The 144,179-nt window shown below is 38.4% G+C and overlaps 6 protein-coding genes and 2 non-coding genes across 20 annotated transcripts; 6 read left to right on the plus strand and 2 right to left on the minus strand.

Annotated features, from left to right (window-relative positions):
• The first annotated feature begins 35,768 nt into the window (after positions 1 to 35,768).
• On the plus strand, positions 35,769 to 38,390 carry nppc (natriuretic peptide C). Its single transcript, XM_077534606.1, has 3 exons — positions 35,769 to 36,132; positions 36,500 to 36,789; positions 37,576 to 38,390. The coding sequence occupies exons 1-2, from the start codon at positions 36,043 to 36,045 to the stop codon at positions 36,764 to 36,766; spliced, it is 357 nt and encodes a 118-aa protein (XP_077390732.1). The 5' UTR covers positions 35,769 to 36,042; the 3' UTR covers positions 36,767 to 36,789; positions 37,576 to 38,390.
• A 3,063-nt stretch (positions 38,391 to 41,453) lies between these two features.
• Positions 41,454 to 48,367, plus strand: ncl (nucleolin). 3 transcript variants are annotated; one of them, XM_077534551.1, is made up of 16 exons: positions 41,454 to 41,624; positions 42,549 to 42,641; positions 43,055 to 43,169; positions 43,328 to 43,438; positions 43,684 to 43,911; positions 44,100 to 44,270; positions 44,407 to 44,487; positions 44,583 to 44,706; positions 44,877 to 45,013; positions 45,092 to 45,218; positions 45,352 to 45,488; positions 45,591 to 45,714; positions 45,967 to 46,097; positions 46,288 to 46,414; positions 47,227 to 47,543; positions 47,642 to 48,367. In XM_077534551.1, exons 1-16 carry the CDS (start codon positions 41,607 to 41,609, stop codon positions 47,707 to 47,709), a joined length of 2,109 nt encoding a protein of 702 aa, XP_077390677.1. In that variant the 5' UTR covers positions 41,454 to 41,606; the 3' UTR covers positions 47,710 to 48,367. The 3 variants fall into 3 exon arrangements, with proteins under 3 accessions (XP_077390677.1, XP_077390678.1, XP_077390676.1); XM_077534550.1 differs by having other exon boundaries at positions 41,457 to 41,624; positions 45,967 to 46,109; XM_077534552.1 differs by lacking the exon at positions 43,684 to 43,911 and having other exon boundaries at positions 41,456 to 41,624; positions 45,967 to 46,109.
• On the plus strand, positions 43,473 to 43,610 carry LOC144029204 (small nucleolar RNA SNORA57). The gene has a single exon (XR_013286784.1). It is a non-coding gene; the product is annotated as a small nucleolar RNA SNORA57 (small nucleolar RNA).
• On the plus strand, positions 43,952 to 44,024 carry LOC144029203 (small nucleolar RNA SNORD82). Its single transcript, XR_013286783.1, has one exon. It is a non-coding gene; the product is annotated as a small nucleolar RNA SNORD82 (small nucleolar RNA).
• A 3,340-nt stretch (positions 48,368 to 51,707) lies between the features above and the next one.
• b3gnt7 (UDP-GlcNAc:betaGal beta-1,3-N-acetylglucosaminyltransferase 7) lies at positions 51,708 to 55,916 on the minus strand. Its single transcript, XM_077535256.1, has 2 exons — positions 55,620 to 55,916; positions 51,708 to 53,715 (listed from the first exon to the last, which is right to left on the minus strand). Coding segments are annotated over exons 1-2 (1,242 nt in total). The 5' UTR covers positions 55,622 to 55,916; the 3' UTR covers positions 51,708 to 52,475.
• A 5,788-nt stretch (positions 55,917 to 61,704) lies between these two features.
• armc9 (armadillo repeat containing 9) lies at positions 61,705 to 86,470 on the minus strand. 9 transcript variants are annotated; one of them, XM_077533292.1, is made up of 28 exons: positions 86,367 to 86,470; positions 85,924 to 86,273; positions 84,015 to 84,064; positions 83,840 to 83,928; positions 83,595 to 83,720; positions 83,261 to 83,431; positions 81,054 to 81,209; positions 80,873 to 80,965; positions 80,039 to 80,063; positions 78,720 to 78,877; positions 77,906 to 77,992; positions 77,060 to 77,095; positions 75,665 to 75,699; positions 75,470 to 75,581; positions 75,248 to 75,340; positions 74,280 to 74,370; positions 73,905 to 74,028; positions 73,644 to 73,783; positions 73,417 to 73,493; positions 73,180 to 73,254; positions 72,917 to 73,010; positions 71,526 to 71,575; positions 71,142 to 71,240; positions 70,217 to 70,329; positions 68,412 to 68,584; positions 68,052 to 68,157; positions 66,824 to 66,996; positions 61,705 to 63,325 (listed from the first exon to the last, which is right to left on the minus strand). In XM_077533292.1, the coding sequence occupies exons 3-28, from the start codon at positions 84,055 to 84,057 to the stop codon at positions 63,303 to 63,305; spliced, it is 2,562 nt and encodes an 853-aa protein (XP_077389418.1). In that variant the 5' UTR covers positions 84,058 to 84,064; positions 85,924 to 86,273; positions 86,367 to 86,470; the 3' UTR covers positions 61,705 to 63,302. The 9 variants fall into 9 exon arrangements, with proteins under 9 accessions (XP_077389418.1, XP_077389416.1, XP_077389422.1 ...); XM_077533290.1 differs by having other exon boundaries at positions 83,840 to 83,931; XM_077533296.1 differs by having other exon boundaries at positions 83,840 to 84,032.
• polr2h (RNA polymerase II, I and III subunit H) lies at positions 84,690 to 89,076 on the plus strand. Its single transcript, XM_077533302.1, has 6 exons — positions 84,690 to 84,884; positions 85,172 to 85,258; positions 86,724 to 86,807; positions 86,975 to 87,068; positions 87,202 to 87,285; positions 87,529 to 89,076. The coding sequence occupies exons 2-6, from the start codon at positions 85,186 to 85,188 to the stop codon at positions 87,644 to 87,646; spliced, it is 453 nt and encodes a 150-aa protein (XP_077389428.1). The 5' UTR covers positions 84,690 to 84,884; positions 85,172 to 85,185; the 3' UTR covers positions 87,647 to 89,076.
• Positions 89,077 to 89,141: 65 nt separating this feature from the next.
• mfsd8l1 (major facilitator superfamily domain containing 8-like 1) lies at positions 89,142 to 107,245 on the plus strand. Of its 3 annotated transcripts, XM_077533300.1 has the most exons (12): positions 89,142 to 89,517; positions 90,725 to 90,910; positions 90,988 to 91,050; positions 91,325 to 91,444; positions 91,672 to 91,751; positions 92,865 to 93,222; positions 94,924 to 94,997; positions 95,189 to 95,402; positions 95,707 to 95,829; positions 97,515 to 97,645; positions 97,793 to 97,878; positions 106,572 to 107,245. In XM_077533300.1, exons 1-11 carry the CDS (start codon positions 89,442 to 89,444, stop codon positions 97,868 to 97,870), a joined length of 1,503 nt encoding a protein of 500 aa, XP_077389426.1. In that variant the 5' UTR covers positions 89,142 to 89,441; the 3' UTR covers positions 97,871 to 97,878; positions 106,572 to 107,245. The 3 variants fall into 3 exon arrangements, with proteins under 3 accessions (XP_077389426.1, XP_077389425.1, XP_077389427.1); XM_077533299.1 differs by lacking the exon at positions 106,572 to 107,245 and having other exon boundaries at positions 89,143 to 89,517; positions 97,793 to 97,928; XM_077533301.1 differs by lacking the exons at positions 89,142 to 89,517; positions 106,572 to 107,245 and adding an exon at positions 89,547 to 89,920 and having other exon boundaries at positions 97,793 to 97,928.
• Positions 107,246 to 144,179: the final 36,934 nt, after the last annotated feature.

Genomic DNA, 144,179 nt, shown 5'->3' on the forward strand with positions numbered 1-144,179 from the left:
CAAAGGGTTTACATAACACGTTATTCAAATAGTATTATATGTATGAGAATTGTTGATGACACCGAGATTTACATTTGAGATGAAAAACAATAAAAGCCCACCCTATCTAAGCTAGAAAGGATGTGTCAGCATGATGGACTTCAAAGTGTGAAAGCAAGGAGAGAGGAAATGAAGAGATTTTTCGGGGCCACTCTCTGAGCTCACATTACATGTGAGAGCGCACATTCAATTTCTGCCACATTTCATCTCATTTGTCTATTAATTGTACGATATTTTTCTTATCGGATTGATTCAGAATGAGTCAGTGGGTAATACAAACAGATACCAATGACTTGCTTAAGAGGACTGTGAAAGAAAATGAGTGGAAGTCAGAAAAACGGAGGGGAATAAACATTTTTAACGACATTGAGGGAGAAAGTAAAAAATAACAAAAAAACGAGGAGGGTTCGAACTATACTGTCAAATAATGTCATGGCAATCAGACTTATACAATCCCCTGTTTGCCTTGAGCGCATCATGGCAGCTCTTCTTGTCTCTTGTACGGGTGTGAATCTGAAATGTTGAGTTTCTCTATTACGAGACAACACGGACAAGATAACGCTGATCCTTTCAATATTTTCATCCACATGTCTGTCTGCGTTTGCACTGTGCAGATGGTTGAAGTGCAACTGTTCTGCACTCTCACCAAGCCCAGTCCAACACTAACATTATGAAATGAGCAGCACAAATTACTATCAAAATAGAAGGCTGCTTTAAAATAAACCTAGCTGATTTTACATTTACTGAAATATTAGTACATCTGAGACCCTGTCCACATTTTTAAACCACAATCTCTTTTTTTTCTTCTTCTTCTTTTTACTCTACATGTATTCCGTTAGAAATCAGTGTATTTTTTTTTCTGGTGAATGACTGAGGTAATGTTTCCTTTCCTCAAAAGATCAAATGAAACCATAAGTGCACAAACCTCTGGGTAACATCTATGGCCTTTACCCATCCAACATTTGCTACATTTCATGTTGTGTGCAATAATCTTAATCTGAATTGTTAATTGAATCTATCAGAAAAAGAAGGTAAGAATAGGCTACAACTTAAATAATCGTCCATTTTCTATGCTGCATCTCCTCCTTGGGTCACCTACATACTTCCATTCACACCTAGCTAATGATAAGGAATTTAGTATTTGTGACCTGGAATAATTGATGCAGAATTCTGTAATCTGAACCAAGACCTGGTGATGAAAGTCAGGAGGAAATATATAATTTTCATGTATAATCACTAATTTCATGTCATCTTCTCACAACTGTCCATTGATGATCTTGTTTTGGGATTTGTTGTTGTTGTTGTCAACCCAAAAAAATCATAAACAATACTCCTGTTCAAATGTTTTCACATTCAGACTCCAAAACACAATTGGCTAACTTCATTGGCACCAAAATGTAGTGTTCCTTGAACATTCCATAATCAAGCGCCACACAATCCTACTATTAAAATATTTTTATTCCATTTCTTGTCTTCTTGAACACATTAGGTAAAGTAGTTCCACAAAGGTAGAAGATATAACAAAATACTCTACCATGTTGTATTCGTGTATTTGTTTATACAGTAACAGAAAAGTTAAAATATGAGATATATTCATTGTAATTGATCATTTCCATCCCTTAGGTTAAAAGTCAAGTCGTGTGTGTTTGCTTGTTGCTTGGCTACATTACAGCAGCCTTGGTGTTCCCGACGTTTAGGATTTTTTTTTTTTTTTTTTTTAATAGGCTCCCTTTTCCACACAAAGTTAAATGAACAGTTTGCATTGTACAGAACCCCTTTACATGAAGGGAAGTATAGAGTGCCCACCATAGTTATGATCTTTAAATAAATATATGTGAATCTCATAAACTGTTTCCATTGGGGTACTGTTTATTTTAATAAATGGAAGTGGAAGTTCCGAAGGAAACAGGAAAGGAAGTGGTTGTTTCATTATTTTTGTGTCATAACCTTTGCTGTACCATTATTAAAAATATATTTTTCATCCATTATTGATGTCATTTTCTGGTTGGATCGGTCATCTATGCTTGCTTGGTACGATGAAAATATGTGTATCTCTTATAGTCCCCTCCTCTCGATATCTACCCAGGAATCATTTTAAAAGTGCAAACTTTATGTATTGTGGCTGTTATGGTAACAGCCAAAATAAAATCTTGTGTTAAAATCATTATGAGATCATGCAAACAAAGATGTCAGGGCTACTTACACTCAGGAGGCATTCCAGGTATTCCGCCATACCTTTGGACATGTCTAATAGTGGTAGTGATATCAATGTTGAATTATATTTCTTTTCTGTGTTACATTAACTCACTTTTTAGTACAGTTGACATTGTATATTTTCACTGACTTGAGCTGTTGCTGGTAGCCTTCTGTGTGCTAGAAAAGCTTTTGGCATTTTTGTTGACCTTTTGTATTTTGTTTTGATCATTTAGTTTTATTTCATAGGTCTTATTTTCCTGTCTCTATTCATGCCTTCCATGTCTGCTTGTTGTGCTTTGTGTCTACCTGATCTCATCATCCCTGCTTCCGTTGTCAGCCAATCAGTCCTGTTTTATCCAGGTGTGCCTTCCGTGTGTTTTTACTTCCTGGCTTCTGTCCATTGTTGAGTGCCGTCCATTACACTTACTCATTTAACTTTTTGGATAAACTTTATTTTCGGGGTAATTTTAATATAACATACATTTGACTTTTATCTCAATATTTTTCTTCAAAAGAAACTGTACTTGTATTCCACGACATTGCTACTTTTAAATTATCGATTAATAATTGTTTGTTGCCGTCAATTTGGTTTAGTTCATCAGAGACTTCCACATTGGGCGCTAGCCGCTAGTAACGTTTAACTCCAATCAAATGGCATCTGGCAATCACATGACTGCACACCATTTTTGCATACCTGTGACCCTGAACAGTCAACAGCAACATCAGGTGAACCACCGAGAGGAAATCTCGAAAGAGGGGCCTTCATTGATATTATGTCAGCCTACACTTTTCTGGTGGCACCTGTCTACAGTTATCTAGCTCATTTGTTCATTGTAACCCTTCCACTCCTGCTGTGAAACGTCACTTTCAGACAAATAGGGGGAGGGGCATTACATCAGCCTTGCTTAAGGCCACGGTTAAGTGTGGATGTGTACGCTACATCAGGCTGACATCATACCTGGTCTTTCTTATCCCATTGAACATCCACATTCGGAGGCTTTCATCTGTTGACAATCATCTGACCTTCAAACCTTGGATTGGGACACTTTTCACTGATTATCAATGTCTGCTAGTAATCACTAGCAATTTAATTCCCCTTTCAATGCTTATCACCCGTTTGTTGTAACTGCCCAAGAAATGTCATGAGACATTGAGCTACTACTGTATGTTTAGGGCTCAAATCAAACAACATAAACATGGGTCATGGCGGAGGCTGCTGAAGTTGGAGCTCTGACAAGATTGTTGATCAAACAAATCACACACACAACAAATCCATTGTATCAACAACATGATTTACATATTTTATACATAAAGATAACTAAATTAAATTTGCATAAAGCGGAAATTATCATACTCAGAATATATCTCAGGTATTATAAGATATCATTCATGATTAAAAAAATAATAATGCAATTTTTACCATAATGTTTGAAAGTTTTCAAGACCCTGTAGTGTAAAGTGAACTCAAACATTTGTTTCTAAATATTGTACATTCAACTGTACATGTTTGAATATAATTAGATGCATGCAGGCTGAGAACAATGTAATACTGAATTGCAGAGATATTGCATTGATATTCTTTTTCATTATTTCAGTTGTCCGCATTTGTTTTAGGTGTAACAAAAACAAACCCCAGTGACACACTTGGACTTTCTGGCATGAGCCATCCCAACACTCTCGCTATAAGTAGTGAACGCATTCATTCCATCACTAGCTATCTGGTGCAATTGGAAGTCACTTAAATTTTATAATTGGGGCCATTTCTACCACTACAGCCTGAAGTTAGCAAGCAAGCTATGCTTACAACTCAGAAATGCATTTAACCCTGGACAGAACATCTCAGTGTTGTATTTACAGTATTTTCCCAAGCATTATATGTTTCATGATTTTCTGGCTCCCGTAATAAGTTGAAACACAGGGCATTGTGAAGTTTCTAATTAGCAGAACAATGTGCTCAAATATGTCTGTCATGTCATATCAGCTAAATATCCATGTGCAGTTGTGTTAAACTAATGGTTAGCTTTTCCTGACGTATCTCTGTCGTTGAATTATTGGACGACACTCCATTGGTCCCCGTTAGCCCATTAGCTCCTAGCTAGCGGCTAACACCAAGTCGTTGAGGCTTATATTTTCGCAGCTCAAACATCAAGTTTGACATACAAACATATTTGAGTGACAGTGGAGCAGGTCGCGTTTTCAGTGCATCACCAGTGTCAGTTCAATTTAAAGGGACCTATATTGAATTGTGCTCAAATTACACCCTTAATAATCACTTTTAATCTAATTTGTTGCCTGGTCAGTATTGCGTACAAATCGATTTGTATCAATGAATTATACACCTTTAACTTCTGAAACCTGGCTAAAATGAATCAAGATAAAACCGTAATTCAACACATACTAAAATATACAAGGATTTTGTGGTTAGTTGATGTCACTTTTATATAGCAAAAGGGAAACAGAAGTAGTAATAGTGATTAAATATCCTGTGTAATGTACATGAATCTTTACATGCCCAGTTCTTATCTAAATGTATTTCTGTATAAATCTGTCTTATTAAAATATGCTCTTTTTTATGATAATAAAACACTGTCAGTGTAATTAAGTCAACATTTAAAAATAATCAAACACTGTCTATTGGTTATATCACTGGGAGCAACATGTTTATAGCACAAATTAAAAGTGTTTGAAACAAAACAAAACACAACCCACCGGCCTGGGCTTGGAATGTGAATTGACATGGAACGATTGTATGTTCACATTGGGTTTATGTAATTATAAATTAGCATTGACTATGGCGTATCTGGTGGTTTTTGACACAAAATGTGGTGTAAAATGCCAAATTACATGTTGAGGGAACATTAAAATGTGTTACTATTAAATTAATAGGCAAACACGAATACAATTAAATGTCAGGTAAATAATACTTAAAATACAGATTGGTAGCACTAAAGCTCACGTGTTGATGTACATTTTAGCATGATGATGGTCCCTGTTTCTTGATGCTTATGTGTTGTCTTTCCTTGTGTAAAGCACATTGAGTTGCCTTGTGTATGAAATGTGCTATACAAATAAACTTGCCTTGCCTTAAAAAGCTTGCATATGCAGGGTGTGACTTTTCCCACATTTTTTGATTTAAAACTCTCATTGGATGTGCAGCCAGCAGGGTGGCAAACAAATAAAGCCCAGAATAATGAGGAAAGTGCATTCGTAAAACTTGCAAAGGATCTGGGAGTGGTCGGGGCATCATCAAGAGGTCTTTGGCATGGCTAATCTGTGTTGGAAACACATACTTTCCAATATCCCGAACAAAAACAAAACAAAACAAGAGGGCAGCAGTACTCCAGGCTCACTGGAAAACACCACTATAAGCAGTTGCCTCATGGAATTCACATGGAAACTTAGCTGGCTAGAACTTGAAGACCTGCCCGGGACTCCCTTTTTCCTGTGCAGAAAGAAGTTAACACACCAACAAGCTAACTCTAGAGAGGCCTATGTGTTTGGATTCTTGTCTTGTAGCGAATGCCGCAGCAGGAAGAGCTGGAAATTACCCTGATCACATTCAGTGTTTCGGTTAATTAATTTTTTAAGCTTAAGATGTGCCTTCAAGTGGTGTCTGACTTTTATCAGTTTGATAATAGTCTGTTAAAGTCCTCCATGTGGGGGACTAAATGCTCAGCACTCTGTCAAAACAAATGATTCAAGAGATTTAACAGGTTTTTCTGGGATCAGTGAGTATAGTTTAATCTCCTGTTTAGTATCGCAAGGAGAAAATTGGAGCAAACGATATAATTCCATACAAATGCGCTAAAGCCTAATTTTTTCTGGCATCTCACACAGGTAATCTGTAAAGTGGCCATGAGGGCTGGAAGTCAAGAAACATGCACTTGTGTGCAGGATAATGTTTCCGCTTCCTGGTGTAGTTACACATTTTTTTCCCCCCCCCCAAGGACACCATTATAATAACTGCTGATTGAGCACAAGCAATAATCTGTTTTTTCCTACATAAGCCTCATACATGTAATTTATAGTCCATGTACGTATTTTCATTGTGCACAGATTATTGTGGTCAATGAATATATTTAGATATACAGTATCTCAAAAAAGTGAGTACACCCCTTACATTTCTGCAAATATGTAATTTCATGGGACACTGAAGAAATGACACTTGGACACAATGAAAGTAGAGTGAAAGTGGAGGCAAAGGCGAAATTAGAGGTGATGGAGAGAAGTGATCTTTTTTGCTCATATAATCATTTTTGAAGTATCAAACAAACATTACGGCAATATATCAGCATTTCGTACAATTTTGGAGCTTCTGAATGATCTAGCTGACTTCACAAGAAGGAGTCATGCCGTATCAAATGAAACTTTATAGAGCACTTTTCTTTTTTCTTCTTCTCCGGGTTTCTGGGTGGGCTCTCCAGCCGGTGGCCCCTGCAGGGCCGGGGGGTTGGAACCTGGGGGGCTGTGCTTGCCTTGTTGGGCTGAGGTCGACGGCTCCCTTCTTTGGTGGGGGTTCTCGTACAGGCCAGATCCTCCACATCAGCATCTACTGAAACTCAAACAGAATTTGCTTCTCCTATTGGTCACTGAATCAGTAGAGACTGGTGTTTATGGATCTCACTCTGCTTTATCTATCCTTCCTTCCTTTAGTCTTTCCTCTGGTCTTGTGAGGTCTCCCTAATTTGTTGGAATTTAGATGTTTTCTGGGGTTGGTGAAAGATTGTGGTTTTGTAAATCTGTAGGTGGTGTCTGGTTAGTGCTGCATTTCACTTTGTTTCATCTTTCTTTCTTTTGATCCTTACTCTCCTGACAACTTCACAACTCCGGTGGGACTCTGAAGTATCCGGTTTAAGGTGAAGGGTGTCATGTTTTGGTTCTGTTTAGGGTGGGTTTTTGCTTTGTTTTTTGTTGGGTTTTGAGTTTGTCATGTTTATGTTCTGTTTTTCTTGTCTTCCATAGTCTCGTTAAGCCTCACTGATGTCCACCTGTGTTTGCCTGCCCTTCCTCATGTGTCAACCAATCAGCATCCCCTTCCACTTGTGTCTTGCCCAGCTGTGTCTCATCGTGCTCAATTAGTGTGTGTACTTAGTTTTCGGTTTTCGCTTCAGTTCTTGTCGGTTCATTGTTCTTGTTTCCCCACGTCCATGCTCCCATAGTTAAGTCTGCTCGTGTATTGTTTTTCCCTTCGGTATTTTGTTATTCTTTGTTACCAAGCCCTGTTTGCAACTTTAGTTTTGTTTGATTAAATTTACTCCGTTTTCGCACCTCTGCCTCCCTAACTTGTCCGCTTCCTGCATTTGGGTCCACCACCACACTTCCGAGTCCTGACAGAATGAACCGACCACGAAAGGACCCAGCAGGGAGCCGGTGCCGACCGGCACGACGTCGGCCAGCTCCCAGACGCCATCAGCCTGTTGACCAACCCCGGTCCCTCTGTGTAGGTTCAGCTTTCTTTTCTGGTTCTTGTGTCTCCGTGTCCTCCTCACCCGTTAAAGCATATTTACCCAGTTCACCTCCTTGGGATTCCCTTTACAGTTATTTAAGTGATTCTGATTTTGAGCTCACAGACACCGAGTTAAACTATTCTGATTTGGACACCAGTTTTTGTTCACCGAGTAGTTCCCCCAGTGCACTTCCTTATGACACAATTTTGTCACCCCACGTTTTTGTTGACCACGTTCCCGAGTTTGATTTTGATTCTGACTTAGAGGATGAATGTGAAGTGAGTGAGCACACCAAGTTTGGTTTGAGTGCGAGTGAAAGCTTTTATAGTTTTTTGTTTGCACGTTCCCCGTCAAGTCTAGTAGAACCTGTTTCCGCATCACCTTGTTCCTCGTTGTCCCAGGCACCCCGGTCAAAGTCACTTACACCCCTTCCTAGTCTTGTTTCGTCTGTTGATGCACCCCTTAACTTAGTCCCTGGTGTGTCTCGAGTTCCCCGGTCCCTTGGTCAACAGGCTGGTGTGACTACAGCCCCAGCTTCCCGCAGACAGAGGAGGAGGCAGAGGCGACCCAAGCCGCAGCCTGTGCCGCTGCCGCCGCAGCCCCTGGCCGCTTCGCCCGTGCCGCTGCCGCCGCAGCCCCTGGCTGTTTCGCCCGTGCCGCTGCCGCCGCAGCCCCTGGCCGCTTCGCCTGTGCCGCTGCCGCCGCAGCCCCTGGCCGCTTCGCCTGTGCCGCTGCCGCCGCAGCCCCTGGCCGCTTCGCCTGTGCCGCTGCCGCCGCAGCCCCTGGCCGCTTCGCCTGGGCCGCCGCCTCCTGTTCCTCGTCAGGCGGCGCATGGATTGCGGCCGCCGCCTCCTGCTCCTCGTCAGGCGGCGCATGGATTGCGGCCGCCACCTCCTGTTCCTCGTCAGGCGGCGCATGGATTGCGGCCGCCACCTCCTGTTCCTCGTCAGGCGGCGCATGGAATGCGGCCGCCACCTTCTGTTCCTCGTCAGGCGGCGCACGGAATGCGGCCGCCACCCCCTGTTCCTCGTCCGGCGGCGCACGGAATGCGGCCGCCACCCCCTGTTCCTCGTCCGGCGGCGCACGGAATGCGGCCGCCGCCCCCTGTTCCTCGTCCGGCGGCGCATGGATTGCGGCCGCCGCCTCCTGTTCCTCGTCAGGCGGCGCATGGATTGCGGCCGCCGCCTCCTGTTCCTCGTCAGGCGGCGCATGGATTGCGGCCGCCGCCTCCTGTTCCTCGTCAGGCGGCGCATGGATTGCGGCCGCCGCCTCCTGTTCCTCGTCAGGCGGCGCATGGATTGCGGCCGCCGCCTCCTGTTCCTCGTCCGGCGGCGCATGGATTGCGGCCGCCGCCTCCTGTTCCTCGTCCGGCGGCGCATGGATTGCGGCCGCCGCCTCCTGTTCCTCGTCCGGCGGCGCATGGAATGCGGCCGCCACCTCCTGTTCCTCGTCCGGCGGCGCATGGATTGCGGCCGCCGCCTCCTGTTCCTCGTCCGGCGGCGCATGGATTGCGGCCGCCGCCTCCTGTTCCTCGTCCGGCGGCGCATGGATTGCGGCCGCCGCCTCCTGTTCCTCGTCAGGCGGCGCATGGAATGCGGCCGCCACCTCCTGTTCCTCGTCCGGCGGCGCATGGATTGCGGCCGCCGCCTCCTGTTCCTCGTCCGGCGGCGCATGGATTGCGGCCGCCGCCTCCTGCTCCTCGACCGGCGGCGCCTGGCCAGCGGCCGCCTTCGCTTGCACTAGTTCCGGCGGCGCCCGGCCAGCGGCCGCCTTCTCCTGCACCAGTTCCGGCGGCGCCCGGCCAGCGGCCGCCTTCTCCTGCACCAGTTCCGGCGGCGCCCGGCCAGCGGCCGCCTTCGCCTGCACCAGTTCCGGCGGCGCCCGGCCAGCGGCCGCCATCGCCTGCACCAGTTCCGGCGGCGCCCGGCCAGCGGCCGCCATCGCCTGCACCAGTTCCGGCGGCGCCCGGCCAGCGGCCGCCATCGCCTGCACCAGTTCCGGCGGCGCCCGGCCAGCGGCCGCCATCGCCTGCACCAGTTCCGGCGGCGCCGGGCCAGCGGCCGCCATCGCCTGCACCAGTTCCGGCGGCGCCCGGCCAGCGGCCGCCATCGCCTGCACCAGTTCCGGCGGCGCCCGGCCAGCGGCCGCCTTCGCATGCACCAGTTCCGGCGGCGCCCGGCCAGCGGCCGCCTCCGCCAGCGTCAACCCTGGCGGCGCACGACTTGAGGCCGTCGCCTCCAGCTCCTCGTCTGGCGGCGACCATCCCGCCGCCACCTCTGCTACTCGTTGGGCGTCGAGGACGCCCTCCTGACCGGCCCCGCCGGGCCCTCCTCGTCGGGCGTCGGGGACGCCCTCCTGACCGGCCCCGACGGGCACTCCTCGTCTGGCGTCGGGGACGCCCTCCTGACCGGCCCCGCCGGGCACTCCTCGTCTGGCGTCCGGGACGCCCACCGGACCGGCCCCGCCGGGCACTCCCCGTCTGGCGTCCGGGACGCCCACCTGACTGGCCCCTCTGGGCACTCCTCGTCTGGCGTCCGGGACGCCCACCTGACTGGCCCCTCTGGGCACTCCTCGTCTGGCGTCCGGGACGCCCACCTGACTGGCCCTCTGGGCACTCCTCGTCTGGCCACCTCTAGGCTTTTGGCATTTTGTTTGGTTTTTTTTGGACTGCCCTTGATAGTGGGCCATGCACCCTCCCGCCTGTTTTGTTGTTTTTGGACCTTATGGGACATCTGGGAGCTGTCCCTTGAAGGGGGGGTACTGTCATGTTTTGGTTCTGTTTAGGGTGGGTTTTTGCTTTGTTTTTTGTTGGGTTTTGAGTTTGTCATGTTTATGTTCTGTTTTTCTTGTCTTCCATAGTCTCGTTAAGCCTCACTGATGTCCACCTGTGTTTGCCTGCCCTTCCTCATGTGTCAACCAATCAGCATCCCCTTCCACTTGTGTCTTGCCCAGCTGTGTCTCATCGTGCTCAATTAGTGTGTGTACTTAGTTTTCGGTTTTCGCTTCAGTTCTTGTCGGTTCATTGTTCTTGTTTCCCCACGTCCATGCTCCCATAGTTAAGTCTGCTCGTGTATTGTTTTTCCCTTCGGTATTTTGTTATTCTTTGTTACCAAGCCCTGTTTGCAACTTTAGTTTTGTTTGATTAAATTTACTCCGTTTTCGCACCTCTGCCTCCCTAACTTGTCCGCTTCCTGCATTTGGGTCCACCACCACACTTCCGAGTCCTGACAAAGGGTCTGGGATTTATAACAGGTTTCAGGTGAATTAAAGTGCACAAACTCACATGCACACGCTCGCATGCATGCAAAAAAAAAAGAGAGAGAGAGAGCGGTGATGATGACATGTTGATTCGGGAAGGGTGCCAAATGAATAACACTGAACGCTCTCGCTATCAAAAAAAAACAAACAAAATCCATAGTACAACCGAAAAAGAAAACCCACCCCTCCCATCAACATCCCCGCGAGCATGCCCACTCACAAACGCGCAACCTGGGAACTTAAAAAAAAAAAGTCATGGTGGATTACAGAGAAACCATGGGAGGAAAAGCATTAAAGGGGAGCTCATCCACAATGTGAACAGCCTACGGCCACAGGGAGCAGGAGGCCCCACACACCAGTGGTGACGAATTAAATAAAACAAAACAAGGGTTTTGAGGGTGGTTTGTGATCTGAGTTAACGGTTTCTTGTCTTTAACTTAGTAATATGTTTCCCTCTTCCTCTAACACTTCCAATTCCATCTCATCAAAGTTCATTTTGCGTTTGCGACACTTCCGCAAATCGTATATTCTGAAACCCAACAGCCTACCTAATACTACCTCTTCTAAATACTACCTCTTGTCTTTACACCTGTTTCCAAGTGTGCCACAAATTAGTGGATTTACACAACTTATTTAACCCCTGCTTTTTGGGATTTTAGTAAATCAAACCGAATGATTTCAGTTGCAAAGTCTACATTTCTGGATTTACTACTGTAGAGAAGGATCACTTGTGTATAAGTGATTCATAATACTGTATGGGGAAAGTCCCAAAAAGGGCATTAAATTTGTGTGCTTGGTCAATTTTTTTTCTTTTAAAAACATGACCAGCTTTTTGTCATCTTTATATGAAACAGACAGACATTTTTCTGACTTTACTAGGTCATGGCCGCGCACCCAAAACATGGGTTTTAAAAAAAGTCACCCAAATAACTCCATAAAGTTAATAAAAATCATAGTTGGTAACTCGGTACTATTATACAAACTAAGTGGTGTCAGTGGTGTGCTTGGCAGAAGTAATTAATGGCAGACTGGTCAAGGCAGTTGAAGCAGGAGATGTGATTCTGACTCATTTGATTATCTGGGAAGTGGCTACGTTGTGCCACGTTCTCAAGAGAGAACTCCACCTTTGGATCAAAAAATCTTGTTCGAGGCATAGCAAATGTGAGTAGATTGTTATTTAATCTTTGCTACACACTCCTTTAACATGTTTGTTGCCCATAAATGTGTTAGTTTTCTAAAACAGAGTGTTTTTGTAAAGAAACTCCTTGCTGTTAACAGATAATCAAACCACTGCAGTGGTCATCTACCAGAAAACAATTAGCCTTCGAATAAAAGAATGATACCATTACAAGTGTTTTTAAAATTGGTTATTGAGGAAAAAGTGATTTTAGCCTAATCTTCAAGTTCTTCAGGTATAGCCTAGCTTTTGCTCAAATGCTGAGGCTAAATGTTGCAACAGGACAATGTAACCCACACAATTAATAAGTGGTAATTTCTGAAGTTCTCAAATGGCACACATCGCTGAAAGGTGATTTATTACTTTTTTTTTCATTCATTGTCATTCCCACATGTATTTTTAATAGAAGCACATTTCATTTTATTTCCTTAGATCCAAGTCATTGACTGCTTCTTGACTGAATCAGCACTGTCCTAGCAAAAACAGAAACCATTCATGGAACAAAATGAAAATCCCTCTGACAATTGAAAGAAAAAAAAAATGCTGCGTCAATAGTGAACAAGTGAGAAGAACAGGTCAATCATTGCACAAAGATGCTTGGAAAGTATGCTAACATTTAACAGCTTGCAGAGTGTGTGTGTTTAATTGTACCTAGCGTGCAACTGGGACCTATAAACAGCGGTGAAAGCCTAAAAAATGCCAACAGATTTGGAGCCTGTGCTAAATAATATTCTGCTACTTTAAACTATCCAAGAAACTGAAGTGAAGTGTAGTTTTGCAGTACAAGAGGTGAAATATACAATACCGAGTATACCTGAGACTAGAATGAGCATGTGAGTCTGTTTTTAGAAGTGTAAATAGGAATTAAGGCAATCTTCTTCTTCTTCCCCTTCTCCTTCTTCTAGATGAGGAAGAAGCCGGAAGTACAAATATGTAATGAACTGGTATTTATTCTTTATTCATAACAAACAAGTGTTTCGAAGGGTGGAAACCGTGTTGGAGAGGTTTCCTTTGGCGTAAGAGAAGTATAAATCCTCTCTCAAAAACGTAAACCTCTACTTCACGAAAAATGTCCCCATCAGCAGGTATCGTGGAACAGACCGACCGGGAAAAGTGAGGGAATATGTATACACAATTTAAAGGTTTTCAGCACGTTTTTGGAATATGGGGTACCAAAATAGAATTCCACAAGCATGAAGATCATTCAAATTCTATACAGAAAGGCCCAAGCCAAAAATTGGACTCTGAACTTCAGAGACTGCGAGGCTGACGTATTCTATCCTGATGTCACGCAGAATAATTCTGTGCATATTTTTTCTAGAAGAAAAAAGTGGTTCAACTATACAGCAAATCTGTTGGTTTAATCTTAGATTTTCCTACAACGGGAACTTGTCTTGACATCACCTCGCATGTATGTATCTGAGACAAACATCAGCATCCTTTGTCATCGTTTAGTTGAGTTGGGTCACGTTTTCCCATAACAAAGTGGTGTATGTCAGAAAAGAATTAATGTCAGAACAAACCTGGCTATGATTAAGCCAGTGCCTTAAAATTGAACTGATGAGAGACTTAAATACATCCATTCAACCATTTCTAATAATTATTAAACAATGTGGGCTTTGTGGACTCTTCATAAACAATTTGTTAAAATAAAAATAAAATAAATATGGTAGTAAATTTCAATTAAATGCACCAGTTCTCGTGTGAAAGTTGAGTTTAATTTACTAAATATTGAAACAGATGAGCAGCCACAAACAATGTTCAACCCTCCTAATATCCTTGGGGTCAATTTGACCCGTTTCACCAATAGGGTCAAATGAGTCAGAATTTTTTTTTAGGACAGCAAGAGGGTTAAGAGCATATTCATGTACAACAAGTATGAAAGTGACCTGCTAACATAAATTCAATGTTTACATAGTTAAAGTGAAATAAAACATTTGTTTATTTTATCTCAAATGTAAACAAGAATAAAGGTGATCACACAAATGCATTATAGTGTTTTAAAAATCAGCATACTCCAGTGGCAGCCAGCCACGGGGAGTTCTACCTGAGAGGTTTTATAAAAGCAAGCTAGAGCGCTGACAAAAAATTTCCTTCCTCGAAAGTTGTATGGAACAAATTACGGCGTCTTAAAAGGCCTGCAGATCCTTAAGATAGCTGTAAGTAGTCATTGGCCTGATGAAGTTCTTGGATCACACACGTGATGCCGGCAAGAATAACTTGTCCCAGTCCACCAACCCCCACAAACAAGACTTTTCACAACAAAACAAAACTAACACCAAATATGTGGTGATAAAATATACATTCCATTCAAAACCAACAGCAGGCTTGCTTCCGAAGGATGAATCACTGAAGGATCTACATGGATAGCCACGTGAATTAGCACATTATTTTCAGTGTTAATAATGTTGTCACTGCTGCTTCTCAAGTGGTAAGTGGCTCAACATGCCTCTCTGAGGTCATATCCTCTCAGGATTAAAGACATTCTCATGCCCCCAGAACCACTATTATATGTGTTGAGCTCATATAGCCCAAAGCAAGCTTGCAGGCTCATGAAAGAAAGTGGCACATAGTTTTGTTTTTTTTTTGCACTTTTTAAAGGGGCAGCAATGAATGCTTGTTCCAATTTGTTGTTTGCTCCAGGGATCCCCAACTGATGTGTAGTACTGTTTAATTCAATTTGGCCATTTTGCCACTTGCTGTCGACTGAAGATGACATCATAGTTGCTCAGTGCTCAAGCAACGACCAATGACAGCTCACCTGTTTTCTGAAGGTGAGTTGTGATTGGTTGTAACCTGAGACCTGTGCAAATGTGATGTCATCTTTAGTCGACTGCAAGTGGCAAAATGGCCGCCTTCTGATTTTAATAATATCTGCTGGATTTTGCATACATTGAATGAATATTTCTTAATGCAATATTAACCAGAATGCCGTATTTAGACTAGTGGGGCTGCATAGAACATATTGTCAAGAATTTTAGGGGGGATTGACTTACCCTTTAATAAAAATGCTATGCGTATTTACATTGTAATTGTGCTTTCAGCCACTGCTTTGTAACTGGTTGTACTGTATTTTAGAAAACAAATGACTTCATTGTCAAATATACAGTTCAATTGGGTAAACCTTATGAGAAGACAGGAGACAGTCCAACCAGGCAATTTAACCAGCCGATCTGACAGACGGGTAGCCCACATAATGTAGCCAACAACTCACTTTCAGTTTGTGCTCTTTTTCTAAGTCATTCTCAAGACTCTGTGGATTAATACATCTATGAATGGAGTCAAAATTGGATTTGAAAGTCACTTTCCAACTCTTTAGCCTGTGTGCATTCATGTTGACTATTGGCTCTTGTCAACTGTCAAGGTTGCTAGGCGACCAGCAGGCTGCTTTGTGTGGCAAGAATAAATGTGGGCAAAGTTAGTGACGCATAAGGACATAGACCAGACTTTCTCCTTTAAGAATGCTCATTTCCACCTTCTTTCAAGGATGTGGTGTCAGAATTGAGACACAAGTTGCACGTTGCACCAACTGCTGCAGTAAATTCGTTGGCATCGTCATCGGGGTACCAAATGGACACACAGAGTATTACTGCTACCTCGATTTAATTTGTAATTTGTTTGTTTGGAACAGCGTAGCCAGAGATGTGTGGCAAATATTAGGCCGCTGCTTTCTAAAACATTGGGGGTACCTTTGAGGGGAAACTATGAAACAAAAAACTGTTGCATCTCGCATGCTAATTTGCAGAGACACTGTATACAGTATCTGCAGCCACACCTAGTTAAAACAACCAGTGCAATCCTTTAGCCAATTCAATATTGTATTATGGCAACGCCACATCATCTCACTGACCACACAGTATAGTTGACAGCACACAAGGAAACTTTGCAGTGTGCTTGTAAAAATATATATGTAATTCAATTTTCTGCATGAAAATCCTGCCAGAGTTGACGGTCACATCCACGCTCTGCACATTCGCCACTCACAAAATTTTTGGGACTCCCAGCAAATAATGGCATAGTAAGTTTCACTGAATGGGAATTTCTGTTTTATCGCTTACCACATTTTAATGGATTTAATATTGAATTCTCAAACTCTGTAAGTACAATTTAATGTTGCCAGATAAGTACAATTGTCAAATCAAAAAATGATGTCCTGGAGTCAGATTGGATTAATTTGTTTGAGTGTAATGTTGGAAGATGAACCCAAACCATTGTTTTGGAACTTCTTATGAAAACTGAGCTCTTTACTGTGGCTGTGACTTCACTTTTCCTTATGTGTTCCTGTGTTTCACCAGTTCCCCGAGCATCCTCCTCCTTCCCTGTGAGAAGAGGGACAGCATAGTTAGGGGATAATCAACAATATTGTATGCCTTAGGGCTAATAATGTTACTCTAAGACAGCACTTTATTCCCTTTTCAAATATGTTATACCGTATTTTTCGCACTATAAGGCTCACCTCACTATAAGGCGCACCTTCAATGTATGACATATTTTCAAACTTTTTCCATATATAAGGCGCTACAGTAGAGGCTGGGGTTACGTTATGCATCCATTAGATGGTGCTGCGCTAAAGGGAATGTCAACAAAACAGTCAGATAGGTCAGTCAAACTTTATTAATAGATTACAAACCAGCTTTCTGACAACTCCATTCACTCCTAAAATGAATAAACAGCTGTTTTATTATTTTCTCTGAGGTAAAGTATTAGTATTAGCTAGCGATCCAAGATGGCGGCATCTTCTGCGCATGCGCGTCACCGATCGTGCAGGGTCACCGATAGCGTCTTGACAGCGAGACCTGTTGCGACTCAATATTGATCCATATATAAGGCGCACTGGATTATAAGGCATATATGCGCCTTATAGTGCGGAAAATACGGTAGCCCAAAAGATCCGATTTCAAGTCACCTGCCTTAAATGTGTGTAAATTCTAATTAATTTGTTTGGGTTTCATTTACCATGAAGACTGTTATTGTTAAATACAGTACTCAGAGGTGAGCATTCCATAAGTACTGATGGAATGTGTGGCAGTGAGGGGCACCTGGTTTGCTGCATAATGACAAGAAATTAAAAAATGACGGGAAAAAAACTGCCAGAAGTGCATTTTTGCCCGTCAATGAAATCACCACTAACCGGGTCAAGTACCGACGAACCTCTCAGTCCATCAACAAACGCTTGTCTTGTTGATGATTGACAATGACAGACTGGTGTAATTTCCACACCTGCCTGCCGATCCAAAAATTGTGGTGACGAATTGATGACGGAAACGTGGTTAATATGAAATGACAGCCTTTACATGTTTGTAACTCTCTTGCAAACAATACAACAGCTGTTTAGAATCCAAGAGGGAGGTTGATAACTCCTTACTCCTGACTTCCTTTAGGTACATTTTGTGTCACACTGCCCTCAACCGCTGAATGTCCTCACTTTTTACTGGCCCATTTTATGGCTCAGCAGCATTGTTATCACTGAATAAGCTATGATAAAGGGTTCATCAATTGTCCTCAGACGCACACTTCCTTTCTGACTCACGGTACCAGTAAAGCCCAACCTCTCAAGCTGTAGTCAATCTTGATTTACAAATAGGGCCTCAACCTTTCACTCACTTTGTTTAGGGAGGATATGGGAAGCATTCAGTGAACTGCTGTGACTACCACGAAGATTGTCGTCATGGAACAAGGGATTTGTGTCACCATTGTCTTCCTGTAGGCTGTCCACTTAAACCTCAAGATAAGGGGAATCCCCAGCAATTGTAATGTTGCTGGTGGATGGAAAAGGAAAAGCACTTTATACATTGCCACTTGCTTGCCAGACAGTAGCTTTGAGGGTGTTTGACTTGTCCCATCAGATGTTTATGGTCCTCATTTACAAAAAAAAAATTAAAAAAATCAATACATCTTTAAAGGAGAAATCAAATAAAAAATGAGAACAACTGTTTACAATATGTTTAATGTTCTAGTCTCAGCTTATGAACGTCACTTGACGAAACCAAGTAAACAGGTGAGCCATGTTTGGTCATTACCTGAGCCTTCAGCAAGTGGCAAAATGGCTGCCCTGAGATAGTAATAAAATAAAAAATAATAATAAATGAAAAAAATACAATTAAAAAAAAGGGAAAAAATGGTGGAATTTGCTGCTTAATTCATATTCCACAAATGCAATATTAACTCATTGGCTGCCATTGACGACTATAGACGTCGAAGATCTCTTTTTTTTTTTTTTCTTCTTTTTTTTTTTTTTTTCTTCTTTTTTTTTTTTACTGGACTGGCAGTGAATGGGTTCATCAGAAGTCCGTGTTTAGACACTACTGACCTTGAATTTTTGACTATTATCCAGAGATCAAGCTTACATTCGGTAATTAAGAGCTTTGCCTTTTGGCTCAGGTCTCCTCTTATCGCTAAAGTTTATAACGAGGCATTTTGCCGGTTGATCTCATGGTCCATCCTTCCCTCATTCATGAACAAGATGCAAGATGCTTAAAGATTTTTTTCCTAGTTTTCCTTGGATCCTGGGAATAAAATAATCTGACTGTAAACATTGTAAAGTCTATTAAGAAACTAGATAAGCCTAAAATATAAGCCAATATGATGGCAGTTGATGGACATATGCCAGTTTTTTTTAGACCTGGAGATTCTCTTTGTTCACAAGTGGCGAGCAAGGAAAAGAATTTGAGCCGTTCTGCCATAAGTCAAACTCATTATCATAGTCATTGGTGACTCTTGCCCAGTGTGGTCACTGGTCAGGCAAATTTGTTTTAATACATAATTGAGACACATGATAGCTCCAAGAGAACGCTAGATAGATTTTCTGTTCTGTCAAGACTATATTTAATTATCCTGCATCTCTATCATATTTTACACACTGTACATTGTAATATATTTACGATATTATTTAATTGTACATTTATGCTTTACTATACTGTGACGTTTTAAGACAAAGTGACTGACGATCCTTCCAGGTGGATTCCAATCCAATAAGGATTGGCTATAAATGCTCACAGGGTAAATGCAAACAGAATGTGGATGGATAGACGGATGGAGGGATGATTGTTTGGTTTGCAAATGTCTTCACATCATTTTCCTATTGCCTGCTATAAAAATATCTTTAACACTTTTCTGTTTTGTTTTTCCAATGACTGAATCCATTTAGACAAATAACAATGTAGCCTACATATAATTGCCTTCATTTACTCGTATTATGATGCAAACCCACAAGTTAGAATGAGACTGGTCATGAAATGAAATTGTTCCTCAGGTTTTTATTGACAATATGCACTATATTCAGCCCATTGCCTTTAATGACAAGTACTTTATTTTAATGGGTTAGTTTCTCCTTAGCCTAGAGAACCTGTGCCTTATCCTGATATTGTTTGATATTACAAAGTATATGAAACACATGCACACACGTGTATGGGTTTTTAGGTTTAGCCAATTTATGAGTATTTTTGGCCTTCATTTCTTTCCACTTAGCTCTGTAATGGAGAAAGTGTTTTGTTTCTTCCTGCACTGGGTTTGTGAAAATGACAGTTTCTATAATTCATCTATGTTTGACATGTAAACAAACAGGCAAGCCCAAACGTTGGAGACAACGGAGTCTCATAATTGAAGAAAAAAGTTTAACGGTAACTTGTATACAGTATATACTCCCTCCAAAAGTATTGGAACAGGGAAGCCGATTATTATTATTATTTTTTTTTTTTGCTCTATTTTTGTTGCTGAACTGGTGATATTTGGGTGACTGGTTATGAAATAGGATATCAGCATTCCCAATCACATGACACTAGTTTACAGCAATTTCTATAATACACAAAATTCACTCATACCTTAGATTTATTCAGCATCTTAAAGCACCAACTGGCTTCTTTATTTCATTTTTTTGGGGAGAAAAACAAATGTTTCTTCCTCCAGAAGCAGAGTTAGGTCTAGGTTAAAGTAGTTAAGAGATGTTAATCTACAGAAACACAGCGTACTGATCAAGAATCCGATAGGGATTATCAAATGGCCAGTATCTGTGTAGAACATTTAAAGAGGTTATGTATTTTGGTGTGTATTTTGAGTTAAAGTAGGTGGGGAAGAGGCAGGAAAAGGGATAGTCTTGGTTTGACTTTATCAAAGAGGCCCAAGGATTTCCACCTCCGAAATGATTGTTGAGTTTCCTGACTAGTAAGAATGTACTTGAGCTGAAATATAAAAACATTGCGGTTAATTTGAAATAAAATAATTAGTATTTCATTGTGTCATCTTCTAGCTACATTCTACTTTATCAGATAGCATTGGAAGAAAAGAAAAGAATTGGAATTAGTTTATTTGGAGAGAAGAACCCATTTTTAACTTGTGTTAGAATGATGCCAAGAAGAAAAATATGGAAAAAAGGAGTACCTCATTTCACTTGACACATAACGTTGCAATGAAATGTCTGCATTGAATAGATATTACAGATTTTTTTTTTTTTTTTTTTAGCCCTCACAGTTGTCTCTGCCGTGCATGTGAAGATACTGGCAACAAAGCGTCAGTGTTTTGTTTCAGGAAACCAAGAACTTACCACTCCCTGTGAGAAAGCGACCACTATCTCCAACCTTTTCCTGTGGGTTTGTACTGTGAGACCACTAAGTAATAACCCCGCAACTGTTTGGCTAGCGCAGTTAGAAAAGAGGAAACTTTGAAAGGTCTTCATTTATAAAATATGTTTTTACCCGAACTAGAAAAAGAACAAACATAATAGTAGCCCTACTTTCTATTTGCTGACCAGAAAATAAACACCCAAGTCTTACTGTCCACGCCCCCTTGTGATGAATGCAATTGTCACTGTTAATGGTGACATCACCACACATCTAATTACAATGAAAGCAAATATCACTGTTAATGGTGACATCACCACACATCTAATTACAGCAAATGGAGCAACCTGCATCTGACGTGCGTTTTAAAAAGGCAGACATGTTCTGTCTAAAAGTTGACTGTTATGCCTCTGATGCAACAATTTACCAGTGCAGTGTCAACGTGGCGACCAAATTATTTGCTGATTCATTCTTAGTTTGCAAATAAACATAACAACAAACACTTCCCAGTTCCTTTACAAATAGCCTTAATGGTCTCAGTTGATCATCTTGTGCTCTCTAGAATTGAAAAGTTGAACAGGTATGGGAACTTTTGGTCTGTTTCTGCTCATTCATAGTTACCAGCAGAGTAGCCAAAGATTTCCTGAAAGACAGCATGACCAATCTTCATACATGCTGCCTTCCAAAATCATCATCACTGTGTGACTGTAACGTCTCTCTGTGTTTGTGTGGGTGGGATAGGCGGTTGCGCGTTGGGTGAACACACACACACACACACACACACACACACACACACACACACACACATAATTGATGTTGAGCACAGTTCCCTGAAGCACATCAGCACAAAGTCTGCAGTGTACCAGGTTACGCAGAGGACAACACAGCTGCACAAAAGCAGGTACAGTATGTGGAAAACTAAGGTGATACAAAGCAGAAACGCTGAACTGAACACAAAAGGGGGTAACGGGCAGCAGAGGGGTCTCCGCAGAGGGACAGCCACTGGACGGACTAAGTGGATTTGTTTTTGTTTTTACCTTATCAGTCATCGACATGGATGCTTTGTTGTCCCATTCAAACTGCATTAACAACTAAACTATGTGCAATTTCTGTAGAAATTGCATGGGAATGCTGAAATCTGAATGCCAATAGCTGAATGCTTATGAATAAATTGAAAGATAGATTATATGAAAATTACAAAGTTTTAATTGAAGTTGAAAGATACATGAATAAAAAGAACTGAGCAGTATCACAGAGCTGGTAATGATGATCAGTTGTTTGTCTGGAGTGAGAGTGGAAAGTGGGACTTAGAAAAAGTTCAATGTCAGTCCCATTGAAAATGAATGGGGAAAAGTTGATTTTTAACGTCAAATTGTGTGAGTACTGTAAATAATGTGGGATCAGACTATATATACCCCGGAATGCGTGAATTTTTTCAGCAAGTTGAAATTTGAATGGTGGAAATTGGCAAAAAAAAACTGAGGAGAATAAAAATCTGAATAACGTGGGATGCTTTCAGGCTTTCAGCATTCCCACAACTATCTTTTGGCATTATGATGAAAATGAAATATGGGAAAATATGTTATTGTTTAATGAAACCAAGACATTTTGTCCACAATTCCCAAAGCTTTGCCACAAAGTTTGGTGCAGAAACACTGCCTCGCTTGAAGATCACCATATACCCACCAAGAAACGGCATCATGCGTTGTGCTTTTACTTCTTTGGCCTGAACAAGGTGTTTACTAGGTAAGTAAATGGCCTCATGCCTTTTCAAACAAATCCTTGAAATGTACGAGAAAGATCTAGCTGTAGAGGATTTCTTTTTTTTTTTGTATCATTACAATCTCCTCAATCTTACATCCAAATAAACCAAAGACAAAATTGCCTTTGTTTCAAATTATCCATATGTAGTAAATTAAAAAAAAATCGGTAATACCAGAAGAAGGCTTTGCAGATGCACCCTTCCAATTTGATCTAGATGGAACACTTAACACAAGGACAATATTGTGATTTTTATTTTTATTTTTTAATGTATTTTGAAGTATTTTTTTTTAAACATTTTAACCGTGTTATATTAGCATAGCTTTAAAAAGATTCATTTTAAAAGTAAGACACTGCTGACTTGGCATATATTGAACATATGAGGAGTGTCAGAAAAGGTCCAGGACTAACGTCACAATAGATTTATATCAACCTCAAACTATGAGTTTTCCTCAGTGAGCCAGACTATTAACCAGCATGTAAAAAAAAGTGTTTGCTTCATTTTTAGTGCACGAGAAGAGGGCAACAAGTTGTTGCTTCAACATGACAACACACCTGCTCACAATGCCCAGAGCATCTGACAGTTCCTGGCCAAAAAGAACATCACCACTAGCAGGTAAGAACTCGTGTACCTGCCGTTTACCTTTGGCTAAAGCCAAATTGTGGCACCTTTTTTTTTACTTTCTGTACTATGGAACTCAGGTTAAGACTCCAGTGGGATTATTTGGAAGGGGAAAATGTGTACTTTGGATTTCCATCCATCCGCCCACACCTATCCATCCATTCACATCCATCCATCATCCACATCCATCCATCCACATCCGTCCATTCACAACCACCAAGCCATCATCCATGTATCATTCCATCATTCCCATCCATCCATCATCCATCTATCCATCAATTCACATCATCCATCCATTCATCCATCCATCCATCATTCTATCATTTTCATCCATTCCCATCCATCCATCCATCCATCCACATCCGTCCATTCACATCTATCCATTCACATCCACCAAGCCATCCATCCACATCCATCCATCCATCCATCCATCCATCCATCTATTCACATCCATCCATCATCCACATACATACATCCATCCATCCATCCACATCCGTCCATTCACATCTATCCATTCACATCCACCAAGCCATCCATCCACATCCATCCATCCATCCATCCACATCCGTCCATTCACATTATCCATTCACATCCACCAAGCCATCCATCCACATCCATCCATCCATCCATCCATCCATCTATTCACATCCATCCATCATCCACATACATCCATCCATCCATCCACATCCGTCCATTCACATCTATCCATTCACATCCACCAAGCCATCCATCCACATCCATCCATCCATCCATCCATACATACATCCATACATCCATCCATACATCCATCCATCTATTCACATCCATCCATCATCCACATCCATCCATCCATCCATCCATCCATCCATACATCCATCCATACATCCATCCATCTATTCACATCCATCCATCATCCACATCCATCCATCCATCCATCCACATCCGTCCATTCACATTATCCATTCACATCCACCAAGCCATCCATCCACATCCATCCATCCATCCATCCATCCATCCATCCATCCATCCATCCATCCATCTATTCACATCCATCCATCATCCACATGCATCCATCCATCCATCCACATCCGTCCATTCACATCTATCCATTCACATCCACCAAGCCATCCATCCACATCCATCCATCCATCCATCCATCCATCCATCCATACATCCATCCATCTATTCACATCCATCCATCATCCACATCCATCCATCCATCCATCCATCCATACATCCATACATCCATCCATACATCCATCCATCTATTCACATCCATCCATCATCCACATCCATCCATCCATCCATCCACATCCGTCCATTCACATTATCCATTCACATCCACCAAGCCATCCATCCACATCCATCCATCCATCCATCCATCCATCCATCCATCCATCCATCTATTCACATCCATCCATCATCCACATACATCCATCCATCCATCCACATCCGTCCATTCACATCTATCCATTCACATCCACCAAGCCATCCATCCACATCCATCCATCCATCCATCCATCCATCCCTCATTTCTCAATGCACCTTATGTTGTTGAGCATATCACAGCTGATTTTGGGCACAAGTCAGACTCCTCCTGAACTGGTGGCCAGTCAATTGTTGCAGTTTTGACTTGAAATATATCTTTCATGATGCCAGTCCTGGAACTGTTCTAACAAATCTTGTTGATTTTGAAAGGTACAGTATTCCACAGTTTCACAGGTCAGCCATCAATGTACTGTAATGCATCACATATTGTTTACATCCCTTGATAACATCTACAGCATTAAAAAAAAAAAAAGTTGATAATGCAGTAATGGTCGATGTAGTGACAGTTGTTCAAATAAAAATAATGACTACTTTCCTAGAAATACACAGCATTAAATGTCCTACAGTGTCCCTTTGGTTTCTGGAAAGCACAATCAATTATTCATTTACTTCATTTATTTGTCATCATGTTAGCTCTGCTCTATCTCAGTGATGTCGTTCTGGACCCCTTCAATTAAAACAGGTCATTCCGTCTCTGGACACCTGCACAGAAACAGCCCAAACACACATTTCACACACTGGAAAATACTCGGCAACATTCCGGTCGCGGTCCAGTTAAAACAGAATGTTATAAAAACATTTGTTGTATGACAGTTATATTTAGTGTTTGTCATGTAGGATTTCCCGAGTCATCCAAGGGCATTCTTTAACTCATATTTAAACAAATGTGTAAACCAGAACGTTCCATGTCTGGAGGTGTTATTTAAATTAACGCAGTTAGACAAGTCTTAAATGTCACTATAAATCTTATTTGTGAGGCATTTGCTGAGGTTTACTATTTGGTCATATTTGCTCTCCATCAAAATAAATTAGAAAGGATATGACATTTTGGTTTACACCAGTTAGACAAAGGAAAGGTGTTGCATGAATGGAACATGAGCGAGCATGTCATTTCAATCAAAAACTGGAAATGAATAGCTGAGAAAACTAACACAATTGAGTTGAAAAGTCATTCAGTCGCAATGCGGTGATGCAATGCAGAAGTATATTATCGCTGAAATATAATGGCTTTAATGACACATAGCCTTTTAGTCAGTGCCAAATTGCACTAGCCTAATGCCCTTTGGGTGTTTCTTCCTACTTGTTGCACCAATATTGAGTTTCCCATCCATTTTCTGGTTCAGATCAACATTCCCGCCCAGAACAAATGGTCTACCTCAGATGACTCTCCAAATACAAGTTGGGCCCAGGTCTCCAGCCGTGTTTCCTATAACCTTTGATAGCCCTCGGAGGAGCCTCTTCTCATGGAGTGTTAGAGCGGAGGTTTTGGTGTTTTTCTGTCTGCTGTGTGTTTCCTGTCTATTCGCTCAGCCAAATGACTTTAATTCAGACGGAGTACAGATGAAATTCAAAATACAGCTGTCATGTGCACCACAAATGAAACATCAGTGAGTGAGACCATTGTGAACTAGAAACTCATCGCTGTAGAAGACCACAATATATCCCAAAGGACATCTTTTGGATTTTCACATGCTATCCAATGCATTAAATGAAAGCAGCGACTATAGTGCGTTTACTCAATTTAGTGTGAAATTGTTAAATGAAAAGTGTTTAAGAGTTTCGGCAACCCATCAACTCCTGTGTTTATCATTTGCAACAACAAAAAAAACTCATTATTTTCAGCATTCAAGAAGGAGATACCAATTTGACACATTTTTGGGTCTCACATAAGGCTATCAATGCAGCAAATGGGCATATGTTTTAAAAAATAAATAAATAAACAAACAAACAAGTGAACTTCAACAATAGCAATATAAAGTGTAAAGTCAAATGCCCCAGAAGTCATCCAGTTCAGAAGTCAACAATAATTGTTGGGAAATTTCTCTAACGTCTGTGTTGCAATAAGTCATCTAGTTCAGAAGTCAACCAATAATTGTGGGAAAATTTCTCTAACCTCTGTTTTGCAATAGTAAACAGCATATCGCTGACATCATCTTTGCTCTTCCAAAATAATCACTTCTTAGGTGTCCCCAAAAACATCAAGTTTGTTCAAACATTGAGGCGCATCATCAAACACAGCAAACCATTTTCATGTGCTTTAAATAACGCCTACATCAATCAATCAAAATTCTGTTGAAATTGTTCCTCAATGCCACTGTTTTTCAATCAGTATACTAGAGTTCCTCATCAAAGTGCCCGGCATTAAACCAATCTGTTTTTGAAGTTCGTTTTTTTATTTTTTTTTTTATTTTTTTTTGTGTTACCACGGTGTAGATTAGGGCCACATATTGCCAACAACCTCACTACACAATGTGTATACAGGGGTCACGATACCATACGTATTGTGATACATGGCCTTCAATGTGATACATATTTTTATTCTGCAGGTTGGCAAAAATGTTTTTTTCTTCTAATGTTAGCAGCACTTCCAGGTTACAGCCAGAACTGTGCCTAGTCGAAATATGTGCACACTGCACAGCAAGGAGCCGCTTTCAGAGACGTGATGGGAAACTATGAATGAATGTGCAATACCGAATCTGACCCTTCTACATGTATTGTAAATAGGCCCACAATGATATATTCCCGTATGAATTGTTTTGTGCACACCCCTAGCATACATGTAAAAAAATGTCATGGATGTTATGTTTACAATCATGCAAGATGTATAGAGACAAGAGGAAATTGATGAAGGAATTTCCACGTAGATTAGGACAACCACCTTAAATCATCGTGACACGAGATATTTCAGGGCACTAGAGGATTTTCACACACCACAAAGCAGAGGTTCCAGTCATGGAATAACAAGCAGGATGGATGAGGTGGCCAATTACTAACATAATTGAGTTGTGGAACATCACTCTCTGATTGATGTCTGCCTTTTATTTTAAATCTGTTTGTTGTTTTAGTTACTAATCCTTTAGATTAGCTCGTAATGAAACAAATCTGACAATCCCGCTCAGGAGCGAGGACCAAAGGAAACACAGATGGGAAATGTGAGGTGGCCCACACCCTTGAGTATAATGCCTCAGACATGGACTTTAGGGCCATTACCAGTTCCTAATTCCGCTGAACAATCCGGAGCAATCAGGAATAGGCTCGTCTTAAAGGACGACTGGTAAAACTCAGCCAATGGAAAAGTCTGTTTGCATAGCAACATGGAGACGATGCAATAACAGGCTTGTTCGAACCCCTCTTGAGTCAGTCGTGTCAAGCGAAAACGGACTCGGGCAAAACGTACACCTGAATGGACAAAAAGCAGAAAATCCCCACTCAACCTCTTTTGTGTCAAGTAAAATACTGTCGAACCATGTGACAAATCTATCTGGGATTGTAACATATTGCTCCAGCAACGTGAAGATCCTTTTTATTGTAGCTACTAGCCAGTTTGACAGCTCGTCTGTGGCTCTCCTCCCCTGTGTATCTATTGGGTGGAGACAAGGGAGCGAGGTTTGAATGCAGAATAGGAGGAGGGGACCACACTCAGAATGAGAGTCACCGAGACAGGGACAGGGAAGCTCTGTGCTACTTACACAAAAGCAGCTCGCTAGCAACAGCTTCGGCTGGCTACAAGTGTGCCTAAACATGTTGCGGAGTCACACAAAGTTAGTAATCATCACCTCCATGGCTGCCAATAAGCTACATTTCTGACAAGTGTCATACTCACGAAAAGATGATGGGAAAACCCATGCTAAATGCTAAGCTAACCTAAAATTGGCAGATTTAGCATGTTTAACACCGCTTGGGTGATCGATTACACTTTTCACCAACATCTGGCTAGAACCACCTTAAAGTGGAGCGTATCCAACTTTGAACAGCGAAAGTTCAACTAATAAGTGTATAATCATACTTGGTTACTAATTATTTAACTTGCTCTACAGCAGGGGTGTCAAACATACGGCCCGCGGGCCGGATCAGGCCCGCCAAGGTGTTTAATCCGGCCCATGAGATGATTTTGTAAAGTAAAATAAATAAATAATGTCGGACTAATTAATCAGACGGCCACAATCAAAATATATAAAATTTGTAATTTCACAAGCAGTCCTCAGATGAGGAATGCAACTTGTACGGGGTAATCGTCCTGGATGTCATTATTTTACACACAACTTAAAGTTACGGTTTGTTTACTTATTATTATTATTATTATTATTATTATTATTATTATTATTATTATTATTATTATTATTATTATTATTATTATTTTAAATCATATACCGACATAAACGTGTTAAATACGACACAAATTCAATTACTGGTACCACAAATAGATACGACAAGGATTAGCGTCCTTATAACGTCATTAATTGCGCCACGCAATGCATTCTGAGAACAATATATATGCAAAACAGGTCGATTTAACACGTCCGGAACGTATACCGGCAAAGTGTTGCCGCGTTCGATTTGCATTTGTGTTATTTTTAGGAACAACATGATTACAGTTGAACTCCGTAAATTAGGGCTGGTTCACAAATCTGTGTACAAATGACGGCAATTGTTTTTAAGTTATATACCGTTATTTTACCGATGCGGCCCACTTGGTAATATATTTTCCTCCATGCAGCCCCTGAGCTAACATGAGTTTGACACCCCTGCTCTACAGTGTATGTCAACCAGGATTATATTGGTGTTATTGACAGATAAGTTTGTCCAATGATGCCTATTTTATATGAATTATCATGTGGTGCGACCAAAACAAAATGACCAAAGTGAGACTTTTATTTTGAAATACATTTAAAGACAGGAGTTTGTATCATCCACAAGACAGTCAATAACACATGGAAATATGTATTTTCAATATAATTGTCCTTGTGGGTTATTGACGGATGGCGGATAAGGATTTTACAGCATGCCAATGACCTATTTTAATATTTTTATTAAAACCTTGCTTCAGTTCACTGATATAAAACAAAAAACAACAATGACAAAAAAAAATGCTCCACATGTCTTGACTGTGTTTTCCCTGTATGTTATTTGGGGCCAGAACTGATGTAACAGCATCTAGTTTCAACTGGTAATACGCTATGTGATGTCTGGATGCAAAGGTTATGTTTGGGTCATGACCGTGTGTCTGTTTTGAACTGAGGTCAAGTGTCTCTTTTTAACTGATGTGATGTCATAAGCTATGTGATGTCATGAAACTTTAATCTCTTTATCGAGTCAACAGCCAATCAGATAATTCCATGTCAGTCCTGTTACCCACTTGTCTACCACAGCCAATCTGATCGATTTACTGTCTATATAAGCCTAACTGAAAAGTGTGTGTTTTGTCGGATTATTCCTCTGTCCAGCTGGTCACCTGCTCTTCTTTTCCTCGATGCCTTCTCGTTGTTTCTGGTCAAGTCAAGTTAGTTCCATGCGTCTTAATGTTATGCGAATAAAGTGTTAAACTCCGATTTGTGTCTGCGCTTTTAGAATCCAACCTCAGAACATAACACCACAGTTGTAAATTTGCTCTTCAAATTAAGTCATTGATTCGCAAAACTGCTCCACAAAGAAAAAAAAATGTTTCGAGCTTTATAAGAGTAGAAACCATTTTGGACAGATTAGGCCTTCTTCCGCATGCAGCAGAAATAGTACTCAGTCTGCACTGTACTATATTGTGAGTATTAAAGATTAAAGGACCAGTTGAAGCGGTTCTGCCAGAACCTTTCAGTGTCAAGTGTTTTTCTTGTCATCACTGTTACGTTTCTGTGGTGGGATCACATGAAAAAAAAATCTCCAAAGTACGACTTTAAAGACCCAATTTTCTCTAACGTGTACCACTTTAGAGGTAGCAAATTTTGTGGTCCCACTGCTTAATCTCTCACAAGCAATAAAAACGAGCCACAAAGTAACACTGCTTATGTAGCAGAACGAACAAACTAAAACATCCAGTTCTTTCAAAGTCCCTGACTAAGCCCCGCTGCTTGCATTTCCAGAAACACAATCCATAACTTCTTAAGTGAGCGTGAAGTGTAGTAGAGTGGCGGATCCAAGTTTGTTTTACTAATAATACCCATTGCTTTAGTGTCCTCCAACAGCTGTGAGTGAATGACTTCATGTGAACACACTTAATACGCTGCCTTGCGTTTCATTGAGCCACATGGTCCACAACCGCACCCCGGTTTTCCTTACCGGCCACGATCTCTCTCTTGGAATCCAAGATGACCTCACATGCTGCTTGATGATGCGCTTGCGGTTACTTGACTTTATCACAGGAGCGATTAATTCAGGTTGAGGATGTCCACTAGTGAGCCAGATAAAATAGTTATGTGTGTGAAAGAACACTGACCACTCTCATCTGGAACATCAGTTGACCCCTGAAAGTACAAGGGAAAAGGTCACGCCGAGGTTATAGAGAGGTAACGGGAGTTTGTGTGAGCAGTTTGACAGCAGAGCTGAGATCGTCTTCAGTACTGCCAGTCAGCCGCCCTTTCGCAGCACTTAAGATTACAGTCGCCTTTCTTCTCGCATTTTGAGCTCAACTGCTGCAGCATATGTGATGAAAACCGATCTTTATTGAATTAGTTAGTGACTGTAAAGTTACCTGCAATCAAGCGAGGAACTTTTTCTTAGGTCTTACGCCAGCACGTTACTCTTGATCGTCAATGAGCCATTCATTCCTGTCATTCAAACGATTTCATGTAATGAACACCAATTAAGAAAAAACATTTCTGAGATCATACATTAAATCTCAACTGTAAACGTGTTGCGTTCACCAAAACAAAAGACAAAATGAAAACATACAAATCATATTTTGTGGATGCATGCGAATTTGCTTGTGATAAACGTGTGGCATTTGCGCAGAACTGCAAAGTTTGACGTCAGCAATCGCCCACTCAATCAGAGGCACATGGGAACGAGAAGTGTACCAGATGTGATTGATTTGTCTGATTTTGGCTGCAGTTCACATGATTACGGTCGCATTGAAATGGTGTGGTTATCCCAGCAGACGGTGGCAGGTAGACCATAATGGGACCTCATTTCCAGTCAGCCAGAACTTTCTCAAACTTTGGCTGGAAATTCTGGCTTCTGATTTTTGGCACTGTACGTAATGGTGACATGCAGAATAATCTTTATTTTATGACAAAGACGTATGTTACATGCATCATAGGTTTTGCTAATACCCTGACTGCTCATTATTAGCCTGATGAGTAACAGTTGGGATATATTTAATTCTGCGTGACAGTACAGCAAATAAATAATAATATTAATACTGTAATTGGTCAATATAAAACAACTCCAATCGGGCCAACAAAGAATTGTCTTTAAAGGGATACTTCACTTATTTAGCCCATTATAGCAATAAAAAGTTAATATTTTGTCTATAATTTGATACTTTCATTATTTTTCATGTAGAATTAGTACCTTTAAAAACACATTTTGCAACTTGCTGTCAACTGAAAATGACATCACAAGGGCTCAGGTAACCAATCACAGCTCACCTGTTTTCTAGGTTTGGTCATGTGATATTCACAAGCTGAACTGTGATTGGTTACCTGAGCCTTTGTGATTTCATTTTCAGTCAACAGCAAGTTGCAAAATGTGTTTTTAAAGGTTCTAATTGTACATGGAAAGATAATGAAAATATCTAATTTATTATAGGCAAAATATTAAAGGGATCGTTCGGCTTTTTTAACATGAATCTCAATTTGATCCTCACCTCCCGTGTGTGCGATCAGCACTGACTTACCCCTGACAGCGTTCGGTGACACCAGTTCTGGTTCGGAGTTGGACGAGAGGAAAATAGTCCAGCAAGCTGGCTGGGGTCTCGGAAATAAAGCGTTTTTCTTCTAAAAACTATTTGTTTTCAAAAGCGTGATACATTTCCATCACAATACTCTTTTCTGCCACTACTTTTGTGTTCGTTCGTATCACTGCGCGGCGCCCTGGAGAACGCTAACCGACGCACTGCAGCCAGCTAGCTGATACTTCCGCCGAAAAGGCAAACAACTTCAAGCGGAAGGATCAGCTGGCAGCAGTGCGTCAATTTTGCAGTACATACGAACGACAAAGCCCAATCGCAATTGTTTACAGTGTTCCCTCATTTTCCGCTGGGGTTAGGGTCCAAAAAATACCCACAATAAATGATATCAGTAAAGTAGTTAGCTTTATGTTTTACATTTATTATAAATGTTTTAAGGCTCTAACCACACAGTTTATACACTTTTCTCCTTACATTTTCTCACATTTCTCTCTTGTTTAAACATTCACAATGTTCAAACCTTCATAATTTGATAAAACTGTAAAAAAAAAATTATATATATGTATATATATATATGAATGAAAAATTGCACTAAAAAAAATACACAATACAGCGAGAACGCGAAAATGAACCTTGTTATGGCGAGGGAACACTGTAATCCACATTGGTATATCCTCATTTTCAAATATTTTTTTTCATGCTTTGTTTTAGGGTTTGTTGTTGTTGTTGTTGTTGTTGTTGTTGTTGTTGTTGTTGTTGTTGTTGTTTTTCGTGTTGACTAATTAGTCTTATTAATTTCACTTGTGCCTCTTCTGATCAGTCTCTCCTTCCGAATGTACCCAGCATTTTTTTTTAAAGTTCTTATGTTATCTTGTAGTGCTGTTTACCCGTGCTGCTGTTCAAAATACATGCCTAGTACTTTTCTAATGATGTTTTTTTTAAATACTTTCTATAGAGCTTCTCCTGACTTCATCTCCTAACTGTTTTTCCTTCATTTTAGACACAATTTCTGCTCACTTTCTACCCTCTTCTGCAATGCTGTTTTATTAGTATCTCCGTGTGTGTCTCCTCCAATCAGCTCCTTCCTTTTTCTGTGTCCTGCACACCTGTCCATAGCCTTGTAATAAATCTTCAGTGTATTTGTTTCCCTGCTTGTCAGGTCCTCAGTATGTTATGTATTTACGTTTCAGATTTTAACATCACATCAGTATCATGGCGGGAGATTCATAATACATTTTGATTAAAAGCCACAATGACAGGTGGTCAATCAGGTTCATGCATCGAATTACGAAAATAAAATGATGGACAAAAAAGAGACTGAATGGGAAACTATGCCATTAAAATGCCATTTTTGTATACATACATTAAATGCCGCAATTCAGTTGGCTTGAGTGGGTCCACCATGTTTGTTGTGATAGATCCGCTTGTAAAATAATGCAAATAGATGAACTGAAGGCCATAAAGTGACAAGCTACAAAGTGTACAAAAGTTAATGAGTTAAAATTAATTACTAAACGTATGATTGCATAAAAAATGTACGTATATGATAGAACATTATTTTTGCATATTATTGAAATTAATAGTGGGCTTTTAAAATTAATGAATTATTAGTTCACCACTAGATGGCACTAAACAATAACATTTTAACTATTATAGATGATTTCTAAAGATTAAACCCATTGAGTTGGTGTCTACATTGACCTAATTAACACTGTTATTTGTTATGTTTACGTCTGGCTAGCTAACATTTTTCCTGCTTTTATTAGTCAGTCAAAATGCTATTCCGTTGTTATCCTTTTTATACAGTTTATCAGATTTTTAACACTAGTTGTTTGACTTGTACTTTTAAGGTAACAACGAATCACAGCTCACCTGTTTTCTTGTTTTGGTCATGTGACATTCGCAAGCTGAGCCCTTTGGCACTGTGATGTAATTTTCAGATGACGGCAAGTGGCAAAATGGCCGTCCCCTGAGAAGGTTACAAAATAGGTGAATTTTGCTGCTTATGTCACAAAAGCAATATTAATCAGAATATTTTGTTTAGAATAGTGGGGCCACAGTACAACAGTTTTTAAATGCTTCTAATATTTGTTTGTTTCATTGTATTCATTTCCTCTGTGTGTGTCTGTGTGAATATATTAAAAGTGTATGGAACGAGAGCATATGTGCTGAGTCAACTTTCAACTCTGATTCACCTTAAATACGTTGCTGAACATCTTATACAGGAAACCTCTTGCACTTTGGACTACACAGTTTTAATGTCCATTGCTCAATGATTCATTGTCATTGTGTTTCACATTCATATATTGGCAAATATGACATTCACAGTCATACCCGTTTGTGCAACATACTGATTCAGTCTCACATAATAGGGGTTTCCCAGTTCATGAGACGTTTAGGCACAGGGTCAGTTGTTACAGTGTCCGATTGCTATCTCCCGCAGAAAAGTCAACTTAAGTACTCCAACATTTATTTCTGGGAATATTAAGATGGATAAAACTCCTGGGTAGTATGAGTATGCCACCAAAATATCTCAATCGCTCTGCAGGAGCTGGAAATCTCCCCACTGCTCCACTTTCTCATGTGTTCACGGTTAGGTTAAAAGTAGAGGTCACATTTTGTATACTGTGCATGGTAATAAAAATTAAAAAAAATCTTGTTGGATGTGAAATGACGTTTAAAGGCAGGTTGAGGGTGGAATCACACGTATATGTCAAACTTGCTAAGTGTTTTTGCTGCTATTAATCTCTTTCACTTTGGATGATATTGATCCATTAAATGTGCACGATGAGTGCAATTCCCTTTTCGGCACAGCAAACACTGCCACTTGGTGTCTCAAAACAGACGGTGCCGCTTGAGAATGTTTCAGACTGGAAACGTGTTCCCAGTGGGCATGATCAGTGATGTTGCAACTTAATCTTTTTGTCCAGATGCCTGCATGTCAGCTACCTAATTTTACATGATGAGAGAATGGTTTTAGTAAAATAGTCTGCATGATATCGTGTTGAACTTGCAAACATAAAAGCTTAATAATGTGCAAAAGCATTGAAAATAATCATTTAAAGGCTGTAAAAAAGAAAGTACGACCTTGTAACACAGATATCAAATTTCTCTGTAACATGCTTGAATTAAATTGCAATATGGTTGTAGGTTGAAAGTGAGATAAATTGTCACATTTGTAACCTCCACTTAGAGAGGAAACATGAACTTGTGCTTACTTGTGCTTTTTTTTTTTTTTTTTTTAGTAAATTTTGTAACCTATTTTTATTTTTTATTTTTTATTTTTTTTCCTCTGAATGTTAACTACTGTTTTTTTATGCTTATGTGTTGTCTTTCCTTGTGTAAAGCACATTGAGTTGCCTTGTGTATGTGCTATACAAATAAACTTGCCTTGCCTTGCCTATAATTTCCAGTTCTGTTGTCATTCTTGCCCCAACAACTCTCATCCTTTGAAACCACCTTCAGTTTCAGAGCGTCATCCCAGCCAGAGCTTTAAAGTGGCGTTTAAAAAAACAAAACAGTATCCATATTGATAGATCAAAGTCTATCAGTTGACCGGAGCTTGTATCATTCAATTAATCCTTGGCGTGACGTACTCAGGGGCAGGTAGAGAAAACAGGGAATTGGCTCGGAAGGACGACTGTTACGCAGGTTGTCATGACATCACCGTGGGCTGGCTATAAAGTGCTCTAAGGGTTCATACACACAAGCAGAGGAGCACTTGAGGAGCTTTGGACGACAGGAGGAATCCGAAGCTTTTATTGGCTTCCGTGCGACGTACGCCCATCCTCTTGTTGCACTCTGACCAGAGGAAACCCCCTCAGTGTAGAATTTTGAAGATGAACTTGTCCTACTTGGTAGCTTGTGGACTTATGGTCACTCTGCTTTCGGGGAGGATGCGCGCAAAACCTTTATCTGATGCACAGAAGGTAGGATAATCCATCGAGACACTGTTGATTTGTGCGTTAGTCATGTTAAACATTACCTTTATTGTGAGTTTCCCTTTCCTTGTTTTCCTGCTATAACTTTATGATATGCAACATAAAAGTGTTTGCCGTTTGTTCGTAAAATCACCGTTACGAAGAAACAAAAGTTTGAATTAATTTTGTTTGATTCTCTCCCTTTTCAAGCTAATCGAATCGCATTGAATTAATTACATGCACCTGCCACGGGAACAAAGCGTTTTCTTTTACGTCATTCAGAGGCTTGCTCACGTTGTATCGTTTCTCACATAAAATTGTTACACGAACTTCTCGTGACGTCACTAACAATACATTCCTGAACAATGTGTTGCAGTCTCTCAGAAGTTTACTGGGGGACGAACTGACGGAGCTGCTGGAGTCGGAGGAGCGCGACAGGCGGGTGGATGCTGTGCGCGCTCGGATGCGCTTACTGCGAGATTTACGCATGCCCCGGAGAGGGATGTGGGCTCGGCTGCTCAACGACCAGCCCGCACCGAGGAAGAACAAATCTGGGAACAAAAAAGGGGCGTCCACGACGCGGAGTGGCTGTTTCGGACATAAGATGGATAGGATAGGGACCATCAGTGGTATGGGCTGCTAGTACTGGATCACAGCTTTTTGACGGTGAGTGCTGATCATCACTTACCATATATTGATGCATGATTACCATAAAATTTATAAATGAGAAAATAAGGGATCAAGTGGAGGAAGGGGGTGTTCAATGAAAAATTAGCATCTCAAAATATGCCTTCAAATGCAACATTTCTTGTCCAAAAGCTATTGATCTCTAAAGTGTGCTGTTTTTGTACACTTTCGACACTTCCATACTCTCTATTGGGTTCGCATGATCCACATCCAACCATCATCATTCATAACCTTCTCGTTTGATTCTTGTTGATCGGTGAGGCAGTAATTTAAGCTTGCTTGCTTGCCAACTAAGATGTCATAGACTACTGTTCCCAATCAAAAGCATTGAAGTGATATGTGGGCCAATGTTTTCTGATAATAAGTGACACTGTTTTAAAGGCGCCCGTCACCATTGAGAATAGTCAAAAGTAAGATTGTGGTTGCGGCAATACTGCTGGCATTTCCTTGGCCACACTGTGCTTATGTCTTATTACACTTTATTATTATTATTGAGGAAGTACATAAATCTCTTATGATTACACTAAATGACTCACATGTGCAGTAAATCATTGTCATCATGAAATGGTGAGTGTCTATTTGATCAGCTAACACTCATTGTTCCTCCCATGCATTGCACATGGATCCTATTTGTCAGCCTCTGTGCGTTCTCCTAAGGCGAAATGAGAAAATAATATCTGTATTTATTAATATATGTAACAATGAATGAATACATGAAATAAGCTCACACCATTAACATTTTCTCTCCTCTTCTGTTTTCCACAGATCTCTGAAGGTTTGGGAAAAAATCATTTTGTTCTCACCTGAAGGGGAAAAAAATACTCAACAAGTGTCAGATTTTCGGTACGAAAGTCATCATGGCCAGCAGTGAAAGAGACTCAGATGACAACGCTACAAAAGCCTCATATAAATATATCTAGTAAATATGCAGGTACCTGTATATATAGAGATATACCATAAAAATGTTCAGACAATGGTGTAAAAACTACAAACCGCAAAGTTGTATATTGTTGCTGATGTACATTCATGTACTTCATCTTCCCACTACAAAAAAAAAAGTATTTATGTTAAGAACTATTTATATGTTTATAAAAAAAGAGATATTTATAAATGACTTTTATTTATGTAACGTTTTGAAAAAGGATGCAAACTGCAGGTCAATTCTGTTTGTAACTTTTTCTTTTGTCTCAAATAGTTGTAATTGTTTTCAAAAATGATATAAAAATATATTCCATGTGCACTTGTGTCTTCTCAGGCTGTTGTGTTTTCATGAATGGATTATAAATTCAGTACAGTAATTGAAATGTGTGCTGAGTTAGTTTAAAGAATAAGTAAACTTTTGGACAAATCCAACTTTGTGTGGTCAACCTTAACCGTTACGACAGCAAAGCACACAAGTTTGCCGTGAGGTGTCAGCATGGAAATTATCCATCTTCACTTAATTTGTCTGAATTTTTTATTTATTCATTAACAATGCATCTTCATTCATCTGTTTATGCCTTTGTTGTACAGTGTAGTGACAGGCAGAACAATTGAATGCTCTTCAAACAGATGGCAGAATAAACCTGTGAATCCACACATTGCAATTCAACTTGGAAATCTTGACTTCCTGCACAGTATCAGCTTTGTGTGCCCAAATTTCACATAAAGTCACTTTGTGACTACATTGAGACATTTTTTGTCATTATTACAGTTTTTGTACTTTTTGTGACATTTTTTTGATGGGTGGTATGCCTTGATTTTTTTTTCCCTCAAACATCTGCTTAGCTCAATAAAGGTTGGGAAACACTCCCTTCAGTAGCTATTTCCCCAGTTCTGATGGTCACGGTTCTGATAAAAGTCTTTTATGCAGTACAGTGCTCAAAAAGTCATACATGAAAACAGTGACGTGAAATGGAAACATTAAAAAAAGAAACTGGGTTTATGAGGAACACATAACAAAGAATGAACTAGTCCAGATGATGTTTGTTTTGTTTTTGTTTTTTTTAGATGGATTGTTCCACAGGCTCAAATCGACCCAGAGAGATGGAAATATCTTCTTTGGCAACCACACACATTGTTACATTACAATGTATGTGATTTGACACACGTTTTAGATTATCCGAGTTCACAGCAAATAATATGACACTTTTGAAAACTGGCACTTTTTAAACGATGCTCTGTCAGGCCATAATGTGAAATACAGTGGTTCTCCACTGGAGGGCAGAATGAATGTGGAGGAACTACAAGACGTCATTTATATTTGATAGCCTCACTAAGTGACATTCTCAATAAAAGATCATCATTACTAAACAGGCTGACTGATTTCACTCGCATTTTGTTCATTTTAAAAGACAAAAAAAAAAAGCAATGCAAACCTTATGTATGTGCATGCTAGAAATAATGACTTTTCCACCCAATAACACAAAGATAGCTTTTTGTGCTTTATGAAACTTCAGACTGGTTAGCAAATTTCTCTAAAATTACATCATGTTAAAATATTGTTTTTATACTTATATCCGGTTCTGATAAACCCAAATAACAAAAATAAATGGGGGAAAATGCATATCAAACAAGACCTTTTGTTTAGTTTTACATTCACTTTGCAATAGTGAATTTAAGTCCAAAATAAAACACGAACAACTAACTCTCAATTTAGGAATCAAACCAAGGCGCAAAGATAAACTGAAAAATCATGAATTTTAATCTCTGTTCAAAATAAATTGAAGTGCAAACTAGTAACAAAGTGTGACACTTTGGCAATAAGTGAATATTGCAACCTGCATAATACAGTAAGCAAAAGCTCTATGTTGCCTGTACAGCATTCAGCAGGAAAAGATAGAACATATTAATGCACTGAATAAAAAACATTCCGTTTTCATCAGTTAATGAAAGCAGGTAATGTTTATAATAACTAGATGTATGAAATACTATAATGGAGAAAGTCATTATACCACCCAAATTGTGTTAGCAAATAAACGTTTAATGTTGCTAAATAAATACTAATGATGCGCTTGTAAACTAAATCTTATAAACACACATAAACTTGTACAAATTTCATCTTAACAGACATATGAGGATGGACATTATTGAACTAAAAAGAGAAAAAGGCTGCCAGGTGGCGTTAATGCAAGTTAGAGTAAATTTTAAAGTTATATAAGGTTTAGTTAAGTAATCTAAATTAACATATGCTGGGTGGATTTTTTACTGACATCTAGTGGTGAACTAATAGAATGCAATGATTACATGGTGCCTCAGGGAGACCACATTTGGCAAGCCTACCACTAATTTCTACCAATTATTTGGTGTAACCAAGCGAGCAGCCCGGCGGTGAACTAGGACAAGCGAGTTAGCTGGAGCGGCTAACGAGCGGCTAGCAAGAAAGTGGTAAAAAGATAACAAGAGTAAAGCAGAGGAAAATAAGCAGCTGGAGCCCGAATCACTTGACTCAGAGATGACCTGACCACCTGCAGGCCCCTCTGTGGAAGCTAAGCGGCACTTGACCCAATGGGTTCGACACTCATTGCTAGCACCGCCTGGGCTAATTTTTGCGAAGTTCTCCTTTGGGTATCCATAGCAGAAAGATTGTGGCAAAACATGTCAGTCTCCTGTGGCGCACCGCGACCTACGTAATATAATTTGAGATTACTAGACCTACAATACATATATATATATATATATATATATATATATATATATATATATATATATATATATATATATATATATATATATATATATATATATATATATATATATATATATAAATGTATATTACTGTGAAAGAACATTTTCTTTTTTCTTTTTTTGTATATTATTAAAACTAATAGTGGGTTTTTAAAATGAATGATTAGTTTACCACTAGATGACACTAAATAATACACACTGTCCCTTTAAAATGTCAAACACATACACAAGTAGAAAAAAAACATAACTAAGGATTGGAAAAAAAAAAAAAAAAAAGCTTGTAAAAGTGAATAAATCATCTGACATTTGGAATTCAAAATGCTATAGTGGACCCCACTACTCATAGGGGATAGGGCCGAGGGTAGCCCTGGCTTGAACAGTGAAAATTATTGGAAAAAATAAAACAAAACACAAAACAGTGTTATTTGAATATTTTTTGACACTAGACAGGGTTTTTAGTCTCAAACATTCAGCTAGTAATTGAAGCTGCTCAGATGAGAGGTGAAATGTCTTCTCGGACAACCAGAACAGTCCAGTTGTGCTTTATTCAATGTGTCAAATAACCCAGAACAGTATTAGATCAGAATTCTTGATAGGATTGGCTTACCAAATCCACAAGGTAGTAGTAGTACATACATGTGCTACTTTTAAACCACGTGGTTCGGTTTCAGGACAGCTGCATTTGAAGGCATACTGCTGACCTGCTGCAAGGCCACATGTAAAATGCAGCATGAAGGAATTTCAGCAACTTGATTACCTTATACATGAAAACTATTAATTTCGATATTTTAAAAAAATACAGCATCCACTAGTCGAACTTTTATTATTCAAATGTCGTGCAAAACAAACAGTTATTGTATGTGAAGGTCGTGGAAACAAATAACTGTTTGTTTTCGCCATGAAGGCGAGGCGCGGGCACGATTAAAAGCACCTCCTGTCTGATTGGATGACACAGCCACGTGGGAGGGTCTTTTGTGAACGCGCCCAGCAAGAGAGTATCGAGCGGGTGCTCTTCTCTGTCTTTCCTGTCCAAATCCCCCATCGTGTAGGCACAGCCACGTGCATGCAGTAGTTTTTCGCTTGATTGATTGGTTTCAACGTCCGTTTCATCGAACAACCAAGGTAGCACGATGGTGAAGTTAGCGAAGGTAAGACGAGCTGAAGTTTATTTTCTTGTGAAAATGTTTAGTTTGCGTTTCCAGTTGATAGAAGATCGGCTCCGCGCTTGAGGCCTTAATGGACGTCGTTGCGTCTTTTAAGAAATGCAGTAAAACCTGCGCTAAATTACATCTTCCTTACAATAGTTGCTGTATTGAATGAAACATCTGTCGAATGCTAGACGCGAACCAGGCGAATGCGGTACAACGGCAATAAAAGCACATCTTCCTGGATTTCGAGCGGCCATGTTGTCTTTCTGTTGGCTGCTAGCGCGGCCTGTTAACAGTTAGCCGCTCAAGATGGCATTCATGCGCGTTCACGCCTCGATCCTGCAATTTCGGCGTAGAGATTCACAGGCCGATTTGTATCGCTAGATTCGAACGCCGAACATAATGTTGTTTTGAGGAAATTGATAAACGAACGTTTTCATTCACACGAGGGTTAGCTGTTGGAATACATAACGATGGTTCGTTTCTTGGCGTTACGCCGTGTGAGTTATTTCCTTTATTCTGCTTTGTTTCTCTTCGAATTTTAAAGCCATTTTACTTATTTTATATAGGAGAACAGATCAAAATTCCCCCAGCGTTATTTGTCTTGATAGTGTAACATTAGCTGAATGCTAACATGCATATCAGCAGTGTTCCACGTGGGTTTCGCGCCTCCCCCACCCTCACACGAGGTAGAACATACGTCGCTTACGCTACGACCCCCAACTTTGCCTATACGATTCATAAAAACTTAAATTATTGACTATAGAATAGACATTTAGTACGTTTTTCTTGAATTTTACTAACATTTCTAGCACTTTTATGACATATCACTTAAATCAGTCAATTTAGTTGATTGTACTGAAAATATTTGGAAGAAGGAAACTTTTTTTTTTTTTGAGTAACTTTTTTCCTATTTATTTTCAGGCTGCAAATAAACAAGCAAACCAGAAGAAAAAAGCCCCTCCGCCTCCAAAACAAGTGGATGAAGAATCAAGTGAAGAGGACAGTGAAGAAGAGGTGAGGCATCTTTTCATGCTCATTGATTGTGTATATCTAATCCCCAACTGAAAAAATAATTCAAGGCATTTTGATTTGCGAAGCACTATTTAAATGATCAAATCAATTAGATAATTTGAGGAGCATCTTTATATCTTGAAGACCGAATTATATATCGCGATATAGCATTTTTTTTTCACCCTAAAAAATGCATATAATCTGCTGTAAGAAGAATATATCATATGCCGACCTCAAATGGCAAAATCAAAACTCATATGTTGCGTGCTAGATGTGTCAATTTTGCTAGCTGCTGGGGAGTAAGTGCCATGTAGTGTGATCTTGCTATTTAGTGTGTTTTCGTCAGATGCGAAATGCAAATTTTGCCTCACAAAGCCATTGGAATGATTAATTTGTCGATTTGTCATGTTTTGCAGACTCCACCACCAAAAATGGTAAAGAAAGCTAAACCAGCCAAAGCCGCCAAGGTTAATGCTAAAAATGGCAAGGCTGCCAAGAAAGCAGAAAGTGAAGACGAGGAGGAAGATTCTGGTGAGTTAACAAAGCAAAACAAAATATAATTTGATAACATTGTTTCTGATGCACAAGGATAATAAAACGTTGCTCAACAACTAAAGTTAAGGAAAGTCTGTCCCTGTGTTTAACACCTCATTTCTAAAAATTCTTGAATATGTTCATGCTTTATGCAGAGTCTGAAGAGGAAGCCCCTCCCCCGAAGAAAGCAGCCAAAGCAGCTGCAAAACCAGGACCCGCTCAAGAGTCAGAGGAGGACGATGATGATGACGACGATGATGATGATGGTATGGCCCGCAAGGTTGTTTAATATATACCCATCCTCCATTTCTTGGCATGCATGTGGTTGTCAGTTCACATGCGTGTAATGTTCGGAGGAAGAGCAAGCAACAGCGCTATGTCTTCGGTGCTGGTGTGTTTGATTGTCCACCAGTTCTATCCTCAATCGCTGTGACAAGAAGAACGTTTTCAAGAGTGCATCTTATTTTGTACGGTGTTTGGAGAAGCTGCTGATTTGGTGCGTTGTCTCTAGATGAATCTGAGGAAGAGCCCCCACCACCGAAGAAAGCAGCCAAAGCGAAGGCCCCTGCCAAGAAGGTGAAGGGCAAAGCCGCGAAGGAGCCCTCAGAAGATGAAGACGAAGAAGAGTCTGAGGAAGAAGCCCCTCCCCCCAAGAAGGCTGCAAAACAAGTTGCTAAGCCCAATGCTAAGTCAGCTAAACAGGAGGAGGATGAAGATGATGAAGAAGAGGATGAAGATGGTATGCCAACCAATGTTTTTTTTTTGGGAGGGGGGGGGATTTTGCAAATGATGACCAACAAGGGACTTAATACTGAAAGTGTATGATGTCACCTTTTCATGTATCTGATGTCGTATTGTGCAACGTGTAGCTTGCGCTTGGCCACTACTTTTGTCCAAATGGCTGAATGGCTTTCTGTGAATTTTCAGAGTCGGAAGAGGAAATGGATACAGCACCTCCTGCGGCAGCTGCCAAAGCAAAGAAGGCGGGCATGGTAAAAGCCAAGGAAGAGTCTGGGGAGGAGGATGACGAGGAGGAAGATGAGGATGATGACGAGGAGGAAGATGATGATGATGAGGAGGAGGATGATGACGAAGAGGGTGAGTTATGGCATGAAACTAATAAGCTATTTAACAATCAGGAAGTACATGTTTGGATGCAACGTAATCATTGGTCCGTCGAATCGTACGTCCCACCTATCCAAGCGACTCACTGTATACCTTTTATTAACGGAAGCCCCGGCAGCTCCTGCGAAGAGGAAGGCGGAAAGCAAGAAAGACACACCACCTGCCAAGAAGGCAAAGTCAGAAGGAGAAGGTAAAGATTTTCTAACTTTCTGATCACATTTCCTTTTTTTGTGATTGATTGCTGATTCGCTTGTACTAAAGTACATTTGCCGTTTTGCCTTTAAGGTTTCTGTCTGTTTGTTGGCAACTTGAACTCAAACAAAGACTTCGATGAAATCAAAGATACAATGAGGAAATTCTTCTCCAAGAACGACATTGAGGTTGCTGACGTCCGGTTAGGCGGATCCAAGTAAGTCATATTTTGTTCCGAATTCAACTATTGTGGTCCATCATGTTCCACCAGTAAACCGATAAAACGTCAGTTAAGAAAATGACAATTTTAACATAACAATCATATTTGTCACGTCAGAGTAATATATTAAAAAGACTAAAGACTCTTGCATGACTTTTCTTCAACAGGAAATTTGGCTACATTGACTTTACATGCGAGGAGGACATGCAAAAGGCAATGGAACTCAACGGCAAAAAAGTTATGGGCCAGGAAATCAAGTTGGACAAGGCCAGAAGCAAGGAGAGCTCCCAGGATTCCAAGAAAGGTAATATTGGCGGCCAGCTGCCACCACGGAATATATAGAATGGCGTTATTACTTACAATGTTCACATTGTGTCTTCAGAAAGGGACTTGCGGACGCTTTTTATAAAAAACCTTCCGTTCGCTGCCACTGTTGATGATTTAAAGGAGGTTTTTGAAGACGCTGTTGATGTCAGGTTGCCATTGGGCCAGAACGGGTCCAATCGAGGGTAAGCAAACTTTTCCTTTTTTTTTTTTTTTTTTTTTTTTTTTTTTTTTTTTTTTTTTTTTTTTAAAAGTAACTCAAGCATGATTTAAATGCTTCCATTATTTTTTTTAATTTTATTTTATTTTTTTAAACAGAATCGCCTACGTCGAGTTCAAAACTGAGGCTGAGGCAGAGAAGATGCTGGAAGAGGCACAGGGATGCGATATTCAGGGCAGGTCCATTATGGTGGACTTTGTGGGAGAAAAAAGCCAAAAGGGGGCCAAGATTGTCGGTAAATACCCAGCAAATTGGTTTTCAGTCAGTAAACTTGTTGATAAATGAAGTGGACAAAAGAGCAGCAACTGTCTAACGTCCATATTGTTTCTTCCTGCAGCTGCCGCCAGCAAGACGTTAGTAGTGAATAATCTGTCATTCAGCGCCACAGAGGAGGCCTTGCAGTCCACGTTTGAGAAGGCCGTTTCAATTCGAGTCCCACAGAGAGATGGCAGACCGAAAGGGTGAGTGTCCGCTCGTCCGTCGGCAGCATCTGACATGTAGGTTTGCTGCACCTTCTCATGAGCTCCTGATAATCTTGCCATGATTATGCACGGATTCGCACGAGAAGCAGAGCCAGCACACAGTCTGAACAGGCTCGCCCCATTACATGAGGTTACTGCCCATGTCTGCTGTGTTACATGTGTTAAAAACGCTTGGTGGCCTCATGGAGTTTGAAACCTGCATGTTCATCTTGTCTTGTTTGTCTTCCACAGGTTTGCCTTTTTAGAGTTTGACAGCACAGAAGACGCCAAGGAAGCTTTAGACACACTGAACAACACCGAGATTGAAGGCCGCTCAATCCGACTCGAGTACTGCCACAACAGCGGTGGCAGGCAAGACGGAGGTAGGGGGAACGGTAGGTCTGCAAACAGTGTTGTTGGTCAGATGTGATGAAAACTTGATCTCCTGAAACTCTGATGAGTTCAAAGATAGTCAAGTCCTGATCTGCTTCAACGCACCTTTACTTTGTGCTTGTTGTCTTGGTTATACGGCCAAGTGTGCCTTCATATTTTGACTGCTCTTTTTGTCACCAGGTCCAACAAAGACTCTGTTTGTCAAGGGTCTTTCAGAGGATACCACAGATCAAACCCTCAGAGATGCATTTGAAGGCTCAGTCAGTGCAAGGATTGTCACCGACAGAGAGACGGGGTCTTCTAAAGGGTACGTACAACAAGTGTCAAGTTACAACTTGTAACTATCGTGACAACTGCTTAGCAGCTACATTACAACAGGGTTGTCAAGATCATTTAAATTCAAAAATTGGATCTCGAGTGGTCCGGACCAGTATGTCTGTGCCTAATCTATAAATACATAAGGACAGGTCAAGATCAAAATATGCCCTTTTTCTCCAAGTATGTTTTGAAAATATTCACATTTATATTGCAGATTAATCTTAAATTTCTTAACAAGTGCTAAATTTTTAGCGTATCCTGAATACGAGCCTAATTTTGTAATGTTATGTGCCGGATTGGACCTTCTGATTGGCCGGTTATGGCCCACAGGCCTTACGTTCGACATACATGTCCATAAGCTTGTGGTGGATGCCAATAGAGATCCTGACTTTGCCGTCCCAAAATGGCAGTTGGTGCAGCCATTTTGGCATGATAGAAAATGCACCTGTCACTTTTGAGTAAATGGCAAACGCCACACTTGAACAATGATTGACAGCTGTTGTGGACCAGCTGCCACAACCAGAAGAGGCACACAAACAAAAAAAAGGATCGAGCATGTTTCAGGCTACCAAAAGAGGAACCAATGCTAACCAATGTTGCACTTTGTACATGGTGGCTAAATCAGCAGATGCTAACTGTTAGCACACACAAAATGTGGGCGACATAATTTTTCATTTATTTGTGCTTCTATGGTTTAATACAGTTGAATTTAATAACTGACTGCAGCTGCGGCCAATGTGTTCAGAGAAAGTCACGTGCCATGACATCAGGATCTATTTGACCGGTCTGTTTTCTGTGTAGCTTCGGCTTTGTGGACTTTGACAACGAGAATGACTGCAAGGCAGCCAAGGAAGCTATGGAGGATGGCGAAATTGACGGCAGCAAGGTGACGCTGGACTACGCCAGGCCCAAGGGTGAAGGCGGTTTCCGTGGAGGCCGCGGCGGAGGCGGCTTTGGTGGCGGCTTTGGTGGTGGCTTCGGTGGTGGTTTTGGTGGCCGCGGAGGCGGCAGGGGAGGTCGCGGCGGCTTCGGCGGACGTGGCGGCGGCGGCTTCGGCGGCAGGGGAAGAGGAGGTCCTCGTGGAGGTGGACGTGGCGGCGGACGTGGAGGCTTTGGAGGTAAATAAATTAGGGTTGTAAAAGTAATACTAGAATTGACAAACATGGATTTCAATAATTACAATGTGCTCTTAAACTGTTATTTTTTTTATTTTTAGGTGGACGTGGTGGTGGTGGTGGTTTTGGTGCCAAGCCCCAGGGGAAGAAAATTAAGTTTGATGACTAAATTTTAGTCTTCGTTTCTTTTCTTCTTCTTTTTTTCCCTTTTCTTTTTTTTTTTTTTTTTTTTTTTAACTTTGAATGGACTCTGGTTTCATCAGTTTTCAGAGCTTTTGGACATTCCAGAAAGCGTCATTGATAAATATTTAACTGTTAACGGGCATTTTAGCCCATGTATTTAGAATCCTCCAACTTCACCCGCCCTCCTGTGCCAAAATGGCACATTTGACCATTTGAGTCACGCGAGTACTGAATGTCCTGAAAAACCTACACCCCTACACCTCTTTGGTTTGTAATTCTCAGAGTGTAAAGGAATGGGTCTGGCAAAACAAGTTTGCTGTGAAAACTGAGGCTAGTCTTTTTTTGTTTTTTTTTCTCCCACCTCCGATACATACATGTGTAAATTAAACTGTTTGTATAATTTCTATTTTACCATTTTGTAAAAAATACACTTGTATCCACATTTGTTTTTTTTAGTTTTCTTTAGTCTTACTGTAATGTGTAAAGCATATTATGTTAGGGTTTGAGTGCTCAAGAGTGGCGTCGGTGATGTTATGTTCAAGTTGGAGAATGACCTGCACCTGAATTGTGTAACATATTTGTAGTGTGTTGACTGTTTCCCATCTGAGAATCTAATTGTCTCGATGAATAAACCTTTAAGGTGATTTGTAAACTGGTCTTAATTTCACTTGGTGTCAATCTGATATTGAATGCATCACTGATTGACCCTTTACACCAGTGTTTCTCAATTCCAGTCCTCTGGGCCCCCCTAGCCAACCAGTTTTCCATGTCACCCAATTGGAACCCAGGTGAGGATCATTATCAGGCTTCTCCAAAGCTGGCTGATTAGCTGTCATTGGAATCAGCTGCAATGGGAATTGGGAGACATGAAAAACAGGCCCGAGGACCGGAATTGAGAAACGCTGCTTTACACCAATGTTGCTTTTCACCAATTTTGTACGCACCATTTTTGTTTATGGGGTATATGCCGCGGAAGAGGCGTGATGTGATTTTGCACATCAGTTTGTTTCCAAACGAGCGTGCAACCAAGGGGCACAAAGTCGGAAGCACAAGTATTGCACAAACTAATGTGCAAAAACAGTCCCGCCCCTTCCGTGGCATATACCCCATTGAAGTTTAGTTTTGACTTGCCTGAGTGAGCAACATTTTTTTCCCCTTTTTTTTTTTTTTAACTCCCAGCACTGAAATGTGTGGTGCTTTATCCCCCACATAAAACAGTCGTGGTTAATGGATTTTTCAAGACAAACATCCCGTACTATATACGACTTTACTGCAGCATGTGGGGAGCACTAAAATTTCTTTGGTATTGTACATATGCTAACTCCGTCCACCAGGGGGTAGTCTCGCAACAAAGGATCGCTCTGAAATGATGTACTGTGGTGCATGACAGTAGTTATGTGATACTGGGAGTACAGAGCGTATTACGATAATTTTGAACAAAGATATCAGTGGGACCAGCTTTCTAAGTACGTGTTTAATCCATCTTGGCATACGACAATTCCACAATGTGTGAAGCTGAAAAGGTGTGAGCTTTCTCCTGATGCCCATTTTCAGAGTCACTGCTTACTGTTATTTAATTCTATGGCTTCCGCCTTCCCCTTCCTCCTGCTAAGTGTGGACAGAAGAGGCCACCTTGACCGATCACAATGACTAACTGGGAAGAAGAAAAAAAAAAAAGACGAGAAAGCCAGCACCTGTCATTTTCTTCAAATTCAACACTCAGGATCAGATCACTGGTGTTCGATATCTAGGGTGAAAGGTTTAAAAAACAATCCTGATCCCACAAGTGGTTTTTGAAGTGTAGTTAGTTTTTGTGGCATACAATAAGAAAATGATGCCTATCAAAATGGTAACAATTCCAATGAAGTCTGGACGTTGATCAGAACGTAAATAAACACAGAATAGCCTAATTTGCAAATCCTTCTCAACCTATATTCAATCGAATACCTACGAAGACATTTCCTGTCATAGCTAAAAATAAATTGGTGCAGGCAGCTCTCACACTAAGGAATGCTCCTTTTAATTTAATCCAAAACATTGACATTCTCACTTCTCCTTGTGCCAACAAAGTTATCCTTTGGGGCCTTTGAGAAAAGATAGCGGGGTGGTGTGAAGGACTGCAGTGCCCTCTGGTCAACCTATTAACCAGACTGACACCAAAAGATTCCCCCAATTCGTGTCAACAATAAGCTGGTGATCAATCAGCAGGCTACTATGGGAAGCTGAGAGTGTGTACCCACTTTGAGTGGAATTGAATAAAGTCACTTAAGTGGGAAATTTACCCATGGATGGCAGTTCAGTTTGGTCAGTGATTGATATGTAAATATTCCCTGCCACAAAGTTGCTACCCATGAGATCTAATGTAATTTCCACCAGAGAAATCAAAATAAAATAATTACATTTCCACAAACAGTGGGAAACCCTGTGCACAATCAAAAATATGCTTAATAGTTTAGTTAATAGTTGCTTTATTCACCAAAGCCGAATTGCTTTGTGGACGGCAGAATGGTACGAACAAAGTTGCATGTCTTTCTGTGGAATAATCCACAATTCGGTCTAACTCACCTATTCATGTATTTTTTTATTTTTTGGTGCTCTTTCTATTGCACTTTAATATGTCTCAAAATGGCAGCAAAGCCCTGTTCAGGGGTTTATTGGTGCCAATTAAACTCCCAACCAGGCAAGATATGTAACCATTTTGTACATTTAACACAATTTCATTCCCACATTTATGAAAGAGAATTATAACACATTTTACTCATGCTGAGCATCCAATCAGTTAGCTCGTCAATAGCACCTTGGCTTTAATTAAAACATGCAGGACATACAGCCAGCTTCTCCCATTCCAACTTAAACAGAGGATAGTGGGCCTGACTCTGACCACCTGAAACGCTTCCTAGCTAGGAAAAAAACAAAACAAAAAACAACCTAACTCCTACCTAGCAACGCCATTGCTGTAAATTTAATTAAAAATATTACATTTTAACAAAGTACTGTACATTAACACTTCTCTCAGTTGTTTATCTAAAAAGAAATTATTACATTTTGGAGGTGCTGGCATTTACTTCCACCCCGAAATAGGCTAGGAACGCCCATGACTTGTAGGAAATTAGTATTTGTCGTGGAATTATGATGAAGTGATACAACTCAAGTGAGAGACTTCTTTGTAAGGGAGGAGCTAAATTGTCCAAATGTTTGGAGATCACAAGTATTCCCCGCAAATATTGGCGGTTCACTGTATTAAGAAGATCCAGGGGGGAACTATAGTGATATAAGATCAAGTGTTGTGTTTTTCAACAATGTGTCAACATCGGACACTATTGTTGGCTGACCTGTTGTATTTTCTACTACGATCATAGATGTTAAGGGTGAAACAATAACTGCTCATCTACTACAGATTCACAAAGAAAAGTTTTTCTGGAACCAAACAGGACATTTATTTACACTTTCATATTCACATATAGAATATTGCTGAATTAACATCCACTCCCAAAACAGCGATCAAAGAACGTTCCATTCTTTAAATTAAATATCAACAGCCATTTATCAAGGACAGGACTCTTAAATTAACATCTTACATATTTGTACCGGTAATAGTTTTAGTACAGTGTCATAATTGTAAACCTATGTCAAGTATATCAGCACATTCAATTACACGGGAAGCCCACATTTTGTTTCTTTTAACATAGCCAGCACTATGGAGTAGCAGATGTCCACGTCACTCATATTCTTTGCCAAGTGCAAGGGCCTCTACAGTACAAATATGAATTGAAATGTTTATATATGTCCAAACAAAGCACTGGAAGTGTGGTGGTATGCTTCTGCCTTTCATTCAGATGTTGTGGGTTTGATTCCCAACTACAGTCCAAAGCCCGGGGGGTGGTTTGCATCAAGAAGGGCATCTGATGTTATAATAACAATAATAATAATAATAATAATAATAATAATAATAATAATAAAAAAGCCAAACAAATTATGTGGTCATTGAGGTAGAGAGTCATTCTCTTTACTGTTTAAGCCACTATGGCACACGTATACTGTCCCAACACAAAGTAACGTGGAATATTTCGTACACTAAAATGCACAATGGCTGTATGCAGTGATGGCTTACAGACACTGGTCTGGGAGTGGGGGGCTAAACATTGGCAATGGTCATTTTAGCCCTTAAAAAAAAAAAAAAATGAAATAAAATAAGAAAATGGATTCATTCCTATGGGCAGGCAGAAACATTCATAACTGTGTTTACCAGTGATAACTTGTATTCACATTTGTGGGTTTAATTCTCACTTTTTTTTTTCTTTTTTTTTTTTTTTAACATTTTTAGTCTGGTCACCAAGCCAATTGTTTCTAAGCTAAACAACAATTGTTTTTAGCTAAACAACCATTGGTCACCAGATTGACTAGCAATTAAATTTGATATAAATAATTCCTGATAATAATTTATTGTATATTTGAATTTCAGTGAAATTGTGTGTTGTTGTTGTTTTTTTTTTAATTAAATCTGTTCACCCTACTTTACTGTTACCACTGATGCCACAACATTAGTACTCGGGCTTTGAAATGCTTTATAAATATTACAATTTCCCACTTTATACTTTACGTGACTTCTGAAGAACATCTTTGCAAAAAGCGCAGAGCAAGTAAATACTGTCCCAGTCTCTCTCCGCAGAAAGGAGATCACGATTGACGATTTGGGCAAACATCCAGACTCGGCTTGCGTTTCGGCGCTGTCCGTTCCTCGCCCTGGCCAAACTATAGGATCTCGACTTTTTGCGAGCAGACCAGGTCGCTGTTGACCAGATTCCACATGTGCCTGAGTTCCGTCGGGAGCAGTTTGTGAACAACAATCATGCTCCTAAAAAAACAAGGTTCTCTGTTCAACTTACTGCTCTTGTCTTTCACAAGACCGAACGTCTTAAAGGCGTTGTGTTTTATCGGCGTGACCTGAAGGACCTCGAGGCACATACCCAAGAAGACATCATCAATGGGGTACAACTCCATGGTGTCGGCTACCCAGTGAAGCCTCCGCGCCACGGTTCTATCCATCAGAAACCCGCCTCCACCTGCATACGGAGGGTAATGGGTCTTGTTATAGAGAGCTTGAGGGATGTAGTACTTATTTTCCTTTTTACGGATTGGCTTCGCCTTAAAAATCACATCCCCTACAAAGAGATTCCTCGCATGGTTAGTGCTGTCTAGAAACTCGAAAATGTTGTCCACATTGACAAAGACATCGTCGTCCCCCTTGAAGATGTAGTGAACGTTTTGGCAGTAGGTGTGGAACCATTTGAGAAAATGGGTCTCCTTCAGTGTGAGATTGAAGAAGCTATCCAAGAAGCCCCACTGGAGGATATCCCCGTAGATGCGGTTCTCATACTCCACCAGCTTCTGGTGGTTTACGCTTTCGGCATGGTTGGATGGTTTACCGAGAAGGAAAAGCGTCTTTATCCTCTTGCCGTTCAACACTCGCTCCTTCCCCCAGGTTTTCCGAATGACCTCTCTGCGGTCATGCTGGGTAGCCACCGACTTGATCACCATGAGTAAATACACGTCCCCTGAGCACTTCTCGGGGTGGTTGAGGAGCATTGGGAAGTAACGACAGTGTCGATAAAGCAGGAACTGCTTGAAATTTCCCTCCAGTCCCTGAAACCAGTCCTGACCTGAGAGATTGAGGTTGGCGCTACAGTTGGCGCTGGCTACATCCCAGGTTGTGGCGCTGTTGTTTTCAGTGACACTGGGTTGCTGGGTGCTTGACCGAGCAGGCCGGGATGGCTGCTGTTTGCTCGCCTTCCAAAAACTTTTACTTTTCTGGGGGGAGGGTAAAGCTCCAGATTCCGCTCCCTCTGAGGGATCCATGCGAGCCCGCCTCTCCAGTTGGAACGGAGCCCCCATGTTGATGCTTCCCCTCTGGAGAACAGTCAGCGCCACCACTGCCAGGCAGAACATGACAGCCACCCTCTTGTACACCTTCCAGCGGTCTCTGTTGTTCATCCTGGTCCACAATAAGAGAAGACAAAGCAGTACAGTTTAAAAAAAATAAATAAATAAATAAAGTTCCTTTCTAAGCTACACATGACTGCTGGGCAGTGTCATCCATTTTGTTGGTCTATATACATTTAATTCCACCAAGTTTTTCATGACAGTATAGGAGCCCCATGTTTGATTTGTTTTTACCTCCAGCAAAATGTGTTTTGTTTGTTTACCTGAGCACATAATATTTAAGTGGGGTGCAATTAGCCGACAGGTGTTACTGATTGGGGAAACAAAAAATTTGACCAGTGTTATCTTGTATTTACGGTGTTTACGTTGTTACTTTGAGAGTGGTGTATTTTGTAAATTAAATTCTCAATCAAGAGAGGATTCCGTGGGTTTATTTTATTTCTTTCTTCGCCTTTTTTACAAGAAGTCAAAAATTAAACAACAGTCAGTAGCCACAAGTGTAGCGGACAAGCGGTGGTGGACAATCCTCTACAATGACAATAAAATTAATGAAATATGTCCCAAGGTTTAAATATTATCCAACCCAAGGTGGCAGATTTTTTTATTATTATTATTTTTTAAATCACTCACTCACTCACACAAGCTTACTTCATGTAAGCCATACATGGTCTCTCAGGCAGAGGATCGAACCCATGCCAACCGGTGCCAAAGGCAAGTGACGGTTCCACTCCTCCAGCTGGAGCCCGTTGGGGTGCCAGATGTATCCCACCGGGCCTACTAAATTACATAATTTCCTCTTACATATTTTATTTTTGTTAATAAACTGAATGTGTAATTCAACCATCAATTTGCTGCGTATGGTGAACTCCGCATTTGTGGTTCTATGTGCAGATTTTTTATTTGCTGGAAAACTCACCTATGTACAGTAGTCATTTGTGCTCAGGCGACTTTGGCGCCATCTGGTGGTATATTGATATGAAGCCACAAGTTGAAAAGAAATTATGTTAATTAGATGATTTTTTTTTTTTTTATTAGGAGTTACATTTAGACATAGTAGTCATTTTCCTCCATTTAAGCCCAAACCATTTAAGGCCAGCTTTCAATTACTCGCAGATTTTTACTATTTGCCACAAGTTCCTCGCTTATCCCCGAGTGAGGTTTCGCTGCATAACATGGTGGTTTCACAGTCATCGTGACCTTTTCAAGGAAACCATGACTACAACATGGACAAAAATGAAAATTAATGTCACATTTAAATATATTTTGCCTTTTCGGTATGCAAGATCAATGAAGAAAAGCTGTAATGATAACAAGAGAACTGAAAAAGAAACTCATGCCAGCACATATATTTATTTATAACAACGAAAAGACTAATGGCAATAGAGAAATACAGTTCATTCATACTATGGCAGAAGAATGCGAGGAATGCGGCATGTGTCACTTAATTGCAACGTAAAATAAAGCCCACTCTTGTAATTGTCACTTTTCGATCATTTCATGCCAGGGCTCGTTCTCTCCAAAAGACAGTCCCGCATGAGACGAGCTCAGTGATGTCAACGTCCGATCCTCGAGGGCCTGAGACTGGCCTGTTTTAGAAGTTTCCTGTATGTTCACAGCTGATACATATTTAAGCTCATCAGCAAGCTCTGCAGGAGCCTGATAATGATCATTGAATCAGGTGCGTTGGAGTAGAGAAACCTCGAGGACCGGACTCTGACACATGCGCAAGTTAGCTTTTTTTGTTTTAAAGTATACATTTAAGGAGCGCTAAAGCGTGATTTAAATACAGGTCAAGAAAAAAAATAGCTATGGAGTCAATAACAGTGGAACTGGGTTTAATTATACAATTCGTGAAACTCATTTGGTGCAATATTAATGAGCGACGTTGCTCAATTAATCCCACAATTATTATTATTTTTTTAAGTCAACAAAAAAAAAACGATTAAAATGACTTACATTGTGCTCACGTCTGATGAGGTTGATGAAGCAAACGAACCAATTAACAGTTCAGCGCAGGAAAAATCGAACTGTGAACACGTTAGGGGCAAGATGGTAAAATAATCCTTCACATGAAAAGTAAACTTTTTGCAGGCACACAAATCAAAGAAGAAAGAAAGCCGTTTGAGGGTGTCGCCAGCTGCAGACTCGGCTCACCCTCCCTCCGGCTTGCGCTTTTCAACAAGCACCCGCGCGGCGCGCATTGCTTCCGCGCACTTCATACGTCACAGGAGAAAAGCCCAGCCAACCGGAGCAGTGCACACACACACGACACCGCTTCACGCTTTCATTTATCATCCGGATGTAACAGGAACAATGATATTCTTTTTCTTTTGCTACTTAGCAAAGTTGTCCATTTTAATGGCAAACTCAATAGCAGCAACAATACTAAAACAAATAAATACATACATTTGCTTTTAAGGTCCTACATTCATGCCTAGCCAGCACAAGTCAAGCGCAAAGTGCAGTCTAACTGTGCACATGGATGGAGTTTTCTTTATTTTGGTGTTTCTGTTGACGGGCGCAGTTAGAAATGGGTGGTTGCGCTGTTGTGAGAATGAACATCGTCGACTTGATAACCAGCCAAGAAGTGAATGCCTTCTTTCCCTTTAAATTCAACGCAAGGAAGTCGACATTGCGGAAGCATCATACACTTGCTGGATTCCGTATACAGGAGATCGCCACATGTAACTACGCTTGTAAGCAACTCCAACAAGATCTTCACTTGTGGATGTTGTAGAAAAGCAACTGATAAAGGTCACAGAAGAACATTTGCGTTCATTTGGTGTGGAATCTCCATTGCACAATGACTGACTGAACTATTATTACTTATTATGGCATTGACAATGCACTGTGACATCAGCAAGAGGTCCTGTTGTTAATGAGCAGTGACTGTGCAAACTCCAAAACTTTTATGTGCCTGCAGGCCTTTCTTGGTCACTATGTGACTGAGGCTTATCATATGTGACCCGCCATAGCAAAATGCAACAAAATGAGTCGGAACTCACACAGGTAGAGTTTGCAAGTGCAATGTTGTTTGAAATATGTGAATATATTTAAAAAAAAAAAAAAGCTCCATTAATGCCTCATTCATGGATTGAAAGTTTGATTTTCACAAAATAAACATTGTGACGTGTTCAAAAGACATATTTTTCTGCAAGGTATTGCATCAAAGACATCCTCAATGATGTCAAACATAAGGCAAAACAATCACTCACTACCTTACCATTTTCATAGATACCATGTGGTGAATCTCTGAGATACATTTATTAGTAAAGCTAACAATTCCCTTTTGCTAATGTAATCCATTTCATAATTTGTTTGTCATTATGAGCTACAATTAGACTCTAAAAAACTCTTGTTGCGGTGATCAGAGTTCATGACCCAAAATACTGGCCTCTGATTGGTGAATTGTCGTTTGTGCAGCGTAATTAAAGCCTCCAGTGGCTGTTTATTGCCACTCGTTGTTTTAGTTTACTGTCAAATTAAACATATTACCTTGTGAATTCAAAACAGACACAAAGCTTCTGCTAGCTTAATGCTAACGCTAAACAGAATCAATGCAATCACCAGAGAGAGGATCTGTTGTCGAATATTCTAAAGGTCTTTGATGGAGTTGAATTGAAGGCTCTTCCACAACAAACTCAACCAATCACGTAGAATCTTGCGTTGAGCGTGGTAACAGGAAAGCCTCCCCAAAACGTCTCTCAGAAGTGAAAATATCTTGGTCAGATTTTGAAGAACAAGTAACTCTTCATAAGCTATACTTAAATATTTGTGTTTAACTGAGACTGAGACTGCTGCCCACCCATTTCTCATTTTTTGTACTTCATTATGTGACTCAAAACAACGACAAGCACGCCCGGACCAACTGTGCTCTTCCGCCGCTTTGTCAACTCGCGAAAGGACAGCAACGCGCCTGCCTGTGCTTCAAAACAGGAATTTTCTCAATCCGAACACAGCTGTGATCCAAACAGCCCCCTTCCTCTCCTTCTCTCCATTTCCTGCATCCAACAAGTTATCCTTCTCAGGGCCATGTGCATCCTGTTGCCTGCCGACGCTGCTTTTTTTTTTTTTTCTCTCCCCCAACTCTCCTGCAGCTGCAGAGTGGCAAAACATTGTTCATCAGTGACGGCCCACGGTCACATTTGTTTTTCCTGACTCGAGTCTCCTCAACAAGAGGTTACATGGCAGCTTTTCTCACCTCCATGAGGCATTTGAGCACCTCTTGGCTCTTTGTGTTACTTTTATAGCCGGCACACATCAGCCTGCTTTCCAACAGGTGCAGGAGGTTATTTTTAGTTTAAAAGATGGAAACGCAGGGCCTTCCTGAGTCAGATAATGTTGTCCAACTTCACAGCAGAACTAGAGATATACTCAACAAAAATATAAACGCAACACTGTTGTTTTTCCGCCACCATTTTTTTATGACATGAACTCAAAGATCTAAAACTTCAGCTGCACTGGTGCACTAATCATGGTATCTAATCAGTATGGCACACCTGTAAGGTGGGGTGTATTATCTCTGCAAAGGAGAAGTGCTCACTATCACAGATTTAGACGGGTTTGTGAACAATATTTGAGAGAAATGGTGATACTGTATTGTATATGTGGAAGTTTTAGATCTTTGAGTTCATCCCTGTAGGAATAATTGAAGAACTGCTTCTGCTTGCAATGAAGAATGCTTTGGTATTTGAAGATGACCGAAGAAGCTGAAGAACCACAACATCTACTAACGCAGCAGAATAATTTGAGCCTGTCTGCTGAGGTCGCCTTTTTCTGTTAAGAAGTGATTGCAAACCTGACCACACATGTACTCAGCATTTTTCCACTCACATGCACAATACATCGACAAACAAGTACGCTGTGTTCCAACTATGCCTTGCATTTGCATTTTTAGGGATGGAACACACATGTAACTAGGGGCGTGGAAAACCAAATAAATAGAGAGGGTGAGGAGTGGAATCTTCAGAGAGTGCGGGAGTGAATTGTATCAGTCAGTTCCTCTCCTCTCTCCTCCCGAGCCCTGAACTGAGTGTCTTCTCTCCTTTTTGTGTCGTGTTTAATAGATGTCAAACAGGTAACACTGACAGTCCCATAAAAAATGGGAACAAAAAGAAAAGTGTTTTTGGTGATTATATTTACCTAATATTCTGGGTTTTCACTTCACGCAGTTTTAGCTAGTGCACTCATTCTTGTGTGTTTATGCAAATGAAATCACCTTTTCAAGGACATTTTTTTTGTTTTGTTTGAGAAATGATTAATAATTAGTGAACAGTTTCCATGTTAGATGAAACTGACCTTGGACAAGCACATACAGGAAGGAGAACAGTGTTTGTTTGTTTTTTGTTTTGTTTTTTGTTTTTTCTCCGAAAAGTTAATAAATCTAAAACAGGTGGAATGACATAGTTGGTCACATAGTTTCCGGCCTTGCCACTTCTCCATCAGATGTTCCTTTTCATCTTTTGTTGCCGTTTACACAACAAGGAAGGTGTCAAGGTGAGCAGCGATGAAAGACTAACAGGCTGTTAAACATAACATGGAAATTTCCGTCTTTTAGCACACAGGAAGTTTACCCTGATCCGTTTGTTGAGTTAAGCCCACCTGAGAGGATTACCTGGGGTCTGTTAGGTGTCTTAGTCACCATGAAGGAATTTACTGCTATGGGGGGTTGGAGGGTACATGCTTGAGAACATTTTCCACTCAGCCATCAAGTGTGGATGTTCTTCTGTGACAAGGCAGGAACAAAGATACCAGACACTTCTCCGATAATCCTTTATTGAAGAGAAATTAAAGTTTTACAGCAGTACAGGATGAAGCAATTGGTGTGAAAACAAATTGTGATGATCAACCCGATTCATTGTCTATGTAGTGAGGGTACCCCAACGGTTTATTCTTATTCCTGTTCACAAGTCAGCTGTGGAGTGACTTTGTGTCCCAAAAAACACACTCACATTTATGCAAAAGGTTAATGAGTAGATTTGTAAAGACATTCCTGAGAGGGCACACCGTGTAAAAGGCGGTATCTAAATACGCTCTCTTCTACTGGATGCTTCGTAAAATAGCAAAATGCAACTCTCCTTTGTTTACTGACAGTTTCTTTATTTCCTGTGCTCACCAAAACCACCAAACATGCCCGGAAAGGGTCAACAACACGTCATGGTGTTGTTGGAAGAGGTAGTAGGGGTCACGTAGATCGCTCTCTGAGGACTGGGCAAGAGGAAACAGGAGGTTTACAAGAAAGACACATTGACATGCTCTTCTTGGCTGGCGTCACCCGTTATCAGCAGCACACATGGCCGCTTACTGATAAAAAACAAAAAACAAAAAAAAATCAGAGTGGGATGCTTCTCATCCTAAAAGTGTTGTTGGAAACTTGCTTGTCTTGAGGAATAAGCCATTCAAGCCAATTTGTGGCATTAACTTCACTGAGTTTGACAATCAAGCTTGGCTGTTTAATTAAAATCATGAGCGGTTCTTTCTCAAAGCTTTCACACATCATTTTCATTTTTTTTTTTGTCTCATCAGACCATAAAACTGTCCCTTTGGCAAATTGAAGAATGACCTTCCCAGTGTTGTAATTTTCATGTTGATTACACCTCTAAATATTATGCAACAAATGTAGCTTTAACAGACCAAATCCGTTCAACAGTGAAAGTGTCTGAACTCTCTCCAAAGTACTGCTACTTTCTGGACATAGATTTGGAGGTCAACCAGGGGAGGACTGGCCATCGGGAATTTCTGGACGTTTCAGACTGGCAGGTCCATTTTTGGGACACAAAATCCCAGAAATACTACAACATAAGAATAGAAGCTGTTTTAACTAAAATGGATGTAATTTCGATTATTTTGTTCATAATGATTGTGTGGCTGATGGTTACTTAGCAAGAACCCTTGAGAATCTTTAAAGGGGAGTCAACGCTGGAAACAAACAAACAAACAAACAAACAAACAAACAAACAAACAAACAAAACAGCAAAATCCACCTGTTTTTGTCCATCTCAAGGGACAGCCATTTTGTCACTTGCTGTCGAGTGAAAATGACATCACAGTTGCTCAGGGCTCAGTCAACGATCAATCACATCTCACTTGTTTTCTGAACCTGATCTGTGATTGGGTTGTTACATGAGACCTAAGTAACTGTGATGTCATCTTCAGTCGACAGCAAGTGACAAAATGGCCACCACGAGATGGCGAAAAATGGCTGAATTTTTCTTCATAACTCATATTCCACAAATGTATTATTAATCAGAATGTCATGTTTAGGCTAGTGAGGTCACATGTAACATATTGTCACAAAATGTTTAAGACTGACTCCTACTTTAAAAGTGCTTACCTAGATATAAATAGACCCCTGTGGAGTGTGTTCTAAAGTGACAAGAGTTGTCAACAAAATGTTGCGAAATAGCAGATGAGCTTTTTCGTTTTAACAAGCATGGCAAATGGAAAGAAGGCAAACCCAGCATATCTGCCTGAGAGCTTTCCGGTGCCTGATGCCAGTTGGCTTCTTTATCACCTTGACATTTTCATACTTAAATAGCAAATGCGACACATATCATTCCGCACTTGATGCTGTAATACAGGAATGTTTTCCACCCCTGTGTGTTACAAGTCAGAAGGCACATCTATTTTTCCCACTCCATCTCTTCATCCATTGTTTTGTTTTGATAAAAAGCAGCGGCTTCCTCTCTGCTGCGATTACAGCTGGACGGTACCAGCATGCTGGAGCTAAGGGTTACTAAGCCACCTGCATGCAAGTGCGTCAATGTGTCATGTGCGACTTCGTTTCCTCACATTGTGCTGCTGCTCGCTAGCAGCATCCTCAGTGCGAATCAATGGACACGTCATCCCTCAAGAGGCCAAAAATGAGTTCAGCAAAAGGCAAAATGAGCAGTATTGCACCTTTTATTAGTCTTTACCAATTATGAGTCTAATTGTGTCATTTAAAAAAAACAAAAACAAATATTACTATGCACTCACATAACGCTAATTTTATATTTACATTATTAAATATGGATGGAGAGATAAATAGATAAGACAAAAGTTTGATTTCAAGCCATTTATTTTTGATGAAACATTTTAGACATAAAAAATGTTGCATTCCACATAAATACACGGGTTGGAACAGTGGAAATGCACAAGGCAAAGAATAATTGCTGAAACATTAACACAATTAAATTTTTTGCAGGATGCTGTTTAAACATTGTAAAAGATATTAATCTAAAAAGTTAATACAACCAGAAAGTAGCAGTGTATGGTCCAATAAGTGATACATTTTACAAATTTGAATTCAAGCACTGACAATGGACATTCCAATTTAATCTATAAATGCAAGCTTCTTGGAAGATGTCATTCAAAATGGTAAGTAATCCGTTTACATTCATGATTACTTTCAAAGTTCCAACAAGTGACCCAAGTAGTCCTATCAATACATACATGATACATTCATAGCACACAAACGTGTCCAACTTGCAGCTTACTTCATTAAGTGTGGACAAAACAATGATGAAACATGTCCAATCATTGAACATCACAAATTAAAAGCCTATGATTTTTACAAGTTTCCAACAATAACAGACATATCCATTTCAATGATAATTTTGCATTTTTGCAATACAATCAAGAAAAAAGCATGCTGAAACTACAAAATCATACTGTAAACCAAACCAACTGCTCTAAAAATAAATAAAATAAAAAGTTATTTATTTTTATATTTTATGTATTTATATATTTTATTTTATTTTGAAATATATGTAATAGCCACAGACATTCGATCTTCAATTTGTTTTCCGCTGCGTATACCATTTCTTTCTTTCTTTAGGTCTACTATCATGGAACACTGAAATACTGTGTCAATGAAGTACCGGTAGGTGAAATTTGTTTCAAAACTTTTTTTCAGGTGATGAGTCTGTTTTAAATGTAAAGAGATTTCTTTCTGACTAAAATTTAGATAAATCTTCTAGGATTACTACTGTTACTTCCTCATACCTTGTCATGGAAATGTGATGACAAGTTTAAACACAAAGTTCCTAGTCGAGCTAATGTTTCACTTGTGGTCATTAAAGCTGTCTTTCTCATACGCAGGCCATCTTTGTATGTAATGGAAAAATGCACAAGTCAAAAAGATGGTTTCATGTGCCTCTTAAACTCCTTTTCACACTGAACTTACTGCAGAAATCACAATTATATTAAAAGATAATTAAGGCAATTATGCTATTAGGTTAACAATTTGTCATTGTCATTGTTTAGTTATAGTTTAAAACTAAGACTGTTCTGTCAGGGTGGCAGGATGTTCCACACATTCAGGTGTGCCAAGTGACCTTGTTGAGAGAGACAACGAGAGAGGCAGAGAGCAGAGGATCGAGGGGCAAACAAGGCCGCAAAGAGCAGCGGGTTGGCCGGCTGGTGGATGCGATTATTGTCTGAGCCCGTATCGGGTTGCAAAAGTCGACGCTGAACTGTAGCCGAGAAAAAAATGCAGGAGCACAATCCTTTGCATTGTTCAATCCTCTCCGCCTCCCGTCGCTGATTCTCGACCCTCTCTCTGTTAGTTTGACCCTGATCAAAACCTGGAAGGATCATGTTACAGGAAGCTTGATGTGCCGGGGGAGATAGATCTCTGTCGTGGTGACAGCTCCCTCCTCAACTCTGTGGTGACTTGCTGCCTGAAGGAGGACACAGGAGGCGAGGGATGAAGGTAAATGGATCGAAGGCATTTATGGAGTAAAACAATAACCCAGACTTTTTTTCCTCAAAGTGGTTCAATTGTGTCTGAAAATGATCTGTCCTAACATATTGGGACAGTTTAAAGGGATACTTGACTCATTAGTTGTGTTTCTATCCACATATTTTCATTCAAATTTTCAAGAATTGCAAAAAAGAAACTGAGTGGAAATGCTAGAAATTCGGAAAAAGGCCTAAGATTTGCAAAAAAAAACTTTTACGCTTGAAGGGGGTGGATTTTGAAATGTATTGAAAAACGGAAAATGCACATTTTGGCTCTGCTTTTGCGAATAAACGACTAGACCGGTGTCGGTCAGATGTGATTGGGCTGTCAGATTGTATCAGAGTCGCCTGCAGATGACGTCATGCTAAAACAGTGGCGAGTGGCCTGCTGGACTGAGAAAAATGCGAGCGCCCATAAAAATTTTGGGTTATTTTTATTGTTAATTTTAATCCATCCATCCACCCATGACCGCTTATTCCTCACAAGGGTCGCGGGGGGTGCTGGAGCCTATCACAGCTGGCTCTGGGTAGTAGGCGGGAGACACCCTGGACTGGTTGTCATCCAATCGCAGGGCACACAAAGACGAACAACCATCCACACTCACAAGCACACCTTGGGACAATTCTGAGCGCCCAATAACCTGCCATGCATGTCTTTGTCATGTGGGAGGAGACCAGAGTACCCGGAGAAGACCCACTCGGGCACGGGTAGAACATGCAAACTCCACCCAGGAAGGCCGGAGCCTGGACTCGAACCGGAGTCCTTAGAACTGGGAGGCAGACGTGCTAACCACTCGTCTACCGTGCCCCTGTTAATTTTAATATTAAATATTATTTCATTATTATTTAATATCACTGTGTAGGTATAAAATTAAAGGGGAAATATTCAGGACTGACACAGGTTGATGCGCACACACTTTAATTAAAACTGTAAGGAACTAATGGATGGTCGGAAGTCGGACTTTTCCGAGTTCAAACCAGGAAATGTGTACGGGAATGCCCCCTTGAACTCGGAAATTCCACTTGCGAAGTCGGAAGAAAAAAAGGACCCCGACTTCACCGGCGGACTACAATGTGACGTCACTCTGAATGGCAAAACACAATTTACTCGAGTATAAAACTTCATTCATAAATATTCGACACTCCACGTAACGCAACGTACTTAACAGTATATCGCCCTGCATGAAATTATACGGTCAACTACTTAACTTATGGAATGCTTATGAAATAAGATTAAAACAATAAATGAAGCAAAATTGCAAAAAGGTAAGTTTTCTGGAGGTCAAAATGAGGTTTGAGGACCAAAATAAAAAAAGATAGAAGCGCCTTTGCGCTTGTCGGTGACGTCAGTATAGCAGCGCTAACGAAGTTAGCTTCGGTTTGGTTTCTTTTTTAGCTGTCCACAAATCAATCACAATAACATAATGATAATAGACATGGTTGGTCGTTACCTGCTTCCTCAGCACAGGTGATGTCATCTTCAGTCAACAGCAAGTGGAAATATTACTTTTTAAAGGTATTAATTGTACATGAAAAATAATGCCGTTATCACTTTAATTATAGCCAAAATATGAACTTTTTACTGCTGAAAATGGCTCAATGAGTCAAGTATCTCTTTAAAATGAAAAGCCAGAAACTGTGTGCATAATTTCATGATCTTTCCACGCTCCCATCATCCTTCCCTATTTACTTGCAGAGTGGGTGGCCGGAGCCAGGCACATGTCTACTGTGTAGCAAATTCAGCCCCGAAGGGGGATGTGCCTCAACGTGCGGCTGCTGTTCCACCTCCTAAACATCCGGAAACTAGCAAGCTTCAAATATTAGTGATAATAAAAACTGACAGGCAGCAGAAACTGCACTCATGTGTAAACTAATAGCAGTGAAGTTGTGGATAGAGCGCACAATAAATGCCCACTTATTCTGTTTGTTGTGCCATGTGCGTTGGCTTATTTGCCTCAAAGGTTCGATGAAGTGATTTCCGTATGACTTCACTCATGTGTGACAAATGGCAGACCTCAAAAACACATTTAGCATTAGGCTTGATTGCAGGATTTATGGTTAGGTTAGGACCAGAGGTTCTGGCTCACAAATGCAATCAAGACACGAGTACAGAATTGATGCGACCATCCGTTTAAGTGCATAAGAGTTGCAAGTCCTGCGGTGGAGATTCAGATTTGAGATATTAACTTATTTTGAACATTTTATATCATGTTCAAAATGTAATTCGTCACAAGGAGATTTGGATTCACTTGTACCGTTCCAACAATGCAGTTCCTGATCTCACATTGTAAAACTGTGTGCATAGAGGTTGTCAATTACATGTTCATTCGCCAGCAGTAATAGTTACCTTATCGGCAAAATATGTACATCCAAAGTGGTGGTCTCCAAACTTTTTCTTCCGAGGGCCATATACATAAAAACTGAAGGATGTAACAGCCACTTCGCTAAAACCAAGTAATGAAGCAATTATTTTATTTATTTGAGCATTTTTTTGTCCTTTAATTATTTTAACATTTTTGTTAAAGGTGATAAGGAAAAATAGTTTTGGATATTTCATGGTTTTGTGGCCTAAATCTTACATCAAATCAGTCTCTACCCTGAGCAGAACTTTTTTTTAAACGGTTTAACTTGACGATCTTAAAGGGACAGCAACATGAGAAATCAATTTTTTGGAGCTTTTATCTGTGTTAAAGTGCTAATTCCTCACCAAAAAAATGAACAAAGTGGTGTTTTCCTCCATCCGCCCTTCTATGAGAAATTCTAGGTAATTCTGCTCTCTAAGCACCAGCCCCTCCCAACCTAAGAAAACGAGATGTTGGCACTTTATGACATCACAAGGTGCGGACCCACCCCCCGCACCACCTCTGCGGACTAAACGCACGCCCACTTTCTCTGAGACCTCCATAGGATAGTGACAAAAGTAGCCTTTATCAGTAAACATTCTGTCCAAATGAATTCAAAGCTATAAATTATCCTTCACATTTGCAATGCCAAAGGGCAATGACAATTGGCTGTCTTAAAATCCGTTTTGGCTGACACTTAAACACTTGTAAACTACAAGTAAAATGTTTGCACTGTTGAACCTAACTGAACGACTAGTATACTAGTTTGTGTGCTAAGCTCTGTAAGCAGCAAGTCCCTGGTTCGAGACAAGCTCAGGGTTTTTTTCCCCCCCTCTTCCTTCTTCCCTCTCCTCCCCTCCTCCACAAAGGAGCCATTTTGTTTCAAATGTTTACTAAAGAATTGATGGCTTGCATTCAGAGGAGCGCTCAAATGCAGATCTCCAACAGCAGATATGCAGGCGGCTCGCTGGGGGTGCGACAATCACACGGAGAGAGTCCGGGTTTTACTGAACCGGGCGTTTTACTTGCGCGTTAGAAAACTAACCAGCAAAACACCTAATATTTCATAAAAACATTCCAATATATTGTGCCTACCTCCACTCTGTCGTTTCTCTCCACTCCGGGAGCTGGTGGAGCTTGGCCGGCTGTACTGCTGAGGTTCGGCCTGAGAAAATTTGGGCGCCAGATTACACGCAGCGTTTCTCTGACCCTCTCCGTCAGGAGACCTTCCTATCCTCGGCCTGCTTATAAACCCGGAGATTGAATCTCTGATGAAAAGAGAGAGGTGAGAAATAAGTACATAATGTAAAGGCTTTGCTAGTACAGTTTGTCCACTATTGTATATCAATTTGCAAATGAGCAATGTCAACTGTGTTAGTGCTACAATTTCAAGAGTCATTCCTTGAAGATGTTCTGTTAGTCACTTTGCAACATCAGGTTTCATTAAAGCCACTCTCACTAACAATGCTCACCTTGTACATGACCCTTGACCTTGACACGTGATAGCACTCATTCCACTTACAACCTCTGCTTCTTCATACCAGACTTGATTACTGATTCATTGGTGGTAGCAATTAAGATGGCTAGCTCATACTACACACGTTTGGTATTATAATGTTGGCCTCAAAAATCCTTAAAGCAGATTGTTTTTCCATGAATGCAAAAGCAGAACAGCAAGGTGGCGTAGTTGATCGGCAATCAACGCCATGAGCCGATCATGTACTTTCTAATGGCGTCACTGTCGAATATTTTTTTTAGAATGGCTCCAAAACGATTACTCGATTATTAAAATAGTTGTTGATGATTTGATAATCGATTCATTTTGACAGCTCTTGTACTTTCCCACAAAAATCGTCTGACCATGATCGGTGGCCGATGAATCGGCGCACCACTAAAACAAGACATTAAAAGTAAATACTCTATTAAAACGAGACACATCAGATCTAATGAAACACACCCTTTGACAACCGAGGAGAACACAACAGATGAAAAAGTGAGGCAATCAATCGTTTGTTGGACTCAAGAATGTACAGTCCAAATTTCATGGCTGTCTGAACAGATACAGGAAATAATACTGTAACATGATGCCAAATCCGCTAGTAAAATACTTACTCACTCTGCAAATTGAAGTATGCAACTCGAACAGACCATCCATTGTCTTGTAACTTATTTCTTTCAGCAAGTGAAATTGAAATTAGTCTAAAGACTCCCTTGAAGAAGGGAAGGCATTTTTGTAGCTTTCTTAATAGACCTGACAATTACAATTAAATACCCTTTTCCGTTTATGGTTAGTATGTGATTATGTATTATTGTGTCAAGTTACCTAATAAAATGTCCATTAAGTTTCTCCTGGAGAAGTCCTTTTCTGACTCGTACCTCGTAGGATTGGTCCCGATCTGAAGCCTTGGATAGCCCAGCGCACTCAAAGTCTGAGAGTTTGTTAGTGAAAATTGTTCAGTGCAAAGATGTTACAAAAGAAACTTGCTCAAGGGCACCGTGACAGCAGTCGGGAGGTAGACTGGCATTTTACCAGCACAAAAGAAAAGCATGGTTTATTTAGTTTATTGCAAGTCATCCGTTTATTGATCTATGCACCGGAGCGCGCTCATGCTGGATTTATTAGAAGTTGTGTCCTGAGACTGCTGTCATAGTAGTTTTTGTGTAGTTGCAAAATTCTACCCACCCTGGCTGTGACGCAGGGAGTCAGCCGTGCGTGGGCGATTGCTCGAACTCGTGTGAGGTCGAGAATTGCTCTTGGGAGAAGGAGAGTTTCCCTTCTCGCTCCCGTGTTCATCAAGGGGAGAGCTTCCGCCTTCTCTGCCACTTACGCCACCCTGGCCGCCTGGCTGGTAATTTCTATACATGGAACAGAAACAGAGTTCAGATAAGGATTGGATGAACCCAAGATATTGTTGTTGTTGTTTTTTTTTTATTCGATACTTCTCACTTTTGTTGGATGCTTGCTGGCATAAAAAAGGGATGTTCTCTCAACAATTACAAGTATCTTAGCTTTTTCACTTCCCTTCCCAGAGATTGCGAGACAAATGTGCTGCATCACGTCACATGTGACATCATGTGTGTTTGTGAGTCACATTTGTCTCAGTATCTCTGAAAAGGGAAGGGAAAAAGCTAATTGTAAGCATTCCCACATATGTTATTGTGATTTTTATTCTCCACACTTTTTTTGCCGCATAACTCCCACAAATCACTTCCAATTTACACTGTTCAAATTTCAACTAGATTAAAAAAATTCACGCCTCCCGGGGTATATATCGTCTGAGTCCACATTACTTACAGTATTCACACAATTTCACTTTTAATGTCAACTTTTCCCCATTCATTTTAAATGGGACAGACATTGAACTTTTTCCATACATACAGCTTCTAATCATTACCAGCTCTGTGATACTGCTCAGTGGCGCACTTGGTAGAATAAATTGTCCAGTAACCAGTAGGTCGCGGGTTCGAATCCCACCTCCGACTGTACATTGCAAATGTATCCATGGCAATTATGATTACATGTATTCCAACTATCTTAGTTCCACTTTTCCATCTGAATGAATGGCGGGCGTTGTATGCCTAGGTGGCGCTATTGTGTGAATTTTATTTATTTATTTAGCTTTTTCCCATTGGATATCAGTTCCATTTTTCCATCTAAATGAATGGAGTGTACTTTCAGATAACACTTTTGCATATAAAAAGGCCATTAGCCATGATTTTCAACAAGCCAACTTCCATCCATATAACATCATCATTACCAGCTGTCTGATCCTGCTCAGTGGTGGCACAGTTGGTAAAGTGCGTTGTTCATTAACCAGGAGGTCATAATTTCTTAATATATGTCTCAATTTACTTCATAAGCATTCCACATGCATTCAAATCTTAGCTATTAGAATTCAGCTTACAGCATTTCCGTGCAATTTCTCCAGAAATTGCACTTAGTCTAGTTATACTACTTATATATGCGGACAAAGCTAACCTAAGATAAATAAATAACTAAATAAAAAAATCCGATAATTTATAAGGTCTCAATTATTGCCCAAGCTTGAAAGCCCGGAACAACAACACAATTGGTGTGAGCGTGTCACACACGTGATGGGAAAATTGACCAAATGTTTTAGTAATTAATTATCATTTTTAAATTACTTTTTATTATTTATTTCAAACCTCATCTTGCAAGAACCCAGCCAGGCTTTAATTGCTTGCTAGCTAGCTAGCTATCTTGTAAAAATATCTACCATACTCCATTGTCGAATCACAAGTTTTGACAATGCGCCACTTGAGGTTCCTTTTGTGCTTATGTCGTCCCCCTCAGGAAGATTCAGACTTTTTAGATTGTACTGTCTTGTATCGTATCAAATTCTAAATGTAATCTTTTGAACGCTGCACGAGACAGCATCTGGCTGCACAAACGCACGATGTTCGACAATAAGCAGGAAAAGAAAGACTGAAATTCACACAGCACAAATATTTTGTCATTTTCCTTACACAGTATTGGTGTTACGATGGGAGCCTGGGGTCACCGGTCGCTGTAGAGGTTCATCAATGCTTGGTTGACGCTGCGGGCTTGACTTCTTCAATTTAGGTAGGTTAGTAATAATCTGCTCAATCAAGACATATGACAAATTTCAATTTTATTTTTATGATTCAAATTTCAAATATTTTGAAGCATTTCATTTTTCAAATATTTATTTTATTTTTCGTTTGCTTGGTGCACATCTCAATATCCCAATAAAATTACACACTATGGAAAAAATTATAGGTACGTTTTTTTTTTATTTCTTTCTTTTTTTCTTTTTTTTTTTAAATAACAGTCTTTTGAGAACACAGTTGACGACAATTGCCGTCACTGGGAGAAAAAAAATAAATCATTTTACATGACAAGATTTCTCATCAGTTGGAAGTAAAGCGTTAATTGGTACTCGTCATTTTCTTCTGCCAAAAATAAGCCTATAAAGAAAGCATTTTTGCCCAATATACAATTATTGTATTATTGTAGTTAAAATACATATGCATATGTTTGTATGTATGCTGACTTGTCTGTTACTGACATGAACATTACACCGAAGCAGTTTTCATCTATTATGAGTAATTTCAATAATAACGATCAAGCAGCTGTTTCACATCTGCCGTATGCATCAAATATAGACTGGAGCCAAGATGATGATAATACATTTTCTCCGTCTTTGAATGGAAAGATTACCATCAGCCTTGAGTCTGCACTCCTTCCTGCTACACTTAGTAGCTTTAACTTAGTTAGAGGCAGCGTGGCGAGGCATGTGGTGAGTGTGTCTGTACCACAGTCAAAAAGATTATGAGTTGATAGCGTGACAGAACAACCAAGCTAGCGTTTAACTGTAATATGTAACCCGTCACACACTTGTGTGTTATTGTGTGTGCATTTTGCGCTTACACCCAGGTACTCTGTAGTGAGCAGACTTTCCCCAGACAGCTCACTGGGCTTTGGCTTAAGGACTTCCTCGTTATCTCGGCTTGAGTTGATGAAATCTTCCTGTCACAACATAAAGCACACAGTATGAAAGTGCATTAAGCTATGATATGAATTAAAAAGAATTAAAAAAAAAATACTTACCCTGATCATATTTTGATGAGCAGTTTAAATAAAATTAGTTGTGATACATGCTTAAAAGGGGTATAAAACAAGACTTTTTGGCTCAACACATAATTTTTCCTAATGCTGTAATTCAAGTTGTGTTCGCCTTTGTTTACTATTGTGTGACACAACGTGTAAATAAATATGTAGCATCAAAGTGTCAAGTATTAACGTCAGACTTACATCGTCATACTCGTCCTCTTCAACGTCCGATTCTGGCCCTTCTTCCTCCGCTGGAAGGAAAGCAGCATTTATGTATTTAATAGGACCGATTCATCGGACTATAATCAACCGATTATTGGCCTTCAAACATCGGCCAAAACAATCGGCCAATTGGGCCAAATCCTCTTAAAAAAACGTTATGGAAGAAAGCCGAAGTTTCCAACGCTGTAAAAGTACCCTGAATGCACCATTTTGTGCTTGTGTATCATTCGTAACTAGCAAGTGTGTAGTGTATGTTATTCTGTTGTCCCCAAGAGTCCTTTAAAGCTTTTTAATGACACTTCAGTTTGAGTTAACTGTAAAACTAAACACACAACATTAAGAATTACATCCACTGTATATTTAAATACAAAACATGCTTTGTTTTTAAAACATCACTAGCCTAGCGCCAATGCTAAAAGTGTGGGAAGGCTACCATTTAAAGGCTAACAGGAAGTTAGCATTGTCGTCTTGGGTGTTTTTCCTTCGAATAACGAATATCCACACACAAATCTTTTGGGAACACATGCCCACAGGTAAGATAACACTATGCAAAGGTATACATTCTTCCCAATGTGTGAAAAACAAGTTATTTTATTAGAATTTAGAACTTTCTTCTGTACTCACGTTAAGTGTGTCCACCATGGATGCATGTCAACACACTGCCCCCAAGAGGCCAAAACGCACAGGAACAGACACTGTTTCTTCTTACTGTTTTTTCACTTACTATTATTTTAGTTCATTATATTCTTATTTCACTTTATTATTGTTTTAACTTGTCATTGGTCTTTAAAGTTATATTTAAAGTTGATATTTCAAGGATTCAAAGAGTTTCTTTTCTCAGAATTCAAGGATGAAAACATCCAGGGATTTTTTTTTTCATTGAAAAGGAATTATGATAATTTTTTGCATATTGTATATTTTCAAATAATCAGCAAATTAATCGGTAAATAGTATTTTTTTATGACAAAATATGCATATCGGTCGGGCCCTAGTATTTAATGAAGAAAAATACCAAATCCACTCATAATTCCAATTATGCCTAAATAGCACCTAAATAACTGTAGATCTCAATGAATGGAACATCCAAGTCCATAAGATTTTTTTTTTCATGTTTTTTTTGGGATGTTCGATACAACTTTTTTTTTCAGGCCGATACCAGCACGAGTACCTTTTAAGTAGACGACGATACTGTGGCAGTTTTAATATTGCGATATCACAATATTGCCATTATCGTTACATGCCAATTTCAGAGTGGAATGTGTTAACAAAACAATAAACTAAGATTGATCAATGGAAATCAAAGGTGTCAGCTCCTGTAGTTCGACATGTCTAAATAGCCAAAATTGCCCACTAGACATGCATTCACTCACCTGAGTTGAGCTGTTTAATGACGAAGCCAATTTGATGGTGAAGATTTGGATTATTATCCTCCTTGCAGAAGCAGCTGAGAATCTCCTCTATGCTCTTCAACAATTGAACAAAACACACATTCAAATCGGTTTAGGAATGTGACGTGAGGAAAGCAAAAGCACACGTGCGGCTCCACACTGCAAGGTTTGTTGAGACATTAAAAGGGAAGAAAAAGGCCAAGTCAGCATCCTACAAACAGGTGAAGACATATCCACGATCTCACCATCTCTTTTGCTTCCTGTCTCACAGAGGGGATGCACAGGATGCTGTACAAGGCTCCATTTACATACTGAAGAACCTGGAGAAAACAGACAATGCAGATGCATCTCCAGCTGCAAAATCAACAATTTTAAGAATAAAAGAAATAGTGGAATGAAAAACTTAAAACGTTAAGTCTTGCAAAAAACCTTACTGTCACACACATGCACACACACACTTTTCAACAGGAAGTATGCATCACCTCACGGTTGTCATGTCCGAGGAGATTAGTCAAAACCTTGAGCACATGTTTGGCATTTTCTGCACACTTCCTTCTTCCTGTATAAAGGCAGCCATGTAACGTGCGCACAATCTTATACATGTACACAAACATGACTTCACAGTATCAATGATTTCTAGCTGAATATGTTAAAAAACAAAAAAAACACACAAAAAAAACACTTGTTAATGTATATCTTTTGCATGTACCTTTCTTTCTCAGGCACAAGTTCAAGAGAAGAGACGCAGTATATACCAGCGTGTAATCGCTCAGACAATCTGATTCATGGAGTTCATCCACCAGCCAGCCAATCAGATCATCTTCTATCATGGCTGTCTGCTGGCTCCTCCTATAAACCAGAGGTGATGATCAAAATGGATTCAAAATGACATGTTTTTGTGTCGATCCCTGTAGAATGGCTGATTGAGGCATTGTTGTCTACACAGTGGTCTTTACAAACTCTTGGTTACATGAGGCTGAGTTTCTGCAGAGCCACCAGCACGTTCTCTCTGGTCAAGGAGTCTTTCTCCTCCTTCTTGAGTATTTCCATCAGGAGTTGCAGAAGCAATGGGATTTGGGACAGGTAAACTCGCCCTAGAACCATAAATGCAACATTTTACATTTGTCTTATTTAGGTTTTTCTAAAACTCTTACCATTACCATAGCTCTGAATTTGAGTTTATTAAATTGTGGGCCCATTTTGTTTTTGTTTAAAACCTGAAAGTTTCTTCTATTGCTGAAGTATAAATGGTGGTCACTGGTGAGAATATCATGTAAGCATTATATTTGCCTTCTAAACACATTTTTCAAATGCACACTTACGAAATTCTGTAGTTGACACATACCTTCTGCAAAGGAGGAAAACGCATTGATGAGACGAGCCATGTACTGCCGCACCATTTCGTTCTCTGACGTCAGTAAATGAAGAATAGTTTCCTACAGAGACAGGATGTGCAGTGTTTTTTTTTTCCCCCATAAAATGCTTTGAGATAAAAACCATATACAGACAGTAAATTTGACTATTTAGACAAAATTTTACTCTATCTAGAGCGGGACCAAATAGACTCCGTTTTAGAGTAGCTAATATTTACAAAAGTAAAATAAAGAATTAAAGAAAAAATAAAAGTTGAGGAACGAACTCACAACCTTCAGCTTGGGAGACTGCCACACTGCCACCTGAGCTAGGCCTCTCCTACTGTTTGCTTTTCTCCAAGAGGAGACCAAAAACATTTTTTTCTCATCTCTTGGGGTTAGAAAGATTCCAGCTGACACGAGCGATATACTAACACACAGCAGGAGCTGCGTGGCTCAGGGAGTAGATCAGCTGTCTCCCAAGCTGAAGGTCGTGAGTTCGCTCCTCAACCCTTGAGTGACTTTTATTTATTTTTTTAAATTCTTTATTTTAGTCTCTTCCAAGTGTAAATATTACTCTAAAACGGAGTCTATTTAGTTCCACTCGTCAAAATTATGCAACATAATATACTGTGCAGTATAAAATACGGTATAATGACTCCACTGCTCGGAAAAAAAAATAAAATAAAAAATCTTACTTTACAAGGACTGTTGACCTTGAGCAAGGCATGCTGGCACAATCTAGTTAATTTGTCATCTCTCTCTCTCATTTCAATTATTTCAGAATTGTTCACGCAGCACAGATTAGGAGGCAAAATTGAGTTGAATATAGAGAAATGTTCACTTTTCTAGTTCCTGCATTTGGTAACACGGCTTATTGGGTTGAGGTCAGCACTCTTAAGGCACATTTAAATACATTTCTCCTTGTTCAAAAGTAGCAAAATGAATGATAGGGCTCCACCTGCTTTGTGCTGTTGCGTTCCAGGAGATCATTGCGTATGTAAGCCTGAAGCGCAGTGTCCCTCTGTTCACCAGGAAGTGAGCGAGTAAGTCTCTAAAATTGATTGACAGGTTGGGAAAGTGGCTCAGAGTCAGGAGACAACACGCTCGAGGTCAGCCATCTTACGACAGTAGTGCTCGAATAAAAACAAACAACATGAAGTTGAGAGGAAAATGCACAAACCCAGCGCAGCGCTTGTAGCAACAGGCACCTCAGACGCTCTGATCCTTCGAGCAGGTCCTTTTTCAGCTTCACATAATCCAGAGAGGGCAGCATTGGCACTTCCTTAAGTGGGCTGGGGATTGTTAGAAAAGACATCCAAAAGAAGTTTCATTATCAGGATGTACAAATGAACCTGCAGCTGTAGAAGATACTTACTGTGGTGCAATGGATGCTCGAAGCATTGAGGAAGCCTAACAAGGAACAAAAAATATATATATACTGTATTAGGTTGTAATTTCAAACACATGCAAATGTTAAGACAAACATGGGTAATCACCCTTTAGTGTGTGCTGTCCTGCTGAACACATAATGCTTCAGTTATTAGTAATAATGTACATGGTCATGCTTGTATCATGCGTGTGGTGCATGCTCAATTCCCAAACATTATTTCTGTTTGGAAAGATGCCCCATGCAGATAGGATTGTTTGAGTTAATGGAGACGAACCACCGAGACCTCTGTTAAATATTTTGTTATGTAAAATAAACGTTACATTATTAACAGTCATAAAATAATTCCGCGAAAAGGCAAGATTTTATTTGGTACATTAACAAACATTTAATAATTTTAATTTTACGTGAACAATGATAACTGTAGCATGCAGCTGTTATTGACTACACATCTTTGCCAATTATCAAGCTGTTGACTTGGATTGAACAAAGTAGTTTGATAGATTACATTTCAAAACTGCAGTTCCATTGTTTCCCAAAAACTAGTGTTGAGATACTTTTCTGCCATTAGGTGGCATTAGGGTTTCATGTTCACCATTGGCGACAGGAACAATAAATTTTTCTTTTTAAATTCAGAGCAATTGGTATATGGAATATGAAGCAACTCGTGTACTCCAGGTCATTTTGTTCATTGTAATTCATAACACGTCGACATAGTATATTTTTATGACATTTATTATTTTTAAACTGTCTTATAGTGCCTCTTTTGCACATTTAATCTAAAATAATGCCCGAACAACTGTGTTTTTACATCAACAGTCTGGACATTGTACTTAATGCTTTTTAATGCCATTTATGGACTAATTTTTAGCTAAATCCACCGAATGACTTTTAATGCTTTACTAACGACCTGCGGACACCCTACTTTTGAAGAGTCAGTGCGCTGGTTGCCTTCTATGGATGTAACCTAAGTCAATCTGCTTAACTGCCTGAGCGTGAGAGAAATGTTTTGTAGCAAAATTCCTTTTGCTTGCCGTTCCCGTCCCTTCACTGAATCCAAATAAATCCATACTGTTAAACAAATGGCCCTGTATCCGTTTTTGGGAGCAGGTGGCTTTTATGACATGAATATTAAAGGGAAGCCTGACAAAAGGTTAAATGAAGACTTTTCAACAGGGGCACACTAGCAGGTCCCGAGACAAATGACAGGGAAAACAAATTGACACAAATCAGTTTGAGAGGATTTTTTGTTGTCAAGGCAGGGTATGAGGTATGGACAAGTGGAAGAGGACACGACGACGAGACTAGGTAAGAGGAGCGTGAGAAGGTTGGGGTTGAGAAACTGAGCAAGAGGTGATATGAAATTAAGCGTGAGAAACTTACATAGCCACCATCATAGGGAATCATAGAGTAATATCCCTTTGAGGACAAAAGTGTCATACACGCAGAAACAGAGAAAAGTTGTTCAGTTCAAACAATAAAGTCTGCATTTAACAGTTTTAACACCTTGACAGAATGTTTGTATCTGAATTGAACAGCTATACTCATTGTTTTGCATCACAGCAAAACAATTAGGGGATTACTACGCTAGTAAGAGGGCATACAATTGCCTGCAAATTATTTTTAACACATTTATTGATTTAACGCATTCACTCCCAGCCATTTTCACTAAAGCAACCCCCTTCGCTCCCGGCAGTTTTACTGGATTTTGGGACCACAGAATATTCTGTTCTATTGCTATAAAAACAAAGAATCAACCATAAGAAAGATTAGAGTATTTTCTTTCATCCGGTAAAAGTAATATTTGTACCTGTTTTGTTTCGCAGCAATTAGCATTATAATATAGGCAAGTTTTATCATTATACACAAACCTGTTGAAAACAATGGGAAAAAGAGGTTGTCGCAAAATGGCCCTGGTTGATCTCTTATACTCTGCTGACACCTGCTGGCCGTTTTTTTGTATTAACTACCATTGTTTTAAGTGACCTCTTCATGCCAGAAACTGTGTAGCCTTCTGTATGCTCTAGCTCGCATTAAAAAATAAAACAACATATAAATATTTTTTGGGGAGTGCAGGAAAGAGTATATAAAAACACAATTGTACGTTTTTGGGTTTGAATTAGTTAATTTGTTTCCAAGTCCATTTTTATGCGACTCTCATCAGAACCCCTCAACATACTGCTTTTTGTCACGATCAGATGGAAGTTGTAAAAAGGTTCTTCCACTCACAGTTCCATCAGTCATCTGCACCGTGCTCTGCTTCATCGGTCTGCTGAACAGGCTAGCGTACACACTCTGCAGATAGTCAGGCGTTATCTGCAAAAAACACAGCAGTCCCCGTTGATCTTAAAATGTACTGTAGTACCTCTTCTCACAAGTTCACGTCATATTACGTTTATGGAATATGAATTAAGATGAAAAATATCCACCCGTTATTATCCACCCCTGTGGGCTTCCATTTTTGCCTTATACTGCTGTATTTGAAAACAACCACAAAATCGAGAAGATCACATTTAGGTATTTTCTTTTCACTGCATGTACAGTACAGGCCAAAAGTTTGGACACAAACACATCTCATTCAATGTGTTTGCTTTATTCTCATGACCATTGTAGATTCTCACTGAAGGCATCAACACGAAGTTTTAGATTGTAGTTTCTTCAAAATAGCCACCCTTTGCTCTGATTACTGCTTTGCACACTCTTGGTATTCTCCTCTGGGAACTCCTTCAATTGTTGAAAACCATTTCAGGTGACTACTCTTGGAGCTCATTGAAGGAATTTCCAAGAGTGTGCAAAAAAATCAGAGCAAAGAGTGACTATTTTGAAGAAACAAGAATTCTAAAACATGTTTTCAATTTTCAATTATTTCACCTTTTTTTTTTTTTTTTTAAAAGTACATAACTCGACGTGCTCATTCATAGTTTTGATGCCTTCAATGACAATCTACAATGTAAATAGTCATGAAAATAAAGAAAATACATTACATGAGAAGGTGTGTCCAAACTGTTGGCCTGTACTGTACGTTTCATGCAATCCACACTACATTTTTTCCGCTGATGGAGGCCTCCAAAGAGTCAACCAGCTCAGCAGTGATGCCAATGAGCCGGCAGTAGTCTGCATCCCTCTTCTTGAACTTGCGCATGTAGACGGTAGCACGGCACTCTGACTCAACCAGCTGTTCCTGGAGTTGCTGCAAGGCTTCTGTGAAAAGTAACATAAATCAATAAAGGTTTACATTGCATACACATACAAGTAAAATAGCTTCATATTGTTGTTTTAAACATACACTTTATACCAGCAGTTCTTAAGTTAGGAGTACTGAACCCCACCAGTTTCCTATGTGCATTAATTATAATGGTCTTGTCTTTAGTAATTAATTTAATACATGAGCCTTTTGGGATGATTTTAAATGTGAATGTAAGTATTTTTATTTAAATATTAACCGGAATAAGGACACTTGAAAGTGTGTGACGCAGTAGTCACATCATCTAGCAGCAGCCAATAGAAAAGCACCTTCAGATGACGTCACTCCTAAGAGACAAATTTGCCTGCTTGACTTTTAGCTTCAATTAGTGTTGTTCCGATACCGATACTGGTATCGGCAGAGGCGCCGATACTGCATTAAAACAGTGGTATCGATATCGGTGAGTACTCACAAATAACATGCCGATACCATTAATTCCAACGCTACTATAGGATTTTGAATGCAGCATTTTGTGTCTTGCTCGTGCATGACATTCACTGATATGTGACATGTTCACTGCACGCCGATCTAAGATATCCTATTGGCCCTTGAATGCTCTGAACCATTGGCAGTACAGCTTTGTCATGTTGAGGAAAAAAAAAAAATGTAGGTATCGGTATGGTATCGGCCGATACTGCAAAGCTGGATATTGTGATCGGTATCGGGGGCCAAAAAACGGTATCGGAACAACACTAGCTTCAATGGCTAGGCTCTCCTGCTTTTTCATTTAACTCAACCAAAATACAAGGCTAGGTAAGAAATGCGTTTTTTTTTTTTTTCGTTTTCCCATGGTGTTTATTAAATATTGTAATACACTTAAAAAAAACAAAAAACAAAAAAAAAACAACAAAAAAAACTAAAACTAACTAAAACTAAAATTAAGCATTTTTTTTTTAAATAACTAAAAATAATAAAAACTAACAGAACCTCTCTTAAAAAAAAAAAAAAACTTAAAACAAAATAAAAACGAATTAAAATTAAACTAAAAACTAAAACTATAATAATCATCCTGGTCTTTGCTTCCCAGCAATTGGGTCCTCAACCAAAGGGACAAGTTTTACAAGGTGTCTTACATTAATCACCAAACACATCCCAAGTAACACCAGAGGGACATTTACCTTTCGAACTCTTTCCGCCCTCCTTCTGCATACCGTCTGTCAAAGAACACACGTCAGCACTCATCTGGCCATCAATTCAATACGTCTAACGTGTGTGCGTTTCCCTCAGTACAACATAATGATGCATAAAGAATATATGAGATGTTGAGTCACACAACACCCTACATCCTGTTGGAAGCTGGCACTGGCCTCCCCAAGACCATTTGTATAGGATTAAGACAATCCACTTTATAGTGTGACGGCAAACTGGAGTCAATATGTGATTGATATGAGTTTGTTTTGTAGGGAGGGATTCATTTTTTTTTTAGGAATTTTCATTGACCAACACCCTTCTATGGACAAACACAGCTGTCATGCATGAGTTTACACGTACTTTAAGGTGGACTTCCTCTAGTTAACTTCTTGTATGACAAATTAAAGTTTGCCAAGCAGCAATCCCTTTAATGTGCGTATATAAGCATTTGACACGTCAGCTGTGTGAGTGTTTGCACAAGGAAATGTAATATGCGTCAATGATTTGGAGGAGAAAAAAAATCTTTCAACATCTCTTGAGATGGTAGTGGCTATATACACATTAATTACAGTATACAAGTAACAATTATTATCTGTTTTTTTTTTTTTTTTTTGCTCCGTTAAGTTTTCTAATGCTATATTTACATGCAAATTATCGCACCCAGGGAGTGTTAGTGTAACAAGGAATTACCAAACGAGAACACTTTCATCTGTTAAGTATGTCATACTCACAGATCTGACTTTGAATTCCACAATAAATAAAACTATCCTAATCCAGTGTACCCACTTTTTTGGTGAGTTTTACTTTGCAGCAAAGGATACATATAATGTCATCAGCCTCGGGCAGTTTTGAGGCTTCAGTGTCAAAGACACAAATTCTTCAAGTTTATTCTTCAACTTTGATACCAAGGTTTCCTAGAAAATATGGTTGTTTTTTGAATATGTACCCCTGATAGGTAATTGTTATATTATAGACAACAATATTATAACAATTTCATGAAACCTGAAAGAGATCCTTGAAGAAAGGGTGGGTGGTGGGGTTGGACACATAAGGAAGAGCATAATAAGGCAGAAATTCTGTGGTCTGAGTCAGTGCTCGTCCACGTGTCTCCAGGTATTCCTTGAAATAAGAATTTCTCTCTTCAAACTCCGCCTGGTCCTGTAGGAGGAGTTGGATTATGTTAACTCATACGAATCACTTACAATATTTTACAAAGCAGTCAAAATGTGTCTCTTGATTAGCAACCAACCAAGCTTATTTTGAGGGAGCAATCATGTCTCATCCAAATTAACACTTTTGCTTCACAATCTTCTGAAGGAAGTGGTTATCACTGTCATTGCGTGTACATCATTTTCCTACCACAATTATTTTCCTTGAGTAATAACCTTTTGTGGTCCTCATGAATTTGTCAATGACCATCTTCCAAACAGTCAAGACAGGAGTCCACCCTGTAATCATGGAGGCTACTACAAGAGGCCCAGGAGGCCTTGCCGAATCTGCCAATGTTTCAATTAAGATGAGAGAGTGACACCTGTAGTTTACAATACATTCCCACTAGGGGTGTGAATTGCCTAGTACCTGACGATTCGATTCGTATCACGATTCACAGGTCACGATTCGATTCGATACCGATTAATCCCGATACGAATTTATAAGTCGATTGTTGCGATTTTTTTTCATTCAAATTTAGAAAATACTAATCAGTAAGCTTGTAGAGTGTAAGATTTATATGAAAATGTATTATTTATTTATCTGAAATTTCAGTCTTATAGAGGTTGTAATCTGTTTCATGTTTGAACAGCATTAAAATAAAATATTAAAGCTTAATGTTCCGTTCATATAACATTCTTCCATGCTCAAGGTGTGAATCCTAACCCGAAGTCAGACGTTTTGTTGAATAATTTTCCATTAAAAATGGAAGTTTAAAAATCGATTCACACACACACACACACACACACAAAAGGCGTTGAATCGGTAAGACTACCGAATGAACAATTCTGAGCTCTTTAAAAAAAATAAAATAAAATAAAATTTAAAAAAAATCGATTCAGCCGCCATTTGAATCGATTCGAGAATTGCGCGATGTAGTATCGCGATATATTGTCGAATCGATTTTTTTTAACACCCCTAATTCCCACAATATTCTATTTTTATGAGATACTGTGTGAGGAAGTGTGCTTGATGATGAACAATGATGCAGACCAAGAAGCATCTCGCACGCCCTCCAGTGGCCATAAACAGTCACAGTACAATGTGGGAAAAAGTATGTGAACCCAATTAGCTTCTGACTTCTACAAAAGCGAATCAGAGTTAGGAGTAACATAAATCTAATCAATGTGATGAGATTGGAAGTGTTAATCAAAGTTGCTCTGCCCTATATATACACACATAAATTTTTTAAATCTCAATTCTATTCTCTCATTGTCAATGTTAAAGTGACGTGAAGAAAAAAATCGTAGTGAAAGACTCACTGAGTAAAGACTAAAGACTCACTGGCACATGCTAACATCTCTGTTGACAAATGTACAGTTAAGTCCAACATTAAACAAGGATAGATGATATTGGAGGACACATCGATACATCCATCCATCCATTTTCTTGACCGCTTATTCCTCACAAGGGTCGCAGGGGGGTGCTGGCGCCTATCTCAGCTGGCTCTGGGCAGTAGGCGGGGGACACCCTGGACTGGTTGCCAGCCAATCGCAGGGCACACAGAGACGAACAACCATCCACACTCACAAGCATACCTAGGGACAATCCGGAGCGCCCAATTAACCTGCCATGCATGTCTTTGGAATGTGGGAGGAGACCGGAGTACCCGGAGAAGACCCACGCGGGCACGGGGAGAACATGCAAACTCCACCGAGGAAGGCCGGAGCCTGGACTCAAACCTGAGTCCTCAGAACTGGGAGGCGGACGTGCTTACCACTTGCGCACCGTGCCGCCCAGTATCGATACACAACTATCAAATGTTGATATGATGGCTGGCCAAGTAAGCGCACTATCAACTTATTTCAAATTTAAGTTACCGTAATCAAAGTCGGCCCCAGGCCAAAATAAATAAGTAAATAAATAATATACTGACTATAACTTGCTCTAATGCAACATGCTTGTGAATAGCACAGCTTAGTGGACATGTTGAGCAATTGACACTTGTGCTGTCAGGACACAAAATGATCTTACAATATAAATCATAGCGGTATACATACTGGTTCTCCAGGGTGGCTTCTCAGTGGGTAAATGGTAAAATGGATATGAAGGTAGAACTCCAGCTTTTGGGCCTCTGTATCGTTGTAAACAAGATCAGATGGAATATTCTCTCCCCACAACTCAAAAAACACCTTGTAGTCTCCATCATTAAAAGAACTCAGTAGGCCTTTCTGCGCATAAAGAGGGGTTAGAGGGAAATCAATAAGACATTTGAAATATCCAATATAAATGGCTATACACAGTTTCTCTTAAGCCAACTTAAAACAAAGCTGTTGAACTTGTCATTTTACATCTTCTACAAACCAACTTTAATGGCTCTGTTTTAAATTTTACCTGGACCATGTGAGCCTTTATGTCTCTCAGGGTATTTCCTTGAGGTTTGGACACAAGCTTTCCTTTCCTCTTGCATTCTTCGTCAAAACTGTTAACTGTGTTATCAAACTGTTCAAACTTTAGGTACTGTGGGAATAACAAACAGGCAATATGGGGGATCATTGACAAGATATCAGAAGACACATTTTGATATACTGGACATAATATTTTGACTATTTTCATCAGATTGACAGATTGATTTATACCTCCTTGATCATCCCAAGAAGATTGGCTTCAGTGGCTAAAATGTCCCCCATTTTGGCTTCCTCCCTGGAACTCATGTGAGTATCCACAACTTCTTAAACCACACATAAAAAGCAACTAATTGTATTTCCTGGTGACGTCATGTTTCTATTTTTCTACTTCAGCATTGGTAGATACCTGCGTGTTCATTGCGTCCTGTAAAACATGCCACACGTTCCATGATACCACTGCAGAAAATCAAAAACAGAAGCACTGATCAAATTAAATAGTTGAAGGCAACATTACGAATAAACTGATCAAACCCCAGTGCAATTAGTTTTAGTTCATCTCAAGTAGGCGTGTGTTAGCATTTATTTTTTACATTGTTTTAAACACAGCAAAAATATTAAACTGAAGCGTTGTGTTAGTTGCTTTTCGATGATATATGCAGCAGGAGTTCTCCAGCACAGCAGATAAACATTTATACTCGCCCGCTCACATTCTTACCTAAGATAACATCTTAACAGGCACTGGCATGTTTGCTCCAAACGTTATAATCCGATAGGAATATTTAAAAAAAAGTTGCATCACCTTCTACATTAGATCGATATTAACGCAACAGCCATTAGTTGGCAACCGTACACATCAAAGACGCTAACCACATAGCAACCATGATGGCGTTGCGGCAGGAAAGTGGAAGTAAATGTCGTAAAACGTCGTTAAATATTACATGCTGTATACTTTTTATTTTGTTCATTGTGCCGTAAGAACGATCTACCTAGGTTTAAAAATTAACAAATATAAATATACAAAAGTTTAATTATATCGAATATGATACAAAGTTTAGTTTAAAATATAGTAGCGTATGAGGCTCACCGGAAGTAGATGAAGTGTCAAAGGTTGCGCACGTTGCTTGGTTTCACCGCCATACGGTGTTTTGAATGAATGACGAGTTAGGGAACCAAGAAATCAAGTGCAGATAAACAATTACTTACTATACGCAAACGAGTGCCGAAAAAGACTGACTGTGCACAACATAGAAGAACGTAGTACACCAACGTCCAAGAGGTAAGTTTGGGAAAATGGACACACACTACGCTAAAGCTATTGGCTAGCAAATAACATTCTGCATAATCAAAGTTTAAGGTCGATTTAAGAGCGACTTTATTGCCCGCACGGGATATCTTGTAGTGCTAGATTTAAAACGTTGTACGACAAGGTAAACTATTTTTTGCATCTCCTAATTTTATGTAATTTCATCATGTAAATGTGTCATTATGAAGTCGGGCCATTCAACTTTGGATTATAATTGTAGTAAACTGTATTGTATCATATTCTTGTACTTTTGTGTTCAGAAACAGGGAAGCAAATGGCTGGAATTCTTTTTGAGGATATATTCGACGTAAAGGACATCGATCCAGATGGCAAGAAGTTTGATAGAGGTGCGTACTGTCTCTGCAAATGTTCCTAAAAGCACATATCAGCTTCTGAAAACACATTGGAATAGCCATTTTGGACATTTATTTTGCTTCTTTAAGTTGCTGGAACCATCCATCCAAAATTTGTCAGTTTTATCAAGAATGATTATTGCAGGAGATCATTGCAAATTTTGTGAGGCGCTACCCCATCAAGTGCAATACCAATGGGATTATTAAAAGGGTGATATTACTGACTGAATTAACAATTTAATTCATTTGAGGGCTGTATTTGCATCAATATGTAAATATAATAGCAGGTAATTTTCAACTGTATCAGCAATTTCAAACATTAAAGCAACACTAAATACTTTTTGAACCTTCGATTCAGTTTCATAATTTTGCTGAGGAAACATTGATTTGCAGCTAGATTAATGAAACCTTTGTCATGGCCTGAGGAGATCTGTATCATTTTTACTTGCACTAAACAACTTTGAGGAGGGTGGTGGGGACACTGCCACAAGCACACATAAAAAAATACAAATGTGCAACTGCTTTACGGTATACCCTTTGTCCCCCTTGCCCCATTTGTTCCAAAGCGTGATTACTGTTGTCATGGACAAGCTGCAAAACAACCCAAGAAACGAAGATTTTTGTCTAGATAAAAATAACAAAACAAAAAAGGAGCCTACCTGGATAAAAGCACAGTACAGGATTAAAATTGGCCCCGTTTCACTTGTTGGCGTGCGGTCAAAGATGGGGAATTTCCAACTGACGCTGCCTTTGCTGGGCTCGGCTCTTTTCCTGCTGGACGTGTAGGTAGCTTTCCATCCATTCTCAAATTAAAATGACTATGCTAATGTTAGCTATTGGAATTTTTTTGGTAGTCATTAATAGCCTTCAGCTTGGTAGTTCGCCCTTCCACACTAACTTGACCAGCCATGCAACACTCAAAAGTACTGTAACAAACTAGGTTGTGTTGTGTGCTTTCTTCTTTAGAAAGTGCTTGGGAAGGGAGGGGGAGCTCAGCCTTTTGTGTTGACTATAAAGAAATAAAAACAGTGTGTGCTGTTAACATACTTGAAAAACATTACAGTACCGTATAAAGAAAAAATGTATAGAATACATGAATTACCCCATTGCTATACATCCTTCACACAGCCACTGCAAACAGAAATGTATTTCAATCCAACTCCAGACGACCATGAGATGAGGATTTCATGACAGACAATGAATGCTATTGCTATGCACTGGTCCTTATGGGAAATGTGGTCTTCATTCAAGGCAAAACACTACCACTTTTGTCCATATGGTGCTGCCATAATCAACAAAAACTGACTGTTGCGAAGCCCTGCTTTAACCATTGCCTCCAAGTGGATGCAAGTGGAATACAACTAGCCACTTTGCAACTAATAGCCCCTTTATACATATTTTTAGAATCATACTTCATTTTTGCTTATAAGTGACTTTTATTGTTTACAATTTTCCACAGTGTCTCGTCTACATTGTGAAAGTGAATCTTTCAAGATGGACCTCATCTTGGATGTGAACATTCAAATCTATCCAGTAGAACTTGGTGAGGTCATTAAATTAATTGTATTTGCCTTAGAAACGCATGAATTCTGTCACACTTATTCACACTTATTAGTAATAAGTAGTAAGGGCATTAAAACATAGGTATTGTCAGTCTGTGATGTTATACAACAAACACATGAAAGTCAAATAAGTGTTCTTCTCATTAAGGTGACAAGTTTAGACTTGTAATCGCCAGCACATTATACGAAGATGGAACGCCAGATGATGGGGAGTACAATCCACAAGATGACAGACCATCTCGGTATGTTTCTTTCTACTAATGCTCATTGACACATTTTTGTTTAAATGGTATCTTTTCATTCATTGATATATTCCTGGTGAAATTGTGCATTTGTTTTATATCCCTAAGCTTGAATTTTATTGTAATTTTTCAGATCAGACCAATTTGATTATGTGATGTATGGGAAGGTTTATAAGATTGAGGGTGATGAGACTTCAACAGAAGCTGCAACACGCCTGTGAGTGATTTTTTTTTTTTTTTTTTTGGTCTTCTCCCCTCAGTTTATATCCCATATTAACCCATGTAGTTAGACATTTAAGTTTGAATGCTTGAATGATAATTGGTAGATTATTAGTTAAAAATTATGACACCTTTCAGACTGAAAATAAGTTATCACTTACGTTTTTAGCAAGTTGTCACTCTCTTTAAGTGTAACTATAAAATGTGGAGTCACCTTTAAATAGACCCTCTCCTCTTTCAGCTCTGCCTACGTCTCTTACGGTGGCCTGCTCATGCGGCTGCAGGGAGACGCCAACAACCTTCACGGCTTCGAGGTGGACTCCAGGGTGTACCTCCTCATGAAGAAACTGGCCTTCTAAAACTCACTTCAGTAGATGAGTCAAGTGCAGTGATAAATTGAGTTTATATAGGAGTAGTCTTTTATATTTACAAAAACAAAAAAAGGACACTTTCTTCTTGAGAAATGGACTACAAATTATTCTGTGATACTAAAGAACTGCGGCAACCCCCATCTCCTTATAATCTGTAAATAATTTTTATTTTTTAATTTTATTTTTTATTTTTTTTAAACATGTATATACACAAAATGGCGCTGTAACTTTTTGATACATCAGAATCTCTTTTGTGGTTTCAGAATTATGGAATAGTGATGTTTGCAGAAACCTGATCTAATTTTTGTCGATATATTATAGACAGGCTGCTTAAAGTAACATTACACAATTATATTTTCTTTTTTTTTTTTTTTTTTTGCTACATCCATATAAATATCCACAGTGCAGGGTGAAAAAAGTATGTGAACCCTTAAATTTAGCAGACCACCACCTAAATTAACATTTTTTTTAAAATCATTCTCTATATACACCAGTTTGTAGAAGCTCTTTAAACCAAATTATATTTTAATGCAAAAATATTATCCATAAAACAGTATCACATAAGCATTTAAAATGTTTTGGACATGGGCTAATTTGAGAATGAGAAATTTCTAACATTTTGTTCCCTAACCGACAGAAGGACAATTTAGTCCTTGGCATGCTGGATGGAGCCTGTTAAACTGAGAATATTGGTCACTCAACAGTCAAAATTGAATTAAGGGTAGAATTGAAAGGGGAAGTGTGTTGTTGGGAATTTCAGTACAATGCCACATTGGTAATGGATGTCACAGGATGGTGACATGAGGGGTACTGCAAAAGTTTCAGACATGAGAGCACAGAAAAATTTGCACAGTTTACATTTAAATGAGAAGGGGGACTTTTTTTTTGCTATGGTATCAATCCTAGTCTCAATCTAAAAATGTTCAGATATCAAATTCTAATAAGATCACAACCAAGGTGCCACAGTGGCACCTTGAAAATTCAATTATGTATATTTTTACTTTAGGTTTTCTAAACACAAATACTGTTCTTAATACTTAATGTGAGAGTGCCACTCTTGTTTTTAAATAAAGAGATCCAGATATCACACTGAGTTCAAAAATATGTGAGTACGGTAGATGTATATTTCAATATACATAATTTCTTTTGGAGTGGTGGTGTGCTATGAGAGTCACGGGTCACTGCAAACATTTCTCTCCCAAATTGGACTTGGCTTTGTCCATATGAATGAAATCACAGTCACGCTGGAATTCCACAAACGACCGTCAGTAACAATTGTGTTGACGTTGTGCAACTTGAAACCCAGGTCAAACATACCAGCTGGGAATGTAACTATTTTCATGTTAAGAACAAATATTTCGTTCGAAAATTGTTTATTTACAGGCCCGCATTAAACTATGGCTTTGAGGTGCATCCTAGTTTGTGATTGGTTGAGGTGTAATCAGATACCCGGAAGTGATGCTTGCAGGATTAAAATGCGCAGGATTGGCCGGGTGCTTGTGCAACCTTTTTCACTTAAACGTGCTGTCAATTCTACTAGTCGGACTTTTGAATGCAACCAGGCACAAGCTTTACAACTAGTAGGAGAAGGAAATGCTTTCCGACTGTTAGAATACATTTCATGTGTCCCATGGACACGTTACATAGTAAACGCACTGGGATGTAATTGGAAGCAGCGCCTATTGGATTATGTTGATCGCGTTGTTTTGTGGAGACGCTCAAATTGAAATATACCTGCGGAATAATGAAGGTGAACATTAAACGTGTATAGCAACCCATCACCATGGATCATGGACGGAGAAAGAAGCTGACGTATTGTACCATTGGACTCATCTTTCTGTTGAGCGGCGTGGAATATGGTAAATATATCTTTGAAAATGCTATGTATTGTTAGCTTGCATGCAGTCGTTTATCTTGTCGTAATTGCTGATGCTTTGATCATAATCCCGATCTGAAGTTGATTACGTTGAACCTGTATGTATACGTTGTTTGTGTACAATTGAGTTAAGTACATTTTGACAGCCATGATAATATCACTTTGGGCATATTTCCAGTTAGGTAGACCTGAACAGCCAAGATGATCACTTTTGGTTAACGCTGTCAATTTAACAACATTTTGTGCAAGTGCATTTATACGTTATGTACTTGTGGCTGTCTGTTGTGAACATTTTAGCAAAACAGTTTGTTTGACTTAGTCGAAAGTCAAACAACTGTACCTGTGGTTGTTCCTGGCTGTTTATCTTACTTAGCCAATCACTCCAGGTAAGTAAAGTGACTTACCAAAGTCGTATTAGCAAAAAAGAGTGTCTGCTTAAAAAAGGAGTGATCCAGACATATACCCAACATGTCAACCTTTGCAGACACCAAATTGCAAAAAGCTGAACAAGTTGTGCCACTGAAAAGGGCTTAAACATTGCAACCCATCACTTCAGTCTCACATAAAGACATCCTTGTCAGGGAGATGTGACAATGATGTTCTACATGTGACAACTAGTATCCAGAAATGTCTTCCTGGTCTGTCAAAGTTTAGTTCATTGTCTGCACACTCGGTTAGGAAATGTGAATTACAATGAGTCAGCATGCTGCTTTGTCCTAGAATGCTAAGATTGGAGTTGTAGTCATGTTTCATTGTAGAAGTGCTTGGGTTTCGGCCTTGAAGCATAAACAGCATGTGGGATTTGTTCGTACTCTATTAGTGTGAAATACCAGTATGTTTTCCAATCACCACGCTGCCCAAGACAATGATTTATAGTTGTCTGAGAGCTGTGACCGTGACTCTCTCGGGCCTCTACGTACGTCCTTCTGTCCTGGCTCGTGAGAAATCCAAGGTTACAGCAAATTTTTCCCAGAATCCACCTGGACAAGTTCTTAATGGTTTGTTTTCAGAATCATAAAATGACAGCATGTCTTTGCTGTTCATACTGTATTTGGGGGGTTTCTACAGGACTGTAACGAGAGAGCTGTTCATTCGAAAAATAATTTATAAGATTTTGGTCATCCACTTTGATTAGAATATGTAGTGTATCTGTTTTTTTCCAAGCAAATCCTTCTCATCTTTGTCCCCAGCCGTGATACTGCCCACTATATGGAGGTATTTGCAAACATTAGAGGCCCCATCGTACTTCCTGGGTTTGACCCTATCAGCGTTCAGCCTCAGCGGTCTCCTGTCCGGACCACTATTTGGCCACTGGTCTGACAGAACACGAACAACCAAGAAGATTATCTTGTTTGCCAACATTTTTGAGATTGTGGGTGAGTGACTTGCTCGTACTTGCGAAAAGCTAAATTTTTGTTTTGTATTCAACTCTTTCTTTCTTTTCACTGTACAGGTAACTTTATGTACTTTATTGGCTTTTCCAAGTGGGTCCTACTGTCGAGTAGACTGGTGGCAGGTAATGTTGATGATGCATTTACGTGACGTGTCATGAACATTTATTGTTGCATTAAAATGTATTGCAAAATCATTTTCTGTTTTCCGAACAGTGTTTATTAACTGATGATTGTTGCGTATTTGGTAAGTTTGGCTAAAAAACAAAACAAAAACAAAAAACAAACAAACAGATGAAACAGCTATGTAACTGTTAGTTTATGTTGTTGCCATAATGATTTTGTTTTCTATTCAGTTCAAGCATTGTCATGAAGTTATGCTGGACATGTTCTCTTCAGGCATTGGCACAGGCGCTGGCTCATCAATCTTCGGTTTCCTGACCAGAAGCACAGCCCCAGAAGATCGCTCCACTGTGTTTGCCGCTGTCATGGTCTGTCGACAAGTGGGCCTTCTGATTGGTGAGTGCTCTGATAATGTATAAAATAAATTAAATTATACTAAAATTAATTAAACAAGGATGGATTTTTTTAATGGATTTTTTATAGTAATTTTATGGATGTCTCTGGTATAATGCTAATAATCATAGTTGTTATTTTTCAATTTATAATTTCCTCTGTTTAGGCAGAAAAATCAGCTCCTGTATTGTACGCCTGTTGACCACATTTTATATGTACGTTTGATGCAGGTCCAGCATTTAACATCTTCCTGAGACTGTGTGATTTCCACCTGGGTCCTTTTGTGGTCAATACATTCACTGCACCAGGGGTAAGAAGTCAATAAGTCTGTCTGAATAGAATACATGTTTTAATACAGTAAGATGTTTGTTATGTGTGTTGTACAGTAGTTTGAGCTCACTTGGTCATACTTTGTTTCTAATATTTAAGTTATGGAAATACTTAGTAATAGTTTGTCACATTTTTTCTATGTGACAGTTCACTTTTAACTCATTCACTCCCAGCCATTTTCACTGAAGCAACCACCTTTGTTCCCGGCTGTTTTACTGGATTTTGACAGATTTTGCAAGGCCCACAGAATATTGTGTTCTCTTGCTGTAATACATGGAACCTACCTAAAGAAAGATTAGAGTTTCTTCTTTCATCAGGAAAAAAAAAGTACATTTCTGTTTCTGTTTTGCAGCAATTAATATTATAGACTTAGTCTATATCTAAGTTTTATCATTATTCACAAATCTGCTTAGAATTGTGGGGAAACAACTTGTTTTCACTATGGCCCTGGTTGATCTCTTATACTCTGCTGCCACCTGCTGGCCGTTTTTGTAATCATTAAAAAAAAATTTCACATGTTCTCTGAAGTTGAGATGCTTCATCAAAGCCTTCGGTATGCATAAATAAAGCATAGCATAGCATAAATACCTAAAAAAACGTTTAAATACGCCTTTGGGACAATTAATACATATAAAATAGAACATTTATGTTTTTGGGAGCAAATGAGTTAATCAACAGAAACTCAATTTTTTTTTTTTTTTTTTTTTGATTGATTTTCGTGAAACCAGCATTATAGGCAGATTTTTTTATTTTTTTATTTTTTTTATTTTTTATTATTATTATTTTTTTTAAATAGGTCAGTGTTAGTCATTCCAGCTCCCTTTTGAACAATTGGTGTGCAGTGGGTGTACTTGTTGAACATATGACAACACCAGCTAACATTTTTGTCCCGTAACTTCTCGTCAATAGAATCTTGCTCTTCTTCTCATCATGACTTATCATAAAAGTCATATTTAGTCAGTCAGTTGTCATCATGAATAAATAGAAAGCATCAAAAAAAAAAAAAAAAAAAAAACATTGATAAAATATCACAACTGGTAAACTGTAATTTTGTGGAATCTTTCTATATATTTTTTTGTTTTTTTTCTTCTAGTTATTCATGTGTTTATTGTGGATTCTTCTTCAATTCGCCGTGGTCTTCATGTACTGGGATCTCCCACCTCTGGAGAGGGGAAAAGAGACTCTTAAAGCCGAGTACACTGATGTGGTGAATAAACAAAGGACAGGGGAAGAGGGAGAGGAAGTTGAGGATGAGGAGGAAGAGGAGGTGAAGCCACTCATGCGATCTCAGGAGCTGGTAGGCTCCTACGGCTCTGTGGCCGCCATTGACTCGCACAGGAATCACACTACTGCAACTTCTGATGAAACCTTGACTCAAATTCCCCCATCTCCTGAGCCATCAGTGTCCCACGAGTCCTCCAATCCCTTTAAGAACTTCAGTCTCTCACGAGGTAGATAAAGTCTGCACACACCTGCTCAAAAGTCAAATCTTTATGATATATATAAAAAAAATAAAAAAAAAGAAAAAAAAAAGACTTCATGTGGAAAACCTTATCAACTGATATTGTGACCTGTACCAGTGACTTGTATATTTTTTATTTATTTTTTTAAAGTGGATGGAATTATGAATTGTTCGAAATGGCAGTGAGATTGACCACAATACTAGCAGGCTTCTGTTAGTAAGCAAAGCCAAAAAAAAAAAAAAAAAAAAAAAAAAAGGGTGCAAAAAGCCCATGAGAACATCTTAAATTTATTTGTATTAATCAGAAGCACATTAAATGGTGTCAGGTGTGTGTGCTCCCCAGGGATATTATAGTTTTGGAATTTTTCATTTTAGTTAGTTTTTATTTTGTGTTAAGTTTGCTTTTTAAAATTTATTTCCTTCTGTTAGTTTTTATTAATTTTATTTATTTAATAAATGCTTAGTTTTAGTTAGTTTCGGTATTATTATTATTATTATTATTATTATTATTATTATTATTTTTTTTTTAAGTGAATTACCTGTGCGCAATATTTAAAAAAAAACACCATGGGAGCGACATCATCTGAAGGTGTTTTTTCTATTGGCTGCTGCTAAATGATGTCACTTCTGTGTGACACACTTTCAAATGTCCTTATTCCGGTTAATTTCAAAATAAATCTACTTACAATCATATTTTAAATCATTACCAAAGGCTAAATTAATTACCAAAGACTAAAACGGACATTTTTTGCTCTAATTATAGTTTTAGTTAGTTTTGTAAACATAAAATGTAGTTTCAGTTAGTTTTCGTTTTTAAAAACATTTTCGTTAACGAAATTGTTTTTTGAATTTTAGTTTTTCCGTTAGTTTTGGTTCACCAAAATCACCTTGGTGCTGCCTCCCATTTCACATGTTTGAATATGAGTTGTAAGTTCTGAACATGGCCACATCCCCAGTTGCAAGAGACTGTAACCACATTATTTTAGTATACTAGTTTATTTTTACTTTGCCTGTCAGAAAGATGAAAAAAAGCAATTGTTGCAAAATGATAGTCCACATTAATAGTAGAAAAAGTTTTTGATGAGATATCCTGGTCTTATTTTTATATATCACAAAAGCAGTCATTTGGCTTTTTATATCTACTGTACTTCTACAAAATATAAGCCATAGAATTATCCTTGATGTATTGTTTTATCTACCGCTACCACCATGAAATTTTAATTGACTATTAATTTTAATTGACTAATTTTGACCACAGATGATCCTTTAGCTGACAGCGGATGGTTACATTCAAGGTAGCACAGGTTGTGTTTGAGCAATAAACATAAATACATGCATTAAAGTAAAACATTTTAATAAATGTTTGCTTATGACAGTCAGAATATTTGTTCATGTCAAACTATTGGGGTCATTTTTTTTTTTCCATTTTAAATTATGCAAGTGATTAGAGAAAGAGGAGGATGAACGTTGAAGACATCCTCCTAGCATTAAAAAAATAACAACAGTTGCTCTATAAATTTAGCGGTTAAAAATGTTGATAAAATGCCTTATAAATTAAGTGATTAATCTGATTAAAAAACTAATAATAATAATAATAATGATAATAATAATCATTTGACAGCTGTACTTCACACATCCACACATGCACTTCCATGGATTCTTTGACCATGATTTTTTTGCAACTCTGCAGAGTTCCTGAGAGAAGAGGTGGTTGTCCTGCTCGCTGCTCAATTCATCACCCTCTTTAACCAAACAGCACTGGAGGTACGATACATGTATAGATATTTTTTATGGGAGGGGGAAATCCATTTTATTTTTACAGTGTATAAAGAGATGCAGTGGCTTTTACTCTGCTGTATTGATCCCAAATCCAAAATGACACTGTTTTATTGTGTCTTAATAATAATAATAATAATAATAATAATACTAATAATAATAATCCACTTGTTCTCCAGACCATGGTGACACCACTGACCCAAAAGTACTTCAACTATGGGGAGTTGGAGAACAGCCTCATGTACTGTCTCTGTGGCGTGGAAGTGATTACTGGCTTCTTATTCGTGCGCTGGCTGAGTCGGCGTGTTGCTGAGCGAGTGATTCTGGCTGTTGGCCTTAGCATTTGCAACATTTCCTGTGTCTGGTGCCTCATCTTCCTGGCTAACCCGCTAGGTCAGTCTGCATTATGGCATGCGTCATATGATTTGCAAACACAAAGCATGGACACAGAGCTCAAATATATTCACATATTCATATTCGCTTGGATTCTTTGACTCTTTTGTTTGGAGTAATAAAGAGCATGCTTTAATGATCATAAAGTTAGTTGAAGTAAAATGTTATTCCCAACTTGTTCCTTAACTTTCTTAAAAAGGCCAACAAAGTTTGGTTCAAAAGCCGAAGGAAACGCTTACCTTAGCTAACCTGCAATAATAACACAGCTCTAAGAAAGAACCTGTTCTGGATTGTCTTTGTGCAGGTGGCTTCCCATGGCAGCTTGCCGAGTTTGTCATAGGCGTGTTTCTGCAGGTTCTGGGTTTGCCGTTTGTAGCTGTTGCCCAGGTTTCACTCTTCTCTAAAGTTACCTCTGAAAAAACACAAGGTAAGAAACTGCAGCCTAAAACGTGAAAGTCAGCTAAAAACACACACTAACCAATTTTTGACTCCAATTCTCCTTTTGGGCTGCTAGCAAATGCAAATAGAGATGTTGAGGGTATTTTTGGAGCAATTTCCAAATCACATTTTTGACCACATGATCTATTTTTGTAAATTGCGCCGAAATGCAACATGCGGACCTTTTTGCCAGAGCGGCTTACATATATCTATCTACTCACTGGACTGTCTGGAGAGGATTCAGAACAGACTGAGGCGAAAATCACCCAGTTTTTAATTGATCGTTTATCGGCCGTCGATTTTAACCCTATGAAGCCCGAAACATAAAATATATGAGAGAAAATTCTTATTCTGTGTAACAAGAGTATTTATTGGTCCTTTTGAACAAAAATTTTTTATTTGAAAATCTACTTCCACATGTGGCTTTTGATTTGCCTCACAATGCTTTAAATGTGTACTTTTATAACTGTTAAAAATCTAATAATAATAAACACACATGTCAAACATATTAGCATTTTCAAAAATCAGAAAGAACATTTTCCACTATTAAGTATAGGTGTCTCTCCTTTCTCAATTGGGGCAATCTTGCAAGGTCGCTAGAAAAGCTATCAGCTGGGTGATACTGCCCTCTAATGGATTATCCGTGCATTGCATGTGTCAGATCAAATACGTCAGGGTTTTAATGGGGAAAAAAAAAAAATAGGGATAGACCGATTTATCGTCTGGGCCGATTATCGGTGCCGTTATTCAGCATTTTGATGAATATCGACATTCGCCATTTTGAAGAATCATACGGCTGATAACAGATCCATTTAAAAAAGTGTTAACTAATTATTTAAATTTTCAGAGATGCTGCTGAGCCTGGGAACTATTTGCACCTTCTGTTTTTGTTTGAAATTAAAATACAATTTTAATACTTCAGATATTTTGGAATAATGTATTTACTGTACAAATTATTTACTTACGTTTTTATTTAACTTTTGAAGACATGCAACTGCACCTGGGCGATTTTATTTTAAACTACAATATTTTACGAACCCTAGAAGTTGTTCAATAAATATATGCTTAAAAAAAGAAAACAATTTAAGAGCTGGAGTTTGTATTATTATTATTATTATTATTTTTTTAATTCTGATGCCAATATTTTCCCTTTTGTGAAAATGAATATCGGCTCCAAATATCAGTTATGTGTCCTTGACTACTAATAATCGCTATCGGTATTTGCCCTGAAAAAATTTTTATTGGTCTATCTCTAAAAAATATACTCATGAACTAGAGGACTTAAAATATCTTGTATTTAATAACATGCTTGGTTTTATAGAGTTAAAAAAAAACAAAAACAAAAGGCAGATGGAAATATTTGCAAAAATGCCAAATATTGGCCATGATAATCGGCCCAGCTGATAATCCATCTATCACTAGCAGTCTTTCACGAATATGTTGAAAATCAGATAAACAATATAGTACCTGACTTTTTTTTTTTCCTGTTTGTGTTTTTTTTTTATTTACAAGTATAATTTGTAGATTTCTAAATGTGTAAATTTATTGCCATTTTAACTGACTAGCATTCTTCATTATGTTGCATTTCCGTTCTAATGTGCTCATCCCTCCACCCCTAAAGCACATACTGTTGACCCTAATTAGTATATATAATAGGTGTTGCTGGCCTTGCAGGTTTCAGTCAGGGGGTGCGTCGCTCAGTCGGAGGTCTAGCGACCATTCTGGGCCCGCTGTGGGCTGGTGGCCTCACCGACAACATGTATATCATGATGGGGGTGATGATGGCGCTGCTGGCACTCCTCACGGTAAGCTTCATACAAGAAAAGTAAAGGAGCAATACATTTAGTAATTTTGTAAAAGAAAAATTATCATGGAGTTGTCACACTGCTATTTTGAAGACATGTAAAGTGAAGAGAACTATGGACATTTGATGTGTCATTATTTTTCTCCAGATGATGCTGGCCTTCTCTTACAAGCGGCTGGTTGAACCTTCTCAAAAAGAAGAATCAGAAAGTGGAGACCTAAGTTAATTTATCTGGTGAGGTTGATAGCAATGAGTTGCGAGTCAATAAACTATGAATTTGAAAATTTGTTGAATTTAATGCAAGCAAAATGTAGACACGTGGGAAAAATTGAGAGTATACTTCCATTTAAAGAAAAATCCCAAAATGGACACTGATATAACATGAAACCAAAGACACCAGATTTTGCCAAGCTTTGGAAAAACTGCATTTTTTTGGCAAGTCACATTAGCTTGGGTTACAGATGAGGGGAAAAATAAATAAAGAATAAGACTACAAAGATTAGAAACTGTACCTACTGTGAAATATGGAAGTAGGTTCGGATATGCTGAATGTGTAGAGTACAAAAAAAAAAAAAAGTATGCAATACTTCTTTCCTCCTTCTGCCAGAGCTAAGTTTAAGCTTAGCTCGACTTTACCCTGCCACGTACCACCGGGCGCCCTTGCACACATATGAAGATGGAAGGACTAGTTTGGTAAACATGTACATTTCCCATGGAAATATGGAATCCAAGTGACGTGTGTCCAATTGTCATCTTAGGTGTGCTCCAGCGCTGACAAGATTTCCTTATTTAAGCTAAACAAATATTACTGCATCATAAAATGACTTGTTTTGCATTAAACAAGTTTGAGTTTTCAAGGCAGCACAACAATAAACCACTGGTCATGGTGTAGTACTTCTACTTACCACGAGTGGGCACACTTGGACTTTGAAAGTGGATGACAATTTAATTTAGTGCTTCTTCCAAGCAACTCTGTCAGGAAAATATATTTATAGTCAAATATTGTAATTTTTGTGGCAAACAGTTGTGTATTCAGTTAAATGTGTTATTGTATTCAGTTAATTGCCAAAGTAACCATTTTAATACTTGATAATGTAAATGCAACAAAACCCAAAAATATCACAAGCAAAGAAATTGAATTGTTTTTAGCTCAAATGATATAACTAACGCTGTTTGCTCTACTGTTTTTTTTTTTTTTTTATTAAACGTTATAAATTATTAAACCGTACGTCTCAACTTAAGGTGTCCTTTTTAAGACATTGCATTTCTCATTTCAATTATAGCGCTTGATTAATCATACGGAACAGTGAAAACATTTTCATTTTATGAACAAATAACTGAAAATAATTTCGTAGTCAGAAGTAAATTAATAAATTAATTCAAATGGCATAGATTTAAGTGCATATTAAAATGTTTTTGTTTTTTCAGGCTTGGTTTATAATTTGCAAGTGGAAAAAAAAATGAGAAGTACATTACAGAAAATAAATCTCAATGAGGAAATCCTCAATATTATGGTTCAAATACATAGAAAATTATCTATTTGTATATTTTTCTACTGTATTTATGAAAATGAATAAAATTCCCAATTATGCACGTGGAATGTAGTAAATTACATGTGCATGCGTGCACATACACCCACACCCACACACCCATTATGCACTAAAAAAAACAAACAAAAAAAACAGAAAAATTCAAAATCACCTTAAATAATTTTGGTGATTTTGGGCAAATTGTAAAAAACAAATCACTGTAAATTAGGACAGCTGTGGCATAACCTTTCATTCTGTAGTGTTCTAATAAATAATTTTTTTACATATTATGCAAATAAAACTGTTTTTTGTCAAGAAAAGACAATAATGCACTTATTTATGTACAGGAAGAAAAAAAAAACTGGTCATTGCAGTGTACAAAAAAAATAAATAAATAATCAGGTTTCTAACGATTGCAGACCTTTACAGTTGCTGATGGTCCACTGGGTGTCATCAAAGTGTCAGAACTGGAAACAGGTGACAAGTTGAGGCGGTTTTTTGCCGATGACGTCACATCGTTTCCCAAATGACAATGTGGCGAAGGGGTGTGGCTTCAATCATGAACTCCATTTGAACTTGCTTTATGTAGGGCGGTGTGGACTCTGAAAATGTCACAAGGCCAGATACAAAGATATTTTGAGCTTTTACCTCTTCTTGTCCCTCCGCCGAAAGCGCCCCCCCTCCCATCCCCAACTACAACGCACACACAATCCCCAATCACACTTGGCCTGCAGCGGCAATCTGACCGAACAGCGACCCCGCATATCAGGGTCAGAGGTGTAGAACACGTCGAGTGTCATATCAACAGTAGTCGGGGTATGTTTGGTTCTGTGTTTCCAGCCAATCACGGGGATAGTTTGAGGCGTATAAGGGCAGGATTGACAACGATAACAAACGTGAACTTTTGGTGAACTGTGTTTTTCTCCTGAAAGGGCAATGAGGGCCTGTAGAGCTTAAGTATTTTATTGTTTTTTTTGTGTGTGTGTATCTTCTGGGCTTTATTAATGATTTGGCTGGGATACATTCGGATGATGCGCTGCGGATGTGACACTGACATGGCCTCGCATCACATCCCCATGGTTAAAACCATACCGCAACACAGTTTCCCTCCATTTTCACCTTTTTCCGCTGCACTGCCACATACGTCGGGCAAGAAGTTGATGGTTCAAAAAAGGATACACTTCACAGGACTTTTTTTGACACTACCGTGATGGGTCATAAATAAAGGTATACAGTACTCGAAAGCTCCAGCATGAAACGTCAGGCCTGTAAAATATTTAGTTGCGCGCTCGTGTCGCACATGCTTTTCTTGCGAAGGTGTTCCATTACACAGTCAAATCAAAATGGTGGCACCAACAGAAACCTGCGAGAGGATGTGAGTGTCCTCACGATAGGCCGGCCGCCCTTGAATCCGTTTAAATGAATAAAACATGTGTCACTCTGAAGAGGCGCGGCGTCTCAAAAACAAGGCGCTTATGGGGTTTAAAAGAGTGGATCAGAGTAGCGGCAAAATTTAAGGCTGCACAGTGACAAAAGGTCTACCTTGGGGGAGAGAAAAAAAAAAAGAAAGATGTGGTTTGGTTGCTATAAAAATAGAACTTGTCACTTTAAGCTATTCAATGTATTAAAAAAAAAAAAACTTTCCTCACTCACTGTTGTGTATTTAGTTTTATTTTTTCAGAGTGAATGGATAAAATAATAAATGCAGCCTACAGCTATGAGTGAGTCAAACGCAAACTGGTCAGCTGCTCATGCATTGAGCATTGCAGTATGTTTTTGACAAACGGGTCACACTTTAGTCATCATTGCTTACTTTTCATAATCCCCGTCTTCAATCTTAAAAAGCAGTCTCACTTTGTATGTGAATTTTATGTCATTTGTACATATTTAGCCCATGTCTTTACTCAAATATACAACAGAGAACAACACAACTTGATACTTAAAAGAGAAGTTAACACCAACATTTTCTTCAATATGTTGTATGCAGCCCGCACTGGTCTAAAAGTTGTATTCTGATTAATATTGAGTTTGTGAAATATGAATTAAGCATCAAAAATTCCCCTAATTTTTTATCTAGTCAGTTTGAAGCTTGCTGTCTGAAATTGACATCACAGTTGGAAAATGACCAATCACGACTCATCTTGTGAGTGTCACATGACCAAACTTGGAAAACAGATGAGCCGCGATTGGTCGTGAGCAGCTGTGATGTCATTTTCAGTCGACAGCAAGTGGCAAAAATGGCTACCCCCTGAGATGGATAAAAATGGTTGCATTTCACAAAAGCAAAAGTGTTTAGACTAGTGTGGGCGAACGTTTTTGGGTTGACTCTCCTTTTAAATGTCATTCATTTGTATTCAAATCCTAACCTTTTAATTCAGTTTATTTTAAATCCAAATGTGTGCATTTATATTCCAACTTGAATTACCCTGTTGAAGTGTTTGTTTTCATTTTAGAGCGTTGTCATTTTGTTGACAGTGGGAGTGACTGTCTTTTTAGTTATGTTAATGTGTTTTTGTTTGATTTATTATGCACTTAGTTCTTTAGAAGCACAGTTTTGCCACTTAATTTTGTAAGGCCTGTGAAAGCCATAAATATGTATGCATATTTTTCTTTGAACATTTTAATATCACTGTATTTGAGTTTATTGTATTTTCTACCTAACCATCTGAGTTCACCTGAAGGTTAGTTTCTCAGTTTACCTCACTCACTACTGTATATGTAACGACAGGGATACAAACTTTTTTCTTTTTTTTTTTCCAAATACAGTTTTTTAGAAGTCACTGGAATAATATCATGAATGTGGCTATGTTTTGAACTTTTATCCAACTACTATATTTTCTATGTCACTTGGCCCAATTATGGTTGTGGGTGAGCTGTAGTCTATGCCAGCTTGCATTTGGCAAGACAATCCTTGGGCATATGCAGAACAAGAACCACAATATTTTCTTTATATTTAGGCAAAGTCAAAGTTAGATTATTTTGATTATTGCAATCATAATCCTTTTTACATATTGTGACATCATTTAACTTTGTTTTTTTTTCTTTTTTCCCCCCAGCCCACTGGCGTATTATAAATCATATGTTTTGGTTTTATTCTTGTCGTTGATAACTAGCAACAATTGTTAGGAAAGCACTTTTTTTTTTTATCTATCTATCCATCTAGCTAGCTAGGCTACTGTGTATCTAGCTAGCTAGCTAGCTAACTATCGTTCTGCCATTCCATTTTCAATAGGGAATCAAAAATCAAACACTGAGGACCTAATTTTATTTGTTTCTTAATTGAACACACACAAAAGACAGATTTTTTCCTTATTCTAATTTTTGCACACAAAAAAAAATACAACTTAAAAATTGTTTTTGCATTAGTAAAGCTACATTAACTTGTTAACTATCGGTCAATCGGTACATATAGAGCCTACACACGAAGCCTGACTTATCATGGAAGAATGGTTGAATAAAGAAAAAACACAGGTGTTGTTTAAGATTTGCCCCAAGTCGTCCACATGTGGTGTTCCCATGTGCACATGACAAGTTGAAAACAATGTGATCGGACAGGCAAACCGTGATGAAAGCATCTTCCGTGGCAGTTGAAGTGCTTGAAGCTAACATTCAAATATGAAAAGTCAGGCATTTTTTCTCCTCCCTTTTTCATGTTGTATTAAACACTAAATAAAATCAGCAGTCCTTTTTTTAATTTTTTAATTTTGACTCATAAAAACATTCTAGATTATACATTTGTGAACTGCTTTGACATCCATTAGTGTCACTTGCAGAGCAGGAGTGGAACATTAAAAAATAAAAATGTTTATTTTAAACTGTTGTATTTGTAAATAACAGCACAGCATCTTAAAAAGAGACAAGATGAACGTGTTTTCAAACATTTAAAAGAAAACAAATCTGTCACGTACTCTGTTTGTCATTGGTAGAGACTATTTTCTGAAAGCGAAACGTTTTTCATGTATGTCATACTGTACAGTCTCAAATGCACAAAATACGTGTGGTTCTCTCGAGAACGGTTGCCATGTATTTTTTTCTTTTCTTTTTTGTCTCATCGCCGTATTTCTAACCCGATGCTTATCTGAGCCGCCGTGACACCGTTTTAATTTCCAACTGACCGTAGCACCGTCAGCCGAAAGCAGGCAATCAGCCTGCCAAGATGTGCTTCCACTCCCAACCGGAGCACAGATTACGAACCCATCTGGATCACCAGAGCCGGGCCGCGTTAAGCCGATGGGAGCCCTGCTCAGCAAGGCACCGGCGCAGTTGTTAACCCCGATTAACGTGATGTGTCGTTCAGTAGAGGGAACAGTGTGAAAATCAAGCCGGTGTCGTGACCCACTGCCCTGCTGCTGAACCGAACAGAAATTGGGCAAATTTGGGGAGGGATGATGAGAGCAGAAGCGTTTAAAAAAAAAAAAAAACGCAAACAGCAGTGAGAATAGAAGAATTGGTCGTCCCTCCCACCAGTAAAAGTACGAGAAAAAAGATACATGAATCTATGTGGTAGAGCTATAAAAACAAAGTGTCAGCAGTAATATAGATTCCAGCAGTAAGGCATAAATTTCGGTGACTTTCAGTGCTGTGATGATGGTAGCCCTGCATGGCCGCCGGGTCCAGCCGAGACCATTAAACAGTCTGTAACTATTATAGTGAGGTTATCATCACACGGCGAACAGTGAAGACATTTCCTGTATTGCATTCATTACTTTGAGGATCTCGTGAATTTAGGTTTCAATCAAACCTTGGCCACGAGGCACAATAGAATTTTGTTTGACATTTACAGTCTCTGCTTGCAAAATCATATTGCTTAGTATGAAAAAGTAATACAATGCAACTTTATTATATTTATAGTTTCAACTGCTCATTAGGTCAAACTTGAAATGACATTCATTTGATAATTAAATTTGCATGGGACAATATGATTCTTGCTCAACTGAAGGACATGGTGGTGGATTTCTTACATACTTGTAATACTGCATACAATTTTTGTAGTTTTGCTAAGTCACATCCAATTTTATAGCCTTTAAAAACATAAAAATAAAAGATATATTTATTAGATTGTTTGTTTCAATATAACGAAACGAATATATAGAAGTAAGGTATTCATTACTTCTGGTACAACATGAAACATGTTTACTACTGTGCCTACCAATCCCCATAGAAGTACAATACTGTTTTAATAATTGGGAAATTATGTAAATCTGCAAGTTATCTGTGATAATGTTACAATAAAACTAAAGTACACGCAACCTTAATAGTTATTTATTTATTTATAATTATTATTATTATTATTTTTTACATTGCCAAATTGAATTTTATTTATGCATTTATTGATATATAATTGCTATAGGACAGACTTCGATTTGAGGCGTTATCATAATAAAATCACTGATTCTAAAATTTTGTTTTTAATGTCTGATTTAATTTGTTTTATTTGATTTATTTTGTTTTTTCATGACTATATATATAACCAATCTAGGAAAATCTGCTTTTATTTCAATGATGTTTTATTTATTACAAACAATTTCAGTAGGATCTTACAAAATGTTATTTACATATTATTGTATATGTAGTTAAATTCGCGGTGTCTCTACTCTCGCTCTCTCTACATAGCGGATAGGGGATATTGTGTTGGATTTAGAGAATAATACCTTGCAATAACAGTCCCTCAACAAATGGTGAGAAAATAACATGTTGAACCTCTTAACGAGCCCAGCAGGGCCCCCTCGCTCTCTCAGCCCCACAACCTTTCTCCTTTGGCCTAATAATTAAGCATTGTAAGCATTATGAATTGAGTGGAGAGCTACTCCATCGTCTTTGTAATACGTGCATGCTCGTTGAGCATCCAGGATATCCTCCCCACTGATGAGCCCATTTCATAAAGGGGTTCATTTTGTGAATATCAAAAAGGAAGGTGTTGGGGTAAGGAAAGTCATGTTGGCATTTCTGTGAATATGGAGCTGAACAAAATATGAGAGGTCTTGTTTCGACTGATTGATATCAATAAAAATCTATGCATCACTCATCTGGTCGATTAGCACACAATTGTCAGTGAATAGCAAAAATAAAAAATGTTTGCAGGCAATTCTGAGTGTATGATGACATCTTGATGTTAAATAAAATTCGGATGTCACTAATTTATGTGAAAGTCATAAATTAGCAACATTAAATAAAAACACTTCTAGACCATGTGTGTGAAACAATACAATGAAAACCAAAAAGTACGGTGGTAACTGTTACGCCGTGTTCACAATATGAAATTAGTTATTTGCATGCTAGTCATAATTATAAAACATTTTCTCATATATTTTTGTACTATAGTGTTAGAAACTAACCTATAGAAACTAACCTCAATATTACAGTATCAAAAATGGTGGAGCTGGACATGCCGCTAACTGTTGTTTGGTCAACAAATTACACACTGGGGGACAATTTCGAAGAAAAAAAATATATTTTTGTTAGATTTTTATGATGGTTCAAAACTAACAATGGATTTCTGATTAAAATATTGTCAGTTTTTTTCTTTTTTTCCAGGCAAAATTCTCCCTGATTAGTAAGACTGTAGTAAGAATAGCTGATTATATGATTGGACTCATCTACAGCTACATGGCAACTCGTATGTGTAATCATAATTGAGTGATATGTGTGTGCAGCTCCCAATGGGTCAGTTCTATCAAAATCTGCAAATTATGCCTGTTTCATATTTCATTGTACTGTATATCAATATTTTAAATTTTAAAGAACAAGCACATCTGTCAAGTACCGTATTTTTATTTTTTTTTATTTTAAAGAAAACATGGAGCTATACAAAAAAAAAAAAAAAAGGCAGGTGTCAGACCTATCTCAACAGAAATTGTTCCCACTGTTCTTTATATGGCAATGGGAATGCAATATAAACTTCATAAAAACTAATTTATTTGAAGAACTGATGTTATTTCCTGCATCAAAATGCAACATTCACCAATTTAATTATCTGGTTACTTCATACATCAAGGCTAAAAAGTCCTAATCTCTTAAAGGGATACTTATTTAGCCATTTTTGGCAGTCAAACATTAATATTTTGCCTATAATAAATTTGATATTTTCATTATTTTTTTATGTACAATTAGTACCTTTAAAAACACATTTTGCAACTATTTTGTAACTTGCTGTCGACTGAAAATGACATCACAAGGGCTCAGGTACCCAATCACAGCTCAGCTTGTGAATGTCACATGACCAAACCTAGAAAGCAGGTAAGTTACAAAATGTGTACAAAATGGTACGTACTAATTGTATATGAAAAATAATGAAAGTATCACATTAATTATAGGCAAAATATCAACTTTTTATTGCTGTAATGGGCTAAAATAAGTGAAGTATCCCTTTAACTTTGTTTCCACTCCTTTAACCTACAGGTGTGATCGCACCCTGAGCTCAAAACAACCTCTCTTTAGGGCCCACCTGTGTTGTGAGAATGTTGACAACTATGTGGGTGCAATGGAGGGTGAGAGGAGAAGACGGCGGAATGAGGCAGGAGGGCGCGAGTCCAGCAGAAAGGAGGCTTCTGGAAGATGTAGGCATTACAGAGCAGTGACCCAAACGTAAGCGCACTGGACAGTCGCAGTTTGATTTGATGGGACAGTGCTGTGTTGTTAAATCACTCATTAAATCCAATTAGGGGGCAGTAGTCTGAGGCGGACTGTTTGGAAAGTGCATACGGCCGATGCAGCTTTAGTTTGGCTTCTCATGTTGAGCGGCGCTCTGATTCCAAGTGAGCAGGTGACCATTTATAACAATCTGAGGATTTGATTAAAATAACTACCAGGTGTTCTTTTATTTAATTGATTTGGCCATAGTTGGGCTTCAAGAACAGGTGTTCTGTGGATCAGGTTACCTGGAGCCTATTTAGAAGTTCATATAGCCACATTCCCTTAGGCTTGGCTGGATACCACACTGAAGGATTATTGTGTAATGGAGTGTCAAAGCAAATTTTCGTAACAGGCTACTTTGTAGTTATGTTTTACGACAGTGAAACCAAATTAATGTTTAATCACCTCTATATGTATTTTAAAATACAGTGACTAACACGCAGCAGTGTATAATTTTTTGTATGATTTTATGCAATGACAATAAAAGTATCTATCTATTGTTTTTGCTGCTGTCCTTTATCATCAGAATGAATAATATGAATGAGTAACTATTCAAAACATACAAATAACATGTAAATAAATACAAGTTAAAAATATGGTCTTTTCCCATATCTGTGATAAAGCTATTTTATTAATATCATGTTTTCAAAAATCTTGTTTTTGTAATTTTTGTACTAATTGAATTATGATGTTTATGAAATGCGCTATAAATTGGTGATTTTATTTATTTATTTATTTATTTATTAATTTTTTTATTTATTTTACAAACCATAAGTAACTGCCTATGTACTGGTATAAACATAAAAAACAATGTGAACATTATTCATTTATTATTAAGCCCAATGTATAATACTTCTCCTCTATGTGCCATTTATTAAGAAAAAAAAAAAAGTGTTATTCACGGTATTTTACAGCACACACAACAAATTTATGGTTTGCTGGTTCTGAAATCTGAAGTCATGAATAATAGTTCAAGTTTTTGTAAAAAGTTAATGGAAAATTATTGCAAAATCTCAACGTTATTATTTACTACACATGATATTTTGAAATTATAGCACAGATTTTAGAATGGATCAAGGAAATTGATTCACATAATTTTCTTTTTAAAATTATGTAGTGGGCCGCATCTCGCCCCCGGGCCTTGAGTTTGACACCTGAGGTAGAGGCAAATAACCATTCTTGCATTCACACAAGGAAAATTTGGAGTCTTCAGTTAGCCTAACACATGCTGACAAAGAGCAAATTTATAAATAGCTTGGCCATATACTGCGCTATTTTCTGCTCTATTTCCTTTGCGGACTGTACCCACTAAGCTATAGCGAACTCAACCATAGGATGATGTTGTTTGGCATTGGTGGAGGTCCATTATTGTCTAAAAATCATCCGTGACTGTGTAAATGAGAATCTTTGCACTACGACGATGAAGTGCTGGTCAATTTGAGAAATGCTAAAAGAGTAATTGGTGCGGTTGTTCGCACAGATACATAATCACACTAATTAATGTCAGCTCCGATTATAGAAAAATAGTTTTACTCTCATGTGTCAAACATACTTTTTAGTCCCACCCACATAATGCAAAGACAAATGCCACATAATTAGAAAGCATAACTTCCTGCTTTCTGTACCCTCTCAATAACCTCTAATGGAAAACGACTGGACAAAGACCAGACTTTTTCAGCTCCAGACCCAAATTACAAAATCGGTTCCTCACTGGGCCCCAACCTTACAAAAATATACAGTACTATGTAGTGCTGTAACAGCATCATATAAATGATTGATTCATTTTAAAAAAATAAAATAAGAAAACATCTACAGGACTGTCTCAGAAAATTAGAATATTGTGGTAAAGTCCATTATTTTCTGTAATGCAAGTAAATGAGCAAAAATGCCATACATTCTGGATTCATTACTAATCAACTGAAATATTGCAAGCCTTTTATTGTTTTAATATTGTTGATTATGGCAATTTTTTTTAAATTTTTTAAATATTTTTTACTTGGTCTGAGGAAATATTGTAATGTTTTGAGATAAGATAATTGGCTGAAAATGCCATAATCAGCAATATTAAAACAATAAAAGGCTTGCAATATTTCAGTTGATTCGTAATGAATCCAGAATGTATGGAATTTTGCTTATTTAATTGCATTACAGAAAATAATGGACTTTACCACAATATTCAAATTTTCTGAGACAGTCCTGTATATACCTTAAAATGCTATGAATAACGCTTTTTTTTTTGTGCTTTTTTTCTTTCTGACTTTCACTGATAATTGGTAACCTAATAAAATCGGACTAGGGACTCGTTCAAAGTCAAACTTTCTTGTGGAGAGGCTGGAACGAATATTCTTGTTTTCAAGTTGCATGATATTTTCGTAACGTAGTTTGAGTAAGATCATCTGTAATATAAATTTTGTGTAACTTTTTTGTTTTTAATTTTAACTAAATTTCCTGACAAATGTGTATTTTTATTGACGACACTGCAACATTCGAGAACGTGTTGATTGTTATTTAGGTTCTACACTTGATCATGAACCACTTTATTTGAAAACAATAGTCTCATATTTTTAGCTAAAGATTTGTACTTTTTTTCATTTGACATTAAAAAAATGTCTATATCTAATTCATAATGGTTCGCATTTCCCTCCCTTTTTAAATAACATTTGTTTGTAGGTTAATCCTGTATTTACTTGTCTAATATTTATGGTAAAGTCTACAAGAAACAACAAAAAATAATTATTTAGACACATAAAAAAAAAAAAAACACATTGATAATAATTAACAAAGGATCCCACAGTGTAATTCTGGTTTTCTATTCCCATCGGAGTCATTTTAATTCCTTCACACTGAGGATCCTGATATTTACTTAAATATTTCATTTGACATTTGTTGCCTATTTCTTCTTTTGATCAATTGTTGTGGCGACGGCTCATAACACCATTTTAGCCCTCTGCATTAAATAATATATAAATTATAAACTGGATTGTAAGACATTAGCACTTATCTACTAATTCTTACATCTTCCCTAAATATCATACACAAGCCATAAATGTATAGTCCTACAATGGGTGTCTTTGTATATTATTATTAAAATGATTATTAAAATTTAAATTCTGAATTTCTTTTCTGTTGCATATTTTTGTTTGGAGGAGACTTTGCAAATGCCTTCACATGGACAGATGATGTTCCGTAATGAAAATGTTATTTTTACTATCTAAGTGTTGTACTTTCTGCTGCTGGCTCATATATTTTTTTTAATCTGGTTTCTTTACCAATACAGCTTTTAAGAACTAAGTCTAACTACTCTATTCAAACTTAACTATCAATATGTGACTGAGCTTGACTCATAAGTTACTCGCTGCCAGTTTGTGTCCCAAGGTTTTTGCATTTACTTCTGCTCCCTAGCACAGAAAACAGCTGCACCCTGCATGTCAAAGTTTGTCATTGCTTTTACACTCATGACATGCATATGACCGGCAGCTATATAGATGTGATGGAGGCGAAGGGACACAAGACGCTAATGAGCATGCTCGGTACAAGCAAAGAGTAAAGAGTACACATATAGGGGGAAGAAAAAAAAAAAAATAGGCCATTGCCTTTCGGCGGCCTCCCTGACCGCGATTGTTACAATGGGTCTGATTTATTGTTAATGAGGCTCAATCCTCTGTCTAGTCCACAGTGAATCCAAGATTGTTCTTAAATAGGACCCTAAATCCGAGCACCCCACATTCTGTTTCCAAAGCTCAATGAGGCATCACACTACCCATAAAACAGATTATTTTTTTCCTGCGCAAAATGCTGGCGGCAGCGTGACCGAAGATCAAGAACCAGGCAATGGCAGGGGGTCAAAAAAAGGCTCTGTTGACTCTTAATGTGCCTCCGAAGGCCTCCAAGACTTCACTGGTGGGCCCGAAGTGTGAAGCATGCATATAAAGTCATACATTAAAGCTACAACACAATCTCAATCGCAGATCTGTGTACTGTGGACCACATTTTGTCACCCTGTGAAATGCTAGTGGCTCTTTCCAAAGGACACCAATACTTAGGGTTATAGCTACGGCATGTTTAACATTTTATGAAGCAATATTTGTGCCACATTCCATTAAAATCTCCAGGGAGGATGCTCGAGAAGAGAACACACTCTTGCTAATATTTTATGTATCTATTGTAGAAATGGAAAAGGGGCATAATGGGATGAGAGGGAGAGAAAGAGATTTGCGCAGAGCCTCGAAAGCAATTTTGAGCCACAACATGAGGTTAAAGCTGTTCTGGGCTACTGGGCCCAGGATGGGAACACTTGACTTAACTGCAGGATTTAGTTTTTGAAACTTAAATCGGTCAGGTGACACGGACTGATAACAGTCTGAAATGTTCCCAGGACAAGACAGGTCGTCGGCCTCCAAGTACAATCACACACTTGAATGTGTTTGTATGACACTAACAAAATTAATAATATTCACTATCATTACTTTTTACATGTTATTGCTAGTATAAAAAATTACTTGACAAGGGTTATGTTAATTTAGTTCTTCGTTTATGAAATTATAATATATTGTATATGCATAATATTCAGTTCCATTTAAATAGTATTGTAAAATTTAAAAATTTGCTTCCTAAAAGGAAAATATAATTTGATATTTAGTTCATGAGAATTGGGTATTAAATATAAGTATTAACTACATTAAAAACAATAATAACATTTTCATATTAATTACCATGCTTTTCATCTTAAAAAAAAAATCTTTTGATTTTTGCATGATACAAAAAATCTGATTTTGAATAAAAAAAAAAGTTTCGGGCACATTTGTTACACATATAATTCAGGCAAACACAATGTTTTTGTACATCTGGGGAAAAAATGGCATGTATTATTATTATTATTATTATTATTATTATTATTATTATTATTATTAGTAGTAGTAGTAGTAGTAGTAGTAGTAGTAGTAGTAGTAAAAGTAATAAGTAGTTTATAATATTAAGTATTATTATTATTATTATTATTATTATTATTATTATTACTACTACTTCTACTACTACTAGTTACATTTTTTTAAATTAATCCTTAAGCACAACCCTTTTTAAATTCAGTATGTATAACAGATACAATGTGAAAGGATGAATTAGTCTGTGAGAAAGTAATGTTAAAGCAAACCAATAATAACCATGTACTATAGATGTTTAATTATAAATAATTTATTATAAATAATTGACCCAGCTACTTTTTAAAATTATCCATTTATATCTTTACATATAGTTTAATATATTTGCAAATTGGTTGGGAGAAATCACACGTTTCTACTGTATTATAGTGAGCCATGAGGCATCCATTTATCAATTATGGTCCCTTGTGGCCTGACAAAAGGGTCATCTGGATTTTATAAAAACTGTCTGAGCTCCAGATGTAAACCGATAAATTATCTAAGAATTTGCCCAGCGTATAGCTTCAAAATGTAGTGGCTAAAGCATAAACAGATAGATGTACAGTCTTTTTCACAAGTGTTATTAAGTGTACACATTTAACTTTACTGCTTTAAGGTATTTTTATTGAAACTTGTGATTGCAAATTCAAATTCACATTAAATTGATGAACATTTTGTTCATAAAACCAATCAGAAGGTATATTAAAAGAGGGAAGAACTGATTTAGTTGGGTTTTGTTTTGCATAGCTGTTGTGTCTGTTTTGTTCAGCATTTATATTTGTGATAACAATCACAGAAAAAACGAAAATGGGGAACATGTACTCCAACGGGTTTACTTTGTATAGAGTATATACTGCAGTTCTTCAAATCATGTTCAAACAGTAGGCTACTAATAAACAGACTTGTTGAACAAATGCTAGATTTAAACAGATTTTACATTTCTCCATAGAGCAAAAAAAAAAAAAACCAAACAAACAAAAAAACGTTTCTATATTTTTGCTAAGCATGTTTTTCTGGGTTTCATCTGTACCCTAGTCAGACACAATAATGAACACAAATTCTTCCAAACGAGGCCCGTCGCATCCGCCAGGCGTTTGATGCTTTATTATTATTATAAAAGAAGCTTAGACAACTCAGACAGCATGAACTCTGAATGACACAAGGTTCACAGCGAGGTCACAGGTTGAAATTAGCTAAAAGAGCTGGGAAAACTGACGTCTATATTGTATGCTGCATATATTAACCACTTGGAGGCAGTATGTCACCTCAGTTTGGTTTTGGGTGCTGATGCTGTTGAGGGTCGAGGAAATGATGGCATGGTTGAGAGAGAGAGAGAGAGAGAGAGAGAGAGAGAGAGAGAGAGAGAGAGAGAGAGAGAGAGAGAGAGAGAGAGAGAGAGAGAGAGAGAGAGAGAGAGAGAGAGAGAGAGAGAGAGAGAGAGAGAGAAATGACCTTCTGATGAACTGGAAATCTTCTTGGAGCTCAGGAGGGCATTTCTGACTAGTTAAATGCCAAAAAACAGTGGCAAAGATACCTCTGCATATGCGCAAGTCTTCAGCATCAAATACTGTAAGCGTTGCCATTTACATAATGATTGTGTATGTGTATGATTATTTCAAGCACTGCACTCATTGTAAAAGTGGATTTTTCTCGCTTACATTCACGCGGCTTTTACTAGATTATCAGCTTGAACTCGCACAGGCTGTCACAGACCTCTAGTTATGATTATAATCCAGTTTTATTCATATTTTGCAATTTTAGTGATTATTAAAAAAAGAAAAAGAAAAACACTCATCTGCACTTCAGATGTGTCTGTCCAATTTTTATCATATGTGAAATAAATAACTAAAGCATTAAGCTCAGCTTTGTTTGAATTTTCAATAAATTTTTGTAATAATAGATTTTCACATTTGTTCATTATAAAACTTATACTACAGATGATATTTAATAAAATTCTAACTGTAATTCAAATAAAAATGAGTTAAGCACTGTTAAATATTAAAACAACATACCAGTACATAAAACTACCATTTCATAGAAAATAAAGGTCTGCTGGGTGTTTTGTTCCAAAACTGACAAGCTCATCTCTCTGTTGTATCCAATTTTGATGATTCATTTACCTCACAATAAAAACTTGTGAAAATATTTAATTAAATTAAGATGTAATTCTGTTTACATCTATAATAAATGGAAATAATGGATCATAAATATGTTTGCTCTAGGGTCAGACTGTTGCCATCATAATTATGATAAAGCAAGTGTATTTATGATCCATTATTTACCTTTAAATATTGTCAATTTCATTTTATACCTATAATAATAATATTGTGAAATTTGAGTCTTTTCAGCATTGAAGTCTGTTAATAAAAGTACTCAGAGTATTTTTATTAACAGACATAAAATGTTATTCCAATATTAGTCAGCATTTTTATTACATTATTGGTGAAATTATTACATTATTGTGTTTTATTGATCGGGTTAAATGCAAATTTTATTACAATTTCAGGCGTTATTACATTTTCAGGAAATTATATTATAGGGTGCTAATGATGAATAAACATTTATATAGGGCATGATGCATTCAAAACTGCTTCATTTTATGTTGATTCTAGATTGAATGGTGAGTTTGTATTTATTATGCACATCATTTGCTTTTATGTGCAGTAGGTGGCCTGTCTGGTCCATATATAAATGTATTGGCCACCAAATGAAGAAGAAGAAAAAAAAAGGAATCTCTCAGGCCATTTGTTCCACTTGATGCATTTTCCTACACCTCCACTTTTTTTTTTTTTTTGCCTCTGACTTTTCTCCATCCCTGGTTGTCATTAATTGCTATCAGATTCTCAGGTTTGGATAGGCACCATTTTGGAGGCCAACGTGCTGCACACATCTGCAGATAGTGAATCCAAGTGTGTCAAGCTGTTTGGCCCACCATCAGGTTCCCCTCGCAGAGCGCTCACGGGCCTGCAATCACACATACCCGGGCCCAGATGGCCTCAAAGTGTGCGCATGCATGACAGGTTTCACGTGAAAGCCAAAATCTGCTCAGGGGCCTCTCCTCTCACGGGTTGTTAGCACCTTAGCGGAGAAGAAGCAGGACAGCTGAGTGAGGTGAGGGGAACGCACTGACGAGAATGTGGCGAGCGAGTCGGCCTTCTTGCCTAATTTTCAGCTTTCATGGCACCTGATAGCTCATATCCACAATCTCATGTGAAAGCTCCGAGTCTGAAATGCTGATATGCACTTGCGCTTGTCATTGCAAAAACAGCCTGTCAAAAAAAAAAAAAAAAAAAAACATCTTTTTGGCTGTGCAGCTTCTTCTTGTGTGCTTGCTGAATTCTGCGATTGGCTCTGAATTAGTAGTGAAGTGGGTTGACAGATTGGGTAGCTTTGTTTAAAAAAAAAAAAAAAAAAGTGCTATTGTGAGAGATAATTGAGGTGCATCCTCAAATGAAAAGCTTGATAGTCCAATTTATCATGCAACAAGTCGGTTTAAAGTAAAAAGGATCTTGGAGGTTAAAACCGGTTGTGTGATGACCAGTATTAAATTTGACAAGACATTTTAATTTCGTTTTAGTTATAGTCTTTTGACTAAAATTAAACTTTAAACAGCTGATTGCATTTTTATTTTAATCTAATTTTAATTGATGAAACTAAAGAGCAATTTTAGTCGACTAAATGACAGTTTAGTCGATATTTTCCTTCAGAATACATTTAAACTTTTATACAGAAAATTATAATACACCTATTTCTAACTATAGTTCAACACACAAGACATATTTAATACAATGGCGTCTTTATTAATTGTTTCAATGAAACAGGTTGAACTGACATAATATAACTTAAATTTCACCTAAATTAAAACAAATGCATAATTGCTTGGGATTAATATTACAGATTATATTATAGATTATATAGAATAGAATTATAGACTAGAATTGTATAGAATATTATAGATTAATATTACAGCTGCGCAATGAATGTAAAGACGTTTGAACATTAAATAAAAATCAGTGAACACTGAGCAGTTTCTGAGTGGTTCTTTTCTTCAAGCCGCGTTTGATAATGTCTGATTGGATTGTGTGAATTTTTGTCAGTGTTGTTTTCATTTTCATTTTAGTCATTGATGAAATTGTCGGTCAATTTTACTCATAGTTATTGTCTGAATGAATGACTTCTATTTTAGTTTTCGTTTAACTTTTGTCTGGAAAAAAAATGTTCCTTACGAAAATTTTTCATTGACGAAATAATCACTGGTGATGACCAGAACACAAGAGTCCACCATTAGATGTTTGACTGCAGTCACATGGACTTTGCTAGCCAATAGTTAAACATAACGAGTCAGCTTCAGCCTTTCCTGTCTTCGAGTTGACCTTAAATTGAATCTGACAGGTTGATGTGCATATTAGGGTGGGGGATGTTGTGATGGAATAAACAAGAACAGAGAGATAATCCCGTGTTTGTCCCTCGGTGAGTAAACTCACAATGATGATGGCAAGAAGGACACAGAGTAATGTTTATCTATTTAAAAAACAAACAAACAAAAAAAACTCAAGAAAATGCTCTTCTCAATTAGATATTGTCTTCCTATTATTAAAAACAGGCAGAAGAATGATTACAAAATAATGAATGTCCTCAACACTGTACTGCTTGATTGAAATTGATCTTGTTTAGAAAAACAAACATTGTACATAATGCTACCTAGTGTTCATTCAGATCTTCATTCCTCATTGATTCTTCCTGTCATGTATCTATAAGATAATTGTGACAACCTCTCACTCATGACCCCAGCAGAATTTATGAGGGCTCTTTTCCAAACCTCTCTTCCAATGCCTGCTACCTTCATGACCCAGGACCTTGTTGTTCCTCTGCCAAGCACTCGCTTCTCGTGTTGGCAGGTGTTAGCAAACAACACCTTGGGGAGCGATACTAGCAGTGTGATCCAGTGCGAGAATACCTGGAATGTCTTCCAGGTGAAATGTAGGTTGGGAAACGATGCCTTCTTTCCACAGATTGTGCAAAAGCTTTCCAGGCGTACGTTAAAACAGAGATCATTTCATTAAAATAATATTATTTTAAGTTAGTTTTTACACTTCACTTCAAATATTCAACATTTCTGCAGTGAATGTATCTGAGCATATCTACAATTAGATACAATGCTGAACAAATGTATTAGACTTATTTAACAACACAAGGTTTAATTCAACAACATGGGAATCTAGTATTTTTTGTTCAATACTCCAGTATGTAGAAGCTCTTTATCCCAAATAATATTATATACTATAATAAATAAACATGTAAACAAATAAACAAATAAAGAAATTATTGATTTCCATGAATTTTCAAATGAGCTGCTTTCCAAACAAAAAGAAAAAGAAAAAATATTCAAGCGTATTGTATTGTACTGTATTATTGTGTTCTTTCATAAGGTGTCAAAAATAGAGACAGTAGTGTATAGTTATAGAATGGAAATAATAAGGAAAAAAGGTTCAGAATTGAAAAAAAAAAAAAAACCATCCATCACCCGCCACCATGCATCTCTTGAGAGACCTCTCAGTAGGCGTATAAGGGATTACAGTAATTCTGCTATTTTTTTATTTTTTATTAATAGATTATTATTGCACGTCAGATATCTATAATGAGAAAATACAACAACTGTTACCTTCTGTATCACAGTTTAGAATGTCACATCCTAGAATATAGTGTGTACAGCCGTGGTGAGCGGTCATAATAAGCTATCAATGTGGTGCATGCCCACATGCCTAAGCCCTTCAGCCCTTCAATAAAATCATTGAAATAATTTAACACGGACAGCGGATAGTTGGCACGTATAAACCATCGCGATAAACGGGTCTTTCGCAAGAGGAAGCTCCGCTTTGTAAACCAGAAGGCCAACAGTTTCCGCACATGCGCAATGAGAAATAAAGTTGTGTTAGTCCGAGAGGTTGTTTCTGTACCTGCGCTTTTGAATGGCAAAAAAGGCTGACAGTCTAGCTGCATGCGCATAATTAGGTTACTTGGCTAGCAGTCAGTGGCTTTGCGTCCCGGAGATAGAGGGCTGGCAAATGCCAGATTTCATGCCCGAGGAGACTCCAGCGTCTCGGCCGTGCTCCGCGGTCCTCCGGTCCGCTCTTGGAATGCTCCATCAAGAATATAATTTCAAGTGGTCGTCCTACTGGCGTAATCATCACAAAAACGGGGAAGAATTTCGTCCCTCGCTTTCGAGAAAGAACGTACGAGAAACATCAGTGGCTAGTTGCAGTTACAGGTGAGCAAACTTTATTGTTGGTTGAAATCTCTTGCGGCTCTTCTGCGATGTCATTTTTTCCCCTTCTCCTGGGTTGAGCCCACATCATGGGCACGAGCCAGTTACGAATACTGTAAATTCCAACAAATTGGCAAATTGTTATTTTGTCATTTCACGCACCACGGAGCTGGTTACATTACAGTGTGTGCGTATCAACCTGTGTCAGTCCTGAATATTTCCACTTTAATTTTATGCCTACACAGCGGTATAAAATAATAATTAAATAATTTTTAATATTGAAATTAATAACAAAAATACCCCAAATTATTCAGCTCGGCGCCACTTGCGGGCGCTCGCATGTTTGACACTTCAGCATGCCCACTCGAAAAAGTCACCGCTCACCACTGGTGTACAGTAACTCAAGGGTTCTTGATGTCTTTGGTTTGCTGTCTGGGACCGATCATTTTAGTTTTCAGTAGTTCGTATTATGTAAACCCAGTGTCCATCAATATGTCTGACTATAGATGTTCTACTGTAAGAAAGTCTGATGTCTTTTAAAATGACCATTGATCTGGTGGCTGGTGCAAATGTCTTAAAATATGCCCCCACTTTGTTATGTGGCTCAAGTAAAACTCTGACTGAAATTTCTGTGGTCTTGAAAGGTTTGCTCATGAAACCAAATAAGTTTTGAGCTGGCTAACACAAAAGTATTAAAACACATGTAGACTACTTGTTGATATAGTCATCTTGTGAGATGACGAGGTGTTGATGTTTTGCTCGAACAACCAAGTGATGTTGCATCATTGAACAGTTTTAGAGTATTCTAATTAGTCGTCATATTACATTTCCATACACAGTCAAACATACAGCTGGCTATTAAGTTTAACTTTTCCATATTTTTTCAGCCTTTCATTGTGAAACAGCATCAGATTAGAGAACAACGCAAATCAGTCACTTTGCTTATATGAAGGACAAGTCCTCTGTGGCTTTCATGCGAGACTACAAGGCAAGGCGTGGGCAGGGGACGGCGGGGAGGGGAGGGGGGACTCTTAAAACGTTTCCATTTGTTTGGACTGACATTCATTTCGCTTACATTTTAATTAAACTCCAGTGAGGTCAGACAGATCGGCATGCCACTTTGTAAAAGCTTTTTGTGGAAATATAATCCTGTGACCATTTTACGAAACTGGAGTCACCTTCCTCGCTGTGTGCCCCGTTGCAGTCGTCTCACATTCTGAACCCCATCCAAACACAACAAACGGACACCATACATGTCGTGAAGAAAACTGTTACAATATCTCTTCTTTATTTTTAAACGTTTATTGTCAGACTCCCTCTCTGTCTTCCCCCTGCTGGCACATCCAATCAAATGAAACCTGGGGAGAGCGGAGCCAAATTGCTCTGCTGGGGCCAGAAGAGGATCACCACAGACGTGGCTCCACTTGTCGCCACCCCTTTACCCCCTTTTTTTATTTCATGTAATCCCAGAAAGAAACCCAAGAGAGGAAGAAAGGCAACATGTGACGCCCAAAGACGTTACAATAACAGAATGGAAACCAAGCAGCCTGATACACCAAAACCCTTTCATAATCTCGGGCATGGAGGGAGGCTTTGGAGCAAGTGACAAGACTGGCCTGTACGCGTATTTGTGTGCGTGGACGGCACACAAGTTGCACTCATGGGTAACAGATGGCGCCTTATCATTGGCTACGATCGACTGTGAGCACACATTCCTAGACAGGGGAGTAATGCCTTTTATGATGTTCACTTGGTGTCACTCTTACACACAAACTCACTATCCATGCCCGCCCATTATTTGATGCATTATCAGCGCTGAAATCATCAAAGTGAGAACAATGGGAGGCTTTCTGTGTCAAAATTGTTGACTGGGTAGCCATGCAAGTGGATGCTATCACGCTTCCATGTTCCAATTCCTCACTTTGCTGTCATTTTTCGCACCTTTGCTCACATAAAAGTTGTTTTTTTTCTTTTAATTCCCACCAATGTCAATTTCATCAGAGACACATGATTAAACTGTCACTCAGGCTAAATACCTGAAATTGTTGGATGAGAGCCGAAATAAGACAAGGGCGGGGGTGCACAGAGGAGCTTTGAGTGATGGATCAGAGTCCATAAATGCTGCCGTTGTGACCTGTGAGAGAAAAAGATAAAGTTGGGAGGCAGAGGGAGGGCTGGACGAAGGCCAAGTGCATTATGGGTGAGGAGTTCACACTAGAATGCAGCAGGGGAGCTTTTGTGCACCCTGGCTGCACTTCGCAGTGCCTAGTCAAGTTTGATGATTGATAAGTTGCAGGACTCATGGGTTGATTGTCAAATTCAAGATTAAATTCCAATGGACGATAATTATTATTTCTGTAAAGTGAGTGTCCGGCAGTGCAATATTACCATCACAATAACAGCAATAATAATAAATAATAATAATAATAATAATAATAATAATAATAATAATAATAATAATAATAATAATAATAATAATAAATACAAAGCAAGGCAACTTTAATTATACAGTACAGCACATTTCATATACAAGGCAACCCAATCATAACAAAAGCAATAATAATAATAATAATAACAATAATGATAATAATAATAATAATAATAATAATAATAATAATAATAATAATAATAGTAATAATAATAATAATAATAATAATAATAATAATAATACTCCGATTGGCTGGCAACCAGTCCAGGGTGTACTCCGCCTACTGCCCAAAGCCAGCTGAGATAGGCTCCAGCACCCCCGCGACCTTTGTGAGGAATAAGCGATCAAGAAAATGGATGGATGGATGGATGGATGGATAATAACAAAAACAATAATAATAATAATAATAATAATAATAATAATAATAATAATAATAATAATAATAATAATAATAATAATGAATACAAAGCAAGGTAACTTTAATTATCTCACATTTCATACACAAGGCAACCCAATCATAACAAAAGCAGAACAAGAGCAATATAATAATAATAATAATAATAATAATAATAATAATAATAATAATAATAATAATAACAATAATAACAATAATAATAACAACAATAATAATGATAATAATATAAAGCAAGGCAACTCAATGTGCTTCACACAACATCGAAATCATTAACAGACAGAACAGGTGAAGACATTCACCGAGCAACGAGGACAAAAAGCTTATTACATTTACATAAATTAAAAGTAGTTTTGTAAAATTTGTAAGAGACCATAGAGTAGGGAAAAAAGACCATAATCAAATAAATAGGAAAAAAAAGAAAGAAAAGATTTCATCTGGATTTAAACGTATTTATACTCTGGGCTGACCAATTCGGATAGCAACTTATTCCATTTGCGTGCGGCATAACAGCTAGATGTTGCTTCACCGTGTTTTCTTTGAAAACTTGGCTCCATTAATTGAGTCTGCAGACCGCAGAGCCCTAATGAGTTTATATTTAATTAGAATGTCCTTAATGTATTCAGGACCCAAATCATTCAGTCATTTATAGATCAATAGTAGAATTTTCAAACCAATTCAACAGCAGACTGGGAGCCAGTGTAAAGTCTTTAGGACAGTTTTGTGTTCTGATCTCAGTTCTGGTTAGAACCCGAGCTAGAACTGTTTGATGCTCTTTTGAGTGAGTAGGCAATTTCAGAAGGAATGAATTAAATCTAGAGATTTACATACAGATTTATAACTGTGCACTCAAATCTAAAAGATTTCACCCATAGAGCAGCAGGACAAGCTTTTCAAATATTGCACCAGAGGCAGTTGTTGTCATTTTTCCAATCAATCAGCTGCTCCACCCATAAGTGCGTTTCCCATCTGCATGGTTTTAGTTTGATAAATGTTGAAATAATCCAATATGTCACCCATAATAAAACACTAAAGAAAAAGACAGCCTCGAGATGTCTCTCCCATGACTTGACTTTGCACACCTGAAAATAAATATATTAACTCTAAAATGAATTTGGAGACAAAACAATTCCATAATAAGTAGGGTTATACTCAGTTTCATATTAATACATTTTGATGTTAATATTCAGATAGAAATAGGATGAAAAAGAAAATAAACATGCCTCTGTTTGTTGTTAGCCTGCCAAAAAGCGTGTGTAGTGACATTTGCAGCTCCATTGCACCGTGCATGCAAAAACTATTCTTGCCAGGAGCACTCACAGCAAAAACTTGTTAAGATGTCCCAATTACGAGGATGTTTACAGCAAGTTATGTTTTTCTAAGCACCGTGTATATTCAATTAATTACATACAAAGGTATTGGGGCACCTGACTAATCCATCCAGAGGAAATAAAATTGGATGGGTGTGGCTTTCAAGATGGCTCTCAAGATGTCACACAGGTGTGCTTGGTGCGCTGGAGCATGGAGGATGTTTAGGAAGAGAACAATCCATGTAGACCCCGACAGAAAAATATGCAGTATGTACAGTATGTGCTACCTCCGTGGCATTAATGGAGTTAGTGGAGAAGATAGAGATAACAGGATTGAAAGAAAACAAAAATGTATTGACTTAAAAAAAGCCTTTGATGCAATTGATCATGCAAATTTACTCATAAAGATGAATTGTAATGGTGTTAAAGGGGTGCCACTTAACCGGCTAAGTAGTTACATTAGCAATAGCTGGATTTGTACATTTGGGTAATCATAAGTCTGATTATTTAAACATCAACTGTGGTGTTCCACAGGGGTCAGTCTTAGGACTGTTTTTTTTTTTTTTTTTTTTTTTCTACAAATGTTTTTTTTTTTTTTTTGCTGATGACACAAATATTTTATCTTCTGGGGAGGACTTTTAGAGATTGTCAACATCATGCACTTTGTATGAATCTCTTTCATTGTGTTTGTTATTATTCAATATATAAAGAAAGATCAAATCAAATCCTTTGCACCCATATTAGAAATGTAGGAGCTTTCATTCATGTGTTTTGTTCTTTGCTTTCTCACCCCCTTGAAACAGCATATTCTCCTTGCTTATTCCTCTCCAACCCACCTCCGCCTCCTCCTCCTCATCATCATCATCATTCTCATCATTTTCCTGCCGTCTTCTTTATCTCGCTGTGCTGTGATTGATTGTTTGGCTGTTGGTCCTGCTGAGACTGCGCTTTCCCAAACCATTTCAAATGGTTATTATAATTCATACTGTATCCACGCTATGTTTTGTAACTGTTGCTCTGTGTTTGCAGTTCCAGTCAGAGGGACTCATGGGAAATGACACTAAGTCCAAGCTATTTTAAAAACAAAAAAGATTCAGGGTTTGGGAGAGAACATTATGAGCTTAAGCCAAAGCCCACATGCGGTTCTGCTTCTCTTACACATCTGGAACGATTTTAAAACAAGAAAGTACTTTCAGGTAATGCAACACATCCTCTGACAGGCAAACTGCAATTCTGCTTGACATAATATTAATAGTGAATGTTGGATGATTATCTATCTTAACAGTACAGAGCAAGGTTAATTTTTCTGACACCATTTAAGGAATATTTTCATATTGTGGGAAATGTATTTATTCATTTTTTTGCCAAAGGTTGGGAGAAAGTCAGCGTGGCTGTCATGTTCAAAAAGTGAATCAATGTTCAGAAGGAGAAGTTTGGAAATTACTGTTTGTTTTATAGACAAAAAACCTCCATTACAAGTACTACAATGTCTTTTATCTCTTTTTTTTTTTACGTACTGTATATATATTTGTAATTCATATTGAAAATAAAATACACCATTTTCAAAACCGTTAGGTGCCAGTATGAATTGCCACAATATGGCATTTTTTCTTTCATTTTCTTTGTACGTGTATGTATAGCGTGTGCCATTGATTTGTTTTTTGTTTTTTTTAAATGAAATTTTGAGCAAAAATAAATGAGTATGAAAATTTTAGTTCATTAATGTTATCACAAAGAGCAAACAAGATTATTGGGTGTGAGTCCGAGCTCTACACAGTACAGTATTATGACTCCTTTCTTTGTTTTAGTTTTCGGCATTAGGTGCCTCGTTTTCAGATTTTGGTTTCATCACTACTAATCACCCTGAAATTGTGGACCCTCCAAACTCATTTAGGTCAGTATACAAGAACATTATAGAACAGAGATGCAAACCGTATACATAGTTAAATATGATTAAAAAAAAAATATTGTTCTAAACAATAGTAATAAAATAAATCCAAAACAATATTATGAATATTATCGTAACTTTGGTGTATGTGTTACAGCTCAACTTATAAGGATCATGGGGAACTACAGCCAATTGCAGCCCCTCTATGTATAGCAACATTTTACATTTTACCCATAATGGTGAAGACATTTGGAAACATCACCCTATGGGTGACACTTAACTACCAAAAGCTAAATGTGGATTTGCAGTGCAAAGACTCTATAAGGTAATTCTACACTACCAGTGCACTACATGTTGACACATTGACTGATGTCAGTACCAAAATGGCCTTGTTTTGATATCCAATCCTCAGTACTCTCCCACTGAGAGACGAAGTGCCCAGAAGTGGGTCTATGACAAGCTTAGCTCATTGGTTACCGTAAAGAGTGATCGGCCAATAGGAAAAATAGCTTCTAATGCACTGTGAATGAAGTATACTGCTGATTAAAGTTGGGCATAGCGCGCGCGCACACACACACAGATCACCTGTCTGGAGCCAGGGTGGATCATTGGGAATTAAAGGGGGGCACTGTTTGACTTGGCTCTGAAAATTGGGGTCCTGTTGATGTTGGCGTAAAATCTGATCCACTGCCAAAACACACTGACACATTCAGTGGAAAGTGGAACCCCCTGATATGAGCATTAGAACAGGGCTGATGTACAACTGTGCCCGTTCACGTATCACACACATGAACCCACACACTTGCGCGCACTCCCAGCAGGGCAGTCAGTACGTGTGTCTCCTGTCCAACAGTAGCAACTGTAACAATGATGAGGCTTAATGGTTCAGTAGAACTGCCCCTGTAGATTGACATATGAGACTGCTGTTCATACAGTGCAACCATTCACGGGCTGAGAGCTTAATAGTGTACTTTTAGTCAACATTAGCCTGCATGCAGCTGTTGCAATTAGCAGTGAGGCCTGTGCGTGAAATGTCAGTTTGTATTTAAGAGTTAAGCAAAATTGTATCCAGCAAGCATAAACTATGCTGTGGTGGAAGAGAGAGTCGGAATCAATCAATTTGCATTCTTGGTGATTTTAAATACACTGTTTTCACTTCAATTACATTTTCCATCCTATAAGTTAATATGTCTCATTTAACATATTCTATGTAGAAACATCACTGCTTATTGCTTAAACATGTCATTAAAAAAAAAAAAAGGGACCACAACCAAAAAGCTCACAGGCCGATTCTGGCCTGCACACTGTTTTATGGGGCGAGCGGGAGCTGTATGGTTATTTTAAATGTGTTTCATTCTGCTTTATTGTTTATAAAGTACATAAACGTCTTGTGTCGCAATGTAGCTCATGTTTGGGCCTTGTGGAATGACACCATCAAGCCACTATACATATTTTTGGAGATGTCAACCATTACCGAGAGTGATTTTGGTTTGGATACAGACCAGTAAACAAATTTACAAGTGAGAGAAATCCTGAAGTTGTGATCCTTATACATTTGTATACTTAAACATCCTGATCTGATTATTTTATATGACGATTTGTACCCATTTGTTTTTGTAAATGTAACAGCTGTCATACATTATTGTACACAAAGTCTGTCAGACTACACAGTAGTTCTTTACTAGTACAGTAGAATGTTTCTTTCAACCATGACAAAAAAACAGTACCATTAAAGTAATAAAAAATAATATAAAATAAAACATGTATCATATAATCTTATGTGATGTTTGTAAATATTGACAATTACTAGAAATCTGTTTCCATTCCCTTTTATATATAAATATATGTAAATTCATTGTGCTCATCTACAAATGAGCAAAGGTTTAGTTGCCCTCGAAATGTTTACAGTAAATTTTAAAATCAACCTGATAATGATTTCCCCAGCATGTTTGAAAACCATCCATCCATCCATCCATCCATCCATCCATCCATCCATCCATCCATCCATCCATCCATCCATCCATCCATCCATCCATCCATCCATCTGCTATACCACTTATGCTCAATGGAGTCGCTTAGACAGACATGGACATGTGTCATCTCAATGACTGTGGCCACTAACTGGCCACCAATAATACAAAAAAAAAAAAAATCAATAATAATAATAATAATAATAATAATAATAATAATAATAATAATAATAATAATAATAATAATAATAATAATGTACATGTCTGGAAGCTGGACTTCCAAGACAAACTATGAAATGAAGATAAAAGACAATTAGGAATGAATGAATTCTATTCATCCAGGTTGCAAATGTCAATCGGTGCTTCTGATATGTTTGGCCCAGAAGATAAGGCCTTGAAGGACCTAATTGTATGCAACTGTAGTAATGTTCAAACCAAGTACAATACTAATACAGGCAGTATATTTTTTGGAACATTTGACTGTTGGCCATACTAATACAAATAACACATTTGCTTTTTTTAAAGCTTTATTTTACTGAAATACATGTACCATCCGTGAACGTGTTCATGGCTCATTCCATTGCTGAAAAATACTCTTTGAAAAATGTCCCTTGACATCGTCTTTTTGGTTTAGCTGTGATTTTTACAGAAAATCAGTGACCCCCTTCTTTCTGGTTTATTGACGACACAAGCACTTTAGCAGGTCGACAGCTGGACAGGATGTTTTCTTTTACCTTCAAAGAATATGGGCTGTACTTAATGTGCTGCATAAGAAAAACAAAATATAACAACATTTAAGTCTTTTATAATGACGATCAATGCAGAAGATTCAGAACAACTGAATTTAAATTTCAGAGGACTAATAACTGATCCAAGATGCTTGTTAATATGAGGATACAATGAGAGTGGCCTTTCAACCTCTAGTGAAATATTCAAATTGTCACAGTTAGAATGTAGACCGAAAGTTCAGATGTACACATAAACGAACTTTGACCTTTAATTAGTACGACCATGATGTCATTAAGATGTCAAACTGAATTAAAGTGAATGAGATAACGGATGGATGGATGGATGGATGGATGGATGGATGGATGGATGGATGGATACTGGCTGGCTGGCTGGATGGTTGGCTGGCTGGCTGGATGGATGGATGGATGGATGGATGGATGGATGGATGGATGGATGGATGGATGTATGGATGTATGTATGGATACTGGCTGGCTGGCTGGATGGCTGGCTGGCTGGCTGGATGGATGGATGGATGGATGGATGGATAGATGGATGGATGGATGGATGGATGGATGGATGGATGGATGGATGGATGGATGGATGGATGGATGGATGGATGGATGGATTAACCATACAACAACAATTGATTTCAGAGGGTAAATTGAAACACATTTAGGTGCCCAGTAGAAGCCTGGCACAAGGCACAATGTAAATCTATGCAGGGGTGGGCTAGACTAAGGTTTGGTATTTAAAAAAAAAATAAATAAAAAAAATAAAAATAAATAATAATAATAATAATAATAATAATATAAATAAAGATGACTTGACGACTTGAAATGGCGGAAGAAGACGTTTGCTTTGTGCCATGCACCCAAGGCGTGCAACACATGCTTATAAATAACTGAAAGAAGGCACTCTCGTGCATAGCTGCACTGTCTATGAATACAGAATCCATTGTGTAAAATTTCAGATGGATGATGAAAATTTGCATTATGAAAGATCCTGGCAGGGATATTGTGCTGGTCTTTTGTTATACGGCTGCTTTATTTGACCTCACTGTGTTATACAGGTGTATTTAATGTTGTAGCCCGTAAGTACAAATGCAATAGTAAAGATAGGCATCACATTTCATGCTCCCTGCCAGTTGTCAAGCACCGCCTTTATGCACATTGCCTGAGGGATTAGATAAAATCCTACACAACGGCGGGTCAATACGCACAAGCGTGCACAGTGCGAATGACGACACATGTCATTTCGCTAGCAAACTTCTTGACATAATGAAACCCGTCCTCATCTTTGCTGATGTCATGGCAGAATTGCAAGATTGCCAGAAGACAATATTTCATCATAAAATAAATTACCTATCATTCCAATAGACAACATTTTGCTTTATGAAGTCTGTCTCAGGAAGCAGAACTAATAACCTCACAGCCTGATGAATTCCTTGAACCAGAACAAGAATAAAACAAAGGGATGTCTAAACGTTTTAGCTTGTTCTGAAGCCAAGCAGGAAATTAAAAGGCCAGCAGTAAATATTTTTGACTTGATTGACTGCAAATAGAGTCAAAAGAAGCTTGCCCTCAACCAATACAAATACTGTACATGCATTTTACATACAATATTGTTTTCTCTCTGTAATATAATGCATCACAAAAAGTAGTGCGTGATGCTCAACAGATCTTTCCATTTAAAATGATACATTAAAAACATTTCAAGCGCATTACTGTTAAAAATATTCTTGTTACCTATACTTTGTGCTATATTAAATGTTGTAAGTTATGTTTCTGATTCTCTTTCATAGCCAAATGAATAACAAGTACATTTGTGAAAATATCTCATAATCAAGCGACTGTTAAAAGTCAGCGTCTGTGGCCTGGCAAGTGAAAGTTATGCAGAGGTGTACTGTCTTTTGGCACAGAGCTTGACAATTTTTGATGTGCTCCTCTGTTGTTTTTGAACCGTTTTCTCGGCTCTCCCGTGAATGGCCTTAGCAGCTGAAATAATACTGAAGTGAGGGAATTATGACGGGTTGATGAGGTAGTTCCTGCAGTGAAATGAATGGGCGAGTAACACTTGGCTATCTCAGTCCAAACTGACTGCATGATGGCCATGTGTGGCAATCATTCAGTTTGCCCAAACTCATCGCTCAGATCGCATGGCCTTATGTTGTGTAAATTCAACACTTTTTAATAGGAATTTCTGATTGCTATGACCGCTGTCATGTTTTTGATTGACAAATTATTTATCCTGTACTTATGTTTAGATTTTTTCTTTTTACATTCTCTCGTTTAAAAAACATAGAATGCTGAGGAAAAACCTGACCGATCAATTCCCCGACCTTATTTCAAGGTATCGGTACTCACAACTGCGTGACGATCAAAATTGCCACGTTGTTAAATGATGTGTGTAATACTAGCGCAGTATTTTCAATATCTCTGTCCTTCAGTGAGAAATCTATATGAGCGACTCTGCTCTTTGGCACTAGCGCATTATTACATTTGTGATGAACAGTCTATACAAGTGCAGTCTAAACTCAAGGGCGCATCACATCTTCCTTGCCCTCTGTCAACGACTTGTCATCTGGTTTTTAGTAATTACACAGGCGTAAATACAGCCAGGAGACAGTAGTTTGATAGCTGAATAAGATCTACCGCGAGAGTAGTGCTGAAAGCCTGGTGTGCTCAAAAAGAAATTTAGGTTAAGTCAAAGCTTTCCTTTAAAGAAGTTGTGGCATTTTTATTTATTTATTTTTTTTTTTTATTGGACATGGCTCAGACCTTTAACCTTTGAACTGTTAACCTCCAGTGAAGATTGGCTTCAGATCAAGTGCAACTGTAAAGAGAGAAGAAAAGCAAAAAGAAAAAAAAAAAAGAAAAAAAAGGGCTTTATGATAAAGGTTGCTATTCATGCATAAAAGGGCTGTCCGTGTGGCCATTTGGTCTGTTAATCATGATTCATGATGACTTTTATAATAAAATGTTGTACCAATAGACACACATGACTCCCAAATGATTACTATAAAATGTAACTTTACTTACAATTCTTACATTAACTACTTGTCTGCAATTACTTCACTCATCCAGCCGAATACTAAATTCACAACAGCAATGTGCTTTAATATTTGATATATTCTTGCGTTTACAAAGCATAACTTAAATGGAATTGCTTGGCAAGAACAGCTTTGAAGAAATTGAAAAAAATGTTTTTTAGGATTTTTAAAGTAATCTGCAAGATAAATTGAACAGAATTGAAATTAGGTTTAGATAAATGAATTAATTCAGTTTTATCAACCTCTCCTGAGATGATTAAAAAGTGACTCCATATTCATTTTTGAGCTCTGGTAACGACATCAAGAGGAAACATAGACGAATGTAACTTTTTTTATGTTGGGGAAAAAAAATGCTACACAACAGGATAGAGTGCATCCAAAGTTGAAGCAGCTTGTTTGAGGACACTGTGTAATGTAAGTAAGTTAGGACACGGTGAATTAGATCCAGAGGAATATTTTTGCTTTCATGTTGTTGTCACAAATATTATTTTTTGTTGTGAAGTGAGTCTGTACATTCACCGCTCCCTAATCGACCAACAAGCAGCATCTCCTTTTAGCATAAGCCCGAGAAGTCACTTAAGTGCCCCTTGAACCATGTAGTGAGTGGCCCAGGAATAAAGAGGATGTTTTTATGTATAAACGTGTTTGACTGAATCACCCTGGAAACAATTCATAGAAGCAGTAAAAAGAGGCCAGTAAACCAGTTGAGAGAGACCACTGAAAGAGACGTTTGACTCTTGAGCTGAACAGGGTGAGTAAAAACACCTTAAATCTTTTATCCCAAGCACTCTATTTTAGACTTTGTGGATGAATTTGTTATCTTTATGTGTCTGTAGCAATAAAAGATTAAAGTAGCCTTTATGCTTGCATGGGTCAGATCAGATGATCTTCACCTCCATCACTGCAGTTGAGTAAAACTAACAAATTATTCTACTTTGGTGCTCACATTGACCGAGAATATAAAGTGCAAAATGTGTTTAATTCATACCTCAATGAAAGAGCTGTTTGAAAATGGCAGTTCTATTGAAATGATTGACACTTTTACTCTGCCCCGTGGGTCTGTGTAAGCTTTCCTTCCACAGAGAATTATTCATCATTATTTCTGTCCTGTTCATATTTTGGTGACATTTTTGTTTGGTGCTGTGCCATGCAATTGATCCAATGTACAATAATGTACCTTTTGCAGCACAAAATATCATCTCAACATTTTAATCCGTTTGATTTTGTCGTTCTCTTTGAGGTGACCACCTGCTCACATCTCACTCAGCATTTACGTTCCCGTAAATGTACAAACTCACATCATTCTTTTCTTCCCTCCATCAGCATTTTGTCTTTCCTGACTGTTTGTTGAACAGATTGCTGACCGTGCAGCACTGAAACTTATCCAATACATGCATTGTAAGTGGGAGAGTTCAAGGCCAACCGGTAGTGCAAATTAATGTTTTAACCTTAGTTTAACATTTAAAATGTGAATTGAACAACTGAATAAATTTTGTAGGTGTAGTGTTTATTATATTTTTTTTTATCCTTAGCCTGTTTGCGTTTCTCTATAAGCACTGGTACTTCCAAATTTTAGGCCTTTCACATTAGAAATACCACCCCTGGTGATCATCTATTTTCAAAGAACCACCACACATATCAGACTTTTGAGTCTGAACCAGTTCACAGACTTTAGAGACTATATTTTAAATGAGAAAATTCAATAGGGTCGAATGAGAAAATTGTTACATTTTGGCTTTACGCTTCAACTAGGCCATGCTGTACACTTGGTTGATACGTCCACAGCAATAGACATGAATTCTTCTTTTTTTTTTTTTTCAGGTTTTCCAAGTAGCTCCACTCTAAAAGACTTGTTCTATCTAAAATAGGTATTTCTATTTAAAAAAAAAAAAAAAAAAAAGCTAATGTGACAAGCTGCTTAGTTTTGCTGCCAACAATCACTTCCTGTTTCCAACTCTAAATCTGTCTGGTTAGCGTCCATGCTACATGCTGGGATGCCATTGTGGCTCTCTTCCTCTCTCTCTTCTTCTATTGAAAGATGCTAACAGGCTTAGAAATGTATTTCCCCATTCTGCCGAGCCCCCTGAAAAACACTGAGAGAAGGTGTCATACATTCGGCTGTTATTTGTAGCGTTGTCTGATCTTTAGTGTACTTCCTGATATTTTGATTTGAGCTGGTGAGTAGATCATTTGTGCACAGGCGCTTTAGTGGCAAGCATCGTCTATTGCTCATCGAAGCTAGTCCACACTGAAGCAACAATGCCTTTTTTTTTTCATCTTTATGACTCACTCTTGCCACAGTACATATAGATTTAGCAAAGCCCCATGCTAGCTTGTTTTTCTTCACATTACTGAAAAACACTTTCTATGTGGAGTAACAATTGAAAACGTGCCGTCTCTGGCTCGAGGGTTTCCTTCTCAATGGACCTCCACTCATAACTTGACTCAAAAGGCCCACTGTGTTGTCTTGAGCAAAACAAGTGGACTGCTGTAAGAAGCGATATAGCTATAGAGTCCAAGATGGTTGCCAAAATGACAAACAAAAATGGTAACAAAAACAACAAACAAAACTCCTGAGAGTCTTCTTAGGCTTTCTGTTAGAAAATATTCACGAGGCAGATGAAAGGTTGCACTTGAATTCACAGGACATTGAGGATTTCACAGTTTTTAAGAGAGGGACGTCAGTTTCACATCGTGCGGCTTTGTTCTTGCTACCCTGTGGTGCTGCGGTTGTATCGCTTGATTCAAAGCTGCTCGCAAATGCATGAAATCAAAGTATTCAAAAACTAATGTTTTTTAATGTGGGAAGGGAATATTTGCCTGTTCAATGTAATCACAATGCAGGCTCAAACTATAGCCTCAATGCTCAACACTTTTTTACTGGTAGCTGCAAATCAGGACCACCAGATACTGCACTGGGGAAATTGAACTGTTCTAATTGAATGGCCATATTAACTTGAGTCATTAAAACTCCCGGGCAGTATATGTATAGTCTTTTTATCGACTTTGAGATCCTGTTTTTTTTGCGGGCTATAAACATTTGGGTCGTCCAGCTTTGTGGTAATGAATTCTATTAAATCTTTTCTTCTCAGTTCTAAGGATGATATAAACAGAGGCCTAAATCTGGAGCAAATAACTGAAAAAGGATGGAAAACAAACTACTCGTGACAGAATAGATTGGTCCCATTTTGGGGGAACCAAGCAGCTCTTTTACTGGCTGTCAGAAACCTCTCCATGGCAAAAAAAAAAAAAAGTGATGAAAAGAGCGGAAGGGAGAAAGGGACGTCTCTGAGCAGTCACTGAGGCTCATCCAGAAATCCCGTCTGAAGCATAAGGGAGACAAGATCAGTGCATTATGTGTTTACGTATTTTAATGTGTATGTATTCAAGGAGGACAGTGTTGCCTTTTAGTGTGCAGATGTTTTGGGAGGTTGCTCACATATTATGGCTTGAGTTGCACCCGGAAACCTCTTTCACAATGGCCAGCTTCATAGATTTTTACCAAAGCTGTCCAGGGATTTGCCACATGAGAAGCGGGACACCATTAGTCGCAATCATAATCACCCTTTATTAAGTTCAAAACAATTTAACTTTTTGCTGCTGAAAATGGCTCTATGAGGCAATTATCCATTTAACAACATACACATGATGTATACAGTCATTAAATCGTCCCTTGTCATTTAAAAACATATGTAAAAACTTGTCATCAACATCTGAGCTAAGGCTGTCCAGTTATTCCTTCACATTCGCCTTTTTATGGTAGCAGCCTGGTGCAAACAGCTACACGTCACACAACTACCTCAAAACACGTGTAGCCCTTGAACACCAGAGTGGAAGACTCCACAGGGTCTCTTGATCTGCTCCTTGTCCATAATAAAAGTTGAAAGGGTTTGAAGTCTCCCTTCTGATGTCTTTGAGTGAGACTAGATTTTTATCCACGTACGAGTACCGGCTGTTAAATGTGTCATCTATCTTGGTGACACGAGGCTTTATCTTGGCTTTCTATACCACCTAGAAATGGCAGAGGTGTGTTACTTAGCCCTGTAAATTCATCAAAATGAGTCATGCTGACATTTGCTAATCTGGAGCCTGTCCTACCAAATAATCCTGAACCCTGTGTCTTGGTTGTGAATGAACTTTAAAATGTTGTTTCGACCAACAGTCATTTTTTTTCAAGTCACGTTTGATGGTGAACTGAACGTCTATCTCCCTTTTTTGTTTGACTTTTGTTTTAAAATGGTAACTGAGATGCACCAGTTTGATGTTGAAACAATTCAAATTAAAGCAAAGTTCAGTGTGTGGCTGCTTTTAATCCAGTGGAGATTTATCTTTAAGATTCTGTGTAACACTGGTGGCTAATACCTGACGTATTGTGCATGCATATTCGGTAAAAAGTAAACTACCGTATTTTCCGCAGTATAAGGCGCACCTTCAATGAATGACATATTGTAAAACTTTTTCCATATAAAGTCGCTAAAGTAGAGGCTGGGGTTACGTTATGCATCCATTAGATGGTGCTGCGCTAAAGGGAATGTCAACAAAACAGTGAGATAGGTCAGTCAAACTTTATTAATAGATTACAAACCAGATTTCTGACAATTCAATTCACTCCCAAAATGAATAAACAGCTGTTTTAGTATTTTCTCTGAGGTAAAGTATTAGGATTAGCTAGCGATCCAAGATGGCGGGATCTTCTGCGCATGTGTGTCACCGATCGTGCAGGGTCACCGATAGCGTCTTGCCTGCGAGACCTGTTGCGGCTCAATATTGATCCATATATAAGGCGCACTGGATAATAAGGCGCATGGTCAGCTTTTGAAAAAATTGAAGACTTTTAGGTTCACCTTATAGTGCGGAAAATACGGTAACATTAATGTTTTGCAAATAAACCAAATACCAAACCAAGTCAAACTGCATCCTTGATGAATTTTCTGCTCTGCCGTGTGGAAACATCCACAGTTGATCAAATTGAGGTGTAAACAATCTGCGATCTGTTTTACTCTCTAATATATTAAAATGGAGAAAGTTGACATTTGATGGACATAATTGAAGGGGACAAATGATTTATAGTTCATGAAATTATTTGTGATGACGTCTCCCTCTCTGTCCAGCTAACCTGTGTTATTTTTGGCAACAAAAGTCACTCTTTCCTGCCAGATGGAGCCAAGAATCTGAAAATATTTTGCTAATTCAGTCTGCTGGGCACACACACGCATGCACACGCACACACAACAACAATCTTATTCAAATCAGCTGCAGATTGCTGAACGGAAAGCTGTCACTTGTGAGGAACCTCATGAAGCAGGCGGACAGGCAGCCTGTGTATATTTCCCAGGCTTCCACTGGCCGAGTGGCTGTTGGTGCCAAGTGGAGCCGTCGCTGACTTCCCTGCATGGGGCTGAGGCAGAATTCAGTAAAAAGGCACTCCTCATACCTGACCCATGAGCCCACAATTGAGTCTTTCCCCTAAAGTCCTCCCTTCTTTGAAACATAGATGCCGCAATGTAAGTTAGATTTGCTTTGCTAATACATTTTCAACGGCTACTTCAAAGACTTATTGAATGATATAAATTGGTCAATAATGAGATAACACAATTGTTGTGCTAGATTATACTATAGTGTATCAACATACACAGCTAGGTTTTCCCCCGGCGTTTTATTCGCCCGGCGGACCACCAGTTCGGATGACTCCAGACCTTGATGATAATGTTTCCCTCCAGTTATAAGTTCCTCGTTATTGCTACGTCTACTAGGGCTGTGCAGATCGATCCAAGTATCGATAGAATCGATACTAACGTGACTATTAGTATCAGATCGATACCAGAGCGCTAGTATCGATATTTTACATTTATTTTGGTTTCTCATGGGTCCTTTGCATAATCCCTTTGTAGCATACGCGCATGTGCCAATCACAGTGGTGGGAGGCACTGGCGGTAGCAATTATTTTTTATAGTGAATGACACAATATGACAATGAGTCATATTATGCTTCGTTTGAGCTTTTACAACTACTATTTATGTATTATAGGCTATATATATTATATTATATTACTGCTGTGCAATTTTAAATAATAGCCCAGGTATGTTTCCATTGAGGATATTATATTATAGCATGTTTAAGAACCTAACAAGAAAGTCTTATTTGGAAAAAAAAATAAAAAATAAAAATAAAGGAAAAAAGTTATTTAAGAGGACAAATAATTTAAAATTCCACAATATTTTATTAACCTAAAAGTACTTGGTATCGGTATTGGCGATATTGGCACCAGTATTTACTTGGTATCGATCGATACCAAAATCTCAAGTATCGGACAGCTCTAACGTCTACGCAAGTATTAGCTTAGCGCTCAGTTCGTTCATTTTACGTCAGGCAGCCAATGGGTCCTTCCGTGTGCCATGTTACATCAGGCAGGTTATTGAACAGCTAAAAAAAGGGGAAATATTAAGTCCGTTGGCTGTGAAGGAAGTCCTCCCGGAGGTTACGACCGTGTACACATACAGTATACTATATGTGGTGACATTAGTAAGAAAAAAAAATAGTTACATAAATAATGTCAAGTGGAAAATATTTGTCACAAAATATAATTTAGAATGACAGAAGTGATGGACTGATGATCGACAGACAGCGGCCATGAAATTTACTGTCAGTCCAATAATAGTAGTTGTAATTTAGCGATAACTGAAATAACAGTGACAGATTGACAATTACAGTTTGGTTCGTCTTGAAATATTGACGGATTGATGATGATGGTAGGGTGTGCTGACTGGATTGCCAAATGATGGACGCTCAAAATTTATTGACATGCCCACCTCTAGGTATTTCCAATCTACTTTATTTCTATAGCACATTTTATAAACAAATGTTTCCAAAGTGCTGCACATTGAGATCCACACACTATCATACACATAAAATCCATTGGAAAAAAAGGGAAAAAATAACAAAATGCTAAAATACAATAAGTAAAAAAAAACATTAAAAATAATTCTAAAAGAAAAAAAGAAAACATAAAAAGACCCCGAGGACCACAAAATTCACGCTGAACTAATCTTAAAATACTTAAAACACTCCACTGTGGGAGCAGTTCAAACGGTGAGAGGCAGATTGTTCCACAGCTTAGGGCCAACCACAGAGAGGGCTCAATCCCCCCCTTAGTTTCATTTCCTCAGTTAGTGGCCTCGTTTTTGTTTGTTTTTTTAAACCTGGACAAAACAAAAATGTGGAAACTTTTATTACTTTAAAGTAAATCATCGATACAGTTGTATTTGCACTTACAGTCACAGGACATAATTCCTTGTTGTGATGGTGTGATATGTTGCGTCCCACCAGGCTGACAAGACAAACCACAAGTGGAGATGCACGACAAGGGACCAATATTTTTTTAAGTTTCCTTTCCAAGTTAGTGTTCCCACAGTTGATTCCCATCGTGCTTTGCTTTCCTCTTTTCATCTTAAGGATCCCCTCCCCGCCAGTCTTCAGCCTTCATTCAATTTGGTTTTGCAAACACTCACTTTTCCTCCATCATAATGGCTCTTCATTAAACTGCAATATTCGTCTGTTCAAGGTCCACCATTGCTAATTCCCCACTGAGTGTAATTAATAATTCAGTTTGAATTGATACAGACATAATTATCACAGTGTGGCTTTCACCACGTTATTAGAAATGAATCAGCCAGGTTTGTATGTCTTATTTAGAAAGATTTTGCTTGTTTACATGCCATTATTGACGCACTAACAAAATACTGTATTGAAAATCAGGTTGCCTGTGAAAAATACATTATGCATTTCATTTCTTGCATAGAAACAAGGAGAATATTCAGATTATTTTTCTTGTTGTCTTTCTGCCTCTACAAATGATAGTGACACATGCTTCCCCATGCTTAATGTGCACCAACGCTTAGAACTGAGGTATGACTCATGCTGTTCTCCTTTCTGTAGGACACTGTTTTAAAGACATTCCAAAAAAACAAAAAACAAAATCATAATAAAGCCAGCACAAACTAATCCGTTTACAGGAAAACTGGTCTCATTTCGCTGTCCCTTGTCCTATTACAACAACAACAACTCGGACATGTTTTCAATGTTTCTTGAGTTTCTCTAAACTACGCCATATCAGTGTTCACTTATGTTGTCAGAGTGGCCTATACCTCATTCTGGTTGATTCATTTTTAAGATTTTAATGGCGATAAGATCAAAAATTGCAGGTGAAGACTCGATGACCAAGACTGTATCTTCAGATTCAAATCTGGGCTCGTTAGATTTGTGTATGTATACTCGCCTCGTTCTACTTCCACACACATGTGACGCATAAAAGAGAGTAATCGCTAAATGCTTACCATATGCCGCTGTTTGCATTCCAAATCCATCTTTCCTCTTGATAAGTCTGCGCTCTAAGATGTAATCTAGGGGTTTATTTGCTCAATTTAACAATTTGCTGGACATTTTCTGAATGCACACGCCTTAATTCCATTTGAGTAAAAGTTTTATGAGGGACTAAATAAAATCCAGCATGAGCTAACTTTTGTGTAACATTATATTATTATCTTTATGAACAATAATATTAGAAGCCATGTCCATTAGACTGGGAAGAAGTGAAAATGGAAGACGCTGAGTGTTGAGTGGGTCTTCTCGTTCTACAGGATTCTGGATTGTGGGACTTCATCCAGAAGAACACTTGCAACTGCTCAAATTGGTTCACTTTTCTAATGTAAAAAAAAAGAAAATGAAAAAACAAACAAACTGTAAATTTAAATTTAACCACCATAAATACAAAGCAACAATAACTAGGGATGTACAATTTTCAATTTCAGACGAATACCAGTACGAGTACTCAGCTCTTGAGTAGCCACTGAGAACAAGTACCGATACCGATACCACTGGTACTTTTGACACATAAAATGCCCACCCCCCCAAAAAAGAAACAAAAAAAGACAAATAACATAATTAATTAATTAATAATAAGAAAGACCCATATATTACAATATAGCATTTACCCTGAAAATGAAAATAATGGCAATTCAAATAGCAAGTTCCTGCTCATAAAACAGCCACAAGAGGGCATCCCCCATCGCGAGTCCCGATAATTGGAAATAATGCCTGGTGCAGGTGCTCCTCGAGTTCAAATGTCCGACTTATGAACGTTCGTTGTCCGTAGATAAGAACAGCTGCTGACTGACCATGAATGTCATAAAATGCTGTTTTGCATTTCTTTGAAACACAGTGAACATTTTGAGTTCATGCCACTTCATACATTACGGTCGCTACTGTAGTCCCTCCTTTTTGATACACGCATTTTGTTTGATAACTGGAGTGAAAGTCTATATAATGATAATTACAGCCATTCATAAAAATATAACAAACTACACTCTAAAAAGAGAACTGTTGAATCAATTTAAGATTAAACAGAGAATTGTTGACCAATTTAATGAAATTGCTTCAAGCGGTAACACACGATTGAATTAAGTTAATCCAAAGTGAATATATTAAGTTTAATGAACTCATAATTAATTAAACTTAATATATTCACCTTGAGTTAATTTAATTCAACATATCACTTTGGATTAACTTAATTCAATTATGTGTTACCACTTGAAGCAATTTTATATTATCTTTTTAGAGTGTAAGGTTATTATGACAGCTCCCTTGATCTGATTTCATAAGGTGGAAAAAAAAAAATGTCTCTGCTCATTCCACAGTCCGGCCAACATGCATTCAAGGACTCGCAATGAACCCTGCATCAAGATCTTCAGCTTAATTAGCTCATTGTTTCTGTGTTCGACTCTCCTGGCAGGCAGCTTTGTGTGAGTTTGTTCAAACTATCACCTGCAGCAAATTTCCATTGTTGGCCCTCCCTCTGTGTGCTTCCCCCTCTTTGCAAAGACTTTTTTATTTTTTTATTTTTTATTTTTATTCTACTCTAGTCTCTACTGACAGATACTGTATACAGTCAGAGAGACAAATGTACACTGCTATCAAGAGTTACAATCTCAGCACAGAAAAAAAGTGACAGGAAAGGGGAGAGAGTGTTTGGTTTGGCTGCACATTCACCGTTCCGTGTTTTGAATAAATTAATGTCCTTGTGCTTTTAAATTTGGACTAACCTGTTATTATCACAATACAAAATAACAACTAAAAACAGCTCTTTACTCTTAAGAAAACATTAGCTTTAGCATAAGTGGATGAAGACATTACAGTTGTAGCTTCAAGTTTGAATCGAGCCCCAAGTAAAGTGCACGCCTTCCCAAAAGGCAGAGGACGGGTAAGATACGCTCGCATGGCGTTTCTGTGAAGCTGTCAGGCAAAGAAAGGCGTCAACCTCTCAAGAAGTGTGCTCGACATCTTGGATGACAGGCAGTCAGGCAGCAACCTCAAAGGGAGCGCATGAGCCGAGCACTTGAGATTCAAACGTTAAGGTAAAAGGGATGTTTTTGTCTCACTAATTATACAAGATGAAGTATTTCCTCTGCTCTTTGATATATTTCAACTGATAAAATGATCGTGTAAAAAATGATCTAGGCTGTAGGGCAGAACGAGGCAGTTATTGATGACATTTGAGATTAAATTGACTTCATTACACTGTATGTTTGAAAGACGAGTAGGGCACTGCTGAGCTTCTTTAGGAAACCACAGTGCTCAGATCACTGGTAATAACGGTCACTTCTCACAAGTTCATACATTATGTGTGTGTGTGTTGCATTACAATCCATGACTTTGTTATATGAAGCTGGGGGAAGTTTACAATTCCAAGCAGTTTTTTTTTTTTTTTTTCCCCCTCAAGGCCAACTGGGGGCGCTGCAACCTTTCTAACAGGAGCAAGGAGTCAGAACGTGATATTACAGCAAGTATATATATATATATATATATATATATATATATATATATATATATATATATATATATATATATATATATATATATATATATATATATATATATATAGTTTGAAAGAGGAGAGCATTAATGTGACTTTGATCAGATTAAATGCAAATGCCTCTCAATCATTTATTACATCTTGATCAATCATACTAACGACCATGGGCAGTTAAATTTTTAATCCAGCCCACACTGCAATATTAATAGGATATGGCTCATCGATTCAATTAGTGATGATAATACTAACATTTCAAAAATGATAGCTTTTGATCAATTATAGGGTAGATCATTATCTAATTTAATGTTACAGATTAAAAGATGGATGTCACTTGAAAGCCCACTGAAAGAGACAAAGTCTGATGTTTTGGCTACTCTTCCTTCCTTTTTTTTTTTTTTTTTTCCCCACCTGTCCTGTTCTGGGCCATGGTCATGCCAATTGGTGGATCTCTATAACTTTTTCATGCTGGAACAGTTTGTCTGTGCAACTGGCTAGTTTGAAATGACTTCCGCTGTGATTGTTGTTGTATTGTGATATTTATTGGAAAGGCAGCTGGACAGAACAAGGTTTGTGAGGGGGAAAAGAACAGAAATACAAACCCCAAGTCTAGGTTGGTATGTGATAAAAACAGAAAACAATAATTTGTAAATCATTTTCAACCTATATTTAATTGACTACACAACTAAGATAAGACATTTAGGGCTCTATTTTCATAGACAGCCGCAAGTGCGCTCGTTGTGAAAACAGGCGCAACTTCATTTTCATCCCAGGGCAAGTTTATAGTTTACAGTAGGCCTACACATTGGTGCAGTCATGTCACATGCACGGGCGACTACACAGGGGTGAAAGTGGGCCGGAATGGTCCGGAACTGTGTTCCGTTTACAAAAAAAAAAAAAAAAAATCAGGACCGGAACAATCCGGAATGGTGCTTCGGTCCAAAAATATGATGGCAACTGTCAAAAGCCCATGTTAAATAATAGGGATGTAACGATATCCAAACATGAACCTCACAATACAGTAATTATCACAATATTGTGGGGAGGTTGGCAAATACAAAAAAAAAGCTCACGATAAACCATCCTTATTTTTATGGGAATGATGGGAGCAGTTTCGATTGGCCGGAGTTGACTGCATTCCATCTCGTTAATTATAAATTTTGTATTGGATTAAATTGGCTAGCAACCAGTTCAGGGTGTACCCCGCCTACTGCCCGAAGCCAGCTGGGATAGGCTCCAGCATCCCCGTGACCCTTGTGAGGAACAAGCGATTAAGAAAATGGATGGATGTATTAGATTAACTCAGGGGTGTTAATTTTTTGATGTTGCACTGTTTTTAGCGATAATTTCACTTGTATTTGAGTGTTTGTACAAGTTATTTGAATAATGCCCATTAATTAAAACAAATTTGAGTATGCCAAAAATATGTATATTTGCTACTAATTACAAGGCATCACTTTTAATGAGATCAGGCGTCACTTAAACTCAAACTTTCCGGTGTAACAATCTCACCACACATCTCAATCTCAAGATCTTTACCACCAATCTTCCACTCTTTGCTCATGTCATCACCTCCACTATCCATTTTACCACTCGTGCTCACTGCCAGCAAAAGACCTATTAACCCCATGCAATGCTCTATATTGTTGTTAAATAATTGACGATCCCTCTTGCCACTGTGAAAAGGCAACTAAATAATGAATAAGATAGGTGGTCTTTAGAGGTGGAAGAGCCACGTGAATTATTCAGTCTGCAAATTGCTAGTAAAAGACACTTGTTGCATAGAAAAAGATTTGATCAAACTTAGTATATTCATTTCTTAGATCCCTGCCTGGGAACCAAAAAAGAAAATATTTGATCTTTTGTCATTTAAGAGACATGCAGTAATTCAAAATGAATACAATTATTTTAAGAAGTGGCCTTCCTTATATTTCAAAGGCACAATTTCAAAGTAAATGTATTATTCATTTAAGTGTTATAAAAGGATCATATGTGGCCATTCCTGTCATTAAAAGTTGTCAAAGGCGGCTGCAAACACAGATGGGATGATGTGTCATGTGGTTGTGTCATGCAGTAGCGTGACTTCTGTCTGGGGTCACAGCCACTGCTGAGAGCACACCTGGCACCACATGCATGTTTATTTCCTACAGTGGAGAACCAATGACACACCCTTTCGAACCGATATATGGCTGCGCTCAAGAGACAGATGGCAACGAGGAATTCATGTGAACATCAGAAGGAGGCAAGGGAGAAGTGAGGGTGCACATTTATGAATGCATGCATCTCGGATGAATATACAAGATTGGATGTAGTTTTCCAGATAAGGTTGGCACCGGTATTTTATTACATCATTACGTGTTACATTTGTATTCTACGGAGTTGTAACCCTATCCATTTTGAATTAAACAGCAAAATAAGTGGCGAGCAGCAAGTGATGGACAGAGGAACTAAATACACAGACTAATGACAAACAGGTGCGTGGAATATAAGGCGGGAAGGAATTTGGCGATTGCCTCATACAAGAGGAACTGGGGAGACCAGGTGAAGATTCACACAACAAGCAGAGTGAAACAACAAAACTAACACCAAACTGATAATATGCAAAGTAGAAGCGAAGAAATAATCTGTATGAGTGTCATATTACAAAAACTAGTCCAACAAAAACGTATGATGCCAAAAAACACCTCTAACTTGAAAATATCTCAATTGTGCTGCATGAGTTGTCCTTCATGCAAGTCACTGTGTTACTGTTTGTTACTTCCAAATTGAAGTACAGGATGCTTTTATACTTTTTTTTTATTTTTTATTTTTTTTATCCTCACCATCTTCAAGCAGATCTAAATTGGGAAGCACTTTAGCGCAGTTGTCGGAGCTGTATGTGACATATTGGGCCAAGTGCAAGTGGGCTTAGTTCAGCACCTTGTGGCACTCCTCTGCCACCATCTGCTTTGCTAGGTCAGGCATCTCAGATGTCGCAGGACATTTTAATGGAAAGAGATAAATCATTTATAAAGCAAGAAGCTGAAGAGGTCCATCTTGTTAGCTTTTCAAATATGTACACCCATATTTAGAGTAGATTAAAACAAACAGTGTGACACTCAACATATTTTGAGTGGCTGTTTCTGGTTTTATAGAACAAAAAAAATAACTACTTTTCCTAAACATTTCTGCCATTAACATTTTCAAAATGTGGCAAAGAGTAACTACAAATAAATATGTAACTGACTCTATTAAATAACATATGTTGGACTGAGAAATCTGTCATTTTGAATTGTCAGGACATGCTGATTATTGGTATGACCTGCATTGTTACAGCCGCAGTCTTAGTGTTTTGCAGCCTGTTCTGAGTCTTCACACTTGTTCTCATTCATAATGAATATCGACGGTCCTGCAATATTAATAAGTCTCCAAGCCTTGGGCACTGGGTTTATTTAAGGTTTCAGTAGAAGACGACAATAGAGGTGACATGATATCTCTGTGAGATTGTGCAGAATTGCACGTATTTGTACTAAAGTGAGAAAAATGTCATGTAATCAGTCCCAA

Source organism: Festucalex cinctus, chromosome 10 (genome assembly GCF_051991245.1).
Source record: "Festucalex cinctus isolate MCC-2025b chromosome 10, RoL_Fcin_1.0, whole genome shotgun sequence".
Lineage (NCBI taxonomy): Eukaryota > Metazoa > Chordata > Actinopteri > Syngnathiformes > Syngnathidae > Festucalex > Festucalex cinctus.

Bases quoted from the DNA above. Each gene is read 5' to 3' on its own strand.
- nppc (XM_077534606.1), top strand. From the start codon at position 36,043: ATGAACTTGTCCTACTTGGTAGCTTGTGGACTTATGGTCACTCTGCTT. The intron at 36,133-36,499 runs GTAGGATAATCC...AATGTGTTGCAG, and splicing joins CTTTATCTGATGCACAGAAG to TCTCTCAGAAGTTTACTGGG.
- ncl (XM_077534550.1), top strand. The intron at 43,912-44,099 runs GTATGCCAACCA...GTGAATTTTCAG, and splicing joins TGAAGAAGAGGATGAAGATG to AGTCGGAAGAGGAAATGGAT. The intron at 45,014-45,091 runs GTAATATTGGCG...TTGTGTCTTCAG, and splicing joins CTCCCAGGATTCCAAGAAAG to AAAGGGACTTGCGGACGCTT.
- armc9 (XM_077533290.1), bottom strand. From the start codon at position 84,057: ATGGAACGTGTGGCATGTTTTACAGGACGCAATGAACACGCAG. The intron at 83,432-83,594 runs GTAAAATTTAAA...CTTTATGCGCAG, and splicing joins TAAAGGCTCACATGGTCCAG to AAAGGCCTACTGAGTTCTTT. The intron at 63,326-66,823 runs GTAGGCACAATA...GTCCTCCTTCAG, and splicing joins AGAGAAACGACAGAGTGGAG to GCAGCAAGTCACCACAGAGT.
- polr2h (XM_077533302.1), top strand. From the start codon at position 85,186: ATGGCTGGAATTCTTTTTGAGGATATATTCGACGTAAAGGACATCGAT. The intron at 85,259-86,723 runs GTGCGTACTGTC...AATTTTCCACAG, and splicing joins TGGCAAGAAGTTTGATAGAG to TGTCTCGTCTACATTGTGAA. The intron at 86,808-86,974 runs GTGAGGTCATTA...CTTCTCATTAAG, and splicing joins AATCTATCCAGTAGAACTTG to GTGACAAGTTTAGACTTGTA.
- mfsd8l1 (XM_077533300.1), top strand. From the start codon at position 89,442: ATGGATCATGGACGGAGAAAGAAGCTGACGTATTGTACCATTGGACTC. The intron at 91,051-91,324 runs GTAATGTTGATG...TGTTCTCTTCAG, and splicing joins GTCGAGTAGACTGGTGGCAG to GCATTGGCACAGGCGCTGGC. The intron at 91,445-91,671 runs GTGAGTGCTCTG...CGTTTGATGCAG, and splicing joins ACAAGTGGGCCTTCTGATTG to GTCCAGCATTTAACATCTTC.